Source organism: Haliaeetus leucocephalus, unplaced genomic scaffold, assembly GCF_000737465.1.
Source record: "Haliaeetus leucocephalus isolate CR32 unplaced genomic scaffold, Haliaeetus_leucocephalus-4.0 Scaffold284, whole genome shotgun sequence".
Lineage (NCBI taxonomy): Eukaryota > Metazoa > Chordata > Aves > Accipitriformes > Accipitridae > Haliaeetus > Haliaeetus leucocephalus.
Genome location: NW_010972720.1, coordinates 357,462 through 466,459, shown reverse-complemented (window position 1 = coordinate 466,459; position 108,998 = coordinate 357,462). Strand labels below are relative to the sequence as shown.

Below are 108,998 nucleotides of genomic sequence, written 5' to 3'. Positions count from 1 at the left end.
AAGCGCAGGGGCAGCGGCCGGGGCCCGGGCTGGGGCTGCCTTGCCGCGCCAAGTACGCGGGCGCGTAGCGGTGGGGACTGCCGAGCTCAACAAGCCGGTTTCTCGCCTGGGGAGCAGCCTGGTGCGACTTCCCGCAGAATGATATTTTTCAGGGGGCTTCTTCGGTGGTGGGATTTATTTTTTTTCTTTCTTCCCCCCTCCCTCCCTCCCTTTTTCCAAGCCCCTCGCTGCCTACACACAAGCTGGCTGAAGGCTTGCCTCTGCGGCTGCATACGCAGCGCTCGTGTTGTCCTAACGATATGGCAGTAGCACTTCCTGCTGTAAATCACTTCGCGATAGTTTTTTGAAGCGCTTCTTAAAGGCGGCACTGCAATGAACCCTCTTGTCAGTTCCTGCAGCAAGCTTGAAACCCGGTGAGCTAGAGCCCGTTTTCAAGACTGGGGTGTGTAGTGTGCTGCTGTTACTTTTCATAGAAACGGTAGGTCTGTAGTCCACTGTTGGCTTGGTCTCGGCATAAATGTAATTCCCTTTGCTACGCCCTACTGGTGTACGCTCTGTTGTTTTGGACCCAGCTGTAGTCACCTTCGCTGCCGTCTTGTTGTAAAAAAAGCTGGTTTCAAATAAATGTTCGGAGATACAGGTGTATTAAGCAAGAACTATGAAAAGCGAGCTTTGTTATAAAGCTGTACCGGATAGCTCATCATTCTGGAAAAATTTGAGAAGATAGAATCACTCAAGATTAAAATTTATGGGGACTTGAATTTAAAAACCGTTGCTGTTAACATTTGTTTATAATAGTTCACCTAAATAGATATATTAATGTAGATTGCTATTATTATTTGTTGCTATTTTGATGTTTCCTTCATTTATTGAAAATACCTGAGTTAATCTAGAGATCTTTTATTTTGCTCTTTGTATGAACATCTTCATATAACGTAGTCTTACTGACTCTCTTTCCAGCTTATTAATGCCTTTTTCCCTCAAAAAATTTCAGAGCACAGTCAGAAGAGGAATGGATGTAACATGATATCCTTGGAGTGCTCAAAACATACAAATTCTGCAAAGATTTGTTTTTTGGTTAAGTAATACAAAGAAAATGGATGAATCAGCTTTGCTGGATCTGTTGGAGTGTCCTGTTTGCTTAGAACGCCTTGATGCTTCTGCGAAAGTCTTGCCTTGCCAACACACGTTTTGTAAACGCTGTCTGCTGGGCATTGTGAGCTCTCGAAATGAGCTTCGATGCCCAGAGTGCAGGACTTTAGTGGACTGCAGTGTTGATGAACTTCCCAGTAACATTCTGCTTGTCAGGCTACTGGATGGCATCAAACAGAGGCCTCGAAAACCCGGCGCTGGTGGTGGGACTGGTAGCACAAATGCTTTAAGGGTCCCGATCAACACTGTAGCTAATTGCGGATCAAAGGACCTGCAGAGCTCTCAAGTTGGACAGCAGCAAAGGGTGCAAGCACGAAGCCCTCCTGTTAGGGTAGGTACTATGTGATGACGGTATTTTTCCTGCACCATTTCAAAATGGTTGATGGCCTCTGCTTCAGGATAAGGGCAGTCAGATAGTAAATACGGCAAAACAAAGCATTTTTGAGAATTGTTGTAGTTTTCTAGCAAAACACATCGGTGTTCTTATCAGTATTGGTTTACTGTTATGTAAATACCAGTAATAATACTTCCTTATTAAAACTCTCAGTTGTTGAGGTAAGGAGCAGAAAAGCACCTCAATACCTTAACTGTCGTATTAAAAAGGAAGAACAAGATAATTTATGTGGAAAGCTTAAGTAATTGTTAAGGATAAACATCTTGTGAAGAGCACTTGAAATTGTTCTTGATTTGTCAACTGCAAGATTAGAGATTTTATTTTGGCTCTTGCGCTTTCTGTAATGATTCCGGCTATCAGTAAATTTCCTTTGAGTTAGATACAATGAATGTTAAACATGAGCAGGGAAGTTATGTTCTTGTTGAAGTCAATAAAGGTTTTGCCTTTGGCTTCTAAGGAGCTACATTTTTACTTCTCTTCCTTTAAAAAGAAATCTTTGAATTACTGTGGTCTGATAAGTTATTTGTACTGTCAGTCCTCACCCCTTCTTTAATTAGTTTTTCCTCAAAGTATTTTTTCTAAGTGATGCGGAAAATATGTGTACTGTGATGGGAAGACATTGCCTGTACTCCTGTTCCTTCCCAGGATCTATGCAACTCGTAGACTCTGTCATACCTTTATAATCAAGACTCAGTAGTCTTATTTACGACTATCTATTCTAGAGCCTGTATCGGGAAATATAGTTTTATGAGATGACTGACCTTGCTCTGTTTTTTCTAATGACAAGGCAGAACAGCTTCTCTGAAAGGGCTTGCTGCCCGCTTTGTGATGCTTCCATATTCAGAGTTCCTGTGTTTGAAGTGGAGTTTCTGAATGGTTTAGGTGGTTTCCTTGTCGTGAAGTCTATTTTATTTTTAAGAAATGTCTCAAGGAGATCCAAGGAGAGGGCTTAAATGTGTATTTGGCAGGACTAGTCTTTATTTTAAAGTATAGCTGAATGATTTATTTTCCTTACCTGATGAAGGAAGCCTTACACTGATTTGTCCTCAGCTGTACTTACGTGATTGGAATCTATCTAAAACATCCTAGATATACCTTTTAAGATTGCAAGGGGATTTAAAACACAGGTGTTCTTCCATTAGATTGTATTCTTTTCTCTGCTTGGTAGAGACTCCCATTAGGTTCTTTACTTTAGAATATAAAAATAATAATTATCATGCCACTTCCTGTTAATTAGTTTTGTTCTGTATATAGATTAATTGGTAAGGGAGGAGAGAAGATGATGTGTTGTGGTTTGTTTTGGTTTTGTTTGTTGTTTTTTTTTCTTTCAGAAGGTAGACCTTAAAAAAAAAAAATACTGCAAAGAAGCTTCAGCAGTATCAAAACCAGTCTGGTGGTCTACAGAACCTTAAGGTGTTTACCATGATACCTTGCATTTGCAAAAGCTTTTCAACTTAAACCAAAGCAAAATACCCATATAACTTGTTTACATATTTTCTTGTCAACCTTTGTAAATAAATGTGTATTTTCAGAGACTGCTTCTCCTCCAAAAAGGCTTCCGTTGCAGCAGTGTACTGCATATGTGAATGACCGTGCTTCAGAGTTTCTTAAAGCCCTATTAGAAAAAAAAACTTGAATATGGAGTATTCTCTCTTTTTAAAATGTTCTATAATACCCTGTTGTGCAACATTTGCATTTCCAGATGTTGTGCAGAGTAGAAAGTGATAACATGTGGAATGTTGCTTCAGTTTATTAGTTATGCTGTACTGTGTGCCATTAAAATTGTGACCATGTGCATTCCTCATGCAATTAACTGATACTCAGTGTATATTAGTGATAGATTTCAACATTTTACAGTAAGTCTGAATACATCTTTGTTTCTGGTGTTTCACAGGCGTTCTTGTGTCTTCTTTCCTTTGGGAGACAGGGAAAGGTCATCTTCTCATCTTTTGTCCACTTTGTCCAGAGCCTTTTTTACTAGGAAGGCAGTACTATTAAGAACCTGAGCCGACTCTGAGGGATAAGAAGGGGAAGATAATAAGAACTTTTCCTTTTTCTGTATGAAAAGTGGGATTTTGTTTGTTTGTTTTTGTTTGTTTGTTTAAAAAGTCCAGAAAGCAAAATGCCAATTTAATGGACAGGGTTGAAGCAAATGCCCGATTTAGTTTTGCTAACTGTAACATAAAGATGGTAGCAAATACAGTTCCTCTCTGGGAATTAGAGAGAAAAATCTGTTTCTAGATGAGTGGCAGAGTCAGATTTCCTGAACTAATTTTGCTGAAGGGGAGCTAGTAAATGAAAGTTGCTGTTATGTTAAATGAAGTGAACGTGGATGAAGGCTGTCAAGTCATAAACATTCTGCTTATACCCTGAAGTAATACTAAGCTCATAAATGCCCTTTCAGAGCATGCCATAATTTTCAGAAAAGGTTAATACAGCATGTACTGCAGCATGATTTCCTGAACTGTATCAATGACTATGGAGCTGCCAGCCTTGTTATTGCACAGTACTATGTATATTGCATTCTCTGTATGTATGTGGTGACACATGGCAATAAACAAACAAATGGTTCCTTGAGTCTTAAAACTAATGAAGCTGGGTGGGTGGTGGGGATTAACAAATCTTGTGCCTTGTATCTCCCCCACTGCAATAACCCTGTTTCTTTCTGTAACCTCTGTAATATTTCACTGCTGTAACAGCTGCAATTTCTCCCTGCAAGTTCTTAACCTCTTTCTATTCCCTGCTATTTGACGCATAAAGCCTTCTGTGCCTTTCCGCGGGTACCAGTTGGACAAAGGCAGCATACTGCTGTACCTGATGGAAACTGTTTGCTGGCTGCCCAGCTCTTCTGTTCTAAGCAGCCAGCTTGCCTGGGAGAACAAATAGTAGTTATGTTCATGCTGCAGCTTCCTCTCTGGTATGGATGCTAATTTAATGCTTTTCTGTTTTGTTGGGTTTTGCGTTTTTGGTTTTGTTTTGAAGTGAAAACCTTCAGCTAGGTTGACAGCTTGGAAGAGCTTTACAAACTGCAGCCTGCTGTCAAATCTGCTTGGGACTGGTCAGCAGGAGCAAGTTACTGAGGGCTATTGAGGCACTGCATGATCACATGAGCCTTGTTTGCTTCAAAAGAGCATATGAAAATTGTAGGGTACTTACTTTCAAACTTATGCTCATGTTATTCATCTTGTCATTTTCACAAAATATGTCAAACAGGTATTGTCTTAAGTTTCTTATAGTAGTTTTACAAGGATGTGCTTACTGCAGGAGTCTTAAATGTAGCTGTGTGCTTAAGTTGATAGATGTTGGAGAGCTGTTTTGATTTCTCTACTAGAGGATAGACTTAAGGTGATACACATTTAACTTTTCCCTTGAATTTGTAAGCGCCTAAGACATACCAATTCTCCTCTTAGTTTCTTTATAGTCCAAGTTTCTGAAGTTAGGGCTGTCTTCTCAGCAGAACCTAGAGTGGAGTTGCCTAGATAGTCTGAAATCTCATCACTGTTGAAAATATTTTTTAATTATGTTTTCAGCTGTTCTCTGGACCACGTGTAGGCAGGAAGAGATAAGCAAAGGATTCAGATGATCTCCCTTTTCAAAAGAAAAGCATGAGTAGCACAAAAGTTGGCCATGCCTAATAGAGTTGATGCTTATGCTAAGTACTGATGGTGTAATTTGAGTGTATTATACTGTATGTCAGTGGGACATCTTATCAAGAAATGTTACAGTGCAGACAGTGCGTAAGTCCTAAAGCTTTTCCCTTTTTTCTTGTTTTTATTCTGGAAAGTGGATAGAGACCTCTATTGATATCACTTGTGCTGAAGTCCTCTTGAAATGAGAGGGTAAAGGAACGTTAAAGGCTATGAGAAGATGCTCATTTAGGTGTTTAAAGGGGGCCTTCTAGCTGCATCAATAAATTCTTGCTCTGTGCATTCCTGAAACTTTGGGGGTTTTTATTGAGAACCGCCAACATCTGAGATGTTTGTGATAAATTCTTTTAAACTGAAGAGGAAAGAAAAACCCTCAAACTGGAGGTGGGTCTGTGAGTTTCTGCTAATGCTCAGCTGTGTTGCATTGTAGTGGAAACCCACAGATCCATTCTCATGCTTGTGTATCACAGGAAAGCAACAGTAAAATTTTAAATTCCCACATCCATACTGGTGCAGCAGTGGTCATTTGGGATCTACTAGGCTTGTCTGGGAACTGCTGAAGCAGCTTTAATGCCAAAAAGGAAAATAAATGGAGCCAGGTTCTTTCCCCCCCTGCTGTGGTGTTTCAACTCAGCACAGAACTTGGGACAGTAGGGATGACGGGCCACCTACTCGTCTGTGAGGACTTAAGCAGGTCAAGCTTCTCTGTTGGACTCAATGCAGGATGCTAGCAGTCGGTTTTCTTTTATCCTAACCACCCTGGAGAACAGAGCTCAGGGTGGCAGTTTGCACAGTTTGACTACTTAGGAGGATTCAAAAACCTGACAGGAGCTGAAACAAGTGCTACTGTTGTAGCCACGGCACTTGTTGGCCTGCTGAGATCCTGGCAGAACTTAGTTGTCAAGGGAAACTTCCTAGATTAGAAAACAACAACGGGACTGAAAATCTGCATTCATATATCAGTAACTTTATTACAGGATTGACAATAAATTTGGGGATTGCCAAGAATGGCAGCAGGTGTAGATTGGAACAGATGTTTAAATTGTCTCTGAACAAGAGTTATCAGAATAAAACAGTACACAGAAATGTCATGTCAGTAAACACCTGGTGGTCAGGTACCCTTAGAAGAGGCTCATGTTGTGATAGTAGATCAGATTGTAAAGTATGCCACTGTGGGGGAAAAAGCGGTTGTAGAGATATGGAAGAAACAGTGGCTAATGCAGTTAGTTTTATGATTGGTATTTGTGATGGTAGGCTGGAGAATCATTACGTGATGATACCTCATTTTTGATGTCTGTGTACAAATTTGTACAAAATCTGCTTTCCCTCCTATTAAAAAAAAAAAAAGAAACAAAACCGTATCTTATTGTTGTCTGTGTAGTTTTAATTATGCATTCCTGCATGTATTCCATCGTATAAAAATGTAAGGAGTGTAGAGGTGCAATTTTGACATGTGAAATACCTTAATTAGTGAACGTGGAGATAGGTGGCTATTCATATTCCAGAGTGATCATTGGAAAACATTTTGGGAGGTCTCTCTAAATCATGTATGTGTGCTTTTGTTTCCTCTAATGCTTTCTGAAATACCAGATTGTGCTTTTACATTTACAATTGCTTGTACAATTTTAATTACTTCTCTGTAACACTTCTGTATGCTATGTCAAGCTACAGAAAATGTAACGGAGATTATAAATATGAAAGGAAAATAGACTGTCTCTCATGTTGTTAATATGTTTCCTCTCAGAGATAAGTAATTAAGTAAAGAGATGGAGGATAAGCAAAAGGAAGAATTGTCTCCGTATCCAAAGGGGCTAGGATTGAGAGCTTCCGGGCTCAGTTCTTGGCTCTGCCACAGACATCCTTTATAACCTTGCAGAGAGTCATTCAAAGCTCTTTGTGCCTCTGTTTCCCATCTGCAGATATGACTGATAGTACTTCCTTTGTTTGACTCGCTATTTAAACTGTATACACTCTAGGGCAGAGATTGACTTTTTATTTTGGATGTATCTATAGGGTGTTTTACAATGGGTCTACAGTCTCAGTTGAGGTCAGTAGATACTGCTGTTCACTCTTTAAATCATTGACTTCCACATTACTGGAGAGCTGTTCATAATCCATTTCCTGTACCAAAGATGGTCCAGTGCCTGGTGTTACATTGTTAAAAGGACTTCGTTTTGTTTGGATGTTTAATAGGGAATCACATAAGTACCTCAGTGAGGAAAAGCCAGACACTGAAAAAAAATCTGCGGAAGCTGGTGTTCCGTTCTTCAGCTAGAGTAAGTGATCTGCATCTGACTGGCACATTGGTGTGTAGATTTGAGTGTGTTTTGAAAAGAATAAAAAGAGAATATCTAATGTGAATGCTGTTGGTAGTACAGAAATATTTAATTCCATACTTTGAATCATGATAGCAATCTTTAACCTGCCAGCTAACATTGATCTGCTTGATAAAATAGCTGCAAAACTAGTATAATCCCTTTATTTAGAAAATAATTAGGTTTTGAAGTAGTTGATTTATAAACTAAAAAACAAATCTACATTATTTAAGTGTGGTACTTAAATCCCTTTTTATTTTGTTTCTGAAACACTTTTTTTTGTGTATTAGTGGAAGATACTGTTGTACGATTGCTTTGTTTTCAGGTGAAAGAGGGGGGCTGTCTTTATTTCCCTTCACTTTCCAAAGTAATATTCCTCCATTTCTGTAGTTTTGTTTAAAACCACCTACCTGAAATAAAATGGTGTCTTTTTTTCTCCACTTTATTTTGGCCAGTGAGTTACAGGTTACCGCTCTACTCAAAAAGCTTTGATTGTTCAGAAAATTTAAACTTCTGCAGAAAAAGGAAGTCTAAATCCCTTACTTTTAATGGGCTTGTGAAGGGGAGCAGGTTGGGGTTTTTTGTTTGTTTGTTTTTAAGAGAATTAAAATCTTTGAATTTTTGTCTTATTACCACAGAAATCAGATACCCATAAAATTGCTTTACATAGGTAGTCCAGGGTCTGGTTAGAAAAGTCAGTCAGTAGTGCTATTGCTGTGTTTCTGTATGTATAGTGTCTGGCTTTCTGCAAGGAGTACCTCTTGTTTGGTGGCTTAATAGACATCCTTTACGGTAGGAAGAGCTGAAGGGGCTGATTGGGATGGGATCAGATCTCCTCTCCTCTCCTTTACCTGAGTGAAATGTTTTTTCACATGATACTTCCTCTTCTTACCCCTGTGTTTAGTGCATAGATAGGAGCTGTGGAAAACAGCAAGCCTGAAACTGCAGCTGTGATAATAAAACTGGAAACTTGTTATGTTCAATTGTTTGTCTTTCTTTTGGTGGACTTCCCCTTGCAGTGCGTTTGGCCTTCTCCTTGTGATATGCTTCGCACCTTCCTTGGTCTTTTCTTTGGCTCCATCACTGTCCTTTATTCAAACGTTCTCTCGCTTCTGATCTTAGTGTAGTACTTCCAAGAAAAAGAAAACATATATTTTTCTTCCCTCTTGTGTCCAATTTGTCCTTGACTGTGTCAAACATAGGAAACATAAAGTAAACAATAAGAAAGAAAATGTTCTGTTGAAGTATCTGGACTACAGACACTCTTGTGGTATTTATGACTAAATCTGCTAAATGAATTAAGAGCATAAAGTGTAGGTTAATATTACGGTATTGCTTAGCCTTCTTTGGTGTAAGAGTTTCCTTTTTTTTTTTTTTTTCTTTAAATCATTGCACATCCTAGTGTGGGCAAGAATGCGTCTCAGTAATTAAAGATGAAATATCACCTGGTCAGCCCTGTTCATATATACACCTTGTTACTTTGTGCATGAAGGTAAAGTGTGCATCTGTTATGTCTCAATTCCTGTCAAGTGCCTCTTTGTTAGTAGACAGAAAAGCTCATCTCAGAAAATAAGCAGTGAATTCTTGGGTCAGGTGCACTAGCTCAGTTTCTTCACGTTTCTTTTCACATCACCAAGTCAGAATCTTTTCAGAGAGCAGGGTTTTTTGGATGAAGGATGGCTGCTTTGAGGTGAGCTGTATTAGTTTTAGGAAGTGAGCAGCCCTGAGGTGGGAGAATTGCCCATCCAAGTGCTCTTTTCTGCACTTATCTTTCCTGAGTATAGAGGGGCAGATGGCAGCACTGTCCTCTGATTGTCAGACTAAACAGCGGGGCTAGTCCTAGTTAGAGCCTTGCTGCACTGAGAGCGTCTGAATAACTGCTTTCATATCTTCTTGTCCCATAGATATTGCCAGGGCTGCCATGCAGTTTGGGCACAAAGCCCCTAGCTTGTCTTGGTCAGCACAGAGGCAAACAGTTAAGTCTGTTTTCTCTTCTGCATGCTCTTAAAGTCAGGAAATTGTTGGGACTCAGGAAGATGCTCTGGAGATAAGGACAATCACTCCAAAGAGAGAAACCGAGTCCAGTATTTGGAATTATTTGACATGTGATGCTTATATGCATACCTTTAAAATGTCATTCAATGTTTCCTGGAAACATACAGGTTTGGATTCTCCAGTTGAGGGGAAAATGAAACACAGAAGTCAAACTTAATTGTTCACATTTCATTTACAGACACTGTTGCCAAAGTGTCTCAGAATCTGAGCCTCCTAGGTACATGAAAATTAACTGTGGCACATATGAGCAATCCACCACGGAAATCATTTATCCTTGTACCCTTAGAAGCTTAGGACTGTGACGCTCATTTGACACTTGTGGCACTCAAGCATGTGATTTGTTATCCAAAGTTAACTTTTTGTAGCGTAAGAGTATGAACACTTCAGAATTTTAAGTAATTTAATTTCTTGTGTTGGTCTTTGTTCCTATCTTATTTGGCCCTTGATTAATTCCCCACCCCATCACCTATAGTATAAGCACTTAAACGCTCAAGTATAAAAAAAAAATAGAACCTGCAAGAATGTGTCTGATCTAAAAATGAGAACAAGAGTCTCTTGTGCACATGTATGTGCGCTGTCTCTCTCGCACAGTAATTTTATTTGAAATGGTGCTGATATGCTCAGCCTTCTGCATATAATTTTTAAAATATGGTGTAAATTTGTGGGGTTTTTTGTTTGTTTGTTTTAAATTGAACTAAAAGGTCAGGTCTAGTGCTTAACTGTTCTTTCTATCTTTCAAGTTGGCATGATTCTTCAGAGCTGAATATAGACTGTTTCTATTTTCTGTAAATGTGCAAAGTATAATTTTACGGTTTCTAGCTGGGAAGTATGATATTAATCATAAATGCATTTTGATCAAAGGTAAGCATTTCAGTGTTGCTTAAAAATTAATACAGATATCATTTTCTTCCTCTCTGAAGTGAAGAAGTGCTGCACAGAAGATAAGCCAGGCATCAGAGAGTGTCCTGTTGGACTTCATAACCTGAAGCACTCCTCAGTCTTTAGTGTTCCCTTGTTAATAAAACTGATTTTGTTTCATGGCATCAGAGTTGCAGTAACGTGAGGTAACTCTGCTCTCCTTTTTATAAAGGAAGGATATGTGTATTACCTCTCTTGACTTCCTCTTCTCAGCACCTAAACTTTCAAAATATACATGTACATTAAAAGCTTTTTAAAGAACTGAAGCACTGTTTTATCTTGTGTGAACTACAATTTTACAAGACAAGCTTTTGAAAAGCTCTGGTTAAAGACAAAAGTAGTCACTCCTACCAGATGTTCAAGCTGCTGAACTCAAGAAAGGGAATGTAGTCTTACTTGCACAGAGGAGTGAGAGGATCAATACTGAATAATTTGAAGCAAGTCTCTTCGATTATTACCATGCTATCTTAATTCTTTAGGTTATAGTCTGCATTTTATTTATATACAAAAATTGGGGAAGAATGAGGCACTTCTGACTGATTAAAAAGTGTTAAGATGAAAAGTATTCAAAGATAATCAGATGACGATCTGAGTTGGCATATATAGGGCATAGCTGTTCTAGAAGCTTATTTTAAACAAATCCAGTAAAGATGAATTCAGTGTGCTGTGGTAATGTGCCTCTGAGTGAAGATGAAGCTTTTATTCTGAAGCTGAGAGCTTGCTAAAAGAAAAATGAATGTCTGTGGACCTTCACTTGTTCGTGTATGCCAGTGCCCTACTATCTCACATGGTCTTCTTTTTCATGAGCTAGATACAGATCTGCGAGGAGACTCTTAAATCTTATCCACACTGGCAGAGTTAAGCCATTTTCAAAACCTGTTTAATTTAACACAGTTTTAAATCCACAGCCTTATTAAGTTAACAAGCCTTCAGCCTTGCCACCAAGTTCTGTAATCCTCTTAGATCTTTGGTCTAAGCAGGGCAGGGATAGTCAATAAGTAGATGAATGGATAATCTTTCAGAAGATATATAGGTCTTCCACAAATAAGTGTTGATATCTACACTGAGTTTTGAAAGGTTGAGAAATGCTGATCTAAACTTCCATTGAGTATAAGACACACTACCACAGTATCTACAGTTTGAGGAAAAAGTTGAAAGGACTGTTACTTTGTGTAGTTGGTGGCGGGGATGGGGAGGAATAAAGGATATTTTCTTTTTTTAATGCATTAGTGCCTGGTTTATAGCCCAAGAAAATAAGGTTAAATCTTAAATATAGAATGAGGTAAATAAAAATAACTGTTTCCCTGCCATTATGCATATGCAGATTGAAAGCATCTTTGTGGTTGTTTCACAAGCTATCTTTAAAAATCTTTCAGGTGATCAGTAGTCTCTGGACCAGAATTTAAAAAAACATTAATGCAGATAATGTTGTATTGGCCACCACTGCAGTCTGCATGTTACTTCTGTTCAGTTTTGGCCCTTTTAGCCCTATTGAACTGAAGCTGTGTCCATCTCCTGAGCAGAGCTCCTGGGGTAGTGGAGCTGGAGGAAGGAAAAAGAAAAGTTTATAGTGGAAGAATTGAGCCTAACGTGAGGATCCCTGCCAGACATGTTCACGCAGCACCAGAGTACAAGCAGAGGAAGTGGATGTGGGGTCCAAGCCGCGTCCAGGAGATGCTAAGGGTGACCTTGCGTTTGGAGAGGGCGGCAGAAGAGCCGAGCACACAGCGAGTATGAGGCGTGAAAACAATCACTCATCTAGTTGAAAGGATGGGAGAAGGCTTCTGGGAGGAGATGACTGAAAAGCAGGGAAACCTCAATACTGATGGGTGATAAAGACGCAAAAGGTCAAGCAGTAAGTGTAGTGGAGGGATAGTGGGTTATGTTGAAAGAAAACAAACTGTAGTAGTAGATTTGGAACATAGCAACAGACAGATTGGATAAAAATGATGGAGGAGGAAATCGGATCGAGCAAATGACTCTCTGCTCACTAGAACTGAGTTAGAGACCTGGTGAGGAGGAGGTGGTGGAGGAACAAGTTGAAGAGTTAGTGTGTTGTTTAAGGAAGGCTTTGGAGAGCATCAAAATAGAAAATTTGATATGGAGGAGTTGGCCGGACAAGAGGTGAGAACAAGAATTAAGTGTGTTGACTCACGTGCCATCTATTCTCCTCCAGTGTGTGTGCATTTTAATTTTAATATACTGTATATTTTATTTTTCATTGTTTATTTTGAAATAGTGTGTCATGTACTATGTGACATTTAGAATATTTCAGTTCCAAAATGGCTGAAGAACTTCCTGTTCAGGACTGTGAGGATTGTTTCTGGCATATCTCTCAAGCACTTTGAGATTCTTCACAGGATTCTAAAAATGTCAATTTTATTACTAATAAACTGTTCTCATAGTTCTTATAGAACCAATAAAGCTACAGATTTAAATCTTCTGTTCAATGAACTCAGAAAGAATATAGGAAAAGGTGGGCTAGTATCCTAGGAATTGCTTAGAAATTGGAAAAGACTCTCAAAGAAGGAAGAAGAAAAAAAAAAGAGCATTTGTGACTATCCTGATTTGGTAGCATTTTCTTTCACCTTGCTTCTATGTTTCCTCAATCTTTTGTGTAGTCCTTCAGTTAGTAATAGCTGAAAATAAGGATGTAAACATCCTACTGGCATTACAGACCATGGCTACGATCTCACATACTATTCTTTTGAATTTAGTCATGATAGATAAGAAGAATTAATTTTGTGGGGCAGGTTCTCCAAGCAAAATAACAGAATATTTTCAGTATGTTTTCAGTCCATGGAGCAGCTCACCTTTCTGTAATATGGTTAAAAGGAGAACTATCTTTCTAGAATTATGTTTTCAAAATACATTATTTTTGTTCAGTGAGGGAGATTTGTGTTTATCTTTCACTAATAAGTAGAATTGTTTTTTCAGTGGAGAAATAGAATAGCTAGTGGACTGTTTCTGGAAACAGATTCCCAAAGCAGTTTACAATTTTCAGAAATGTTTATCTTCTCATACTGAAACCTCCAAACCCAGAAAGAAACATAAGGGTCAATGAAAGCTTATTTCTAACTTCAGCTCCTGTTGTGGGTATATGCTCTTTACTCAGGAAATCATACTTCTTCATATATTCAATTCAGAATTTTGTTGCTTGCAACAGGGAGCTGATGTCATTTATGCTTCCCTATTTGTTATTTTACCAGCTCCCTACATTTAAAAGGAACAGCGTAAAAGAGGTCAACATTTATTTTAAATGGCATAGAAGAGGAACTGGTTATTCTATATACTCCATACAAAGGTTCTGTGGCTTTATTTCTTTAAAAATAATAAAATATTAAATACTACTTCCAATGCATTTAAATAGGAAATATTCATAATTGACTACCTGCTGATTGATAGGGAGACTTTTTTTTAGTGTAATACTCTTGTTTCAAATTTTCTGAGTTGGCACTAAAGGAATCCAAGAAAAAAAAGGGGTATGAGTTAAAACAGCACAACTGTCAGGAAGTGTTTGTGCCCTTTTTTCCTGCAGCAATTACAGAATTTTACATGCAAACTTGGATGCCATTTTAAAAATATTCTCCTGAGTAAAATTTTATGTAACATGGCATCCTTACCACATGATTCCTTATTTTTTTATGTTGATGGGAGTTACGAGAGTTAATGAATAGATTGGCTGATGAAGTTCATGCCCTTGTTTGTTGGTTTTTGCAGGCTGTGGTTGTCAAATAAGTGGGTGTGTATTTTTGTCTGGAGTGTACTGCTCAGTTCACAAATAAAGAGTTAAGATCAGAAATGGTTAAAAAAGAAGGAATAAAATTATTTTGGATCCAATTTTGTCCTTGCAGTAATGGAAGGGTATGGATTTATAATATTCAGAGGCACAGTCCTCAGAAGAAATCCATGTGTGTGAAATTTTTTATCTGCTTACAAGGGGATTTCAGTGCAGCTTCACTTAGATATAGTCAGATTGAAGCCCAGTCGCCCATAGCAAGATTGAAGTTCAAGGTAGTTTATCTGAATCAAACAGAAGCTCTGACTTGGTCGTTGTAATTAGACATGTCTTACAGCTCGAAAAATCTTGTAGCCCAGTATGCAGTAACCACACCATATTTGGTGGCTGGGCTTGGTTAGTCTTGCCTATAGTAAATGGAAAGCAGAGTATTCCAAATCATGTGTTTCAAGCAAATGTTCAATAGTTGCCTCTAGGAATTCTTAAGTTTTGTTTGTGTAAGGTACCTTATGATATTGGAGAGATCCTCTTCATGCTTAAACAGATCACCTCACTCTCAGATCTGGATGTTGGCTGCAGACTCGTTTAGGAAATCATGGCACGCTCTCTTCTAACTGCTATTTACAATGTAAGGTTAGGACCCCACATCTTCCTAGGAACAGCATCTAATTCTTGGGAAGTCAAATACCTCTGGTGCTCAAACCTAGAACATTAGTAAGAATTTGTAAGATTCTAGATAAGCCGAAATCAAGTTATGCACTGATTTTCTAGGTTTGAATGCATGAATGTGTTTAAAAACTCAGATTCACACTCTTTCTGTGTGTTTCATTTTGGGGAAAGAGGTAGAGTCAGTGAAACTTTTGGTAGAGTGTGGCTTTCTGACCTATGGGAAAACCCCTTGCTTTGTACAAAGGCACACCAAACTCAGCACCAAACAGAAATCAAATGGCAGGGCTTTGTCAGCACCGCAGAGCTCTGGTTTGGGGTGCGGACTCCAATTACTGAAGTCTAGGCTGAACATACCATTAGATGCCAAACTGTGCTTTGTTTTCAGAGAAGGTAGTTGATTTTTATTAGGATAAATAAATCTGTATGTCTTAGTAGCGGTACTCAGTGGATGAAATAGCATTTGATTTGTGCTGTGTTCTGAAAAAAGAATACTTTTTGCAGATTTCTTTCTTCTATTCAGCATATTAAGTTTAATGGAAGAAATCTGTCCAAAGTGGTCTTACATAAACACTCACTGTGTTTATACTTTTCAAGGTCTTGTAGCTATAGAAATAAAATTGCAGTTTTGAACTTTGCTATTAAAATATACATTGGAAAATATTCTGTTGGAATACAGAAGAGTGTTAATGGCTTCCATGAAAACAGATCTGGTAAAAATCAGTAAGTGCAGTAGTTATCCTTCATTAGAGGGACACTGGTCTTACTGTTCGTGTGGTAGCTGAAGTGATAGAAGCTGCTGCTAAAGGTGCTCATCAGCATAATAAATCTGGAACAGGGGAGACTACTGTATGAGGACTGATAAAACTGACCATAAATACCAGAGCTGGGTCATTCGTTAGTGCCTGAAGAAAAATGGATTTTCTGAGAGAGAGTTAGAAGGAAAAAAGGAACCAGAGCTGTGCATGAACCATCAAGGCAACAGAGAGGACAGGACTTGCTGGTAGCACTAAAAATTGCAAAGTATGTGGGTGCTGTTTCTTGGTCATGTTATTTTTTAGAGAATCATGATTTTATGAATGTTCTTGGTAAATACTATTTTGAATTATCATTTTGTCTTTCTAATGGAGGTAAGCCAGCAAGGCCCTATGAATGTTGGCTAGCCATTAAGATCAAGGGCTAACAAATACTTTATTTTATCTCTATGGTTTTTGTTTGTCTTTGCACACAACATTTTCAAAAGACACTGGAAAAACAGCATTGGATACAGAAGTCCCGTGTTTCTTCGGTTTTGTCATTTTGCCAGTATGCATTAAATCTGCCTTTAGTGATTCACCTTAATTAAGGGAATTCAGCCTTTGCTTCAGTATTTAACATACTGTGAAGATTGGTACTGGTGATCGTAGTGGCTTGATCATGTAGACTTTTGGCTCCCTTTCTAAAATCAGAGTTGTTCTGCTCTGTGGAAATAAAATATCCACTGGAAAAAGGATTAAAATCCAACTGCCCACATCCCAGGTGAGTCCTTGGGTCATTGGGCCAGAGAATTGTTTTGCTGTCCCTTTCAGTGCTGTAATAGAGGTTAAGGGGAATCCCTGCCAAGGCATATGTGGTTTGGTGGTTGGGTCTCATGACACATTGGATCATGTATTGCAGGTACTAATGACACTTTTTATGGAAATAGCACCTTTTTCTTTTTTTCTTAATCTCCTTGTTTGTGTCCCCAATGAATGATTTGATGAGATAAAATAATTCCAACTGTATATTTTGTCTAGAAAGCACAAAATTAAGTATGGCTTGAAGTGTGGTTTTCCTCTATTTTTTTGACTATCAGATGGGGAACATAACATTTGTTGTTTGTGTTGGCTTAGCTGTGATATTTCTTTTCTCATTTTCCTCTGTAATGTAAAGATGAGATTAATTTAGGAGAAAATACTTCATTTCTGACTTCTGTATTTAATGAGAAAATAGTATCTCTTGGGATAAACTTTCAGATGTTGGAGCATTATTGTTGTGAAAGAGACTAATATTTATCAAAGCATAAATTAAGTTTTTTTCAGAAGTTAAATCACTTTTAAAAAGACAGCTTTAATAGCATATATAACCTTGAATATTACATTTCAGGTTAGCTATATCTTTATGATCTTGTGGGATTTATATGTCTGCTATTGAATTTGAAGGAAAAATAACAAAAATAGTAATATCAGTGTAATGTTATTCCCTTAAAAATAATAACCAGCAAATTGCATTGAGATATATGTTGACTTCAGTTTTTCAGATGACCTTGCACATTGTATCTAGACTTTCACTTTTACCAATTCAATGTTCTTCTCTTAATAAGAAATGAGTTTCAGGTATGTTCTTTCTAGGTGGTAGAAAAAATTATTAGATTTTGTGTGCTTTATGTTACAGCACAAAGTGTTTAAAAGCCTCTGTAGTGAATCTGTATTTAAAAAGAATCACTGAGCAGTGTAATGTTCCTTTGTTTCCTTTTCTAAAAAAGCAAAATAGAACCACAATCTTCTACCTCCAAGGAGAGAGAACAACTGAGGCTGTACAAATACATTATTATTGAGAAGTACAAGTATGTACTTATATTATGGCTCTAGATGAAGACTAACTGTTCTACTTGATGCATGCAGATGAGGGTATAAAAGTGACTGTAATGTGCTACATAAAATGTTGGCACTAGGAAGCTGAACTGCTGCTGTGTAGAAATCATCCCTTTGTTCTCTTTCCACGTTCTTTATTTACTCTGTGCAATATTTCACATAAAACACAAAACTTGGATTTTTATGGGTGTATTTTACTGTTTGCCTTTTTAAAATAAAACTACTTTTTATGTATCGCTTGCTTATTTTTTTATTTATGTAAGTTACTTTTATCTATTGCTTGAGTTTTTTTTTAGTGATTGTCTTAACATAGCTATAATGATTCTTAAACTTGTAGCTTTGTTGCAATTTATGTTGGTGTCAATCATTTAATATAATTTTGAATTTGGTCACCCTGCAGACTGTGCACAGAAAAGGCTGCTGGGCTTGCTTGGCACTCTCTGGTCTAATCTACTCAGGAATAATTAGTACAAGCATTACGGATAGTTCAGCCACGCAGCATTAACACCAAGTTTCTAAGAAACCTCTTGCGTCTTAGTTTTGTTTCATTAGTATTGGCAGTGATAGAAGCAGAGGAGTGTGCTGCCAAGGTTATTACCAGTGTATGACCCAGGCTGTTCTTGGCTGGGGTTGGAACCCAGAACTTGCATCAGTACTCTGCTTTAGATGTTGCTTAGACCAAGGGTGGCAAAATTAGGAGAAATTCTTACTGTAAGTGAAGTTGTGCTGGAAGATTCTCTGAAGTGAATCATCCTTGAATGGACAAGACCATTAAATGCTAAGCCTGTCCACTAGTGTTTTCCTGTGTGTGCTTTTAGTGTTTGGATTTTTCAGTTTGTAACGATAACACTGCAATGAAATGTGCCACCAAGGCATATCGAAACTGCTGTGACTGTCAAAACCTAAATGTAGCCTCTAGCACTTTAACAGTAAAAGTAAGCTGTTCATCTGTCTCTTAATCTAATATGTTGCTGAGATGAGAAAGAACTGTTAATAAGCTGTGGAATCTTTGTGAGTATAGACTTAACAGTAGTAGATTTAGTGATAAAGTTTATTAATCAAAGCCTTGCCCGCCACACTTGCTTCTCTTGAAATTCAGTGTGCTTTCCATGACAATTATTGGTGAGAGATCTTAATTTAAATGCTATTTTCTGAAACTAATTTTAGGCATGTTTTTTGCAGCAGGCAGATGTTTATCCCACACACTGTTCTGCAGAAACCTGTTGTTGCAGTCACGTGGGCAACATCAAATTTGGCTGTCTGACCCAATTGTGTTTATATTCTTACGGTCTTTTGCTAGACTGACAAAAACTTGGCAGTTAAGATGCTAGATACTGCAGCTTTGATCACATAGCTGAGCTTTGATTTAGGTTTCCCAATGACCGGTATTCCAAAAGGGACCTACTGCAGGTAACTCATAGGCAGCACTGAAAAGCAGCATGTGTGAAATCCTGCCTCTCCAGAGCTGAGGGAGCTAATTCTGAATTGTAGAGGACTATTTCACCGGTATTCACAGTCTGAAGTCCTCTGCTAGAGTTAAATGGTTATGTTGATGATTCCTTCAAAAATAATTTTTTCTTTTAAAACAGAAAAGTCCCCCCAAAATACAGCAGTCACTTAAAACAACAACAGCAAAAAAACCTACCCAGTATTTCAGTGACTTGAGTACTTCCCAAAATACATTGATCTTTTATTCTCAGTTGCTGGAGCTGTAGACTCTTCTGCTCCTGCTTCTGGAGGGTGGGCACTATCCACTCACCTACAGGCTGAATTGCTGTAAGGCACCTCCACCCTGTTGTTCAGGTCACACCAGAAAAAAATAATAATTGATTGACTCAATTGCAAAAGGTCAGCAGAAAATGAACAGGGAGTAAGGCAGCTACCAGGGCTGACAGGCATCTCTGATTCAAGAAGATCTTATACATTCAGGATTACTTGATAACAAATGCCTCCAAATCAGCACGAGGGATGGTATTCTCTCCTTCATTTCTCGAAGGTAAAATTGAAGTTTGCTTTAATGCTTAATGTGGTGAGCTTAGTAAGTGCCACTGGTGGCGATATGCTAAAATTCTGATATAATACAGTTGAAATAGATATAAGGTAGTAAAAAATAAAATTTTAAATCAGGAACAAAAGCATGAAACAGCCATAGCTAAGGATCGTCTGTAGACTGAGTACTGTATTGTAGATCAAATGTTATCAAATCACTTGTATGTTAAGCAGGTCCTCACTCACAGTGAGAGAAGTGTTTTTGTTGGTTTTTTAAAACTTTGGTTGTTTTATCTTTTTTGCTTCTTAAAAAACATCTCAGTGACTTTAGAAGGCACAGTTTTAGGGAAACAAATTCTAAATGAATGCCTGATGGTACTTTGATTAATCTGGATTTCCCAAATGAAAATCAATCTATTTGATTAACTCAAATAGAAAGTGGAAGGGAAAGAGGTGTCAGCATGCTGACTGGGTGAACAAGAGTCGCCTCTAGTCACCTTACCATCTCAGTTTTTTAAGATAACTTATATTTGCTTTCAGATACTATATTTGTATTCAACAGTAATTTTTAGTTTCAATATGCAAAATTGACTTAAAGCCTGTTTTACTATAAACATTTTAAAAATCAATACTGGATAATATAAAATAATGTGAGATTAAATATTCATTGACAAAGAAGATGTTCTATGCTACTGTTCAGCTTCCTTACAAATTTTGTGGGGGAGAAATCCCCTGTAAAAGAAAACCTGATGTGTCAGATGCCTAGAGAGCTTAGGATTCCAAGCTACTGTAGAAATTGCTTCTTTTAGTAATATTTCTGACTCAGGAATTATTTTGGAAATTACTGGGACACGAGCTATGAGCAATTCTGTAGTTCCTGTCCCTAAATTATTCTGGGGCGTGGCAGTGATTGACCATTTTATACTGCTGCCTTCATCTTGAATGGAATGGTCTCATTTATAAATTAATACATAGATGAAGGAGCCTGGAACAATAGGTTAAATTGTAGCCTTAAGTGGCATAAATAAGGAAAGAGCCATCAAGATTTCAGGGTTATGTTACATCTTAATACATAACCTAAACATGGCTCTTAAAAATGCATGACTTGAGTAGTAGTAGGGAAGTATTAATTTATGCAGTGGCAAAATAAATATTTCTTGTTTTCAGTAAGTGTGTAAGTGAAATGAAGATACTGAAAATTAGTTTCACTGTACATGTTCTGTACAGAACTGTTGAAAAGGCACAGTAGGGTATTATCAAATAAAAGAATTTTTATATTTTTATTAGCGATTCACTTGGTGGATAAACTTATGGCAAGTTATATTTCTTCACAAAAGAGGTGATGCAAGTATCCCTAGTTTTTTGTGGGGAAGAGGGACAAGAAATAATCTTTTATAAGTTTCACCTAAGACTGTATCTGCATTTTAACAATCACCATTTTTTCCTGTTGTTTTTTTTTCTTGCTGTTGGATTCTCTATTTAAGTCTGAGCCCTTAGTAGAAAGGTTATATTATGATACCAAAATACTTTATAAAATATATTTAATGAATTGGATTGCCATTTAGATCCTGTTTCCAGCAGATGGGGAGATGAGGCCTGTAATTCTCAACAAGTACATTTGCATGGAACAAAGAGAGTTAGATTGAATGTGATTCAGAAGACTGTCTCCCATAGTCAAGATGCATTTTACATATCACTTGTTTGGTTTTTAACTTTCCTTCTCTGCTAAACTTTCTTATCAGAGTAGTTTATCTTACTGTCCATTGCAGTAAGTATAGCAAGCTGTGAAAATAGCATGTTGTTTTCAGAGGTATGATTGAAGCCCATTATTTCCTTTCAAACAAATAATAGGTTGTACTAGAAAGTTGTTTTCACTTCTGTGTGTGTGTGAAGGTGGAGGCACAGCAACACTTCAGTATGCTCCTATATTTAGTAGTCAATGTAGTCATACGTTCATAAATATTGGTGTATTTATGTGTTCAGTCAATGTTACATATACAAGGTACCTCTTAATACATTATCTATCCTATACTCTTCTATTTCCTACAATATCGGCAATTTCCCCCCATGCTTTGGTTTTACATACATCTAGGGACTTCTATAGTGCTACACATTGTGGTCAGGATCGTTATATGGTGCTTTTTTCTTGTGTTCTTTCACTGTTTGAGAAACAAATATAGATGAATCACCATTTCCAGTATACTTTTTGCTGTGGTAAGCTCAAGTACATGTATTGAATAAATGTGGTTTATTTTTGGAGCAAATGATGAAATATGTCACAAAATTAGATAGTTTGGTCTGTTTATTGAAATAAAAATACATTTTTTATTTCATGGGCAGGTGAAAAGAGTAATATTGAGCAAAGTTAATCTTTGTCTAGTGCTGTATCCAACAATGGATACATGGTGGTTGTATAACAGTTCTGTTTATTCACAGCTAAGGTTTTGCTTCTTTTTTGGTTACTATTTATCAGTTTTGGTTTTTTCTTTGCTGACGGACTTGTACTTTTGAAAAGAAAGGCAAAATAAACGTACTACTTTGGGGAAAAAAAATCAACTTCAGCTGAATTTGCTGAATGACATGACTTTATCACAGCTCTAGAATTAATCTAGCAGTATTCTTTCAGCTCAGGTTCATGTGGTCAGAGTTGCTCCCTAGCCCAGCCATATGAAAATATGGTGGTGCATGAATTTGATAAAATTTGTATCTTGCAAGAGAGAGTATTCTAGGTAAGCTGTGGAGTTTTTATAGCTTTTTGTAGGCTTTAGTGGAGTTGTACATTATGGAAAAGAATGAAAGACCAGAAGCACTTATAAAAATCTGAAAATTACAGGATGAATTCAGAAACTTCATTTTCTGCCCTCAATAATACGTTAATGAACGCTATCTTGTAGTTAAGACTGTTAAGTTCCAGCTCTTAAGTTGAATATATGACACTGGACATATCACTTAGTCTCTCTGTGAGCTGAATCATGATCTTTGACAGGTTTATCTGTGGCAGTTTAAACTGTTATCACTCCTGTCTTCTGCTGAAGGTTACTGACAAAGTCAGTTTAGGCTAATCGGCAGGTTATGAACTATGCCTGCTGATGAGCTAGCACATGGGGTTTTTTTCCTGTTGTCCTTGCCAAATGGACAATAATCTGCAGCAGGAAAGTGGAGTAGAAAATAGAGGCAATAACATTTTAGATGCTGTAGTAATGTCTTCCAGAGAGGATGAATTAGTCTTTTGTTCTTGATCTGTGAAATAAATATAATACCCTTTTTTCTTTTTTTTCCTTTTTTCTTTTTCTCAAAACTTTGTCCACTGTTTAGTTACTTTGTACCTAAGATTGAGAGGTGTCAGAAATCATGTTGTGCTGCATTTAGATATTGGAATGAGGGAACTTCCAGGTGCCCTAAAAGAGAAGTAAGACATTTCTCTAGCTTATGCAATTAAATCTCTCAATTTTTGTAATTTACAGAAAGCTTGCTGAAGTGAATTATTTTTCATTTATTAAATACATGAAAAGTGCTTTCTTTATGCTAAACTTTTAACCAAAAAATTATTACACTCAAATCTTAAAAGTAGTACAGTTTTACATAAGCAGGTATTTGTTACTGTAATTGTAAATTACTGATTGCAATAGTGGACTTGCATTGCTAAAGCAGTGAATGAGATAACTAGTAGTAGCAAACAGAAGTAGAACTGTTTTTTTGACACGATTTTTCTAATTGTATTTTGAGGCCTAATTTGATTTTTAAAATATATTTTTTCAAGTAGTAAGTGGAGCAGATGTGTTTTCTATTTGATATTTGTCATTCAAAAAACCCTGCATATCCTGTTTTTTAATGAAATGAGCACATATAATTTGTATACTTAGAAAACATTTAGTTTCTAACACATTAAGATCTCCTTTGTGGGTGTAATAGATAAGAAATCTCAAACATGGAAGTACTGCATATTGATGGTGTTTATGCTAGAATATTGTGTGGTATTTTTCAGATGATATATGTTGCTCTTGAACTCTGTAACACAAGAAATTAAGGTTGCTTACTCATAAATGAGTTTTTAAAGATTGTATCTACACACTTGTTGAAATGGAAATCATTGTACTGATGAAATGGAATGAATAGAAATTTCCCAATGGCAAGCAGAATATTAAAAGAACATAGGCAAGTCTTGGCAAAATTGGTTACAAAACCCCTGTAGATTATAGCAATATAAATCAGATTTTTATAGCATAAATTAGATTAACTGTGTAGGGTGCTGTGTTTGTGAATGTTTTTTTTAATTAATGTTTAAGTATTTCTATTATATATTCAGTAAACAGAAAAATGGTCTTTTTCTTATTCTAGCTGTATGTGTACAGCTTTACTAATATGCGGTTGAGTATTCACCTCAGAAAGTTGTAATTAAACTGGAATACAGTCTTGTCTTTAGCCTGTTTCATGTGCAATCCTTAATTACTTGCATTATGTCATCTTATAATACAGTTTTTAAAAATTTGGATACACATGTGTTTTGATTTACTGTGCTTAGATTGATAAAACCTTAATCAGTCACATGAGAAGTACATAGTAACTGCAGAGCATGTGGTGCATTAAGTATAGAACCTTACAGTAGCAGTAAAAATTTGAAAACAGATTACCCAAGTTTCAATGTTAAGTTTTCTACATGTTATAATACATAATAGAAGATAATCAGACTTCTCTGCCTGTTAATTTCTTGATCTTTTTGAGAATTTGGCTGTATGACTTCAACTTTATAATGAGTGTTTCCTAAGATATGTTGTAGATATACAGGTTTCTTCGAACTGGTTTGCTACCATTCATAAAAATAGGATTTTTTTTCCTTGGCATGGTGCTTTTTTGAAGGCCAGATTTTCTTCAATTAATCAGTAATAAGCATGATTTACCCACAGAGCTTGATGCTTTATTGTGGGCTAGTTAATGCAATCTGGAGTTTAAATACAGAAAGTTTTATCCTATGGAACAGAAAGAGTTGAAATAACCAATTGTGTACATTACCACGTTAGTTGTAAAAATTCTATAGTATAATCTTTCCTAAAAGTCTGAATGTATGCATTGTTTCAAAGTATGGTGTTAAAGATGCTATCAAATTTCGCTCAAGCGATCAGAGAAAGCACAAGAAGCACTATGACCTGTCATTACTAATAATCGCAACTGATAAAATTCAGAGGTTTTGCTCTTCTTATTTGAAGTCGAACTATTAGCATCTCATGCTATTACGAGTAACTACAAATATCTAACATAGGAATAGGAGCAAATGTTTTGGGTTGCTGTATGCAAATTTTGTTACAGAAAGTGTAAACCATGAACTGTGGCCTCCAATATTTTTGTTTAAACTGAGTGCATTTTTTTTAAGCTCATTTGCTGCTTGAAGTAAAGCCCCTAAATCACCAAAATCAGAAATTTCTGTATTCTGTGAAAACCTTTTCAATGACCCCCACATTTGACTACTTTTTTTTAGGTACATTTCACATTTGAATTAAGAAATTTAAAAATTAACATTTTTTTCTTCAAATTTATTCTTCATTGAACCATGGGAAAAGTGTACACTCTATCAGCTGTGTGCCTCATACTATCATCTTGTCCTTCAAAAGCAGACTTGTTTCCTAAGTATTGGGGACTTCCAGCAGGCAAGTCTAAAGTAGGTTGACTTTTTTGGTTCTTTTTTTAAGTTTCAGTTTGTTAATTATTGTAAAATGGCCTGACACAATACACTTTATTTTTACTTCTGCCCAGCATTTTGCTTCAAAAAAGTACCCGTTTTAGTAAAGGAATAAAGCAAACCGAAGCAAGTTCCATCATTTTCTAGTTCTTCTTAATTAGACATTCTTGTGGTTTTAGTTTATGTTATTTGTCGTCTGGTGGTAGCCAAAAGCCTTTTGTTAGAGGTAGTTAGAATAGATGTGATACTTTAAGGAGAAAACTATAATTGTCTATAGTTCTTGCAATCTAAAAATGGAGTGCAGTTCAAATCACACTAAATATGATTAGAATTACTATTTGTCTGACGGATTGTGGATATATGACCTTACACATGGGGTTGTGCAGAAAAGAATTTTTTTTTTTTTTAATAATTTTTGATTGAAGGCTATCACAATGTGCAAGCCATATCAACTTGTAAAAGCAGTATTATTTAAAAGGAATTTAGTCCTCCCTCATCTCCATGCTGGAAAAAGGACTACAACTTAAATTTTCACCAGCTAGGCAGAGATGTCTTTAGTTGTAGGAGTGGGTATAATCACCCCCGAACCATCGTCCTACATATCCTTTACACTGTTCTCCAAGCATTTAGGCCTGTGTGCATCTAATCCCAAATGTTCACGTATAAACATGAAATTTAAGGCTGTAACTGTAAAATGTAATTTTTCCTTCGTTCCTATTAATCTGAAATGAAACGATACCCTCGAAGAGAGTGACTCACACGTTGTTGTGTTACAGCATTAAAATGCCGAACAGTTTTCCAGAAAGAAAACTCATGGCAGAGCAGGTTTCTGTGCTGCTAGCAGCTGGGCTATAGAGAAGACGCACGCTGTTAGGCTGTTGACTGCTTCTCCTCTGAAGTGGCTGGAGCTTTTTCACTGTTGCATCTAGAAGATGAAAGCTATTCTTATGTCGAGTTTTGGTGAGTATGTAGGAGGCTATTTGAATTTTCCCCCTGAAGACAGTAGTTCAAATAGTCCTGTCGGAATGGGAATCAGTCCCCTTTTAACTGGTGCTGTTATTTGTTGCCCTCTGATTGAAGAGTAAGATGGTAAATATTGCTCATCCCAGCAGGCAGCTGGAAGGCCGACAAGAAGAGCAGCTCTGCTAAACAGGGTTTCAGCCTGAGGAATGAGGAACGAGTTGGCAAAGCTGTAAATGATTTGGGCTGATCTTTGCACCTATTTGTTTGCAGAAGTTGAGAATTTCTGAATTGAGGGATGGATTGCAGGAGGGCCTGTTTTAAATCCCAATGTTAGCTTCGGCAGCAGGAACCAGCTAACACAGTTATGTGAAACCCTCTTACTGGTGGGTGGTACGGTGACTGGCAGCTGGGTTATTAAGTGGGATTGAAAAAAAGCAGAAAAGAAAAAGGATAAAGAATGAAATACCACGTTCAACTTATCAGCTATCCTTTTATAAGAGAGGCCTCTGGTTTTCCACAGCGAGCAATTTGACATGATATGGAAGTACCTCGTTGTGTGATTTGACATGATGTTGTAATGTTTCCAGTGGCAGTTTTCATCGCATGAGATTGCAAGCTTTTGGAGCCACAGAACTATAAGTAAAAGGAAGAGGGGAAACAAAGACTTCATTTTTCTTGCTAGCGTGTAGCACAGTATCTGGTGAACTAAAAGAAAAGGAGAAGAAACATTTTTCCCTCCAGGGCTGCTGGTTCACAGTAGATGGTTGTAATCTTGAATCTTTTCTGTGTCTCCTCATCCACATCCTCTAGAAACCTTTTTTTTTTTTTTTTCCAGTGATTTAAATTGTGCCTTTCTCACTGGGTTGACTAAACTGTCAGTGTGTGAACAGTGTTGTTAATAATGTTTTGTATCATTTTTGTAACAGTAAGTTTTTCATAAGTGTTTGCATGTAATATTTATTTTTAAAAAGGATTATTCAAAACACTTATTTTAAACTTTGTATCCCCACTCTATATATTTCTGAGTTAGGTTTGATTACCAAAGTATGTTTTAATATGTAGGAGTTCTAGGGTAATTTAACATTTTGAGCTTTTGCAGGTGCCATTCCCCTGTAAACTTTGGATGGTTCTTTACTACTCTTGGGCAAAGAACTGTGATCAAGGAAGACTTTATTAGTCTGTATTGCTGGCTGTGAAAACACCATTCTTGTATAGTAGTTGAGGAAATTGAAGGTCATTTATATTTTAGACTATTAAGTTAAAATTATTCTTTTCAGGTACTTTTTCAAAGACATTTTCAAAAGAAACTTACTGTACCTCTGTATACATGAGGAGTGGCTATTAAAGAAAGTTCAGTCTCTGCTAATACTGACTCAGCTGCATCAGTGTGTTACGAGAGCGGGAGGTCTGCCTTTGTTCTTCAGTACCAGTGTATCAGTAGCGATAGCAACAGTGCGAATATGTTGTGAAAACTCTATTAGTGTAGATAAGGGTTATGTCTCTACTAAATAAATTCAGAGTTCCTAAGGAAAGGTGTAAGTATATGAAGATCACATATAGGTTGGTCTGAGATGGGGGGGGAGCAACCCGTTTTGCCTTACAAATGTATGATGAAATGTTGATGAAGGTAAGGGAGCAACGAGAAAGAAGAAATAATGAGAGAAAATAGAAATATGCTTAAATTTTGTATTTTAATGTGGTATTTCATTGTATCTATGGTTAGTTCACTAAGTCACTAACTAGTTTTGGTAAGTTTATGGGTAAAAACTCCTTCAGATTATGTTGCAGTACAACATGAGTATTTGTCTCTGAGCATTCTCCCAAGTCCTAACGATTTCCTTTTCATTTTTTTTTTTTTTCTTAGACTGAAAGAGTGTATATGTTCTCTTTTAAAGACCAGAACAAAAGTGGCAGGAAAAAATAAGGCAATAATGAGTTGCAATGTGTTACAAAAGGATGAATGACATTCCTAAGGGAAACAAAGTAGGAGGGCAGGGCAAAGGTCATTTAAACGCTGGACAGTAGCAGCTTTTGTCTGCTGGGAAAAATGAGGGCCAACAAGAAAGCATATTTCTTCTAAAGAGCCTATATTCCCTGCAACAAATATTCAAGGAAAACAAAACAAACTCTAACCTTCAGCATTCTCCAATTGCTTCCTTCTAAGCCTCAAAGCCCCTAATGCATCTGCAGAACGGAAGCCTATTCCCAAGGAAGTTAGTTATGTTTTAACTGTGTAAATTTGTTTCTCTAATGTATTCAACTGCAAGTTTTGAGGGATCAGAATGGAAAATTGTGTATTTTCTAACTCATGTGTTAAAATATTCCCTTTTTCTGCTGTGTCCAAAACATGCTTTGTATTCAGATAGCATAGTAGGTCTTTATTGCAGAAAGCTGCAGTTCTGCTTTTACTGTCAAGCTGCTAATGAACCAGCTTGTGCCAAAATATGAATGAGGACTAGCACTTGCTCACCTAGAAATGAATGTTCTGTCTGGCTTCTGGTAACACCGTCTAACTTCTAAACTGTAACCTTACATTGCTTATTTTTTTTAGAGAAACAGAAGTATAAGAGTTTTCTTTGGTTTTGGGTGGTTTTTTTTTAACGGGTATAGTAAAACACACAAAATCTGCTGTAGTAGGGATGCTGACTACCCATGTAGTAACAAGCAGTTTCTAAGATGAGTTTGTATGCGTTGCCATAAGTGTAAATGAGTGTGAGCATTTTTAAATCACTTGTGATTTTAAAAAGCATTTTGCAAGCTATAATAACATAGTCATTAACTATTGCATTAAATACATTTTTGAAATACTGATGAGTTTTTCTTGGACTTCCTGACATAATTTGTCTTTTTTTTGGAGTAACCGGAGTCCCACTGTACATCTGGAGACGGCTGATTTCTAATTCATAGATCCTTTGAAATGCTAATAGACAAACAGTATATAGAGAAAATAGCTAGGCTGATGGGCATTAGCTTTTCCATTTTCAGTTGCCTGCCTCAAATACTGCAATCCTAACTATGAGTCAGACTTCAAAATACTCTGTCAGAATGGGAAAGTATTTAACACAATGAATTTAAATGGTTCGTTTAATAGAATTTTTTTTTTTTAATAATGTTAACTGCAGTAGTTTTCTGGAGTTTGTTGATTATTCAACACTGGAAAATACATTTGCAGAGGAAAGTTTTTCACTGATATTTGCCTTCAGGTAGGATGTGGAGGATGAGGGGAGAAATGTGTACATTCACTTTATTTTACTGTTATTATTTTTAACAACTAGGAAGTGTACCACAGTTATAAAGCTTTTAACTTTTTGTGCTCAGACTTTAAAGTTTAGGTTACACCTGAGTTTGTACTGATGAAAGTACAGATAATGATGGCATATAAGCCCAGTCATGATATTTGAATCGAGTCTCAGTTGCCCACATGAGGGAGTGGAGCTCAGTCCATTTTGAGGTAGGAAAGAGTGAGATTGCTGGGGAAGGGCAGGGTAGAGAATAAGAACAAAAAAAATTTAAGTCAGTAAAAGTTGCATATTGCAGCTGGTTTCTCCTGGGCCAGATGTATTTATATGAGATCATCTATAGCTAACTAAAAATCTAAGTCAGGAGAGAATAGATGTTGTAGGTCTTAAAGCAAAGGACAAATTCTATAATATGGTATGTGCCTATGTGATATAAATGATTCTTTTTTCTAAAAACTTGTGTTTGCATTACTTCAATCATGCAATTGCTTGGAAACCTTCTTTCCTTCTTCTGCAAGGTATTTAAGTGGTTATTTAGCTGGTCCACTCAGGCAGGCAGGGCCAGGAAAATGCTGCAAACTAGAAATGCAAGGAAGGGACCATGTTGTTTTCCTGCAAAGGCCAATGCTTTTGCCTCTCTCTGTTGTCAGAAAAGATTGAATCTAATAGCTGGTTCACCTTGGACAACCACAACACAAAGGTTGATATGGCAATACTACTTAGGGTGGGCCCCATCAAAATACTGTCTCAAGCGTCTAGATAAAAACTGCTCCCCTCACCTTTTTTGCTCTTGAATATTTGGAAAGGAAGAGCATTCCTTCTGTTCACCTGTGGATATAGCATCATTTGGTCTCTTGGTGGCTAGCTGAGTACTTCAGGTATTCCATCTAAAGTAGTGTTGCGTGATGTCTTTCTTTTCCCCAGACTTAGTAATTAAACAAATTTCAATATTAACCTGTTACACAGTATCCGTTCATAAATATGCAGTAGTTCCCTCTATGGAAAAGTGAGTGTGTTTTGGCATGTTGATGTTTGTCATCACTGGTACCTACTGTGTGAATCTCTGAAGTACAAAGCTAAGTGTCCTGTGTTCTGGAGAGGAGGGCTAGAGAGAAGGGAACAAAACAAGTCAGCTAAAGGGAACGAGGACTTTTGGTTGTTAACTTTTTGCCTCTATCTGTAAAATGAAAGTTACACCACTCCCTAATCTCACTGAAGCAATTTTGAATATTTATTAATAACTTTATTGTGCTTAACATAACTAAAACCTTAGTAAGGGAAACGGAAAGTTTAGTATTCTGGGTTAGTCCAGTGAGTAAGACACAGAGACTTATGATCACTGATTAATGATAAGAAAACAATATAACACAGTCTCATCTCTAGAAAGTTAAAACAGTGATCATGTAATTAGAGGCTGTATTATGGTGCATATATAGAGGCATAATGTAAAGTTTTGCAGGCAATCTCAGCTCAGCGTTTACTAACTTGGAGGACTTGAATGTGTAATGTTACTGGCTTTTAAGATAAGTTGTATTTGAAAGGGAGAGACAGTAGAAGAGCTACCTTGTGTCTAAAGGTAAGTTGGTTCCAGTAATGAACTAATGAGACTAGCTTTTCTGTATTGTTGGAGGGGTTGCTTTGTTGTTTGACTAAAATGCCTTTCATCTTCAGATCCTGGTATGACACCAGTAGCTAATGTACGATGTCTGCACTACCTGCTTTTTTTCTGTCTCCAGAGGGCTTTTTTTGATTATTAGTTTTCCATTCTTGCCTGGATGGATGAAGTTAAGCATGATATCTTACAGATTTCTGCTGGGTTTTTTTTTATCCCTTTGGTAAAAAGGGGGTGGGGGGAGGAGAGCTACTGAGATCCTCTGTGGGATGACACTTGTTGAGCCAGTTACTTGCCTGTCAGAAGTCTGGGATCATATCAGTCCAGTTTATGAAAATTATTAAACCTTTGCATGATTTGTATTTCAATCTGTAACCAAGGCAAAATACTAACACTTTCTGAAGCTAATGAGAAAAGTTGTCTTTAGATTCAAATCCTAATTTGTGTTGCAGTGTGTCTTATCGATACCCTTCCTCTTAAATATAAAACCAGTGTATTAACTTTGTGGGGGGATGTCCTAACTTGCATGGCACGTGCCTTTCCTGTCTTCACCTTCTCATTTTCCATACTTCCTTTCCCATCCTTCGTTTCTTTACTCAAGTGCTGGATTAAGTTCCTTATTTGGTAAATATTTTAATAAAATAAATTAAAATGCTGTTTGGCATAAAGCTTTCTCTGTTCATAATGCAGGTTTATGTGGCTCTGTGGCATCACTACTCCTTCATCTTTGGACAAAACACAGCAAAATCGAGCTTTTGATGCTTCTGGAAAGGGACCAGTTGAGCAGACTAGAATCTGTCACTTACTTTATCAGAGGAATTGCTGAACTCCCTGAGGAGATCCTCAGTTGATGTGGGAGGTGTCGGTCTGGGTATGGAGTGCTTGTGCTATGGAAGCCTCTTCAGAGGCCTCGTTCTAGTCTCAGGAAGACTACTTGTCCAAAGCCTTTCCCTGCTCCACTTGGTTTGATCTACCTACGTATGTGGAAACAAATAAGGTTTCAACGGATTTAAATAAATAATAGTTGTAGGTAGTAATAAATGCAAGGAAATAGGGATCAGCTAATGTTTGGAGAGTTAATGATGCAGGTATATTGTCTTTGCAGGAATAAACTAATTGCTGTATACAGTAAAAAAAAAAACAAACACCAAAACATCACTTTAAGAATTTGTTCGGGAAATGTTACCAAAAAAAAAAAGAAATTGGGGGGTTAATCCACACCTTAAAATGTAGAGGGTTAAACTAACAGTTTTAGAAGTTTAATAGTTTCCTTTTTTATTGCATTGCATTTTTTGGAAGTTTCATCAGGATGGGGTATAAAGAAAAGTTATTCTTACTGGAAGACTTTGGAAAGAACTGTTAATTTTATGGAGAATAAAAGATAAAATTGAAGACTGGAGAAGTAGAAAACTCTTAACCTGCAAAGTAATTAACTATGCCAGGGTTAACCACTTGTAGCAAGGACATGACAGGGAGAGAGTTTGGCTTGCACTTGCAGTCACAGTGATAGTACAGGTACTTAAATGGAGTTACAGATAGATATAATTTTTCATCTACTAAGCACGAAACAGCCATACGACAAGGATCTTGTTGCTTGAAATAATTTGTAGAGTTTTAAAGCTCTTGAAAAAGTGCAGATTTCTTCAATTTCTAGTGTTAAAAGACAAAACTTAACTTCTCAACTGCTATATTCAGATTTACAAGCAAATCTTTTTGTATTATGACCTCTGTCTATGTGTAAATATAAAAAAATTTTAAAAATTAACATGTTGGTAAACTGGCTGGAGAGAGGTAGAACTTTGTTCTGTTTTATTTTATACAGTCCAAATATATTCAAAGTTGTTCTGACTTATTTTTCTTTTAACTTTATATTTTACTGATATAATCTCAGAGGATTAAAGTTGAGAAAATATATTAGCATTATATATATTGGCATAATTTAATTAGAGTATGCAGTAAAACAAGGCTCAATAATTCAACTTTGAGTTCTTACTGGGCTAACTTGGGTGTCAAAATCTCATCTAAGGAGAAAAAAGCTAACTTTCAGTAGGCTTTTTAGTTGAACCTTTGTTAATGCAATATGAAGCATAAAGAAGTATCATTAAAATGACCTTTCAGGGGTGATGTAATGGGAAAATAATCTGTCTATGGTTATGTAAATCAAGTAGTTTAATACATTATGTGTTCCAAAATATCAGCTGCATTTTTGGAAAATCTAAACTTTGTGTTGTGGATGACCTGATAGATGATGACCTCTTTGAAGAGAAACTAGACTGGGATCCTTTGCCCTCCTCCTCTTGATGTGAGATTTTTCTCTAAAGGGGCATTTTGAGTGGGAGAAAACAGTCAATTCTTGTAGAAGACTGTAAGTATATCTTATATATAAGATTTTAAGTATAGGCTTTCGTGTGCTTGTTGTTGAAGTTCATTGGCATGATAAGACATGGAATCATAGAATAGTTTGGATTGGAAGGATTTAGGCCGTTTGGAAGGATTCTAGATGCGGCCATTACAGTCTGTCTGGTATTTTTAGGATGTAAGCCTGCTTCATTGGCTGTGAAGCCATGTTGACGTAACGGAAGGTAACAGAAGAAGCAGTAAATGATTTCACGTGTATGACTGACTAAATTTAAAGTCTTGATACAGCTTGAGAACACATACCAAGCTAAAGTCAATACGATGTGGTTTGTACCAGAAACTGTAAGGTGAGCTTTTACATGGCAGTATGTGGGTAGTCCTGGTCCTTACTAAGAGCTAGCTAAATAATGAGTTGCTCCTAATTTTTCTGACCTGCAGGAGTGTTGAGGCCTCCTGGCACTGTGCAGCATGGAGTTTGAAAGCTAGGCAGGTCTCCTAATCGGAGCAGCCTGCCAGAAGTCCTTATGCTCAATAGTCACCCTGTTGCACATTTCACAAATTGAGACTTGCTTTATTTTTGTGTGATGAGTGAGTTATGCATTAAGATAGGAGATGTGTGTTTTATCCCCTTTGTAGGGAGGTGAAACAGTCATTGCTCGGGTAGCCAGAGGGCTGCTGCAGTCTAGATTTTGATGGTTGTCTTGTGCGGTTGGGTTTGCTTGTCACTGTCCTCTTCCCCTCTCAGCTAGGAGCTTTTTTGTAGAGAGGCTGGATTTGTAACTCCCTATCAGGGTAGATAATTTTATTTAACAAAGCAGGTATAAGGTAATGGACATTCATCAGTGAATGAAGCGAAGTGGTCAGTGTGTGCTAGGGTAATCTGGAAGTACGGGTCTCTTCTTTTCCTAGAGAGGCCAGGTGAATCCCATTGCCTCAGTTTGTGCATTACTCATGCTGTGGTTATGCTGTAATTACTAGTTTGGTACCCTTCCTGAATGTTTGCTTTCTAGCAATTTTCTCTTTACTGGCTGATTGGTCTGTGTTGATTATGTTGAATATTAGCTAATGAGAAGCTGCAACAGTCAAACCACTGAACCCAAGCGAAAGAAAGAACTGGTTTTGTTCCTTTGCTCCTTTGGCTAGGGAAGAGTAGAAGACCATCTACATTATTTCTCCAATTTGTTCACGTGTAACTTTCTTGAAAGGCATTTCAACTTGAAGTCTCCTCTGGTTAAGAAAGTTGCTTATTTTCATTAGACTAAGATTTATACCTGTACCAACACTGCAGTGACCTGTGATGCCTCTTCATGTCCTCTATGTTAACTGGTCCCGCAGTATTGGGGGTTTGTTGGTGTCCCCTATTGCTCTCGTGTCCCCTACCAGCCAGCTGGAAGAGGGATGCCTGTAGCTGGTGTCAAATTATACATATCCTCAGCGAGCAGCCAGCAGCCACAGAGAACCAAGTGGAGGATGGCACTAATGTGGCACTCTGCCTTTTTATGTGCCTGCTTGTTTTAATGCAGCTTGATAGAGAAGGGACTGGAGCTGGCCAAGACCGTAGGGATTCCTTTTCAAATGTAACCAAGCTAAAAATTGCCTTTGGCTCCATGGCAGACATGGAACATTTCATACAAATTGGATTTTTTTTTGTAAAGTCGTGATTGGATCTTGGAATTTTCATCTACGTTATTAAGGTTTATATTCTAGCTTGTGTTTAGAGCAGATGTTAACAATAACAGTTATTGTTTAGAACAAGCTTCCAAAGTATGTGTGGCTTTTATTATTGTTGTCTTTAATATCTTAAAAAAAAATGAATGACATGCTTTTGAAATACATGCTGATTTGTAATGATGACAATGCTGATCACAATGCTGATTTGCAAAATAGTTTCTTTCGATATGTTTTTATGTTAAGCTCCTCTGTACAATGTTCAAAGACTCATGTTGAATTTCAACAGAAGATTTTTGTCTATAGTTAATTTTAGGGGCAATGTTACAGCTGTAGATTGAATTGCTAAAGAATTTTTTTAAATTTTTTTTTTGTATTTAAATAGCATTTCACACAGAAGCTTTCATCAGCTGCAAAGAGAATTTAGGAAACTGAACTGTACTACATTTTACACATCTGGAGAAACTTTTACTTGTAACTAGTTAGTGGTATATTTGCAGAGGCCATTTAAGCCAGTGCTGTGTTTACCCACACAAAACAATTTAAGTACATTCCTACAAATGTCCTTTTTTTTTTAGCAGGGGAGAGGAGAGGCAATGTCTGACCTGTCGTAACATCTAAATAATTTAATTGGAAAAGCCAGCTGTCAAACCTTATGCTACTAAACTATTGAGCAGTGTGGCTCTGCAAAAACAAATAGGAACACGTATTTAGCACTCCTAACTGAAAGTTTGGGAAGCACAAAAATAGCATGATGCAAGGAGCACTGGAAACACCATCTTGACAAGGTCGGCCATTTTTATGTAGAACTAATTATTTTCTGACCATCTGGAAGTTTAAACTAAATATAAGCTGCTACTGTAGACTTAAAACTGTAAGAAAATTAAATTTGAACACTTGAATAATGAGATAATAGGTTTGATTTCCTTTAGGCAACGTAATAAATCTGCAACATATTTTGTCTGATACATGGGTGATAAATGAGGTTTGCAGAAGTGTGCGTGCATCACAGCAGAATACTTAGAAGCAGTGTGGTGTCATACGCATTTTTTTCTGAAGGGCAGAATTTTGTTTGTACTGCAAGATGATCACACTAATGCCTACCCAAAATGGAGACATGTTACAAGGAAAGTGCTCTGATATGTACCATGAGAGACTTTTCTTGGGGTTCCCAAAAAAATGTAAATATAAAATGAAGACGTGTTTTAGAAATTATTTTAGTTTTATTCTATGCAGACCTTATATATTCTTAATTTTTTTAACATTGTCAAGAATTTATGATAGATAACATACTATTAAAAAAAATTATTCTGTTCCTTTGCATTTTATTTGATACTTTGGAAAAAGAGCTGTAGTAACCTTGCTTTTGCATCTTAAGCTGTGTTTAAATAGAAAATCCATGGCTTCTTTTTTTGCATTTAGATTTCCTTCTCAGTCTGCAAAGTTTGTGAATTGAATCCAGGGAACTGAAAAAAGTAGTTTCATGTGGAAAGTCTTACAATTTTAGTAAATAAGGATTCCTGTTACGATCATTATCACAGAAAGTTATTCCTTTGGCCTTTCCTTCCTAAATTATCTAAAGACTGTTAAGGGATCCAGAGAAAACTTCAGTCAAGTTTATTAATAGGGAAGATTTGAGTTGCCTGTAGAGGAGACAAAGCGTGCTTTGAAAGGTACATGGCAGTTTGTGGTTTGCTTGTTTCTTTCTTGTACTCCAGGTCTCATAAATAATGTTAAACCTACTTAGTCTTTGTTACCAGCCACTCAAAGCATTCAGGATGGGGGCGGGGAGGAGGGGGCGCCTTCCAAATTCATGTTTAAAGAAAAGCAAAAAGTCAAGTTTGGAGGTAACTGTAATTTAACTTTCAGATTTTGAAATTGCAGCATTACCTTTTTGGCCTTTTTTCGTAGCTAGAAGAGTTTTAAATTTATTTGTGAATACATCAGAGTGTATATTTAAGTAACTGTAAAGCCTAGAGTTTTGAAATAAGTACTAAAATCAGAAGACTGAAAGTCACAGAAACTGGAATAATGTGACTGAATTATGGAAGCACATGAAAATTGGCACAAGTTGTAAGTATTCATATGCCAGTTCTGTGTAAATATTGCAGAGCTGCGGAATTTGTGCTCATGTGACTCGATCCTTCTTTGATATTGAGGAGATCTTACTTTGCTGCAGTGCAGCAACATTAACGGTAACATTAAGGTAACCATTCTGATTTGGCAAATCCCAGATTTCAAAATATCTTCTCAGAGTTTGCTTCCAATATAGAGGATAATGGAAATATATTTCTTTAACTGAAGTTCCTGCAGATAGCTGTCAACAACAGCTTGTTGTATTGGAAGGATTTTTAATGCATTTAGGAACAGACCTTCACAGGCTCTCTGTATTTGTTCTTACAGTCTGGCTTCTGTCTCCTCCAGGAGTCATAATTGATATAGATGATGAAATAGGATCAGTGTGACTTTGTACTTGAGAAAAGTTAATCTGTTGGAAAATGTGAGAAGACCTTAAATAGTATTGGAAGGAAGAAGAGAGCAAAGAGAGATTATGTGTAATTAGCTGTCAACACTAAATAAATTTTTTTAAAAAACTTAAAAAAGAAGAGAATTATTTACTCCTTAAGCACTTAATGTAGTATAAGGGAAGAAGTGTCTCAAACTGACATGTACAGTAGTCTTATTCTGAAGATCTTATGCAGCTTGTATTAACATAATGTTAGTTTCTAAAAACATAGATGTATAGATAATTATTTTACTTTACAGAATGTTGAAACTTATAAAATATGATTGAAGTATGATTTCCTAGTCCAGGTATTCAGTCATTTTGAGCTGTCATAATGAAGTTCAAGACAAAGTATTGGTTGCATAGAAAATTATGTTCAGTATAAGCAACCCCTGATGTTTATGTTTGGTGATTCAAAAGGGTTACTTTCCCAAAGATGAAAAAAATAACAAATTTGGCAAAAATAGTCTCATATAACAAGTGGCGGAAAGAAGGAATAGCAATTAATACAAATTACAGCTTTATGTAATCAGAAGAGTGATGGTAAATAATGGGCTAAAGTTACCATGAGTTACACAAGTACTTTAAGAAGCATCTAAATCTATGTAGCATGGTAAGCCACTGGAAACCTCCTAATGGAAGGGATAAATTGTTCATCTGTCAATGTTTCAGTTTAAGACTTGGTGCCTTTCTGGAAAAAATGATTTTCTGCATTGCAGGCTTAATGGGCTCTTTAGAAACAACCTTAAATGCAGGCTTTTGGGCAGCATAGGGACAGACTTACAAGCCAGCTTTGTTGAAGGCAGCAAATTTTGGACAGAATGTGTCATGGTATACATCAGTGTTTCTATACTTTCCAAAACTGTGTCTGGGGTCGCATCAAATCCTAAACTTCAGCCATCCTACAAAGAGAGAACAGAGTTGAGTGAATAAAGAGAAAAATTGGAATGTCAGCAAAACTTGACAGGAAGGACAGCTAGGAGAAACATGGTGGGGTTTGTTGCTTACAAGATACTGTGTTTCACTTTGAGCTAAAGTCAGTGGGTTGAAGAGTGTTTACCCTGCAGGAAAGTTGAATGCGTGTGACGATGGCAAGTACATTGGCCTAATATCAGCATTGTCATACCATGTGCAAGTTTTGTACCTCCATGAATATATATTCAGGGCTTTTTATTCAGGACAGTATTTCTGTGTCAGCACCAATTCACACAAATGCGCTGAGTGGAACAATTACAAAGCTGAGGTCTGTGTTAATGCAGTTGCAGTTCGCAGGGGTTTTACTATAACTTTGTGTTTCTTTTAACTGCATGAGTTTGATTCTGTATAAATGAGGTACAATCTCATACAAGAGCTGAGAAAAACCAGCTCCATTGGTGGTGGGCCTTAAGGTACAAGCTGTGCTACCAAGGTGACAAAAAGCGGTGGAGTTTCAGTTTATTTGAATATCCTGCTGAAGGAGTTGTCTTCCATCAGGCCTTGCGGCAGTCTGAATCAGAGAGTTCTGAAGCAGGATGACTGAATTCTGCTTTCCAAATATATCTCAACCAGTTTAGTAGCATGAATAGTTAAGAGAGAGAATTAAAGAGCCGTCAGCCTTTCATTATCCTATCTGATTCTTAACTCTTGGCTCCAAAGCAGTGCTTTCCCATAATAACACATTACGATTGAACCGCATAATTAAAATACTTTTTTATCTAAATGAGAAAGTTGTACTTCTTGTAAGTTGTTCTTGAGAATTTATTTGTGGAACATAATTATTTTGTGCATTCCCTGTTAGTGTAAGTAGGTGATTATTAATTTGCTTAGTATGGAGTCTCAAAGTCAGGAGGTCCTTATGCAGTAGGAGGTTACAGGCTTCTTAAAGTTTTAGAAGTTAAAATTGCTTAAGAAGTGCATGGTCTCAGCCCCATGGAAGAGCTTACTATCTCCTACAAAAGAGTTTCTGATACCTAGTCCCTCCTTCTTGTTAGTGATTTTATCTGAGCAGTTTTACTATCCGTAGGAGGCAGGTTTTGGAAAAAATCTCTCTGGGTATCATGAAATTAATTTTCATGGAATAAACTTTTAGTGGGATTAACCTGACTGGAATGAGAACTGTTTTAATTATTTCAAAGAAAACATTGAGATATGGTATGTATCACATTTCACAACCAGAGGACTAAAAACTACTTCAGGTTGGGAAAACTTTGGCTGTATCTATATTAGCAAGTAATTGGCAGTGGGAATGGATCCACAGAAGGAAAACAGTGCGTGCTGAGGACCTGGTGGCCACAGCCTGTATTTTTTCAGAGGTAATACTTTGAGCGGACTCGACTCTAATTCCAGGGAATGTTGGAACAGCAAATCACTGTTGGAGCACATCTTCCATTTTAGTTTCACGAAAGAGTAGTGCAGTTCATATACTTTAAGACTGCTCCAAAATGAAAAAAATATGTATGAGAATATACTACTTATTAAAGTTTGTCATACATATAGCTACTTGTTTATAATCATTATATAGAAGTATGTATTTTAATTTATGGCATGAACACATAAATGAAAACTATGAGCAGATCTGAGACAGTTAATAGTATAAAATATAAATAACCTCCCTTTGTTGGGGAAGGAATATGGTCATTTTCATTGAACTGGATAAAAGAATGCATTGTTTCTTTTGTGTTTATATCATAGACAAATGGAAAAAATTACCTTCCTTAACTTTTCCAAATACTTGAGAGTAAAAAAAAACCCAAACCTTGTATAAACTTGTTTTTCATAAATAGAGAGACTGGTAAATTGTGGTACAAGTCCAAGAGATACTTCAGATGTTGTTTTACAAAATGACTACAAAGTTCTCATAACATTTGGAGAGGCAAAGGGCTTTTAGGAAAACGCATATGACAACAGGATAGAATTGCTATTAAATTGTTGTTTGAAGTAGAAAGGATGTGTATTTTGAAGGACTACTCTAAAGAAGCAGCTGTCTGTATATAATACTCAAAGTTTACCATTTTGAGGCACTGTCTACCAAATACAAAAAAGATGGGGGAAGATTACCTGATGAAATAATCTGTAAACAGAGAGATTTAATCTGATTTACAACAGCATAGTAATGATCAACTTGTTACTTTCAAATTTCCTGTTCTTTCCGAGGTGAATGCAAACACAGTTGCTGAAAGACCATTCATTTAGGTAGTTTAAATGCTTCTAGTTTCTGTGGGATGGTGAAATCTGTTTGGTTTGTTGTAACCAACTAGTAATATAATGTCAGCAGTGCAAGTGGACTAGAGGAGTAGAACTGCTGTGAGGAAACACAGACCAACGAGACCTCCCTGGACCTAAGTTCTGGTAGTTTTTCTGTAGTAAAATACTGAGAGGTGAACAGGTTATCCTTTCAATGTAAGCCTCATATTGCCTAGCATTTCTAACCCTTGTTCACCTGTCATGCTTGAAAACAAACCAGACCTTTTGGATAAACAACTGCATTTGAAAGCAAAATGGAAAATCCTTTCCCTTTCCTGTCTATCCTGAAATACCTAGTTCTACTTTGTGTACTCCTTATGCAACTCTCCCTGCCTCTGATGGTGGAATTACAGTAATGAGAGATTTTGCTGTATTCGATCTGGTAGTTTTTGTAAAAATTAAAGCACTCCTGTACAGTGAAGGACAGTCTAGGGCTGTGCAATTTGGGAGAAAACTTGGCAAAGATCTGCTGGAGTAACTGAGTTTTGACACCTTGCTTAAGTAGTGGTAACTCTTAATGGAATAAGGGGCTAATTAACTAGCATAAACGGGTGGAATATGGATTTCTGCACTACTTACAGAGAGGTAGTCACATATTGCTGGAAATCTGTTTGCCGGTTAAGCGGCAGAGTAACGTCAGGCCCCAGGAGAGCCAATTCATCGTCAGGGACGGGGACGGCTGGAGGTGGGGGGTGCTGGGGTGGGAAGGCCGGGCCGGCCGAGTGGGGAGCTCCTCGCTGAGCTCCCTTGCAGAAAGGAAGCTTAGGGAATGTGGACGTGGGGATGGATGACGCTGGAGGAACTTAGGAACGCTGAGTATGTCGGTATGGGGTTAAGAAAGTCAAAGCTCAGGCAGAAGGGAGGCCCGGGAGGTTATGGAGGCCGGCGGGAAGGACTTGTAAAGGTACAGTGACAGCAGAGGAGAGCGTGGTGGTGCGCGGTATGGCTAGGAAATGGCTACGTACCAATTCAGACCCGATAGAGACATGCGGATCGGTTTTGTTTTCTCCACTAATACTTTTATGCTAAAATGTATTCATTTGAGCAATATGAAATGTGAAGCACAGTACTCTCTGTAGGCATTATGGGTTCCAGCCAGTTCTAGCAGTACTCCACTGAGCAGAAAGCTGATGTGCGCCAGGCTGTTTGTCTACTTTTACAGTCTGGCTGAAATAACCGGAGTTGCAAACTCCAGCTTGTCACCGGACAAGAGATAAATGTTAGCGTAGCATTCTTCTGGCTCACTCAGCTCTTTTGTTATAGTAAAGAGCATACAGGAACATTTATCTTGGAAAAAAAATGCATAATTTCGGCTAGGATTAGTTGCCTTTTCAAAAGGCCGACCAGCTGCTTCAAGTAGAGTACCATAAAAATGTTTTGGAAGTAGAATATATATTCCAGGAAGCTTTGAGGCATGAAAAATTTAAAGAATAAGTAAAAATAAATAGCAAATGGAGTTTGTCATTTACTCTGTGGGTGTAGCAGACGTATATTTGTGTATACTACAGTGACAGTTAAAATTAGCACCTTTTCTTTTCCGCAATAGGCAAGGGGCTGTTTGAAGTCAAGATATTAAAGGAATTAAACTGACCCTGAAAGAATTTCAAGGGAGTGAGGGGGTTTCAGGAGAAGGAGGACACAGTACCAGTCCCAAATCAAGCTTAGCGAAAGGCCCTCCTGATCCTGGCAACAAGAGTTTGCAGGGAATACCTGAGAAGGATGTGTGACAGTGATATGTTCATCCAGAAGGTTGGACAAGCACCTGAACATTAACAAAATAGTGAAAGTGACAGAAAATAAACCTAAAAACACTTTCTCAGCAGGTAGTGGAATGTCAGATGCTATCTCAGATTTTAAAAATCAAATTTAAATAGGATTGCTGTGTGTGGTTACTCTCTTTTTTAAATATCATTGACAGGGTCGTTTTAATTTTAGACCTTACACTGTTTTGGCGGGGAATACATTAACACTTGATCATAATGGAAAGCAAACCATACTCAGATAAAAAGTCACGCCTGTCAACCTTGATAGGTTTCATCAAAAAATGCAGCAACCTCTTCATTTGCAACTGTGTTTTCCCATTGCCCAATTTTTGGCAGCAAAGTATTTGAGAGATTAAAGGAACGTTTCTTCATGCTAATCTCACCAAGAGTAATCTTACCAAGTCACTCCCTTTTTCAGAGTTATTTGCTGGCTTTGCTCCTTCTGTATCATGTTCAAACTCCTCACCTTCAAAGCGCAGTAAGAGTTTGCTCTTAGCAATCTCATTTCTCATTTATTCTTTTCAATTTTTTTCAATCTGTCTTCTCACCTGGAATTCCCTCTCCTTTTTTTGGTGCAACAAGTAAACATACTCATTTTCACATCACAGTGAGGGAAGCTTGTTTACGTTCATTTTCAAAGTATAAAAACCTTTAGAACAATACAGAGCATTACTCTTAAATTTTTACATTGTTGATAAACCCTCTGGAGCTTTTGATACTTGTGTTAAAATATCAGCTCCCTGAAGTAGGCACAGGACCTCCTGTGTTCCAGTGCTTCATTGATAAGCCAAATGTTCCAGTCTTCTGCACTACATAGATTAACTTTTTTTTAAGTGAGCAAACAGAATGTGTTTTGTAAAGTGATTTGTAAAGTGGCATTACAAAGTGTAGATTTGTGAGAGAATTTTTAAAATAGATCTGCTTTTCCAATATTGACGGCTTATGCTTAATGCAAAAATGAAAGAGAAGATATGTGTTCTGATTAGCCATGTTAAGACTGGTAGACGACATAGATACTTCTATTTGTTTCTTATCACTACTCCAGCATAGCACAACTTAGTGGTATCACGTTAATAATGGATCTTCTCTAGGTGTTAGCAATACCCTATGGGGTTATGTAGACTCCCTTTTATTTCTTTCTAATGCAGTGAGGTTTTGTGTTAGTGCATTAAAAAAAAAAAGAAGAGACTGTATTAAACAAAAGAAGGGAGATGTTTCTTAGCATTGCAAGATGGTGCCTTTGTCTGAGATTGCTGCTGACTGTATCCCTATATCTTTAACTACTACATATGCTGCAGAAATTCTCACCAACTGTCATGTACAGTATGTCTGTCATACTGATTATATAGATTACAGCAAGATGTTATTTTGGGAACGTTTTGTTGAATTAACATTTTTTTTTTCTCTCTGGCGACTGATAAAAGTTGTTATAAGGTAAGATGGTGGTTCAGTTAGTAGGGCAGATTTCAAATGGTAACAGTTGCAGTTATTGATGCTTTATTTGTTTGTGGAAGGGTATGAAAAGGTCTGTGGCATCTCTAGCTGTCTCCCATGAAGCCAATGGGAAAGAAGAGTATTCTGAGTTTACATGAAAATTTCTATTTAATCTGGTCTTGGAGCTCAGACTGGCACACATCTTGCTTGGGAATTTAATTATTTGGCTGTTTAAGCAATTGCATATATGGCTTTTGACAGGGAGAGTACATTCCAAATAACTGTATTAGAAGGATAAGTATGAATTTAGGCAGCAGCAAAAGGATGCCAAAGATGTGCAACTTCCAGTTTATGAGGAAACTAAAAGGAAGAGTGAAAAGGGAAGGATTCACAATAGCCAGGTAAGAATGAATTTTGGGAAGGAGTTTTAACACTCAGATGTGGTCCGTATCCTGGTAGTTTTCAGGGGGAGTTTTTTTGCCTCTTCTGTAGTTACTGTTTTGTGATTTTATGTTCATATAACAAATAAGCAAAAAAAGCAAGTGATATTTAAGAATCTGTATCAGCACAGGAAAGTTGTCATGCTTCCCATAACAGATTTTGGATGGGGAGTGAATAGTTACGAAAGGCATTTGCTGGGTGACTAGGCAAAATGAGGCTTCTTGCTAAACACATAAGTACTATCTAGCAATTATGTATTTTGAACAGTCAAATAGTTCTGTATTTTCAGCTTCAGTGATATATATCTTAGGAAACTACTTGAGACATATTATTTCTAAGTCTTTTACCAGGTCTTTGACAGGCTCTTGACGTTCATATACTTCATCCTATGTGATTTTTTGTTTCATTTGTTTGCTTCTTTTCTTGCTACGCTTTTCTGATTCACTTTACTTCTTCTCTTCCCCCCTCCTCCCCTCCCCCGCCCCCCCCCCCCAAGAAAAAAAAGTCTCTGCCTTATGACGATAAAGGTAAGTCACTTTTCTCAAGCTGGCTGGAAAAATAAAAGCGTAGCAGTGGATCAGTAATCTACTGCATCTATTTTCCATTTTCCAAAGTGTTCTTTAAAAAGATAAAGTTAATACCTGTGAGGTAAGTTTCTTGCACTTTTATAGGTGTATGTAGAGAAAGTGGAAACAGCAAAACTTTCCAAAGCACTTAGTGTTGACCTGCCTTTGTAGGTTTAGGTGTTCATAGGGTTTTTAATGTTGACAAATTGGATGTGATTGGGCAATACTAGATACACTTTAACATCCCACTCCACACTGAGACTTCTTCAGGGATATAGTGGCAGTTTGGAGTAGGACTAGTAAGTTCCACTACTCAGTCTCACAATTGTACTGCTCCTCTAGACATATGCTTGCCAAGAGGGGTAGGTGTCTTTCCTTTTCCTTCTTGGAGTATGCAGTATTCTGGTCTTAGAAGCCATAGGTGATATTACATGAAAATGGAATACACTGGTAGAAGAGTTTAAATGGAATGGAATGAACTTGTGCTGCATATCAACTTGACGTGCTCAAAGAGATTAGGAGATCCACATTTGCTGTACAACGGCACTGGGACAGGAAGAATTAACAGTTTGATGGAGACATCAAACGCCAGTGAGTCGTAACATACCAAGAGAAAACCTAGGGGGATAAGTAGCATTTTCAGACTGACCGGTGAGGTTGGTATAACAGCTTATAAAGGCAGATCTTTAAGGCAAATCATTGCTTTTAGAAAGAACTATTTTATGTAAACATCTTAGCTCTACGTAATGCACACTTTAAAGTTTTGCATAGATTCTTACAAGGATCTATTCTTTTCAAAGCAAAAGGGTTCTTTAGTAAACAATTAATCAAAAGGTTTTTAAAGACTTGGAGTGAAATTGTTTGATATGGATTGGCTTTCCTTTTCAGAATCAATGGGAATACAGACCCAAATTCTCTTCTGCATCTTGAAAGTTACCTTCTCAGTTTTTCCTGTGCAGAGCAGTTTTCTCACACTTCTTGGTTTTTTTGCCCATGGAAAGAAGCAATCTTTAACCTGTCAAAGTGCATACAGTTAAAATATTTGGGGACATGCAGGATATAATTATTTTATTCTTTCCACTTTTTCCTATTTTTTACTTACTTGTTTGGTTATTTTGAGAGCTTAGTTTAGTGGAAAGTGTTCAAAATATTCTTTAACAAACCTCAGAAAAGTAAGTAGCTGAGAACTTTGCATTTCAGATAGGCAAAGGAAAGAAGGCAGCATTCTGAAGACACTCATTTTTTCATTTGAGAAAAAGTTTTCAAAACCACAGGTATTGCACAGAAAGAGACTGGGCTAAGTGCCTTTGGAAAGCTTTGTAAATGTCCCTTTCTAACCTTCCATATTATTAGTCTGATTGCTTAGGCCTTAAGGCAGCATTTTTAAATTCCTTTCATTCTCCTGTATTCCAGCTTTTAATTTCAAAACAACTTTGTGGGCGAGAGTTGCTTATACTTATATTAAACAACCTTAAATGTATTCCTTGACATCAGACAAGAAAAAATGCCAAAATGTTTTCTTCTACAAGCTGTTAAGACAGAGGAAGCAAACAGGACTTTCATAAACTGGCCACTTTAAGTAGGTCATTGATAGTTTACCTCAAAAGAACACACAAAAATTGTTTACATGAGGAGAGGAGCTACCCTTCTATTACAAAATACAGGGTTTCTCTGAGCCTGTGCTATGAGGTTCTTCTGCAAGTTACCAAGAGCAAAGTTAACTGATAAAGTCCTCAAAAGATCGGGCAAAGGGCTCCACGAGTGCTTGGCATTTCAACCGGCGTTAGATGGCTGAAACCTGGAAATTAATAAAGAGTATTCTGATATGTCACACACTATTACATCTAGCGCTAGTACTGGCGTTATGTATAAGCATTAGAGAAAATTTACCATATTCTGTAGTAGTTAGCTAGTAGCAGAGAAGCTTTGCATGTCTACTAAATAAATTTTAACTTGATGGTTGAATTAAATAATTGTAAAAATATGATCCTATTTCTTCATTTATCAAGAACCTAAAATTTTTACTGATTGCAGTTGTTCAGCTTTTCCAAAAGTGTAACAAATATGTTGGCTTGATTGTGTTTTTTATCCTGCATCCTATTTTTTTCCTAAAGTAATCTTTGTTCAAAATTATTATTGTTATGTAGGTCACAGTTAAGTTACACACAGATGGGTTTCAAGCCTGGTCTCTTTAATCAGAGTAACCTGGCTAGCTAGTTTCCTCTCAATGCACAACTTCTATTAAAATAAAAATCTGTACCAAGCTGTGACTAACCATATTTGAATATGGCATTTCAAAACAACTGCAAATTTTTTACTCTTTTAAGTCAAATGTTTGGTTATTTATTTTGTGTGCTGAGAAGCATGAGATTTAGTACAACTATATCATTAGAAACTAATAGAAATTCATGTACTTGACAACATTAACAACAATTACTTCCTTAATGTAGTGAACTGTCATATAAAAAAATACTGGTTTACTGTATTCAGTAGAGCAATAGTAATTCATATCAGATGATACCAAAGGTTTGGTTTTATGGTTTTTACAGCATACTGGCAACTTGATAACAGCCTCCTGACTTAAAATATCTTACATTTTTATCATTCAGATAGCAAGAACCTCAGAGGTGCTTTAACTAGAAATAATTTCATTTGCACTGATGATCTCTGCAGTCTTCCAAGATAGTTCTTATGGTAGAAGTATGTAAAATTGATGCCACTAATAATTTGGTGTCAGATACAGATTAATAACACTTCAGTTAACCTTTCTTTGAGCAAATCTGACCACGTTTGTATTGTTCCTTAGATGAGAAAAATAAATGCTGGGAGCCAGCTTTTAACATTCTTCTTGGATTATGGAGACACTTTGTGTTCTGGAACTCAAAAAGAAACAGGGAGACTTAGTTTCAAATGTTATTGCCTCTAGGTTGGCGTGTTCTGCAAAACTGAGTATCTATAGCTTAACACAGGGAGCATGTTTCCTTCCTTTAGAAGGCAATCCTACTGAAGGAAACACATCTTTTAATATAGGCAGTTTAAGAAGGTCTTCAGTGGAGTATTCTTATAAACTCTGTGTCTCAAAATACGTGAAAATTTAAATGCAGGTACAGAAGGAACAAAGGAGGCTGAAACAAAGAAAATGGAACTAGACAGATCAGATGGCTTTAAATTAAGACTTGAAAATGAGCATTGGAGCCAGCAAGATGAAAGAGACCTGAAAAAAGTATAGGTGCAAAACGGGATGTTCTTGCATGGGGGACTGGACAGCTTGGTAAAGGCCAAAGAAAGCAAGAAAGCTAAAATACACATCAATAAATGTAATAAAAAGGATGCATTTGAAAGATTTGAGTCAAGAAGGCAGCAATATGAAAGAGAATGAACTAGAAGATTAAAAGAAGCAATATTGTCATTCAAAATGTTTGAATGACTAGGAGTCTGAAGAGGAAATCTTGGGTATACCTGTATCTGCTGGAGAATGTACGCATGAAGAACCCACTTGACCCAAATCTGCCTTGCAAACAAGTTGGCTGCAGCATATTAACAAGCTCCTTTCCTTATGTAAGGGCAACTTTCACTGGCAACCAAGTATGTTTTACAGTACTGGTTCTTTGGGAAAAAAAAGTTAGACTGGTAAAAGCGCCTCTGTAGCACCAGAGTTACTGTACTTAAAATTGCTGTGTAGTTGGAGATATTTTGTAATAGTTTCTCATCTTGTCCCGGTTATTAATGTGACTTGGTTTGATTTAGGAACTGCATGGAAAGAAAATAAACAAATAGATGAAGAAAAATAATTTTTCTGTCTTCACTTGCAAGAAAATTGCACATAACTGATAATTATTAAAGATCCTCTTATAACATGGATCAAAATGATAGTAACTTCCAGTTTTTAGATTTTCTTTAAAGAAAGGCAGAAGTTGTTTAGGAAAGCTAGGCATAAAAACTGCTGCTGAGGTGTCTGAGCAGGCCAGCTTTTTTGGAGGCTGATAGTGCTTTGGTTGTGCATGTAGACAGTTTCAGGAATCTTTTTTGTCTGTCCCACTACTAACATAAACAGTACTTCTGTAAAAAGAAGACTTCCTGGCCTCTTGAAGACACTCAGTGTCTGAGAACCTCAAACAGGTGAAAACGGCACAGATACTCGGGGTAAGTTCAACTGGTTCACAGGGAAGCCCAGGCCACATCCCAGTCTCACAGCTGGAGAACAGGGAATGCCTTGCTTGCTTGGAAAAATGATAATGAGCAGCACCACAGCCGGGGAGGCTTGGAAGGAAACAGAGATGCAGATGACCCAGTATCTGTTCCATTCATTTCCTTGGGAGGGGATTTACTATTTTTGCTACTTTAGCTTATGCTGGTTCTCCAAGTGCAGTAAGTTACACAATGAACGCTGTTTTATGCCAGTGTAAGCATATTTACATTTGGGCTTCTGCCACAGAAACTCCTTTTTAAGAGGAGATCAGATCTCATGTTTCTGTGCAGGCATAAGTTTGTCTTGGCTTAAGCTCATGAAAAATACATACAGTTGCATATTGTCCGTTAAAAAAATAAGAGTAAAGTTTGAAATAAGGTGAGTGAAGACAAAGTATAAATCCAAAGAGGAAAATTGTAAGCGAATTCTGTAGGTTTCTAAGACAAAATATCTGGGTTGGGAGAAGAAATCTGAGGGACCTGAGCCTCATATATATGAATGCATATGCATTTTTTCATATTCTTGTTAAGCCATTTGTTTTGATGTCATCATATATTATTAATTTTATTTTCTTTAAAGGAATCTGGCATGTGACATGTATGTATATCCATGCCTTAGCTAAACATGAATTTAAACAGTTTGTATGTCAGCAGTAGCATGAGATGTTCAAATATTTTTGTGTAAGGATTTTGCATAAGGACTGAGGAAATAATTCTAAGAAACCTATTTTGTGTGGAGTCTTTCTGAGTTTCATATTTTAATTTCCTAAAATGGTTTTTGTCTGGGGGTTTGGTTTTTGGGGGTTTTTTTTGGTTGTTGTTGCTTTCTCAAAGAGCTGGCAGGGTAAATGGCAGCTGTGAACCTAAGGGTAGGCTGCAAAGTTTTTCTTCCAAAGCCTGCCTTTCATGTTTAGCCAAGTGAGAGACAGGGAGTGAAATGTAAACTCCGGCTCGGCGTATCCTCATGGCCTTCTCTCCTGGTGAACAGCGGGTAGAGGCAGAAGGGGGGCCGAAGCTGCCCAAGGCTGCTAACCGCAGTGGCCCGGAAGGCACCGGCCATGAGCCGCGGCTCCCAGGTTGCCAGGTTTCTCGGAGGAGGAATGTGAAGATGCTGCTCTAGTGCCCTTGGTACCAGATCCCCGAGAACTGAACGGCACTCCCCATCGCACCCGCTCCTTCTGGCTTCATCCTCCCCCTGGGACAGAAGGAAAAGGCATTTGCTTCACTTCTCTTCCGAGTCGTTTAACCGTTTCTCTTTAATCCCTGGCAGTCTGACTGAGAACTAAGTGTGTTTTGTTGTACTTTGTTCTGTTTGAAATTATGGACTGGAACCGTTTTTATTTAACGTGGGAAACAAGCTTTGCAGAAACTCAACCTATACACTGGGAAAGGAACTTCCTATAAAATATAAACAGATGTTTGTACATTTGAGTGAAGAAGGTTTGTTCGTGGGAGGCTTTGTGATAAACTCTATAAATGCGATACTGAGTTCCTAACAATTAAATGATGACTAATTGATGGATTTGATCACTTTGCCATGATCTGCTGTGCTGGCACTCCTGGTTTGTTTTGGTTTTGTTTGTTTTTAAAAAGATTTGTTTTCCAACTCTATTTCATACACACAGCAGTCTTAAAGTTCTTCCTCAGTACAGGGCCATAGAAAGCTTTCTCCCAGGTCAACGGGGTGATTCCTGGGAGAACTCCAGCTATTCCTTCCCGTGCAAGAGAGATGCGTATGTCTTGTAGTAGCCATAATTGCTTGGGGCCCTTTTTCTACCAAGTAATTCTTTGGCTCGCAGTCCCTGAAGGGCTGTAAGTTTTTTGGTTGGTTGGTTTGTTAGGGGGGTGGAAATGGATAAGCAAGCAGTGTTTCCTCTCTTGTGTAGAGGTGTGTTTCTTTTTGCTTCCAACCTGCCCTGTCCCCCCCCAGTTCTCTCTCTGCACTTGTCCTTGCTACATCTACACTGACTCCGTCCGTCATTCTGTCTGTTTACTCTGCAGAGAGCACACAGGACTAAAAATATATACATACAATATTTTTTAATTCTTCTATTGTGGCCATGAATTTCCCCGTCAGTCAGTTGGGGCCCACAAATTCTCTAGTTGATGTCTTCTTAGTCTTTTTCCCTATCCAGGTTTATACAGAGTATGCTAGTAGTGTTTACATTCTGCACTGATGCAGTTAAGTGTGATCATGAAGAAAAATACTGTTTGCTTCGGTTTGAAGATCACTGGGTTTTATGACCAATTGCATGGATCCTGCTAATATAATAGTTTTAGTACCCATCCTAGATGCAATAGAATGAACTGTGATTTTCTTGTATTCATATGTAAATCATACTCATCTGTACCTGTGTATATACATATGGTTTTACTTTGGTATGGAAAGAAAATTATTAAATAAGCTAATCTTTAAGATATTGTTTATCCCTTCATGAAATCATTAATCTGTTTATAAAATCATACACAAAAATTAAAGATGTCCAAACAAATTGGATTATATTGAAAGACAGAATTTGAAGTGTTAAATGTGAAACAAATTATCAAGCACACTTTCTTCTGACCAATGAGACAGACTTGAAGTGGTAATTCCTTCTGGGAATTTCCTTGCATTGTATGTGTACCTCTTGAGATATTATTGCAAGTCCACTCCAATTTACAATTGGAACTGATAGAATACTTGAGAGGAGAGACGTACCATGGGGTAGATGTGGCGAATAATATTGTCAGCATTGAATTTCATTAAAATTTGCCTTTTCTGTAAGGGATAGCATTAAAGATGTGAAATACTGTGCTCTAGTTGACTATAAATGCTGTCTTTGCTATGGAAAGACTGTCTTACTAATGCAGGTTACTGCTGTTTACATCATTAAGGGGGTGAGCTCTCCTCTAGGAATCTAAAGTTGGAGAGAAAAGAGAGTTTTGAAGGCAGCAGCCCTAATACTAAAGTTGTAGAGTTTTATGGCTCACTCTTGCAAAATGTGGAGGCACAGACTGAGCAATTAAAAAATAATACCTGTGGTCTATATAAGGGAGGATGATACAGTATTATATTGTAACCCTTCTGACATGCATTCAAGAGCAGCACCAATGACCTGTAGTTTTCAGATATTATGGAGGAATCAAGTGTAGAAAACCCAACGATACACACCTTCAACAGATTTTTTTCCAGTAACTCTTTTTATCTGGGTTTTAAAATAAATAATTAAATTAGAAGGGTTGTTCCAGGATGAAATATCTCACCTTTAATGAAGTGACACTTGTTTTTGAAGCTGGAAAACACCTCCCTTACGTCCTCATCCGTAGCATTCTGTGCCCATGAAATAAGTTGAGGAAAATAATAAGAAAGGCAGAAAACATGCCTTAAAGGTCTTATAGCAAATTTGTTATTCTAGTGCTATAGTTTCTTGCAGCATTCTTCTGTCCAATCTCAGGTGGTCAGGATACTTTCTAGTTTGTTTTGTTTTGTTTTTTTAATGTTTAAACTTCGTGAATTAGTACATGAGGGTTAAGGTATTACAGTTTTTGCCTGTCTTTTGTCGATCCACATTGTACCATTACTGAAAATCATCATGAAATTTAGGGGGATGTTAAGACTATATAGAACTGAAGCTCTTCCTACGTGTTTGGCTAAAATCAGTAGAATCACTGCAATAAAATAATTCTATTGTGTATAATTTTACTTTGCAGTTTTATACACTTTCATTCATAGTTTCCCAAAGAATGTAATACAAATTGTATTTACTACTATTTACCTAATTCTAGTGCTTTCTTTTCTTCTTCTTTAGGGTGTACCTCAGTTACCATGTGCCAAAGCATTGTATAACTACGAGGGAAAAGAACCTGGAGATCTTAAATTCAGTAAAGGGGACATCATCATTTTGCGTCGACAGGTGGATGAAAATTGGTATCATGGAGAAGTCAATGGCATCCATGGCTTTTTTCCTACCAATTTTGTTCAGATTATTAAACCTTTACCTCAACCTCCGCCTCAGTGCAAAGCACTTTATGACTTTGAAGTAAAAGACAAGGAAGCAGATAAAGACTGTTTACCATTTGCAAAGGTAAAACCAGAATATAATTATTATTTTCTTTTAATGATTTCATTCAATTGAATAAGAAATAATAAGACTGTTCTGTAGTCTTTCCTGCATTTTTTTAATGGAGCTACACAAATATGAAAAGAGCAAGTAATTCTGCAGGTATTTCTCCTATGTTGATTAGTTTTGCCTTCCTTCTCTTCCTAAATTACATATAATTTCTCTGAGGTTTTATTTTTGAGAATGCAGTTTTTCATAATTGCAGTAGTAATGTTCTTAATTTATGAGAAATAACCTATGTTATGAATTAAAAGTGTTCCATCTTCTAAAGAAACACTCATTTTAAATTATTCAAGTTGGTACTATTTTCAGCTTTGCATTCAGTAAGCAACATTTTTAGGATCTAGATACTAGACACAAAGTACTACTAAACTGTGTCATTCTATCATATTACTACTTGCCTTCTGGGAAATATGATGTTTCTTCTTATATTGTTTCTATTGTAATTAATTTTCTGTCTTGCAAGGCATATAATGATACAGAGTTTTAACAGGAATCAGAGCTGTTCTTTTTTTTCAGTTTCTTATTCTTTAGTTTATCAAATTGCACGAAAATGTTGCAAGATCAAATGTGAACTAATCACTTTTCTACCCTTGCCTATTAAAAATGAAAAGGATGGCTAAAATTCTAAAAAAGAAAGATATTAACATCTGGACAGACAACGGTTATTACAACACAGAACAGCAATACTGTTGAGGATGATTGGCACTAGCTTGCATATTTTGATTAACTTGTTGGCAGACTGTTTTTTTTTTTTTAAATCTGGTCTCGCTTGAGTAAGCACATGTTTCTAAATATTTTAACTTGCATATGAAACAATTACATAACTCAGTATAAGTGAGAGCAATGTTTAATGTCCATGTAAATCCTGTTTTTATGTGACCTTCTCAAAACCATATCTAATCCAAATGCTCCATGTAGATGTGAAAGAATCATATCATTTACCAGTGTTCTTAAGTACTTAAGCAGAAAAGCAACATCTAGGGAAGATTAGGTAATGGGTCAGTTGAGAAGGAAAAAGATTGCAGTTCTGTTGATTAATGCCAGTGACTTAAAGGGGGGCTGATGAATACCATGGACCGAACATGGCAGGAAATCTGGCACTAAGGACAAAGTCAGATGGCTGAGATTAGCTGTGGACAGTTAGCTGAACTCTGACAAAATAGGAAGAGGAATGGCTGGAACCGACTTCAACCCCCAAAGCAGCATGTTCCTGTTACAGAGTGCCTACTCTGTGGTTCTTGTCCGTGTACCGCCTTCTCTGATTACCCGTGCATTATGGAGGGAAATTAAATTAGTTTAATTAGAGCTGGGAGACATAATCACTGCATGTTCACACAGGATGATGTTCTGACTGTAATTCGCCGTGTGGATGAAAACTGGGCAGAAGGAATGCTGGCTGACAAGATAGGAATATTTCCAATTTCATATGTTGAGGTGAGTAAAGTTGGGCCCTCAGCAGGGTTGTGTCCACTGTGAATTTCATTTTCTAAACAGACAAATAATCAGTACAGGTGATGATTCTAAAATCGCCTGAGATATAAATAGCCTTAGACCTAAAATAATGTAAGATCTGTGTGCTTAGTTTGGGAAAGTTAATGACCTCAACAGCAGAACCAGTGATTTTTACTTAGCTGTTTGATACCTATTTTCATTGAATGGAATTGGAATGAGAGTGCTTGGAGGCAGTCACTGTGTTTTCTTGTTAATACTGGAGTCAATGCAGTCAATCACAAACCACACTTGACCGCAAAATGAAAGCAGTCAGCAAGTCAGAGGAATGGTAAGCTTTGCACTGTCCCTAATGTCTGCTTCCCAAAACCAAATTAGCATAACTAGAAAGTCAAAGAATAAAGGCTGTTGTTAAGCAGGTAAAGCATTGACTGTTACATCCAACAGACCCTTATATAGAATCTTATGTATCTTCCTGCATTTCTCATATGTGATGCAACAATATACAGTGAGAGGTAGCAGTTGAGAAAGTTTCCCCAACCTTTTAAGGTAAGGTTTAAGAGTTGAAAGCTGTATCTTCTATACAGAAAGACATAGGTGATTAAGAACAGTGTGTACAGCTGCAACAATGATTATTAAAATTTTTATTACAGAAATATATAGAGGTTTGGAACAGTGTTTGTCTTTTTCTGATAGGTATGCTATGGATACTTGGTAAGATACACTTCTTGCATTGACAAGATTTTATTTAAATAAATGCGGCAGAACGATGAAAGAAAAAAGTATTTTCACATTACCTGTGGGATGAGAAATATGTACCTCAGGTCACAGAAGAAACGTGTAACCATACTAATAATCAAGTCAGGTTTTATTAATTCAATTTCTGAATGCCCTGATGAGATGGGAACTTTTTAAAAGATTACTGTGTTCAGCCAACATAGAATTTATTCTTTTTAAAAGGGAAAATATGTATATTCATTTTTATATGTTGATGTAAGGATCTGTATATCTGGGGATAGAAAATTTCACATGACTGAAAAACAACAACAAAACCAAAAGGGTTTCAACCTGCTTAGTGCAAATCTGGCTTCAGTTTAAGAAGTTTTTAAAAGCCAATTTAAGAAGTTCTTGCCCCTGGCTATTCATTCCTAGCTCCTTGCAATTAACTGCCCCTTCAGTTCAGCCAGTAAAGCTTTTTGTGGTGCTTTTTAAAAATAAATCACTGAACTTAGCCGAGTTAGAAAAAGCCCTTTCCTAGGGCTGCCACTTGGGCTAACTATTTAGCTAACAACTCCCTTTCCACCTCTACAAAAGTTGGCAAAATGGAGATATACTCTTGAAAAAAATTATGTAAAAATGATACTCGGTCACAAAATATATTTCATGGTTGATGTTTTCAGACAAATTCCGTCAACTAAGAAAATGTATCTTCAGTTAACCCTTTAGGAACAAGCACAAGCACTTGTGTACACAGTCGCAAATCCCCACTAAAATGATACGGGAAATCTAGAATGATAACTAATACCCAAAGAGATACTTCAGATTAGATAGGTGGGTTTTTTCAGTATATACTAAACCAAAAGACGTGCTGTGGTGAAGAGCAGTGAGATATGCAGAAAACTTACCAATTTGAATTTTTAAATACCTGTTTTCTGAGATTGTATAACTATTGTTCTGGAAAATATACAGACAGTTAATACAAACAAGTATATCAAACCATTCTTACCTATGTCACTATTAAAGACACCAAAGATGAGAAGTAATTAATGTTTTTTGAGGTATTTTTATATGGTATTATTAGTTATATTTCCCAATCCTGTAATCATTGCCTATTTTTGTTGTAATGACAGACATATCTTTGCCTTGTGTATCTTAGTCCACATCCTTTTTTTCCCTTTTTTAAAAAAATGTGAATTATTAGCTGCATTTACTGGAGATTTTCTGAAGTCGTTAACTTTCAAATGAGTGTAGTCTGTGATGTTTATTATGTAGTATAAGTCTGATACTTGCGATATTTCTTGTATGATGAGGTCACAGGATAAAATTTTAGATACGTTGAAGTCAATGAAAAACTGATTATATTTGAGGACAGCTTTTTACCTGGAGGAACATTTAATGATCCAATGTTTGCTAGTCTGCTCTATTATTTTATATCATTTTCAGTTATTAAATTTGTGGTAATAATAAAAGCTAAGACTGAAAACATTTTGAGAAGAATTTTAATAGTGATTCCATTAAAAATATAGTTTGTTAACTGACTCACAAAACATTACATCTTTATCTGTAGACACATAGCACTATGAAATAATTACTTCTATCTGCAAATGAAAAATCAGTAATGCAAACATTACAAAAAATGAAATTCTGTTTTCTAAGAAGTGCTAAAACCAAACAAATCCTTTAGTTTTACTAGAGTAAGACCTGATTAACATACCTAAATTACTAGACTTCTGACTGATGGAATTTCAATGTGCTTGCATTAAAAGCAGGTCAACCAGGTTCTTGTACAGTGACAAAATAAAATGCAGTGAGTCTAGAAACTGCATGGTTAAGTTTGTTACACTTATGTTTATCTCTGTTGCAAAAAAAAAGATTAATCAGAACTAAACAGATATTATTAGAATTTTTCTACATAGAGTACAGTTCTGGCTACAGTATAAATTTCTTAGAAAGACCTCAAATTTGACATTTTGATGTGGTTTAACACTTAGTAAAGACTCTCCAAATCTAAAAAGTATTTAAATTTTTACAGGTTATTCAGCACTCACAGAACAACTAGAAAAATATAAATGCCCAGAATAGAAGAAGAAAAATCAGGGAAAATGAATCACTTTTCAATCAAAATGTCAGTAGAAAATAATGACAGCTTTTGTTTTCCCAAGTTAACATGAACAACTGGGAAACACCTTTGTATTAATGCAGCTCCTCTAGCTTTATTTATAAACAATCTCACAGAAATGTAAGGAAAAAACCTCCAAATGATCTAAAATGTTCACTGTAGTAGAATTTTAAGTTCATTGTCATTTCATATCCATCAGTTAACACAATTTTAATCAATGGGAACATAAGATTTTATATACCTAGTGTGTCAGGTTGGGTTTTTTTATTAGCATCTCTTCCTGTACCAAACAGGAGTGTTTCAAAACATACTTATTTTTTTATTGTGTCTATACGTTTTAGATCGGATTTTTGGCTGGATTTCTAGCATGGTCTTTTTAATGTTGTACTTACTAGGCTAAACGTTTTCTGTCACTGGTAGATGATTTGATCTGATTTAACCTGCTTAGGAAAAAAAAAAATCAGACTTTTGTAACAATACTAACTCAAGACGAATAAGATAAAACCTTTTATGGAAACTTTCCTCTACTTTTTGACTGTTTTGCCTGCCCAGAACTTAAAACAGAAAATTTATGCAAAAAGTGAATGTTGTATATTACGCCACATTGAGTAGAATTGTTAATTCTGAGTAGAAAATAATAGTCTAATCCCCACTATATTTGAATGTGATAATCTCAATGTTATCATTACAGTGACAACTTCTGAGCATCGTAGTTTTGATTAATTTCCCTAACAAAATCTGCAATATAGAACTATTTCATTTGTTTCAAAAATCAATATAAATGCAGTTTTGCTCATGACTGTGATCTGTTTAAGATTTGCAAAATGATTCTTCCGTTGGTTTGGACAAATCATATTTGTTCCAAAACTTTAATTGCAAAGCTGCATTTAGGTTTCTAAGCTATTACCTGTTGTCCAGAATGATATTTAGCAAAAATAATAATATCAGATAAGGACAATGTTTGCTTTAGTTCTACTTAGACTTTACTCCTTTGTTTCCAAATATATGTGAAAATGAAATGTCTAGAAATTGGAATTTGGCTAACAATAGTGTTGCTAACGTGGAAAAATAACTCCTTGACGTATGGTGATGTAGTAAAGTTGCGTCAATAAAAACTTTGGATGAATGTGAATAGAAAGATCGTTTGAGGGAGAAGATGGTATTTTCACTTAATTTCAGAAAGTGATGATATTTGAATTCCAACTGTCTATATGTGAGTGAAGAACACCTGAATTCATCTGTAAAATAAGTACAGTAAAGCACAGTTATAAGAGACTTGAAATAGATCTTGCACGGTAGTCTACTTGGTAATTTCTCCAGATGGCTGCAAGCAGGCGGAAACCTGTGTGCTGGCCTCATCCCCTACTGCAGCACTGCAATGCGGCTCAGCCGGCCCCTCTGCCTTGCCCCCATTTGGGAATTTGTTCTGTTTTCTCAGTTTTGATAGGAAGGGGAATTGGATTTCAGGCTACCTGTTACAGCAAAGCTTTTGTTGAGTGGAAAAACAGAATAAATGTAAAAGTTAAAGAAGCTTCGGTTCAAATACGTCTGTTCAGGAAAATGACTGACGTAGAAAATGTGGCAATAGATACCGGGGTATTTGTTGCAGAAGGGAATGCTGTATTGAAACACTTCATAGCATGAGTGGGATGCATTCCCATGGTGACCTTGAATGGTTGCTAGCCATTTCATTGGAGAATGCATGCAAGTTCTTCATTTCTCTTCTCAAGGAAGAAGGAAACTGTGCTCTGCAAAATATCCTGCAACTATTGCTGTCCTCAGGTTGCTTCTAAGAAAAGCCCAGTAATCGGTTCACTTCCATGTTTAGGTTCATGCTACTGTCTTGTGCTTGCTTCTCTACATAAGAAAGCTCGGTATGTTGCTTATGTTTGAATTGGTCTTGAATCAATCCCATGGGCAAGCCTTAACTTGTCTCTAATAGGTTATTCACTGTATAGAATAACCAGATTCTGCAGGCATTAATAGCTTCAGGAGGTAAACAAACATAATTAGGTGTAACAGGTACCTCAGGGTGCTTTTAGCAGAGTGGCTTTTGTTTTTGTTTTTGTTTTTTTATTCCTGAGTGATCCCTTAACTTTTCCGATTAGGTAGTTCTTGTTTTAGAAATGAGTACTGCTTTTCTTTCTCTGATCTGTGTTATTTGTGAACAGGCTATTTGCTAAATAAGGGAGTAGATTAGGTAAGAATAGAAGTGGTTGCAGCCATTGTATGAGACAACAGTAACAACATTTAGGAAGAAATTCTACATTCTCATCATCATATCCTTTTTCAAATCCCCCATTATGCCCCTCTTCAACTGCAGTATGTTCTAGGTAGTTCTTCCTCTTTGAGCATTTCATAATTTTAATTTTCCTGCTGTTGCATCCTAGTAGGTTTTTATGTCAACTCCTTATTGTTCCAGTAGTTCTAGTTTTGAACTTTTTCAGTCTTATTTTTTGTGTATGTGCATGGAATTTCCTTCCAGATCTCATCTTTCAAATACCACTTGAAAACTTTTTCTATATTAAAAAAATATATTCTTTATTCTTTTGTACCACTTTATATATATCTACTTGTCCTCAGATATAGGAAAGTGTTCACGGTATAAACTCTTGTTGTTTTGTGGGAGCTGCGTTTAAATCAGTGTTGATGCTGTCATGATTAATGACGTGGTTTTTGTCTAGCAAAGTTTTGATGGGGTAAAATACTGCTTTAAAACTCTTCATGAGCATAGGACGTATCTCAAGACTTGTGGAAAAATGGGTGAAATAAATAGAAGAAATAATATGCTGAAGAAATAGAAATCTTACTTCCACAGTAATTAATTTCATTCTTTCATCCTGATGTTCTTCAGAAAAGATTTTTCCCTTCTTCATAATTTGCTACACTTACCCGAGTAACAGTATTCATATTTAGTGATACATACTAACATTAGTTAACTTGTTCAGAAAACCGGTGCTGGTGTTACTTCGGCTCATGAATAAATGAGAGTTCTGACATTATTATTTCCAATAGCTCTAAAATATAAATAAGATCTTCTGGAAATAAAGGGTTTGTGAAAAATGTAGGGGGGGTTGTATTTTGTTTTGCGCCCCCTCCCCTACATAGCTTACATTTCGTTCTAAGAAGAAAATGTGTGGGAGTCTCTATTTCTTCATTGGAAAGGAAACATTTGTTTGCATCTAATATAATATTGTTGTAACAAATTAACAAATAGAAAATTTCATTGTGAACAAAAATTCATTAGATAAGCTTAAAAAAAGAAAAATCCATTTGAGGGTTCCTAGGTATAGAGATGCTACCTGTGCATTAGAAAATTCAGAAGCTGAGAAGATATTTCCACAGAATTGCCAATATGTGTTTCTATTCTCCCTTTACTGTCCTATGCTTGTGTAGCTATGTGTTGTCAGGCAGTATACTGGTATAGCTGGATATTTAGTCTATCCTACTATGTTCTTAAATCTGCATTTAGGAAGCCTGTTTTTTACTACTCGTAGTGTTAAAGATATGTGCATACATACCAAGGTATAGTAGGAGGAATGTCTTCAAGAGCCCACATGCAAAGGTGTGGGCTTGTCATACAAACAAAACAAAAAAGGCTTAAAATGAAATGAACATTCAAGAAATTTTATAATAGAGATTTTTATAAGGTCAAAGGGGATCGCTGTGATTTAGTCTGACTTCTAGATAACACAGGCAGTGGAAATTGCTGAATTAAGCCATGTCTGGACTAGAGCATAGGGTCTTTCCTTGATTGAAATTTTACCCCTGATGAGTAGTCCACACCAGCCCAACAGTAGGTGTGTTGAGTTTGTAGCGAAAGGCTTGTCACTCTGTAATGACTAATTTGTAGAGTAGGTCAGTATGTCACAGTTTTAAGTTGCATGGTTTAAATTCTATTATATTATGAATAAAAGGAAAATAGATTTTTTCTTTATATTCAGGTGATTTTTATAAATAAAAAATTACTAATGTGTGACTATCTTTTGTAGTTTAACACAGCAGCCAAACAGCTGATAGAATTGGATAAGCCCTCAGGTTCTGCTATTGACTCTGGAGAAGGTACCTCTGGGGCAGCCCACAACAATTCAACCCAAAAGCACACCGATACTAAGAAAAACACCAAAAAACGGCACTCTTTTACCTCCCTCACTATGTCCAACAAGTCTTCACAGTCTTCTCAGAATCGCCACTCAATGGAAATTAGTCCTCCTGTCCTCATCAGCTCCAGCAACCCAACCGCAGCAGCCCGCATAAGTGAGCTGACAGGACTTTCCTGTAGTGCCCCTTCTCAGGTAATTTACATGAAATAAAATATAAATCATGTGTGTATTTTTTTAAAAATTACTATAAGGCTTCTGATCTTGTCAGAGTACTTACTTCAAATTATTAATTATATGTAATTAATATTAATGTACGCTTTCATGAAATTTATCTTCCAACATGAGAGCATTTAAGGCAAACATTTTAGAACACTTCTTATACAATGCTAGCAAATATTTTTGGTCTTGTAAGCTAATTTTTTCACAGTTGTTAATTTCTTAAGTGCCACAAAAATTTTTATTAAACTGTGGAAACTAGAAACTGGAGTGATTTAATTTCTTGGGTTTTTTCTAAATTGAATATAATATTGGATATTAATAAATTGCCTGCAAGTAAAAGGTAAATTCAACTTGAAAATTGCATGAATTCCAGAAATATACCATATTAATCAGATTGTGATAAGCAGAAATATTTATCTAGCTTTATTTATTTTTTAATCTCCTGTTTCTTCAAAGCTTTTAGTTACAAGCTACATTGGTTAGTGAACAATTGTCTGTTTCACATAGAGATTACACTTTGCGAGAAGAGATATTAATGGAGACTAAGAAGTGTTGGTGTCATTTTACATGAGCTAGTAAATATGTTTTATTTGCATGTCTTTGGGATCTGACAGCTTTTTATGGAAAAAAAAGAAAACTGACATTGGTAAAAGTGTGTTTCACATTGCTAGTTCAATACATCTCCAAAGTTTCTGAAATGTGAGGAAAAAAAAAAAGTGAGCAGTGTGATCCAATATTGTTTGTATAAGTATCTAACAAAAAATCAGTTCTAGTCTAAAGTTACAGATAGTAGAGTACTGGTGATTTTGACCGTGAAGCTTGCAGCTGTGTCAAAACCAGCTGTTATTAAACTACTCAGAACTGACCCTGCTGGGTTTTTTTTTTTGACAGGTTCATATCGGTACTACAGGGTTAATTGTGACTCCACCTCCTAGCAGCCCAGTCACAACAGGGCCTTCATTTACCTTCCCATCAGAAGTTACCTACCAAGCTGCTCTCGGTGTAAGTACCATTTAAGAAAACTCAGCCTTCCCATTTATCTTTGGTCCGTACGGTCCTTTTTTTTTTTTTTCCTTGAGTTCTGATACACTGATTTGAAATGATGATTTTATGATGATTATCTATGTGATAGACAATGGTATAAATTGAACTATAGCAAAAGCATTATTGATACAATAATATTTGCATCCTGTCATGCGTATCCATTTCTCCAGCTTTTCTCTGTCATTTCTCTATAGTAAACACAAGAAGCACACTTCCTTCCAGAACAGTGGTTCTTTTCAGCATGAGTAGGAAAGAGATTATGCTGGGAAGGAGGTTAGGGGAAACAAGCAAGATCTTACAAAAAACATCACCTTGAGACCACAGCTGCCAGATATTTCTGTCTTACTTAACTCAATATTATCAAGATTCTCTGAAATAAGTTTCAAAACTCTGCTTTCTCCTAACTGGATAAGATGATTTTAGTTGTGTGTACGCCTGTGGCAGATGAAGAACATATGAGATCTGGGAGATAGGTATGAAAAACTGTTGCAAATGGCCATCTTTTAAAGGAAGGAATACATTGCCATGTTGTTTCCTTTGGACAAAGAAAATGACATTTGTCTTCAAAAAGTGTAGTATTTCATTCCAAAACCAACTGAAACTCTTTATTTTGCTATGCTTGTGGTAGAGAAACTCTGGAATGCCCTGTATCATACCTCACTTACCAGAGCCTGACCTTAACTGCAGTAAAGATTATGGATACCAGTTTTCAGAGATCTTCAAGGGAACTTAATGAGCCTTTATTCTAATCGTAGGAATTCTCAAAATTTAATCCTTGTTTCGAGTCCAAAAATTGTTCCTCTAACCTTGGGGGGGGACACACGACGGGGACAGTCAAATAATAAATCTCCACTTAGTTTCAAACAAACAAACAAAGCCCAAAACCAAACAACCCAAACAAAAAAACCCAAGGCTTGATCTTGTTTAGGTGTCTAATTATCCTTGCAGTCTTTAAAGCAAGTAAAACATGATGAATAACCTTGCTGCTAAATGTGTCTGGGTTTTTTTTTCAACTTTCAGCACTTGGATCATTTTACACATTTGTCTGCAAAATCGAAGGCAGAATTGTCTGTCTTCTATTATCAACTTTTTGTTTTTTAAGTAAATGCTTAGGTGTGGCTTGGTTGCAGCTGAGAGGTTGCATTTTGATAGCTTTCTCTGGGACTCTTAAGTTATGTTTTTCAGTCCTTAAAATTATGATGCTGTTATTTTCTGAATTATCTGCAGTAGTTCCTTCTGGCATGATAAGCACATTGTAAGCACATTCCAGAACTGGGTACAGTACTGCGTGGTCTTTTTCAGTGATGAAAATATTGATTGTATGATCATTTTACTTTTATCCTGTTAGTCTGATGTTTACATCTTGAGAATTTGCATCCATTCATTTGGCCTGAGTGTAGCACAAAGTTTGTGTTTAGCTAAATATCCACCATGATCCCACAAATTTTCATCGTCATTAGTGATGTAGTAGTTGCTCTCATCTAAGTAAATGTATTTCACATTCTTTGTTCTTCAGACAGATGACCTTATTATTGACAATTATACACATGGTGTGCTTTTGCCTTGTCTTACTAAGTAATGCAGGTTGTGCTGTAGCAATGCTGTGTCCTTTTGTTGTTAACAACTCATTCAATCTGTGCGTCATCTGTGCAGTCCTGCTGTTAAATGTATGCTCATCTGGAACCAATTAATAATCTCCTTATATTTAGATTCATATTTTAATGTCACAGAGCGGTTGAGGTTGGAAGGGACCTTTGGAGGTCATCTAGTCTACCTCGCCTGCTCGAGCAGGCCCACCTAGAGCCAGTTGCCCAGGACGGTGTCCAGACAGCTTTTTAATATGTCCAAGGATGGAGACTCTACAACCTCTCCGGGCAACCTGTGCCAGTGTTGAGTCACCCTCACGGTGAAAAACTGTTTCCTGATATTCAGACTGGATGTCCTGTGTTTCAGTTTGTGTTTCACTGGACACCACTGAAAAGAGCATGGCTCCGTCATCTTTGTACCTTCCCTTCAGGTACTTATATACACTGATGAGATCCCCCTGAACCTTCTCTAGGCTGAACAGTCCCAGCACTCTAAGCCTTTCCTCATAGGAGTGATGCTCCAGTCCCTTAATTATCTTAGTGACCCTTTGCTGGACTCTTCAGTATGCCCATGTCTCTCTTGCACTGGGGAGCCAGAACTGGACACAGTACTCCAGGTTTGGCCTCATCAGTGCTGAAGAGAAGGGAGTTATCATGTCGCTTGATGTGCTAGCAAGACTCCTCCTAACGGAGCCCAGGATACCATTACCCTTCTTTGCCAGTAGGGCACATTGTTGGCTCATGTTCAACTTGGTGTCCACCAGGAAGGATCCCCAGGTCCTTTTTTTGCATATGAGGTATACATCTAATACTAGAAACAATTAGCTGCTTATATACTAATCCATGTCATCTTTTATACTTCTTTCATCCTGTCCTTCAGAAAATACCTGTGAGAACTGAGCAAGCAAAACCACTTTTGGTATCATTTGTGCTGTTGGTCAGAATACAAGTCTAGCTAACATACATGCTGCAAACATTGAGTGATTGATTTGATTTGTGGCTGAGATATATTTTGGAGAGGATGGGGTAGGCAGGATTCAAAGCATAATTTCAAAAGGTCTGTCAGAAGTTCCTTTTTTTTTTTTCCTCTCAGTAACAAACACTTCTGTAAGTTATTAAGCATCAGTAGTTCTTTCTTTGATGCCAACATGGAAAAATACTTTATTTTGGTGCTGGTGCAGTCATTAAACCACCTCGGGTGCTTTAGCTGCATAAGCTTGTTCAAAAGCAATCTCACCATTGGTACCCACAGGAATTAAATTACAGTGCTAAGTGCAGCATGGAGTGAAACTCCTGCCACATGATCATCCTGTATCCTGGAGTGCTACTTTCTTTTTGTGATAACCATGTTCCTGGTTATGTTTCCAATTAGGCATATAATTCCCATTGAGAATCTGAATTATTCTCTGCCACCCTCTTTAAAAGTCAATAACCTTCTGTACATAATGTTCTGTTTCTTCTTGACTTGTTTTCAGTATGACTAAAATACAAGCTGGCAGCTCAGGCTACAGTCAGGTCGTTCCTGTGGTCTTTTATTATAGATGATATTAGATGATGATGCAGCTTATAGTCACAGACTGTGAAGTGTGTCTTTTACGTCCACTCTTCCTCTTGCTTCATAAACTCTTGTCTTAATTTTAGAAATGTGCAAAACGGTTCTGACAGGTCAAGAGACAAAGTGGTGTTCTTGTTTCTCTAGATGTTTCCCTTCTGGAAATACCCTCCCTGACATTCTGAGCATTAATTTTAAGCTATGGAACAATTGTGATCATATTATTTAATACATCAGAAGTGACTGGCTTGAGTCTTTTGCTTTTGTATTTTTTGCTTTTGTAAGTATAAAGTCCTGCATTTCTCTAAGCTTCTCCCTTTAGCTTTTTCTTCATTTCTGAATACTAAGCAAATGACAAGGGAGTTGGGTTGAACAGGGAGAGTTTCTCTTTAGCATGAAGATGGTTTAATTGGATCTTCTTCTTGTCAGTCATTTTGGTGTTTATAATACTATTTAAAGTAATTGATCATTCTTTGAGAGCAAGCCATTTATACAACTTGTTTTACTTCATGCCAAACTCAGATTAAGGGAGAAGGAAGATATCAGAGAAGATGAGCATGATTCCCCATCAGTGAAGAAGAGGACATAGTCATTTACAGTAATCCTGAATTTATGCATCTTTGCTACGTTTATCTGTCCTGAATCTAGAAGCAAAGAAAAGCTAGTGTCTTATCTTCTGTAAGAAAGATGGCTTTTTTATTGTTAAGAGGAGATATTTTGAGCTGTCTTGTTGGATAGCAAGTTTCTCTAAGACAGTTGAAATTAATTCCTAGCCCAAAGGAGCCTGTGAGTCTTTTATCTGTGTACATGTATAGGATCACATTTTAGTTTGTTACATTGTTATTTTGGGATATATTATGGTGGTTCAAAAAATGCCAATTGCATTAATTTTATTTTGTCCATAATAATCTTTTGTAGATGCTATTTGGCATCAAATGTTGTATGAAGAAAGTAATTTCCAAATTTGCAGCCAAAATTGACACAAATAAGACTTAGGAATGAGAGTGCTTTTGTCGAGTAACCGTATATGCTATCTGCTGCTTGTATCACTTAAGCAAATTTTAATTTGCATTCAGAAAAGCTGTGATAATTTATTTAAAAGTTTTATTTTATAGCAGCAGTTCTTTAGCCTAGTTCTTTAGCTGGCAGCATTAATTCTTGTTTTGTGTTTTGAGGTTCGATTCTTTGAAATTGAAGAAGCTATGAACTGAGACAAACTTCTCACAGCTGAGGATTTTGACTGTGATATTATCACTTGCACTGTTCTCTGGGACTTCAAACCACAACTTTGCCCTTAATAGGGGCATTAATCGGTCTGCTCTTCTTGGCCACTGGCATTTTTGAACTTTGTAGGTGCTTAGTATATTTGAAGTTCTTTATAAAATATAAATAGCAGATGTTAGGTTCAGTAGTTGTTGGGTGAAAGTATGCACGTACAATTATGTAAGGCTCATTTACTTGGGAGGAAATTCTTGGGTGTAATTTATAAGGTAGTTATCTAATGGAGGAGATCTAGTTGCCATAGATTTTGCTGAAAAAACTCTTAAGGGAAGTATGTGATTTGAACCATGATATGGGAAAAACAGAGACAAAATACACCACAGCAAAGTTAGAGTTACATTCAAAAGCAGCAGAAGAAAAAGGGAATGTAGCAACAACAGCTAACTTACCTTCCTTTCATTCTGTCTTTACAGTCTCTTGAGAAGTTAAAAGTATTTTGGACTGCAATTGACCTAGATATCCATATTGCTACTTCTGCAGATTGAATATGTTGACTTTGAAATGGTATCTTGGTATGTGCACTTAACTAGCAGAGATAGGTGGTCTATATTTGGGTGGTTTACGTTCACTTACGAGCTGAAGGTTTCAAAAATTTAAAAATCCCTGTTTTTTCTGGTCCTGTTCTCTTGCCCACACACACAAAAAAATTGTTCCCCTGTGTTAAAGTATATAAGGTAGTCTGAATTATTATTAATGAGGCACAAGCTGTGAGGGTTATAGTATACTGATGATATTTAGCTCTTTTTCATGTAGTTGCAGCTGATTCAATAGCATAAGTAAGTCAGGAGGAGGTTTAAATGAGAACTGTCTGAGTTTTAACCAACAAAAATTCAACTTTTATTGGGAAGAGGAAGCAGATGAAAGAAATGAGATTTTGTATGAGAGGCCTGGTTTTGATAACATATATTTATAGTTCAGGAATTTTGTTAAATATGACCCTTAATTTGTTAGCCTTCAGGAGGTTTTGCAAGTCATATATTTTGTCCTAGACCTTGTGGGAGTGAAGACAGTTAACGAATGGGTTTTTTTTCACTGCTGTGCCTTTTGTTATTCTTTGGATGAACTGATTATTGATCTTCTGTTGACTGATACAGGAATGCAGCCTAACGATATTTAAACTTAGTAATACATATGTGTTTCTAGGGCATGAGTATGGGTACTATTTGAAGTTTTTACATAAATTAAGTATAAAATTATGTAATGTTTCATCTTCCAATTAAAAAAAAAAATTATCACTTATTTGCTGTTTTTTATGCTTGAAAGTACACTTGTCTGAAAAGTAGTTGCAGAAACTTTCAATTTTTCCCCCGAACTACCTAAAATAAAAATACTCTTAATTAATTTGATAAGCATATTTTATTATATCACATGAGGTTTGCATATATTCTTTCACAGAATGTTGAATATGGGAACCATCAAAACTAGCTTGTGCTCTGGAGGTAGGTATGTTTCTCAAGGGCTAGAAAAATGGTTACATGCCAGAAGACTTCTTGAAAACTTGGCTAGAGCATTTGGATCTATTTTATCAAGTTGCAGCAGTGCAAGCTGAGGAGCATTAGTCCTCTAAAGACTATCAGGTAGTCTATTTAGATTTCTAAGTACTTGCCAAGTCTTCAGGAGTTTAATTGGGCTGTGGCTCTACTGCAGATTTCATTACCATAGTAATAGACACGGGGAGGGGAGCAGAACCTGAATAAAGAAGAATAAAACAGAGCTGGGAAGGTGCCTTTATTGCAGCTAAAAATTAAATGTATATTGTACATTCAAAAGAAAAAAATACAATGCCCAGCATTTGTATCTTTAGAGATGCAAGAAGCGTGCAATCGTGACAATCTTGATGTTGTGTATGAATAGGTTTAATTTTAAAGATTTCCAGCTAATCGTCTCCTCATGTGGATTTACAGGTTCTACCATGTATAAAGGAATCTAGATACCTAAAAAAAGATTTGAATTTATATTCTGTAGTCAGGCTGCCTAAAAGTTAGATGCTCACATTCAGCTTGGATTCAGCTAAGACATTTGTTGAAGCTGACTGGAAGGGGGAGATAACTTCTGCTGTAAAGCAACTGAAGGAGAAATGTTGGTATTTCAGTATGAATTATCAACTTATTTTAAAAGATTGTTGGATGGATGGGGATCTAGAATGTGAAGCAAATGCAATTGCCATTCTTGTAAATAACTCAACTATTAGTATCAAAGCACACAATGATGTTTCTCCAGCAGGTCATCTCTGCTTTGTGTTGGATACAGGACACCTATTTGGTCTTAAGAAATTCTTAATGTACGATCAGGAAAAAAGCTTTAAATAAACCAGGAATTTTCACAATATACCATGCAATTTATATCATAACTAAGCATGAGAATTTTGACTGAAAAATTATAAGAGTTCATCAGTTTTCTCCAGATTTGAAAGCTGTTAATCATGCAGTTCTTCACTGTGTCTTGACTTTAAGACTAGTTCAGAGAGCTGTCTTTTTATTAATACTTTCACCAAATGCAGCAAGGTAGTAATCACACAGTGTAGAAGTAAAACTTATTTTCCTTATAGGTTTTTGTTTAGAAAAACAAAAAACCCAACCTTTAGAAGTAGGCTGTTTGAGGGGAATTAAAATGACTTTCAATTATATATTTTCCAAACTGATAATGTAATGCTGTGCGTTCATATGCTGATGTACTGGAACAGCCAGGCAGTACTTCAGGACATTTTGTTAATTAATGTTTTTGTTATGTGGGTTTTAAACCTGAAATGGGATGGTTTAGAGTTTTGTTTCAGTATTAAAGGATTGTGTTAAGTTGAAGATCAAGTTTAAAATTAATTTTTACATTTTCAAATGTTGGAGGTTTTTTATTAATTACTTTTGGAAGCGGGGAGGGAAAAGTTTTCCTTTTGTGAGAGACTTTTCCCAGGAGTGTCAGTACACAAGGTCCTAAAGAATTGTCTGAGGTTTTACAGCGCAGAAGGTAACAATTGCTCCATTGATTCTCAAAAGGCATAGAAGCCTGTAGGCAGGACCCCCATTATGATCTCCCTGTAAAGGAACCGTGCCTTTTTACTGGGGTGTTTGTTAAAGATTACCAATCAGATAATACTGAATTTCAAAACCTAACTCTTTAAACTAAAAGCATAAGTGGTAACAATAGCTCAGTGACTATGGTCTCATATTGTGCTCATTTTTGTAACCCATACATCAAAAGAAAATTTCCTCCAGAAGGGGTAGGTTTGGGTGCACTGCTGCTGAGTTGTATATTATATCTCAGCTTCAGGTTACAAAAACAATCATGTTTTGAAGTACAGTCAGCAGTAGGATGCAAAATCTACCTCCTGGAAGGCTTCTGAATTTTTGTGAAGTCCTATCCTAAAGATGTTATAATTACAAACAATGCTTTCCATTTTTCCTGTGCTGAAAAATTGCTTGTCATTTGCTTAATTAGCTGCCAAGACTTCAAGATTTTAAACTGGAAAAAGACAAATACAGACAAACCTAACTCTCCAGTTATATCGTAGCAGTAGGTAAAGGAATACTGAACTCAGCTGTTTTTTTCCCATTTCCTTAGAATATCGTATTTTTTTGGCAGCTGATTCAATTAATCAAACACTATTGATCATCTGTTGCTATTTTTTTTTTTTTCCTCATAAAATCAGAATATGAATCCGCCACTTCCACCACCACCTCTCTTGTCTGCTGCAATCATTGCATCGGCCTCTTCTGGACCTCAGTCTGCAGGTGTAATACAAAGGCCTACATCAGGATCAACTGACCAAATGGCACATTTGCGACCACAAACTCGTCCGAGTGTGTAAGTAAAATTGAAACTTCACCAGTCAGAAATATGGAACAAGATCAATAATTTCACATATACTTATATCATGCCAGTTGGCTATGTTCTGCTAGAATTCCCAGAAAGTCAAGCATACAACTAAGAACAAAAGCAACAAAACATACATAAAGGTGACATCCCCAAATAGCCTTCATACTGAGGGTTATTTATGTCTGAGATAAATATAATCAGCTGTTGCTGTGTATAGAAAGGACTCACATCAAAAATATGAAGTATTTATCATGCAGAAAATGAATGAATCCTTGAGTTAGTGATGCAGACTGTGTAACTCGCAAGTGGCAAATACTGGACTGAATTTATTCAATGTTTTCTGTTACGTAAGGTATGAAAAGGCTATTCTCATATGGAATAACCAATGCCAAAACACAGAAAGTGCTGTATTTCATTTAGACTGTTATATTAGCATGTCATTGTCAGACTGCTTGTGTAAGTTGCAGTTGAAATTTGACTGAAGATTCTACAGTTCACTTAATTAGTGGATAACAATTTGGAATTAAGGCAGAAAGCTGCTAGTTAGCATTATGTCTTCGTACCTGTAATGGAAGCAAACGTGTGTCATCCTTCTGGGTGAAAATATTTTGTATATTAACGTGCTGCTGACGACATCTTTGTTCTTGGAAACTTCTTTGTGTGCAGCTTGGAGAATAAGAACGATAAAAGAAAAAATAAAAATCAGGAGTGGCTGAACCATCTAACAGGACATATCTGAATAATGCAAGGACTGCTTTTGTTCTGTGCCTTTATTTTTATCTTCCCACCAGGTTTCCTCCCACTCCAAAAGAGCACCCTTCTTGTATAGCAGGTGCATCTGGATTTGGGCTGGTTTTTTGGTGTCAAGCATTTTAACACTGCTTCTTATGGATTATTGTTCTTAGTGCAGTTAATCAAGTTCCCATCTCGTTTATTTCCATCCTCCATCTTCAAAGGGTTGCTCTATACGAGGATACTAATGAAATTTGGAATGATTTAACTAAAAGGGAAGTTAATGAACACCAATTAAAGCACATCAGTTGCTTTCCCATAGAGTATGTGGCTTTGTAGATCACCCCTAAATCACATGCCAGTGAAGCCTTTTGTTGCCAGTGTGTCATATGTTGCCTTTAAAGCATATTTTGGACTTGCTTTACCAGGTACCTATATTGCTTTTAAAGCATTTTTGCAGGTAATGCAAAGTTTCCTGGGTGGACAGCAAGGAACAAAAATAGAAAGCAAAAAGGAGAAGCATACAGATAATGCTATCCTTACTATGCACAAGAGACAATTTTGGCGAAAGAATGTTTTGTAAAGCTGCTTTTTTAACCCTTGGGGTTACAAGGGGAGTGGGAGAGACTAGCATTGCAAGTAATTGTGGATCCTTTTTCAAAAAAGGAGATATTCTACCCATCTACCCTAATTGGCTACCTCTTGTGAAAATTATATTCTTTTTGAGAAAAAGTGATTTATTAGAATGCTATTTCCCATAGGTCTGGGTCCATAATTATATAAACATTTTTATATAAACTGTTAAAACAGTTTTCTTACATTCAAACTGTGGTGGTTAAATACTATTGCTTTTTAATGTGATAATAAGAAACTGTGCAATCTTATTTGAAGACTTCCCTAGGAATATTCCAGCATGCAACTGCAGGAGCTTCAGTTTTATTTATACTTTTTTTTTTTCCTAAGACTGTGTTTTTAAAAAGAAAAATGCAAAATGTTTCTGAACTCTCACTATCTTTCAGATGCACTGTATTATACATTAATGTTGCTTAGAAGGAAAAAGGGGAAATAAACTTTACAAGTGAATAACTGCTACCTACCTTACCCATAGCCTTCAAGTTCTAGTAACATACATTTTTTTGGCACTGCAGTTGCACAGGGAGATTCCACTTTTGCAATTTAAAAAGTAGTTCTGATACTGATCTTTCACTCTCAACTAACAGAACTTCTCCATGCTCCCCATCCTTCCAAAAAAAAAAAAAAAAAAAAAAAAAAAAAAAGTTGGCACGTTACAAAGTGTAAGTGATACTAGAAGCAGGTGTAGGGAGAGAAAGATGGGATATGCTGGGATCTGTAGTTGATAAACACCTATTTAATTAAGTTCACTAAATTAAGAAAATGGACAGTATTATTAGAAGTATTGTACATTACATTAAAGTGCAGTTAGGAGGATATTCTTAAAGGTCATTGTTTCCCTTAATATTGCCATAACTTGTTTTAATATTGTAACAGTATGTTGGATCGACCAATGCATAACCCTTTCTGCCATGCCTTCTCATCTCTGACTGAACTCTCTCTGCCAGAAAACACAAGTGATGTTTTCAATTGTTTTAGGTTTATCAATTACATCTACTTTCCTGTCTTTTAGGTATATTGCTATATACCCTTACACTCCTCGAAAAGAAGATGAACTGGAACTGCGGAAGGGAGAAATGTTCTTAGTGTTTGAACGCTGTCAAGATGGCTGGTTCAAGGGAACTTCCATGCATACAAGCAAGATTGGTGTTTTTCCTGGAAATTATGTGGCTCCAGTTACAAGGTATATTTTTATACAAGTGTCTAAATAGTTTATCTAGTTTCAAGTCCAAAATGATTCTATTCTTATATTTAATGCTAAAATTGGATAATAGAAGACCTGCAGGTTTTAGTAACTAGCTCTTTTTTCAGTTGTGTTTTAGTGTTTTGCTTTTAATTTTGGCAGGACAGTGACAAGTGCATCACAAACAAAAGTTCCCATGTCTACCGCTGGCCAAACTGGACGAGTGGTAACTATGGTCAGCCCTTCCACTGCTAGTGGAACATCTCAGAAGCTCCAGGGGAATGGTGTGGCAGTGAACTCCAGCACAGTACCCACAGCTGTGGTTTCTGCAGCACATATCCAAACTAGTCCGCAAACCAAGGTCCTTATGCACGTGACAGGACAAATGACAGTCAACCAGGCTCGCAATGCAGTTAGAACAGGTAAAAAATAAAATAAAATTAAAATAAAGCTTTTTATGTGTGGTAGACAAACTGTAGGGTCTGTCTGGGCAAGTGGCTGGAGTCAAGGTATGTGTAAATATGTGTTGGGGTTTTTTTAAGGTATTTTTCTATGTCGTTTTTTAGAGTTGAATGCTTTCTGGAATGACAATATATCTCTCTGAATAGTTGAATCTTTTATTATTTTCTTCTAAGCAACTGTGTGTATGTACATACTCCTACTGTTAGGAATTTATATGCAAGTACTTTAGGTGGAATTTTTTTAATTCCAGCAGTATCTGGGATGGGGACATTCTTTGAGCTTCCCCACTCATATGCAATTCTTATAGTAATAAAAGTGATAAGAACGTCTGAGTCATAGCTTATTTTTTCATGTTAACTGCATAACAGCTGCAGATTGCTCTGATTTAGCATTCACTTTTAAATTATCTCCTAATATCTTTGAAGACCTTTAGCATTCATTCCTTCTTCTTTTTCAGGTCTCTGTCTCAGGGTTGGTCCTTAGGCATTCCAGTTTGTTCTCTAACCTTGACTGCAACTTCTTTCAGCTTTGACTCTGAAACACTAAGGCTTCAAGATCCATACAATCTATGTCTTAAAATTCTATATTTCTGACAAATATAACTCTTCCTTTACTGTCTGGGGCAGGCCACATCATAGTGAAACATGCCTCCTTGTTATTTAAACCCAGATCCAAAAAGATTGATAGTGGTGTTTTCAGGAGTTTTTGTTTACCAAATCCATGCACTCCTCTGTGGATTTGCCAGGCTAGGAAAATACCACACAACTGGAACCTAATCTGTTGCAGTTGCTCCTAGAGCATCAAAAGAAAAGAAAAAAAAAGAAAAATAAAACAAACCTCCATTTCAGACTATCCCAGTGTTCCCTCTTTCAGCCTTGAATTTGGGGCCTAAGATCTCTTGGCTGAGAGAGTCATGACAAAGGCTTTTTTAAATCACGAAATTCTTACTGGCAGAGTAGAAGAGAAAGCAAAAGTTGCAAATGGTATTCTCTGTTATCCCCTTAAGGATGACTGTTTCTTATGATCTCAAGATCCATAAATTAGCGCACTCCCTCTTCAGAGTCATGCATCTCCTAAAACACCCTGTGCATGTTCATATGTCAGCACCAGGTTTGCTTTTGGAGGTAGGATATGTACATATGTCTTTAGATATTTTATTTTCTTAATTGGCCCCATATTCCTGCAGTCTGATTTTACGCTGGAACAGATGTGATAGTCCTCTGTAACAACTTTATTCTCTACCTTTAAATAAAAATAACCAGGTGCTATTGGCAGCTGGTAAGAGAAACTAAGCAAAGCATCTGTACTTTCCTGCCTCTCAGACATAGGTGGTTTCTACTCTAAATCATTCTTTCGAGCTGCCTAGAAGTTTGCAAGTATCAGCACAAAGGAGAAGGCTCTGGGCTCCAGAGGCCTTTCTGTCTCCGCATCTCTGCACCACTGTCAAGATGAATAAGCTCTTACAGTTTCATTCAGCTGGAAGACATGACAGCATACTTCCCACCAACTTTTCAGGTCCAAAATGGAAAAATCAAAGAGGCTGCACTCTCTTCACAGAGAACTTAGCATTGGATTGTGGTGTAAAGGTGTGCAGTTTGGTCACAAGTACAGATCTGTCCCATCTAAGGGCCTGAGAACTAAAGCAATAATGGCTTATGTTCAGATGGTACCAAGAACTTTGTAGTCAGCATCTGAAATGTGATCATCCTGAGCTTTCCCTAGCACCTTTGCTGAGTCTTACTCTCTTGATGAGGCTTCACAGATTGATGCTGCGTTTTGCAGGGCTGTTCTTCAGTTTCAGTTTAGCTCAGGACTTTGAGGACCCTTATTCAAATGATCTTAGTGAGACATTGCTTGACATCACCCTCACTGAGAGGGTATGCATTCTTTGATGGAAAGAAAATGTATATTCTGCCTATTTCATTAAAGGATGAACTATGTGAAAATAGGGTGACTTGAAGCATTTTTCCTATGGATTCCATCAGGGATAAGAAAACAAAACCAGAAAGCTATTCCATGTTTGTACTCCACTGATTGCGTGTAAGTATAGTCATATCTTGAAGAACAGCAGCTACTTGTAAGAAAACTGACTTTGTCTCGTGAACAGAAGGCAGCGTTAATAATTGTTTGTTACAAAAAACCTTGCTGCACTCTCCCCATCTTCCTTTTTGAAATGTTCATGGTACTCAGGCATAGGAAGGGTCTGCTACAGGGGAAGAGGTTATGTATCAAAAAATAGACATAGCATTTAGTGGTGCTTTTTTTTAAGAAAGAATTTGTGTTTCTTATCATAGAGATTGTAATTGGTTATAATACTGTTGGATTGTTATGTCAAATTTGTGAACTTTGTTGGTCTTCTCTAATACACTGTTGATGCAATCTAACCAAATTACCAGGGGAATTTGTAGAGAGCAGGATAGAGAGAGCAAGTGCTGGAGGCTTGATTCCAGGATATCACTTATAACAAGCCCCAAACTCTAATTAGTATCTGAAAAATCAGAGTGAATTGATACGTTTGAGACCTACATGCACCAAGCTAGAGGGATGACCCCTCCTTAGATACTAAGTTTCAGAGTATTTGAAGGAAAAAGGCTGGCAGCACTGGAATGCTGCATTTTGCCTCATTATTCAGTTAAGATGTCTGCACTTCATACCACCCAGTGGTACAGAGATACCCAAGCTGTTGAAATGATCCAAAAGCATGTATGGTTGACCATATAACTATCATAGCAATTTTGCTTCTTGGAAAGGATAAATTAGTTTATGCAGAGCTCTGTGCTTCGCAGCTAGGCTGGAGCCCAGGTTAGTGTATTCAGCCTGGTGCTATTCTCCAGCTTCCAGTGTAGATGTTCCTTTTATTTCACAGGGGTATGAGTAAATCCCCTTCCATATTTAAACATCCCAAGAGACAATAGCTTACATTTTCAGAGAAACCACTCATAGCAGTAATTGCCACTGTACTTATTGTTTGAAAGACCCACTAAATCTGTTGTGGATTTTGTGAATAGTTTAGGGAGAACATTCCAATTATATTTTTAGCAGTTTCTACAAGGAGTGTTTCTTCCAACTTTGTTTTATGTGCCCTGACAACTACACAGCATATTAAAAGGAACAAACAAGTCCCAGGCAGTATTTAGCTAGCTCTTACGAACTAAAATGTAATCTTCACTTTGCATCTCTGTCTGTATGTGAAACATTTTGCTTAGCAGCTTGAATTTCTCCACAATAGTTGCAGTGCTGTTATTCTTCTGTTGCATACTGGTGCAAGTATGGTAGCATATGCTACTTCTTTATTCTTGTGAGATAAATTTGATGCTGTGTAAGATGTCCTTACAGTAATATAAATGGAAGTTACAAAAGTAGGAAGGAAGCTTCTTATGCCTCATCCGCTATAACACAGTGACTGTACCTACCTCACTTTGTGTGTCTTGTGAAAACATGAAATCTCCTACATTTTATGCTTTTGTTCTAGTTGCTGCACACAGTCAAGAAAGACCTACGGCAGCAGTCACACCCATACAAGCACAGAGTCCAACATGCCTTATTCCTGCAGCTGTGATCATTCCCCACCACTCTGTTGCCTCCCAGCAGCTCCAGCCCCAGCTTCCAAATACTGCTGCTTATGTCACGGCTGTGAATGTGAACCGCTCAACCATCCCACTGGCATGTGCAGCAGCTTCTTTGAATTCTCCCAACATTGCTGCTTCATCTTTGGAGGGAGATGTTAGTGGAAGAACTGTAAACACTCACCCTGGAGCTCCTGCATCTCCAGAGAGTGCTTTAGCAGCTGGTGGAAATGCTGCTGCCAGTAAAGCAGACAAGGATGGCAAGGTGGGTAGAGAATAAAATCATTCCCTTGAATTCTCCCATTTTCATCATGCACACTTTTAAGAGATCCATATTTTTTTCTTACATTTGCTGAGTAGCAGCATTGTAAGGTTTTTAAGACTGAGCCTGAAACTCAGGCAGCTGTTTTGTGACTACAGCTATGGGCAAATTCATTCTGGGCCATACAAGAGTAATTTAGGGTGGGTAAAATACAGAGCAGACCTTGGAGAAGGGCTAACACAGGGTAGCAGGTTCATGCCTTAAGCAGGAAAAACAAAAGGTGAATGGATGAAGTTCAGAAGAACTATTAGATTGACTGTTGGAATTTTTGGAATTTTAAGTATTTTGGTTTTCTTTACCTGCAGTCAGTTTCCTGAATAGTTTAGAAAGTTGTATGGTTAGCAAATGTTATCAGTAAGTATCTGTAAACTAAAAAGCCTGTAATGGAAAAAAAAAAAAAAAAAACCAAAAACCCCAGAAATTGTGGTAACATAAAAAGTTCGGTCTAATGAAATAAACCTAATATTTAGTGAAAATCAGTTTTCTTTTAGGTTGCCTTCCTTTTAAGCAGACACACTGAGAGATTATGAAAAACATATTACCAGCAGTGTTTATTGGACAAAAATAAAAAAGCATGTAACTGTCTTTTCTAACTGTTGACCAGTAGAGTCTGTAGTGATTCTGCTTTCCTTCCTTCTATTTGAAGTGTTTTCCTCTGTGTCTAAACTCATTCTCACTGTCCAACAAGCCATGTGATTATGTTATATATATTGTAGGCAGAAACATTCCTCCAACTTTCTAACTGGTTTTGTTTTACAGCTGGGGTGTAGTTATAATTTTTTTTTCCTCCTTTTGACAACTTTCTTTACGTCTCAAATGTTTTAGACTTTACCTTACTACTCTTCAGCCACATGCACTCCTTAATGAAGTTTATGAAAGTTTTAATCCTAGGCTGTACACTAGTCTCACCCACTTTTTAATTACTTTTGTTGATTATTGTTGAATGGAGGTACTTAGAACTTTGTTTTAAAATTGCTTTAGCCATTGCCACTGAAATCAGACTGTGGTGCCCTTAGGCAGGGCTTTTAGAAAACTTATAGTTTAAGGTTAAAGATGCTAACATATTTGGACTGTTAGTTTTTTTGAGCTTCTCTTTTTCTTTCCCACTTGCTAGACAGCAGTTCTTTGCTGAACTAGCTTTAAGTTATTGGAGACTTGGAAGAAGGACCAAGAATTTTTCATTCACAGTTCACCAATTCCACTGCATCCCAAGCTATACTAAAAATCTCACATTGCTCATGCTTTTCTCTTTCTGCGGTTAAATAGCTTATTTTTGTCTCCAGGGCTTACAATCTGGCACCTCTCATACGCACTAAATTCACTCAGTCAAAGGGTTGGTAAGAAGATCACTGCCACACCCCTTTGAAAAACAGACAAGAAATACAAAAGCTACTTAAATAATTCTCTTCAGGGTAAGTAATAGTCTTCAGGGATTCCTGTCTGGACAAGCAAAAAGAATGTTTACAATTCTCCCCTCTAGCAGAGCAGCAAAACACAATACATTCCCCTTGTGGCACATTTCTGTTAAATCATGAAGGTCTTCCCTTTACTGAGGGAGGATAAATAAAAGACACTTATCTAAACAGCAGCCTCCAGGGCAGACTTTTCTCCCTCCTTGGTTTGAAATGACTCTTTATGCCTTCCTAGAAACTTCCACGTTAATGAAATGTTTTACTACTTAGATTCCCATAAGAGGGAATCTAAACTCCTCACTCCTTTTTCTAGACAACCTTTTGGGCCAGTGCCATTGGCTTTTAAGGTAAGCCTTAACTTAACCAAGCGAAAGGACTTAGCCGGTTTATGGTCTAAATAACTTACTGTTTTTCTCTTTAGAATTCTAATAATTATCTTTCTCTTTTATACTTTTCATAATTATCTTTTGTAATTTGTACAATCTCAAATATCTCCTCATAATTTACCAAGTCCTCTCTGATCATGATGCCATCTATCAGAAGACAGTGTTCAACTCTTCACAGGAGACTCTTTTGTTCTAAAATGAGGCACTGCTTTTGGTTTACAGAAAGAAAAAAAAGGTTTGCTGAAACTGCTTTCTGGAGCATCCACTAAACGCAAACCCCGATTGTCACCTCCAGCATCACCAACACTGGAGGCTGAGCAGGCAGCTGCAGAGTTAGCCCTGCAAGGTGCGGTCGGGCCAGAGCTTCCATCAACAGGTGGTCACAGCAAAGCTGGATCCTGTCCCACCGACAGTGAGGTCTCTGGGCTGGCACAGGAGACACCGCATCGGAAAACAAGTTCTCTGGATTCCTCTATTCCAATAGCACCGCCGCCTCGGCAGCCTTGCTCATCCCTGGGTCCGGTCCTGAATGAATCCAGGCCTCTTGTCTGTGAAAGGTAAATTATCCTACACAGCTAGACTCAGGCAAACCAAGAAAAAAATCTGCTTTCTGACACTTGCAGTGTATATTAGAACTGCTTCAAAATGCTGAGATTTTGTAGCAAGATGAAACTTTTTAAAAAATGCTTTATATGCTTATCAACCAACACTCATGTTTGTTTACTTTTTGTGTTACTTTGAGGTTTTGGAATGAATAGACACTCAAATACGGTGATCACAGGTTTGATATGAGAACTGAGGTAGATAAAATAGGCCTCCTATTTGGCAAAACATGAACACGTTATATTCTTGGATTTATGAATATCAGGTTAGCCCTTTAAGATTACTAGAAGTGCATAACTGCCAACCTAAATATATGGTGAATGAGATCCTTATCGATGAGTAGGCTTAATATGTGATTTCTTGAGCTGCTGCAAAGATACTTTTACTACCCAAGTGCCCCATTACTGTGCACTCTACATAGCAAGCTCTAGGGCAGCCTCTGTGTCCTGGCAAGCGAGCCTGAAAAACACATAGTTGTCTGGACTCTGAAACTGCCAGGCAGTTGCTTTAAAGTTCCATCACTTCTTTTGTGTCCACCTACTAGTTTCAAATTTCCAAGTCCTCAGTAGATTGCATGGACTGTGAAGAAAGTGGCAGTTTCTAACTGCTGTCTCTCTTTATTATTCCTGGTAGTAGACAAGCAGTATGAAGAGTGTCATAGGATTTCTTTTGCAGTAGCTGCAGGATTGTGGCGTACAGAAAAAAAGTGTGGAGTTGCAATGTTAACAGCTGTAGGACTGAACTGATTCATGCCGACTATTGTAGACTTTGTTCTGATACTATTAACTCATGGTGTGTGGGCATACCATTGTACTACCAGAGGCCCATTGATCTTAAGCTATATTCCTTTAGTGAGAGCCAGACAGTATGTAAGTTTCTACTTTGTCTTTTGTTTTACTTCTGTCATACCTTTAATATTTTCTAAAAGGTTATTACTGTTTCTATGCAGTTTCCTTGCAGGAAATTTCTATTTCATACTGGATTTCTGAAGTAGTTTTACACTTACAGATGGAAAATAAAATCTGAAAGACTTTTCTGTAAGAATAACATAATTTATTTTCACATTATCATAAGTCTGTTTGGCACTGTAATGTGTTTTTATACTTTGAATGTGAAAATAATATCAAATTCATTCTGGCATGACCACTGGCTATCTGTGTAAAGCTATTTGCATCATCACAACAAGTAGTTTTTTCACTTCCACGATGGAAATTTTTTTCTCAGAACTACTTACAGAAAATGGTGCTGTATATTTTTATTGATCTTATAAGAACGTACACTCAAACATTCTTTTCACTATATCTCTGTATCCTTACTATTATTTAAGTGATAATTGCTAGCAAAGAAGTGCTCCCACAAGATCATTCTCTCTGGTAGTCCTGCAGGATTGTTACATTTTGGTCAGTGTAGCTAGACAGAATTTCATCTGAGTTCCCTTAGTCCTTTTCAGGGCAGGGTTAATGTTTTTCCTGCTGATGTTCTCTTGTCATGTTTCCATTTCCTGAGGCCAAATTGCTTAAAGTATGTTGCTTAATAATACTTACTACTTACATTGTACTCAGTATTTTCAAAGTAATTTATAAGCATTGATTAATCTTCATGAGTCTGGAAGAAGGGGTGGGTAAGAAACATACTGATGATGCAACAGTATCTTCAGTGAAAATTTGGGGTTGAGGAAGAAAGTACTCAAGAGGATAAGCTCAACAAAAAGCTGAATAACAGAGAAATCTCCTGCTAAGATTATTCTGCTCTTACATATCACAATTCCAATCACAGGCTATAATCCGACTAGAAAAAGAAGCAGTACTCTTTCTATTCTGGCTCTGGCTTCGCAGTGTAGTTGTTAGTGTTCAAGTTTTATTTTCAAAGGTGACTAGAGGATTTAGGAGTCAGGTTCTGCTGATTATTCTGCATGAATTAGGAGCAAAAGTAGCTTGCTCAACTCTGGAAAGCACTTGAAAATGCTTTGAAATGTTCCTGTTTTGGACATGGAGTTTTCCCCAAACTCTTTGCTTCCCTTAAGATGCAATATCACATTTTTACTCTAATCCCACTGTTTCTTCATTCACTAGAATTGCAAGTTGTCCTAGAGTCTGTCTTTCCTGTATGTTCTACAGAAAATTGGAAATAAAAATTGTGAACTTGTTTCCTATCATACAGAATAAATGGATGGGCATTTGATTTGTTGGATAGCAAACAAGCTCTTTGTGACACGGATTTACAGATGGATAGTTAATACCAGTGGTGATTTCGCTAAAGGAAGGGAAGGTGATGACGCTCCCTTCCATCTTACTATTGCAGGTCTTCTCTGTAGTTCCCATTCCTATATTCACTCTTCTGTGAACTGGGTTGTTTGCTCACTGTGGTCCATGGTCTTTCATATGTTCCTTGTGTAGAAGGAGAAGAGAAGTTAAACGTAAATTTCAGCCAAGCCTTGCTTCCAGTTTGTAGCAGTTTGGAGAGTTCTTGTCACCTGAGATTTTGCAGTGGTGTTTGGTCGTTTCTTCTGATTCTCCAGCCAAGACACAAGTTGTGTGATTTTTTTATGTTGATGCAGCACTGACAAAGCCAAGGATCACTGTCTTTTCATTATAAAGATAGACCCAACTCTCTGCAATTCCCAGAGGGAGCCATGTTATGCTATGAATACACAGTAATTTGTTTATCTGAGGGGTTTAGTTTTTTCCATGACAAGGGGTAAAAGAATATTTCAAGCTCTTTTTATGAGCTTTCTCTTTTAGAGGGGAACATTGATTAGATAACCTTAAGTTTTACAGTAAATGTACAGCACTATAATAGTAAATTTCCCAGCACCCCACAAGGGTGTTAAAGACCTGAAGTTAAACCTAAATACACATCACTGCATATCCTAAACTATAATATGAATCTTTCATCCAGTTACGGTGAAAGACAGCAGTAATTTTGTTCTGTGATTTTATCTACCACAAAATGACCGGTGTAACATCTGCTTGTAGTGAGCAGGCCAGAGGCTTTAGAGGGCAGCAGGTTTTATCACATCTGGCAGCATTTAATGCTGTTAATTAAATGCTGAGAATCAGTCTGCCCTAGATGGGCATTGATCATCTGTAGGAGTCAAGGCACCTACTCAGCAGACAGGAGAGAGCTGCACAGCAGCAGGGCATAAGTGAGCTGAAAAGTGAAAATTCAGTGCAAGAAAAAGAAACTAAAGCAAGAAGTTGAATAATAAGTATGAATTTAACTTGTATAAGAATAGTAATTCCAACTTTCTGTGTTTTCCCCAGCTAAAATTATCTGCATGTGAGAAAATATTTTTATCCACTTGGTGATCAGGAAAATCACAGATAATTGTCCAAAAATCAACTACAAATAGCTGGGAAGAAAAGCGGTATTTTGTGTCTAGTGAAACAGAAGCAATGAAGAAAGGGTGCAACACATGAAAGATATAATCTTTTTCATGTTACTGAAAAGTGTGAGAAATGCAAATATTAAAAATGAAAAGTAGAATGGAGAAATGTGAAGACAGACCACCGCTGCCACCACCCCCCTCCTCAAAAAAAAAAAAAAAAAAAAAAATTTAAAATACAAAGTGCAAAAGCACTGTGGGATACAGCCAGACACATTAGGAATATCACAAAAGAACTGATGGCAAATATAGGGGCTGCTTCTGGGAAGATAAAGTACTTTCATTCTTACAATATTAATATTTTATCACTAGCTGATTAAAAAGAATTAGGATAATACTTTGAAAATTAATAAAAAATACCGTAAGACAGTCAAAGAAAGTAGAAGGAAGAAAATGTATACTGTGCAGCTTAGGTGCATATAAGATATTATAGATTAGGTGACCACAAAAGATCTGCAAATTTGACCTTCAAAAACATTTGCAAATTCTGAATAGGGAGATAAACAAGGCAGTGTTTTAGAAGATTCAAACATGTGGGAACGGACAAGTTTTTCCAAAACATAGGTAATGCTTGGTAAATGTGATTATTTTTCTCCAGGGACCTGGCAATGAACTTTTGAGCTGAAGCATAAGCTTTTTACTCTGCATGAAATTGGTACTTTTGGCAGTATGTTGTAGATGATGAAATAGGTAATGGAAAAATAGGTTTTGTTCCATAGCTGATCAAAGGTGACCTGAGTATACAGCTGTGTGAATGTGTGATGAGTCTGGATCTGATCACCTCTATTTGGGCAAATAGAATTTGTAAATGTGGCAAAAAAAAATTGATGGCTTGTCATAACAAAAGAAGAAGGAGATGTGATTTAAAGGTGTAAAGCCTTTGGGTTTCTTCTCATTAAACATTGAAAAATATAGTAAACCAGCATTTTAACATGAGGGGTGTTGTGCTTTCAGACATTAGATTACAAGATGGATATCAAAGTAGTCGGGAAGCTAAAAGTTAACAAGAAGCACTAAATTACTGCAGGGTTGAGGGAGTTCAAAGCTGTATGGAAAGCTCAGGAGAACTGTATTTCTGCGCAAGCTGGTGATCCTCTAGGGAAGGCAAAGAGAAGATGTTTTTTTCCAAAGCTGTTGTTTTTAACACTCAGGAGGCAGCAGCAGAAGCTAGGGAAAGAACAGAACTAGTCTATCAATTCAGGAGAGCGTAGCAGTTACTGACAGACAGCATTAGAAACTGAAACCAAGCATATTTCAAGTCAAATGTTTACAGAGCAGGATTTGACAGAATGCAAGGTAAGGCAGGTATTCTTTCTTGAAACCCATTTTTTTAACGGCTTTCTTTTGGATAAAACTAGTGCTATGGGTGTCTTATGTAGTGCGCTGGTTAATTTTCAGCCTGAAAGCAATAGTAGAAGTTCTTCATAGCTTTATTGCAGTTCTTTATCCTTTACTATTTTGTCCTGCCTGAGTAGAGGCTATTGTTCTACCTCAAGTAGTTTACAGTCTTAATTGAACTTAGTCTATTAAAAATGTTTGCTTCTTATGTCCTAAGTCGGCATTAAAACCCATATTTCCCACAGCAGAAGTTAGTGCAGGCATCTGCCATGCTGCCTGGGTTGAATGAGGAGCATTCTGAAGCTGTACACTAATAAATCTTATAATTGGCTTGGTAACTTCTATGAAGCATGAATCTAATAATTCCAGTGCTCTGAAATCTGGGGATTGTCATAACTGAAACAAAGTCATAGTTTATAAATCACTAATCAATAAAACTTGACAACTGATTAAGTCCTAATATGATTTGCTATACATAGATTTCCCAAGAGACTTTAATTATTTACACAGTGCTGCTACTCTTTTCTGAATACTTTTAACTATATAAACATACTTCATTTTTGGTTTATATGTTCTTAAGCAGAATGTACTACTATAATACAGTATCTTTCTCTGTTTCAGTACTATAGAATTAACTTGTATTATTACATGTGTATTAAGCTATAGTCGGTATTCCATCCTTTACTAGAAGTATCCTGTTATTTTGTGTTTTCATCGTATTGTTAATTTATCTTAATCTATTAGGATCATAAATTATCTTAAGATTACTGAGATAATAATTATCTTAATCTATTAAGTAATATGTAATCTTCATGAGTGCAAAGTGTTCTGATTTTAACAGGAAATTAGATTTTGTCTAACAGATCTCCTAGTACTGCATTTAAGGCTCTTAACCTTAGAAACTTTTGAATTCTACAGTCAGCCATGGATTCTACTTGATTTCAACATGCAGACATTATTGGTTGTGTAACTAGAAACTGAGTTATAATATCTATCAGAAAACTTGATCAAGAAGTTGATGCAATTGTCTACAGAGCTGTAACACTTAAATTTTAGGTTGATGTGAGCTCAAACCATGGTAGAAGAGATTGAGTGGTGTTATGCATGTTTAAAAATAGAGATAGAAGAGTGTAGCCTCTTTTTAATGTGCTTATATTTGAAAAGCGATTTTAATTTGAAAAACTGAAAAAATATACTTCTTTGTATCAGGTGCTTAAGAAAATTGTTGAGTTGAACACTTCTAAAAATGTTTCTTTGTAATATAGTAGTACACAAATTGTGCAACTGTGTCCAAATAAGATAGTATGCATTCTATCATGAAAAGTTTCTAAGATGAACAAAAATAATTTAAAACAACAATGCAAATTAATAGGTTTTGTTGGTTGCTGCTTTTTGTTTTGTGCCTTTCCCTAAGAGCCTTCCTTGGGATAATATCATATTAAACATACAGTTGTAAAATTATGCCCAGTTACTGCTGTAATGCTTTGATTATTGCTGAGTCATGCTGAGTGGAAGAGTCTGCAAATTTATATCCAAAAATATGTTTACAATTTTCTCCTGCTATTTAACCACTGTATGTATTTTTACAGGAATCTTGGTGAAAAAAACTTGATAGGAGATGCATACATTTGACTTAAATTCATTACATTGCTATTGTTATTTTCTGTTCAAGTTGTACTTAATTTATATGTTGTTATGTACTCAGCAAACTCTTCTAGGCAGTTTCCTGTTTTCATAAGTTTTGACGTGGACAGGAATATTTTTTTACAGCATTGGTTTAAGGAAAAAAAAAACCTAAATGAAGGGTTTTTTTTCTAATTACACAGGTACAGGGTTGTGGTATCCTATCCTCCTCAGAGTGAAGCAGAACTTGAACTTAAAGAAGGTGACATTGTTTTTGTACACAAAAAACGTGAGGATGGCTGGTTCAAAGGTACTCTGCAACGAAATGGAAAAACTGGCCTTTTCCCCGGCAGCTTTGTAGAGAACATTTGAGAAGATTCATTCCAAGAGCTTCAAATCATACTGTACTGTAAAATAGCACAAATATTTTACCAGAAAAAGCACAGTCATGAAATATTTTCAAATGACTGTAAAGTAAACAAAAATCTACATATTTTTACAGTGTCTATAGCACAATTACACCAGCGAACAAAGAAGATGAAGGCATCTGCTGGTTTTATCACTTTGGATTCTTAAGTGTGATGTGTGCCTTGTACTGTCTGATTTATTATGTAGAGGAACTTTTTTTTCCCCCCAAGTATGTTACATAAATGAACAATTGTTTACAAGGCTGTAACTAATTTATTCTTGTTTTTTTTAAACTTGAATTTTGTGTAATAGCTAAAAGTTCTTGTGACTATGATTTTAACAAATTATTAATTTATGAAAGAATAACTAAGGGGAAGCTGGATTCTCTCCTTATGAGCAAGCAATTATATCTGATAAAGAGCCTCCCGTTTATCCTCTGGACATTTTTCCCCTGCTGTGTCTGACAGTGGAGTAAGTCTGTTTTACAAGTTAATGTTGAGTGGTGGTGATGTGGCGTCAAATAGAATTTGCCAAGTGGGGAAAAAATATGTATTTTGTTCTTTGGACAGAGAGAAAAAAAAAAAAAGTCAGTGGTGTTCTTGAGTCTAGTTGTACTTCTTCATAAATCACGCAAGCAGAGTAATGTTTCCAGGAGGCAAAGATGTATGTGAACAACAGAATAAAATTCAACCATCTCAAGGTTAGGATCATCTCAAGGTTAGGAAGGAAGAAATTTAGGAGTGCCAATAAGAAATTCCCTATACCTTCTCTTTACGTAATAACTTGGCTATTTGAGCAAAGCTTAGCTTTGTGTATTTGGCCAGTTCTTTGGGCATTTAGCGCTCAGGATCCAACAAAATTGGAAGGAATGTTAAAGCCCAACACTTAGAATGCTTATATCTTGAAAACATCTGTTTGATAAGACTGAATATAAAAATAAAATTATAAGTTGTACTTAATGTCTAAAAATGCCTAAGAAGTGTAATTTGCTGTTTTCTTCTCAAACTGATCTGCATGGCCAAGAGATGTTTTAAAATGTCTGAGCAATAGTGGTGGTAAGTGATGCACTTGTGTTAAAGTAAAAGGCTGTATGAAACACTGTGAAAACTTTACTAACTTCTTAACCATTGCTACTTTGGTATGTTCTGACCTTTTCTTTGTCTTGCATGTGTTACTCAATTCCTGCAGTAATATAACTGTGCATGGTTGGCATTTTTCATTCCAGTTTCCTGTTGCTGGGTTATTTTGCTCTGAAAGTTTCCCAAAAGCCACTTGACCAAAACTAGTGAGCAACTTGCCTTCAACCAGAGAAGGTGTCCAGTGTTTGAATCATTAATAAAATATTTTAATGTCCTTGTAGCTAATGGATATAAAGAATGCAGCCAACAAGAAAAGTGTTGTTAGTCTTTCAGGGTTTTGTTAGAGATTTGACACTGGTGAACACACGCTACTCAGCTGAACTTTTTATTTTATTTTTTGATTGTAGCAGTTTAATGGTGATTTTTTGCAAGACACTGAGCACTGTCATCTCTAGTTAAATCTGATGTAATTTGGCTGTTACTCAGCACTTTACAAAGGGAAGCCAGTAGTGTGATTCAGTGTCGCACAGTACACAGAAACAGTGATGAAAAGGTACAGAGTGATGTGTTAAACCCTTATAATTTTTTTTGAAGTTATACATTGAAAAATATCAAATGTTAATGACAAGGAGTTCTTGCAATATCAGGTAGTATCATGATGGTCTTAAAAATAAGAAAAAGTATATCTATAAATATATTTAGTTGGACATGACAGCATTCCCAAATTAACCATCTCTCTGAAACACTGTATAATTCAGTTTTTGCATTTTTAAATATTTTTAAATAGTTTACTTGAATATTCATGTAATATATAAAGGTTTTGTGAAATGAATTTTAGTTAGAAAGAAGCTGATATCAGCTTTTGTCAGCATAAATTGGCACTAGTGTGTCATAATATTCTTATTTTGGAAAATTTAGTGCATTTTATATTAAAGACTACTAAAGGTTAATTTTTTTCTATCTCTACTCTCCCTATTTTAAACTAAGTGACTAAGGTACCTCTATTAATAGAATTTCATGGTGTAAGGTCAGTTAAAAAATCAGCTGTTAATCCAATAGTTCTTTTAGATGGAATACATTTTTAATTGATTTTTTTAACATTAAGTAAATGTTTGTAAAAAGGGCTTATTACATAGCAGTGCAACAATGACAAAAATGCAGTTTATCATGCCTTTTTTGTGATCTTTTAGGGGTTATTTTTTGGTTTTGGCTTGGGATTAATTCAGTGTAGAAACAGACAAACCCTGTGCATTTGCTTTGTGTAATTCCATAAAAAATTTTGTAAGGTATTTTATATCTATGTTTGAAGTCCAGTGAATGTTAAGTGTTTGATTTACTATGTTAAACTTCCAATCCTAATAAATATTTTCTTAGCAAACAGCTAAATCAAAATGTGTATGCAAACATTAAACATAAATTACTTGTAAAGAATTCGACAATAAAATTACCAGAACTTAATTTCAGCATTCATAGGAGGATATTTCTGCTAATAGAGAAAAAGTCTTCAGATTCCATAATGTTGGAAGTTTGGAATGATGAATATAATGCAAAAATTGTAGAGAGAACTGAGGATCTGGCTGATCTTTTCTGCCTCCTTATTTCTGCAAGTACCTTCAGAAGAGGTAGGTAACTTCCATCGCAGTCTGATCATGACTGACTAGTTTGGTCTTGTCAACAGCATATCAGGTGCATAATAGTTATAAAGTGCTTTCCCTAGAGGAAGAAGTGTCTAGTGTAGTGGATCTGCTGTGTGTATATTGAGGGATAGTCCCTAGCCCTGAGGGTGAAGCATCTACCCAAACTTTAACTGAGGGCAAAAGCGTTTGGTGGCAAGAGACTCGTTTGCCCTGAAGAAGTTTGCTGTGCACAGCAGTCAGACAGTAACTGCCTAACTAGGAGATCTTCTTGATTTGAATGCGGTTGCATGTCTACTATATACGTGTGGCTGCTGGGAAAAAGGTAGAAAGTTAATCCTAAAAGTGCTTGCAGAAATGTTTAGACTCTGTAAATGTTTCAGCTACTGCGATAGACTCTGTGCTAGTTAAGACTGACCAGATTTTGCTAGCAGTGAGTGATGCAGCATTAAGTCCTCTCTGTAAAGAAGGAGCATCTAGTCTAACTTTCCTTAATTAAGGGGGGGGGGGGGCGGCAACATGATTTGTAGAAATGCAGACTAGAGAATATAGAAAAGCAGCTTTATTTGTTTTTCAGAATTGTGATCTGACATCAGTGCGTGCATAGGAGAAAAGTACACGCAAACATCATGGCTGTGCAGTAGAAGTAAGACTATTTCTTTGGGTTGGGGTTTTTATGGTATTGTAATTTTTGAGTAATTCTAATATGTGTTTTAACATTTGGCTTGCCAAAGGTGCCTGCAATCCTGTTCACTCTCACTTCATTACCTCTGCCTTACAGCAGTAATGACAATTATGATAGTTTTGCATAGGCTTAAAAACATGGCTTCTGAGCATTCTGGCTTTTTTCACAGGGCTGGCAGAATGTTTTAACTGGCTTGTTCTTTCCAGTACAGTGTGTTTAAAGGTGTATATTGACTTTAATGAAACACAATAATCTACTTGTCTAGTTAAAAAGATTTGTGTCTGGCATTACTAAAACTCCTATGGTATAGTCTTTCATATATGTGCACAATAAATAGCGATGCCACTGGTTTCTGTACGACATGCCAACGCACCCATCTTCTTTGGATTCTTATCATGAATCTGCAATATGTATACTTCTCAAATCACTCTCAAGCGCTCTTCCCCTGCACTTTGATAAATGGTTAATGGTAAATCTTAAGCAGATTTGAAGTTTGACTTGAGCAAAACCAGTGTCATAATTCTTTTGAATGATTTAATCATTCATAAGCTGGCATACTTGAAATATTTGTATATAGAAACAAAAGAGCTGAGAATGGTGATGGTGGATGGTGAGGACATGGACATCAAATGTGGGGAAAAAATGGGAAAGAGAAAAGGATTTGGAAGACCTGTAAATGGGACCTGAATCTTAGCTAACTTATTTGTGATCTCACCTCAGTTACCAGAATCCATCTCTGTGAAAGGACCTAAGAGGAACTTGGATGTCTAAGGCTGAAAATGCAGCTTTCAGTCTTTACCTAGTCTCTCAAGCTTGTATTTGCTGCTTGCGTTTAGAACAACTGCTGTTGTGGTAGGCCTGAGCTGCATCGTTGTTCTCATGTCAAAACACATCTGAAATCCAAAACTAGGTGTCTGTATTCCTGAATTACCTGAACGGCTTGATATGATGGGTGTGCTTTGAGAATATATATATCACACCGAGTACTGAGTTAAATAAAAAAACACAACAGGAGTTGCAGGTTTGCATTAATAAACAGGGGTAGTGTCCATTTTCTATGTATTCTGTGTAGTAACACTAATATTAGAGGGCTCTCTTGGGAAATAGTATGCATGCAATGCATTCTCCTTCCACAGTGTCACCCAAATTGCTCTTACTTTCTAGGAGTCAAGCTTGGTGAGAGTCTTGAAGTTAGCACCTGCTCTTGAAAACCTGAGGTCTCACCTTTTGAGCCTCAGTTTCCTCATTTGCCAAACTGACGATTCCTGTTCTTGCGAGGTATGTGATTTAAAACTTGTTTTGAAAGTAAAGGCTGACTGGTTTTTGTGAATTTGCAAATAGATTCTGATGGATTAGACCTGCCTCCAAATACAATCAACAGCTGCAACATCTAAACCCTTCCACTAGAGAAGTCTCCTAGAGACTGGTTTCTGTGGGTGAGACACTTAGCTGATCCATTTTAACAGCTGAAGAGCACTTTGATCAGAATCAGCCTGATACAAGGAACAAAACAAAAATGAATTTGTTATATCCAATCTGCAATGTGCAAAAGCCATTCAAAATGTAACATAATGAGCATTTCATGCATGCCTATCAAATCACAGCAGTTACACTGAATATGATATTAGTAGATGTCAGAAATTACTATTTATCCATTCCTTCTACTATACTCTTTCCTGTCAGCTGTATTATTTTGCTGAAAAGAAAAGTGGCAAAATCAGTTCTTAACTTCTCTGCTGTGCCTACTCAGTGGAATAAAAACAATTTAAACACAGTAATGTTAGCCCCAGATTTCAATTATTCACAGTTATAACTAGCTTGTAAAAATTCCTCTTAGCATGTGTAAATGAATAGCACTCTGCAGCCAACTCTAGTGCCCATATTATGGTTCAGTTTAAGTGGCATGCAGAACCCAAAGGCCTTCTGATGTTTGCATCTAGTAGTCATTTAGATCAAAACCAATTCACAAGATGTGTCCAAACACTGGCTACATGCTAATTTCAGAGTGGTGGGAACAGCCTGTACAAGAGTGTAGAGAGTGGAAATTTGGCTAGCACAGCAAGAAAAATATACACTTTAATTACAAAGGCAGAAAGAAAATTGTCAGGATTTTTAAATATCTGTACAGGTGTTTTCTTGTCCCTGCTATCTTAGATGGAACCCCATTCCACAAAGCAAATGGACTTTCATTTCCTTCCCCCCCAACTCCCTTTCCAGAAAGGAAAGCAATATAAGCTTTTAAAATACTCACATTCTTTGGCATTGGAACACATGGTTGGACTCTCAATTACTGCAAATCAGTGCTACTTCATTGATTTCATTAAACTTTACTGGCATACACTGAATATGCCCCCTACTGTTAAATAGTGAGAGAAAATATCTCATCCGCCCTAGAGGAATGAATATGTCTGAAAGAAACGTAGCTGGAGGATTTTCATACTTGGAAAATACAGAGCTATTTGGGCTGTGTTTACTTTTCTCAAAAAATGGTTGTCCCACTGGTACGGCTAAGGCAGTGGATCAAAGATGATGCCATTTAGCAGTACTGTAAAGCACGGAAGACTTGTTCACTTTTCAGTCAACCTATAAATTTTCAGATCCACAATTGCAGAGTAGGCTTTGGTTTGCTAACGGCTGCTAGCCCCAAAATCTTTTGTGGTTAGTTGATGCTGTATTTTCTCATGGTATATCTGTGGATGCTTGGGAGAGAAGATGAGTCAGCAGCAGAATGACTTTAAAGTGGTCATTGACTTTGTTCTCCACAACAAGGGACGTGCCCTAGGTCAAATTTCTTATTTCAGCTGGTTGAACTTCTCAGTAAGCTGAAGAATGCTAGCTCTAAAAAGTTTACAGTTCAAAGAATTTTTCTCCACTCCTTTGGTAGGCAATCTTAGCGTGTCTTTTGAATACACACAGATCAGGAAAATCTGCTTATTTTTTGCTCCTTATCAAAGGTTTACTGTGTGCCTCTGTCCAACTTCTCAGGTTATAGTACACAAGTAACTCTTTTCCTCTGCGTATCACTGAAATTCTTTGCATTCGATAATTTAAGATCTCTGATACACAACATAGCTTTTTTACAAGGACGAAATATAATAGCTTTTTAAAATAAAATAATATTGGGCTTTGTAAAGATCAACCTTTTCATGGAGGATAAGAACACATGCAAAGGGATAAATGTTTTAAAATTCTTATCAAGATGGGTACTCATGCTGCCTAGGCATTCAGTATTCTTGATTACTTGCACCTAATGCATATTCCTTAATACTGAATTTGTGATTTCTGCCACAGACTACTAGACGTAATTCTCAGAAAGCTGGAGTGTTTCTGTTCAGAATGTCTCCAGCAAATAGAAGAAAGAGAGCGAGAGTGAGATGACCTTTGAATTCTGTCTGAAGAACCAGAGACTGGTTCAGGACCAACTTTAAGTGGCCCAGTTGTGCATGCCACAACCATATTGCTATTTGGAGGTCTGCTACAGCTGCGCTCAAGAAAATGGCTGAGAATATTTCTCATTTGTTCTTTTTCTTACCTAGAATACTCCTTGATAAGAAAATCCACGTTAACCTGGCATCAAATGCAGATAAAATTTGGCCGTAACTGCAAAACACAACTGTTCCCTTGTAATTTGGTTTCTCTGATTTGACAGTGTTAGTGAACACTTAGATGATCCAAGAAAAATTGAAGACTAACATATAAAGTTCTATGGATAACATTTCTCAACTGTTCTCCACAGCCCAGGATCAGCCATGCTTGAACATCAGTTTCTGAGTCTGGGAAAGTTGCTGCAGTTCTCTTAGTAAAGATTGACATGTCAGCAGTGAATGTGCCAGTGGGGAACTGGTGGGAAGAGAAACAGCCCTGTAATTAAAGCGATCGGTGAAACATTGTCTGGTCCAACCACAGCTATTTCTTTTTTTGACACTAAGCTATCCCTTAGTAAATGATGCTGATGCTCCTCTCCCACAGAAGGTTGGTGACGTTTGTTACGGGATGTGACCAAGTGTTTGGATGTCTGGGAGATGAGGACCACAACAGAACTTAGCTAGTTAGATGGCTGTGGGGCCTCTGCGGCGATAGTTACGTTGCCAGCGGTCCCAAGTGCAGGCACAGTGTAGGCTGATGGCAGGAACTGCTTTCGGAGCTGCTCAACAGCCTCAGACAGCTAAACCAAGCTGTGAAAGCTGTCTGTTCCCAGAGCAGTTGCATCTCTTCAGAGGTCAGGCTGGTGGAAAACGATCAATCAGTAGGATGCGTCTGTCTTTGCACTGTAATATATTTACGTTGGCAAACCTTTGTTGTGTGGACTCTGCGTAAGTGTGTTACTGATGAGCAAGATGACATGGGAATTTTTCCATCTGCTCTCTTAGTACTTTCGCCAATGTGTACAACAGGTTTGGTTTTGACTGTGAAGTATCACACTCATAGCTGACAGTAACAGGGCGTACTCGCACAGCTGTGATTTAATTAGCCTCCAGCCCTGGTCTCATTGAGTCATGGCTAAATCCACAGTACAAGAAGTATCTTCTGTCAAATACAGGAGCTAGTTTGGAGAAAAATTAGCAAAACTGTACTTTTGATCTCTTTGGACTTTATCATCAGATAATGCTAGCAGAGGCTGGAACTCCTTCTAGTTATTTGTGTGTGTCTGAAGATCTGGCTGCATGTATCTGCATGATTTCTCTGTTACAGTCCTGTCAAAAGTAACATTTTTAAGGAAATAAAAAGGGCAAAGGGCAAATACTAGATTCTGGTCAACTTCTGGTTAATGTTTTTTATTAAAAGCTTATCTCTGTCTGGCATTGGAAAAGACACAAGTAGAAAGCCCATGTTCTTATAACTAGAAGCACTATTAACAAATCTACAATAGCTTATAGCTGGCTTATGTTATCTCCTGCTATGTTTAGTAACACAATAGAATGCTTTTGGAAGAGATATTAAATGCTGAAATAGTGATTCCAAATATAAAAGAGGTCCCTAAGGCATGAATGTAATGTCTTGCTTATAACTTTAAATTACTTTTTTATAGCTAGAACTAGCATGTCTAGTGGCTAATTATAATGTAGCCTGATGATATGCCCAACCTCCTTCTCTGTCTTTCTCACATGCTCCACTTAACTTCCTAGGCCTTCATTTCCTAAAGGATTAAGTGCATTGGACTCCTACTAAACAAAAAAGCACTTTACAGAACAGGAATGGATTTAAACATGATCATAAAAGTTAAATGTGTGATGAGGTGTTTTGCTGAATCATAATTTCTTTGACCCCTCTGGACCATCCTGGAAATAAAGTAGTATGGTTCTAGGGGAAAAAAAAAAAGCAATTTTACTTACAAACAGAAGTTATTTATACTTTTCTAATCCAGCAAAAATTAATTAAATTGACATTTCAAACCTGAAATTGATATATTGGGTGTTATAATACTTGGATATGAGGGGAAAGTACAGCACTTTGGAGAGCTCTGGCAATGTTTTCTGTTTTCTAGTTTGAGATGTAATGGTCATGGTTCACTGAACTGGCCTAGAATACTCTCTCCCTTCTTTCCGCATTGTGCATTAGTCACCATGGCTGTGATTTGGTATAGTCCTTTGCTGTGTGCACTACAGCTATACTGCCTCAGTGGGAGTTTCAGGTGCTTGTGACTTTTGCTGAATCAGGGACTTAAATTATGCCTTGGACCATGCTTAAGCAAATAATCCCAGAGACTTCACCAACTGGGTATTTTAAACAAGTCTGCTGACACAGACACTGAGAGCAGCGCATGTCTCCATTGAAAGCAAGTACAAAGACCTTCAGTTGCTGTAATCGGGCAGCGCAGCACATGGATCAAGACTTGTTCCAAGAAATCCTGGCAATGCTGACAAAAAATTTGATCTGCGTATGCATGTCCAACGTTAGTTGTGTGGAGTCTCCTCTCACTACTGCTGGAAAACTGCTGAAGTCTAGGATGAGAAATTTACAGATGCAGAGTTAGAAATTAAGAGAGCAAATGCTTTCTCTTTGAGGAGAGGAAATAAAATGCTAGGTGTAAGCTAGGCATTGGATCAGACATCTGTGGTATAGGCGCAAAAGTTTGGTTTTGGTGGCAGGAAGGCAACATCTGTGGTACCTGGGAGAACTACTTACCCAAGCTGTGAAGGAAAAGTAAGTTAAATGTTATCTGTGCTGACAATTTGAACAATGAACGGTCAAAAGTGGGAGGCGGGAGGTGGGAGAGGGAGGTCTTTTTCTAAAACCGCTGTGGGAAGCTCTTTACTTCAGGGTAATATATCCAAAGGGTCGGAGGGTGTGACGCTAGTGCATATGCTTTTCTTTCTTCCTTTCTTTGCTCCTTTTTAAAAAGGAAAGCATTTGCTTTGGGGAAAAGAAAGAATAAGATAACTCTGATTCCTTGCCTTACAAGCAAACTAGAACTGGAAGCGTATCAGTGAGGGGGAGCACTAATTCTGGGATTGGTACTGGTACCAATGCTAGAAATCAGCTGCAGGAGGACTGCAATAATCTGACAACATTTCTGTGCATAGGAATTGAATGGCTGCAGACCATTAACTAAAAGATTTGTCATGACAGGTTGTAGTAAAGGTATGAAAATGAAGGCAAACGTGTAATCTGTGTTTGTTAATGTCTGCAGAAAAGATGGGCCTTTCAAATGATGCTGTAAAAAGTAATTAGGACCTGTAGCATTACAACGCTTTGTCCTCCAAAGGAAGATACATGGATGAATACTATGCCATTAGTATTTGTATGGCTGTAGTTGCCATTTATGTGTTAATGTGGGTGTTCTTCTGAAAGAACTGAAACATGCTGTACCAGAATAAATGGATTTTATTATAGAAAATAGAGCTATAGATGGAGCTGTGGTCCAGGCTGAGGATATCTTTGTTTTACCTAGAAATTCTTCTGTCAACTTGTGCATAATGCATATATATGTTACAAATAAACCCAGAAAATTCTTACTTATGAAACAATTACATTTAGAGGCATGATAGATGCAAACAGCAATGTTACTGTGAGAGAGCTTTAGTCAGATGGTAGAACTGGGCTTTGTTTTGCATTTTTCACTTACACACAACTGTAACTCTCCCAAGTTTGGAAATACTTGGAATGTTAGTACCATTAGGTAGCATGCTGTCCTGTATGTTTTTTACTTTTGACAGAAGAAATTAACTACTAATTTACTTGCTAGTCTGATAAAATACACAGAAATTATTAGTATTAGTGGCAGCTGTGATTTCTCAGCTGGTATATAAAGATCTTCAAATGTGTGCTGCTTTTTGAGTTACCATGAGTGGAATACCTACTGCATCCTGCCCTTCATAGCACATCCATTTTATCATCAAATGAATCTCTGCATAGCTGGCCTGCACATGCCAAGGGAGGCTTATTAGGAACGGCTACCCGGCCATGGCTTGTCTCGCATTCACGTAAATTTGCCAGCACACAGTGCACACTAATTCCACGTACATAAGTTTTCTTATCCCTCAGGGAGCAGTCTGTCTTATCAAAACCAGAATGACCCTCTTGTCAGCATAACAGATTTATTAACTTACAAGAATCGTGTTTTGAAACCTCCTGCTGTGTTGTCAAGTTCCAGATGGCAGAACACAAGAGCGTGGCAGCAAGTGTATTCGTTTACAGCCTCCCCACTCCACCCTTCATTGACTGACTTGTCTTTGCCATCATAATTTCTGAGTGTGGCAGGTACAGAAGTCTTAGAGCAAAAGGCTTCCATTTACAGCCAAATAGTGGAGTTCAGTGCCTTATTTATTTCCAAGTGTATTTTTTTTCCTCAAATGCTTAACAAAATAGCAAGCCTAGATTAGTAAAAGCTATGGAGGATGTTGCAGCTGGATGCAGCATTACAGCCAAAATGGGTTATAAAACACTTTGCAGAGTTCTGCTGCTAAAAATAGCGATGCATTGAGTTGAGAAAATGCAGAGGCTGGGTAAGGTCAGTCAGCACATTACCCAGTTCTTACAATGGAGAAAAGTTACCCACCATTAGTCCACATGTTATTCAGGAGATGGTGTCCTGCCGTCTACTGGATGAGACCTTACTGGTTTTTACCTTCTTATCCCATTAGGTTATGTGTTGTTCTCCTTCACTTTACATTCTGGGCTATTTTTTTGCAGGATTGCAGCTTGTTCTTTTCTCTTGCATCATTGTCATCAGGCAATGGACCAATGTGTCACAAGTAGAATTGCTTAACATGTATTTATCAGGTTGTTTATTTACATATACTTAACAGCTTTTGAATATAAATGCACATTGCCACAAAAAAACTGTTTTTGTAAAGTACTTGCTTATTCCAGCAAATGAAAGTCTAGCAGTTTTTAGTAAATAGGATAAATCTTATTTGAAAAATTACAGGAAATACAGAGTTAATGTCAAACTTGTTTTTTTTAAATTAAACACTTGGGGTTTTTTGGAAACTCCCCCAACCTTCCCTAATCTATTTATTTTTAAGTTTCCCATGAAAAATGAATTGAGCAGCTCCCGTAATGAAAGATGATGCATTTCCAAATGGGGTTTAAGGCCTTCATCCGGTAATTCAGTTTTTGCGGGTGCAGTCCTCTTTCTACATTAAGGCCTAAAAGTGCTTCCACAGAAAAATTTAACTACAGAGTAGATCTTTCCCTAGGGCTGTGTCAGTAGGGGAAGCTGACAGCCATTAGGCTCAATTAAAGATGGGAGAACTGACATTCAGAGGGGAGAAACTAACTGACTTGGCAAGTCTTAAAAGAAACTTGGAGCATGCCGTCTGAATCTCAGTTCATAGGGACATCATTCCCCTGAGAAATCTAAATAGTCTATGGCTTTAGCATCCCATTCTCCTGCTAGATTTTTTCCCTTCTTCATGTCACTCAGAAAATAAACTTGGACCATAAACTCCTGGGAGCAGGAGCTGTCATCTGTCTTTATTCTTTGAAATGGCTGGCATGTTCTTAGTCGTAGGAAATTAAATTATAAACAAAATTTAACCACTTCCTTTTTTTCTTGTTTGTAGCATCTATAAATGCATTCTTTCTTTCTTTCTTTTTTTTTAAAGTGGTGGGCATCATGTGATATTAGCTTCCTTAAACACTCATATTCCAATGGATTTAATGAGCATTTGGAAGCCAGATGGCGTACCGTATTTTTTTTCAAAACATTTTAAAGCACATGACAGACAATTCATATTGACAGGAATGCTTCACTGAGGTGTCTGTAAAGCAAATGTGTTACTTGTTACTATTAGAGCAGAATAATTGTTTATGAAAGGCATCCTCAAATTCAACAATGATTTGATGAAGTAAACAGAAATGAATTCTGCTATGTAAACACTGCACACACTACAGAAATGTTGCTGACTTGTATAGGTTGCCTAAAATAATTATGATCTGAGTGGAAATGCATGATGCAGTGTGGTATTACTCAATGATAGTCACTGAAGTCCAGATTCAGGCAATTTTGCTTGAAAATCTTCAGTCTGTGGGCAGTATTATGGAAAAGGCTATAGCTGGAGACAATAAAGATGACTCCTTTTCCTGTAAGATGGGAAGAGAAAAGCATTCTTTCTCCTTTTGTCTACTAGGAAGAGAGAAAAACATGAAGAAAATAACCCTGTGGAAGAAGGAAAAGGCATGAAAGCAATGGACCCTGCTATTCTAGTTAAGATTGGTTGGAGCTGCGGGTACAGCTTAAAAAGTCGTGCCTAATGAACCTCTTCCTGCAGAGACTCAGCTGGGAGAAGAATCCAGCTATCTGGTTTTGGGAAAATAGCAGGGTCTTTGATAAATGCTTGGTCTGTACTTACGCATCTTCTCCAGTTTAGTAGCTAAACTGTGAAAATTGGGAGGGAAATACTAGCTTGGATCTTCTCAGAATATTCAGTGTTTCAGTTAAATAACTCTCTGAAAAGTTAACTTCTACCTTTTCTTTAAAAAAATTTCAAACATGGAAAAATGTACTTCTTTCCTAAATTTTATTCTTTTTTGTTAATGTGTAGTTTTCAGTGCTCTTCAGAACTGATATTTTTGGCAAATGTATAGTTCCCTAAAAAAAAAAAAAAAAAAGGACCCTGTTCAAGCAATGGTATATGAGTTTTGTGTCTGTTGAAAGAACTTGGATGGGGAGAGGGAGAGAGTGTTTCTTTTGTCAAGAAAAAAAGAACATGATGTGTAGAAACTAGGTAAAGAGAGACTGAACTCTGACAGAAAGGGGAGCTGGTCCACAGTGGGCTGGGGTTAATCTACCACTGCAATGTGCTGAATACAGTATATTCTCTATGTTCAGTATAGAAACGATACATAACCTTATAGAGAAGATTCAGGCACGTGAGGATAAACCCAAAAAGGTGTACTTAAAAAATATGTGTGAATTTTTCCTGTTCTGGAAAAAAAACCCTCAAAACAGGCTCCTGCAGCACCCTACAGCTGTATCAACCTGCATCACGTGGCTTTGAATCAGAAGATTTGTTCATCACTTTTGCATTTTCATAGCCAATATAGTCATAGTGTGGTAAAATTCACAGCTTCTAGACTGATCTTCTAAATTGCTCTTTTTTTCCCCCTTAGCGGTAAATATTTAATTGTCTTTTCTATAAAGTAAATATATAGGATCCATAACAAAATTCCGTTCTGGAGTTTAGAGACAGTAGTTTGTGCCATCCTGGGTTTCTGTAAGCCACACTATTAACTGTGTGTGGTCAGACAGGGGCGGTTACCAGACCTGTTACGAGGAGCTAGAAAAATGACTTCTAGTAGAATCTCATCATAAACTGTGCTCTTGAAAATCAAAACCTATGAGGAATGATTAAAAAATAAAACCGTTGAAATAAGGTATGCATTTTATATAATCAAACATTACTTGATCTGACATAGTCTGGCATGAGCAATAGTTAATTCTTTCCAAGGATGCTAATCGCTTCTGATAATTTTTGAAAGAAATTATTCACTGTGATAGATAAATTAAAAAATGGTGTAAGCAATCATCTAAAAATACCTCTTGTCATCTTTAATAACCTAATTCCTACCTCATTAAGCCAGATGATTGGGTATTATTATGATTTACTACTTTGTTGGAAGGACATACAGTAAGGGCTTCTGTATGTCACAAGGAGATGAAGTCTTCAGCTGCTCAGTTAAGTACATGAGCAGGATGAAATGACAGCAAAGTATTTCTGCAAGGAAATGCAATAAAAAACTAGATCTATTTAGGACAATCTGATAGAGAAAATTGAATGTTAGGAATTGAGTTCCTTGAAAGCTCTCCAAGTATTACTGTATGTGTTTCAGGCTGCAAAATGAGTAACAGCTGTAAAGAATATTGGTTTTGACGTTTCCTGTAATACTGGTGAAGATAAAGGAGGTGAGCAGTCTATGAGATATGAGTGATTGTCACTATCACTATCACAGTTGCCATTTATTGTGGACTGTGTTCAACACTCACTGCTGGCAAGTCATCAACTGAAGTTTTGCCAGTGGAAGTCCTTATGTTTAGGATCACAGCTATTTGCAGTTACGGGGCGATGACTAAACGATCCTTTGACTTGCTGCTTTCTGTCAGTAAGTAGATGTGCTACATTAAGTTGGTATTCCTGTACTCGTTAAATTTGTGCCTTATTAGGGCTAACCTTGAAAACATAGTCACGTTCACATAATGAACATATGCTAAAATAGGTGAGGCTGTAAAAACGGTGTAGTGCTTGTGGATATGCCTTAAGTTTCCTGCTTCAAACAGCTTTTGGTCTCTTCATAAATGTCATGAATTTCAAAGTAGATATTAGGAGGAATCATGAAAGTATTTCACTTCCATGTGTCTCAGGTATGCTGCTTCTGGGGGCTAATTACTGTGTTTATAAAACAAGGACTTTGCTTGTATAAGTTCTTAGAGCTTCTCAGGAGAAGGGAGGTGAAGGACCAACTCATGTTGCTTATTAACTGTGTTTTACTGTTCCTGCAGTATAGGCCTTTAGCTGAATTTTCTTACCCTAATGAGTTCAGTCCAAATCATTAGGTAGAATCTTTCTATCTTTATTCTCCCCTGCTCTTCTTTCTGACTTTGCCTCCTTCTCTTTGTCATCTTCTCCCAATGTCCCTCTTTCTTCCCTTTCCCCAACAAAGCAAACTTTAAGACACAGTACATACAGGGTACTAAATGTAGATATGAGTGGATGCAGTAAATTTTCAGAAGACTGCATCACAGGACTAAAGTGGGCAACAGTTTGGACTTGTCCATACCATTTGTGGAGATTCAAAACCTGTGACTCTGATTAGTGATGTATTAGGGCAGGAAAACCTTGACCCTTGCTCCATCATAACATGAAGGAAATTTTGGTGTTTAGAACTTTTTTCTGTTAGTCTTAATGCTGAGAGCAGTTTTCTGTATGTTTAGGAGCTAAAACGCTGTTACCTTTGCTGATGAATACTTCTCAAAAATACTCTTTTTCCACCAGCAATTGCAGTAATAGCTAAACAGATTTTTACAGGATAAATTAATTCTTGAAATGATTGGCCATGGATCTTACTTTGCAGCTTATATAAATATGTAGTGAATGGGAGTAGGGATGAAACTGCGAAAGGCAGAATGGGGAAGTTAAGACTACATTGATACATGAAATAAGAACCAATTATGCAAGGCGGACTTTTATAAATGGCATTTAGCTATTTTTAAGTGCTGTTCCTGAGACTACTTATTTTCTGTATTGAGTATATTAGATACAATTAAAAATAAATTGCCTCTAAGAGAACAGGAGGAGAGTTACTCAATCATGAGTATTCAAACACTTCTGTAAAACGCTTGGATGTTCTTGTACCAGACTTCTAGTGGATATTCTTAGCGCTCACAAAATGCGCAATACACAAAAAATATCCTTTCTATACAAAATGGTCAGTGGAGACTGGGAGTGAGACATGTCCTTCTGTGGCAGTGTCAGTTTTGTTTGTTTTCCAAATTACCTTGCTGGGAGATGCTGACTACCCTGTGTGATGCTTTTTGCAGTTTTGAAAAGGTGTCTGTCTAAGAGGTGCTGTACAAAATGCAGTGTATCTAGTCTCTGGCCGGCTGAGCTGTTTATTTCCTCCTTGTTCCCAGTCCTCGCTGGCTTGGGACTTGTGAGCTAAACACCGATACACTCCGTGGCAGTGCAGTCCTTAAATGAGGAGTCGGACGTACCGAGGGAAGCAAGAGATTTCAAGAGATGCTGAGATCCAAAGTCCGCTGATACACAGTAGGAGTGGCCAGTGCCTGTGATCACACCAGAGTTGTGGACAGAGGCTGAATGTACGACAAATGTTTCTTGAAGATACTTTTACAGGGGTGGGTGATGGTGGTGTTCTTTTAATGTGTAAGGTGCTGCATGGCAGCACTGGAAGTGAAGTGTTCGATTTTAGCAACAGATAAGGCAGCCATAATATAAGCTTCTCTTTGTGGCTTCCATGGTGTGCCTGACTTCTCGCTACAAGCAGCAGCAGTTCAGTGACTGTGCTAACTTAAGCATGGGCCTCACGCTGAAGTGTGAAATAATGCCAGTCATAGTGGGGAAACCTGTTTAGCCAGGAGGATATGAAAACATGAGGTAATTTGCCAAAGCCTCTCATGGGTTTGTTTTGTTCTGGGTTTTGGGGTTTTTTTTAGAAGAAAGATGTTTCACAGGGGTACCGGGAATAAGTTCCTTAAGAGGAAAAAGTTTACCTGCATATTTGTTGAAAAAGTACATCTAAATTGTACAAAAACATTTCCTGTTAGCGTGATAAAAGTTCACTCTTACAACACAAGAACAAATATTCGGGAGATTTTGGATAGTCTAGAAAAACAAAACAGTCTGCAGCATTATAAAAAAAAGATCACATAAGAGCAAAAGCATGGTAATTCGGCCACTTAAATATCTGAACTGGTGTGGTTGGGAAAAGTTTGCCAAGTTGCAAAATACTGGGAGAAGAGGGGAGTGTTTTTCTGTCATACAACTAGGTGGTTGGGTTTTTCCCCAACGGTTCATCTCAGGCTTTGTACCACTTGCCTAGAAGGCTGAGACCGTATCAAACAGATTAGGGAATTGCAGTGTATAACGTGTTAGTTACATAATTTATGTATTTGTCATGGTTTCAACCCCAGCCAGCAACTAAGCACCACGCAGCTGCTCTTTCACTCTCCCCACCCAGTGGGACGAGGGAGAGAATTGGAAAGAAAAAGGTAAAACTCATGGGTTGAGATAAGAACAGTTTAATAGAAGAGAAAGGAAGAAACTAATAATGATAACAATAATAAAATGACAATAATAATTATAAAAGGATTGGAATATACAAAACAAGTGATGCGCGATGCAATTGCTCACCACTTGCTGACCGATGCCCAGTCAGTTCCCAAGCAGTGATCCCCCCAGGCCAACTCCCCCCAGTTTATATACTGGGTATGAAATCACATGGTATGGAATACCCCTTTGGCCAGTTTGGGTCAGCTGTCCTGGCGGTGTCCCCTCCCAGCTTCTTGTGCCCCTCCAGCCTTCCTGCTGGCTGGGCCTGAGAAGCTGAAAAGTCCTTGACTTAGTCTAAACACTACTTGGCAACAACTGAAAACATCAGAGTGTTATCAACTTTCTTCTCATACTGAATCCAAGACATAACACTATACCAGCTACTAGAAAGAAAATTAACTCTATCCCAGCCAAAACCAGGACAGTATTCCATATATATGTGTGTATATATAATAGGTATGTATGTATAATTAGTAACTAGATCTGATTTTCCCCAGTGCCAATCACATGTGTGCATCTGAAGAAAGGGGTTATTTGGGCTTGATAGGAACAGAAAGATTCAGCAACCTCAGTGCTGAGTTGCCCAGGCAAAGTAGAAAATTATGAGGAGCCCTGACGATGGTGTTCCTCTATGGTCTAGAGGACAGCTTGCCTAGAATGAGGCACTTAGTCCAGTTACACCCTTTTTTTATAGGAAGAAATGCATAGCAGTGTACTGACTGTGTGACCTGCCACCCAGTTATCATTTGGCATGGAAAGAAGGAAACCTCTTAAACTCTTAAGCTTACTGGCTTAATTCTCTTCTAAGACCATGACTCCTGTATTTCAGATACGTGCCTTCATCATCACATTTAACCTGGAGAGGTCATTTTTAATATGCCAGTTGAAAAGCAAAATAGTTTCTTGAATGAACTGTTGATTTCAATAAATGCTTAATCCCCAAGCTCTTACATCTCCAGACAGTAATAATCTGTCTGTAGTGTCAAACCTGTGGCTCACTTCAATCTTTTGTTGTTGTTCCTATAAATTGAAACCACTTCAGATTGATGGTTATGATAGTCTTGTTCGATTGTGAGAAACTGTAGTTCGTGGCCATGTTTTCAGTAAGATAGAAGATTTGAAAATAGGTTGTCTTTTAGCCAAGTGCTCCAGCCAGCAGGCTTTTGTTTAAGATGGGACTGACCCATACGTGCAGCCAGTTCTCCAGTTGCTTTATCTCGGGCCTTACACAAAACCCATATAATGGGGTAAGTATGCTTTCACAAGCAGTACAGGGAACAGTATGAAAATGCTGCCAGACCTTTGAGCAGCATGACTCTTTCATGCGTGACTCTTGGCAGAAGTTTAAGAGACCACAGATTTGGGCACTACTGTGATTAATGATTAGCACTAAAGTTCCTTTGTAAATCTGGCCTCAAATCCAAAACCAAGAGGAATTTGAAATAGCTGATACAGGGGACCTTAGTTAAGAAATGGCTAGTGGGCCCTGTTTTGTGACGTTATGCTTTGATTTGCGTTTTATGCTTTTAGATACATGAGATATCCTTTCCTGTTTGAGGATATTGTGGTTTTTCCCTGTTAACAGAGAAGTGCTTACTTGAAAGCAGTATCTCAGTTGTGTGGAAGAATGATTGAAACATTTTAAGAAAAGAATAAAAAACTCTTTTAGGAAGAGTGTTTTTGATACCTGAATGCATTAGGCATTCAGGAAAGACAGCTGCATAATTTTGTACATTGTGAACAGGTTCCAAATGTGTGTGTACATGGTCACTTAGAGAGCCGTACAAGAATTACTACCTTATAATCGCACTTAATTCCAATTAATAGTAAGCCAGGCATAATAATGGCCAGTATGGAACTAACCATTACCGACCAGGACACGATGGATGGAGCAGGTCTGTCGGATCAAGTTTGTGTATCAGCTACTGTCCCCTAGAAAGGGGAGGTACTCAGTATGACACTGATTTCTCTTGTGGACTCCACTAGCTCATCTTGCTTTAATGGGAAATTGGTGTAAATAAACTGGCTCAGATGAACTCTGCTTAGACTATGTGATCTCATTATTTAACTAGGCATCTGGAGGAAAAAGGCTAATCTCACTTTGGCCAATGAATGAACACACACCTTGTTTTAACCACTCAGTTAATGAACAATAATTGAACAGAATCTCGTCTGAACTTTTGAAAAGGGTATTTTACTTTGTCAACTATAACATAGTTTTTAAAAAAATACTGTGAAACTCATGCTCGCTCTGTGTCAGCAAAGTCCTAACAGTACAGCAGAGATCAGCTTTTCTTTAACTTTCTTACAAGGATGGGTCAGCTCTCTGGCTGAGGACACAGGTCACAAATATGTTCAAGTTGTAATTGCTAATAGAATTTTCACATAAAAACTGGCCTGCTGCTCTCCTCATACAATGTGGTGCTCACAGTTATTCTCTCTGTAGTATACACATCTTCAGAAAATATGCCATATCACTAAGGACAGGTTTTTTCCCTTCTGTGTTACTTTGCTTATGTGTATCACTTGAAGGAAAAGCTGTAATTAACCCCTGTGAATCCTTATCCTTAGTTATGCTAGAGACCAGAAGTCTTGATCAGAGACTGTTCTGAGTCACAGTTTCAGGTCTCTATGCCTTTTCTTATTCATCACTGGGACCTCTGTTTTTTCAGAATATGGCATATTCTGAAATGTCATTGGATCACAAAATCTTATTTACTCTTTTGAAAACACAACTAGCTTGCAATATAAATATATTTGCTAGAAGAAACTAATTTTGCATAACAGCTTTTCCTAAAGGTCTTTTTTCTTACAGATGTTCATCTCTTTAGCAATGCCTAAATCTGCTTTTCCTTCTATATGTAAAGAATGATTCATGGAAAAAGAATCCTATGTGAATATGGGTAATGTTATTAAACTCTCTACAGCTCCCCTGGAAACATTTATAATCTGAAATTCTGATTAACAGCTTTCAAGTCAAAAGCAAGAACTGTGCAAAGTTACACTCCCACTGAGCTCATAGAAACTCCAATGTGATCTTGGTACTTCTTCCTTTGTGGAACCTTTTAATAATAATTTTTCTCAAAAAAATTTCAAGGGAGTACTCTTGTAGGCAATTGCGATCAATTTTATTCTTATTTCTCAGGTGAAGGGATTTACTCGGTATGTGTGACTCTTAAGAGCCTACGGAAACCCTTCCAGCATATCATCAGCCATAAATGTTAACAGCATTACCGTTAAAACACAGCAGTTTTTTACATTAGTTTAGTTGCATATCATGAAGCTTATTTGGGTTGCTGAACAGGAACTCTCACAGGTGTTTCTGTACTCGGGGTTTATCTACCTTGAAGTGTTTCCTGTTTAACTCTACTGGTATAGTGATGCCTCACGCAAGATCCTGGGGATTTGGGAGCAAGGAAATGCGAAAATGAAAGAGACAAAATCTGTATTCATCTGCTTGTGCGCGTCTACATACGAAACACCTTTTTGTACGCGCAGGGGGAAACGAGGATGCGACAGAGCGCATCAGTTCGGAGCGAGGCGGCTACTTCGTGCCCCGTATAAATTCCGGCAACTAGTACTGGGGCTAGGCACAAAGCCCAGCACGAGCGGCTAAGACGGACGTCGTCTGGATACCTAGATGTAAAACGTAGTTTAAAACCAGAAAGCGGAAAGGGGAAGGGCTTGCCCCTGTGTGAGCTCTGAGGAGAAGGGAGGTGGGTGCAGGGCCGAAACCCGTTCCGCAGGTGGGGGCCGTGGCGGTGACCCGGCCCTGGCGGTGACCCGGCCCTGGCGGGTCTCCTTCTCCCACACGCCGCGGGGAGCTTCGTGCTGCCGGCTCGGAGGGTGCAGCGTCGGGACCCGCCGCTGCCGGCTGCCTTTCTGGCTGTTTCCAGCGGCGGCGGCTTCTGTGAACAGGTGGTTGACATCAGTTCGTCATCTCCTGACGCCCGCCTTCGGCTCAGAGCTGAACCGTCGTCGCGTCGGGGAGGGAAAAAGCCTCTGTAAGGAAAGCAAACGACAAGCTGCTCAGAAACCAGGAGGTAAACTGAAATACGCATAGACGCCGGTTTTTTCGTCACTCTCCTGTGGCGCACCACCTCCCCGAGCTCGGGCTCGGCGGGAAGCGCTGCCGGCGCTGGGCTCGGGGCCTGAGAGGGCTGGCGGGGGGCGGGGACGCGGCGGCCGGCAAGCGGCAGCCCTGCC

General features: G+C 37.2%; 2 protein-coding genes across 2 annotated transcripts in view; both read left to right on the top strand.

Annotated features, from left to right (window-relative positions):
- Positions 1 to 1,096: 1,096 nt before the first annotated feature.
- SH3RF1 (SH3 domain containing ring finger 1) lies at positions 1,097 to 89,619 on the top strand. The gene is made up of 11 exons (XM_010569945.1): positions 1,097 to 1,483; positions 52,910 to 53,185; positions 54,563 to 54,658; positions 61,505 to 61,807; positions 62,726 to 62,836; positions 70,941 to 71,095; positions 73,485 to 73,655; positions 73,818 to 74,077; positions 77,590 to 77,948; positions 80,026 to 80,360; positions 86,956 to 89,619. The coding sequence occupies exons 1-11, from the start codon at positions 1,097 to 1,099 to the stop codon at positions 87,122 to 87,124; spliced, it is 2,622 nt and encodes an 873-aa protein (XP_010568247.1). The 3' UTR covers positions 87,125 to 89,619.
- Positions 89,620 to 108,782: 19,163 nt separating this feature from the next.
- Positions 108,783 to 108,998, top strand: part of CBR4 (carbonyl reductase 4) — a 7,493-nt gene continuing 7,277 nt past the window's right edge. Inside the window, exon 1 of the mRNA XM_010569941.1 lies at positions 108,783 to 108,835. The gene's annotated coding sequence lies outside the window, so the exon portion shown is untranslated. The remainder of the gene's footprint in view (positions 108,836 to 108,998) is intronic.

Bases quoted from the DNA above. Each gene is read 5' to 3' on its own strand.
- SH3RF1 (XM_010569945.1), top strand. From the start codon at position 1,097: ATGGATGAATCAGCTTTGCTGGATCTGTTGGAGTGTCCTGTTTGCTTA. The intron at 53,186-54,562 runs GTAAAACCAGAA...ATGTTCACACAG, and splicing joins ACTGTTTACCATTTGCAAAG to GATGATGTTCTGACTGTAAT. The intron at 61,808-62,725 runs GTAATTTACATG...TTTTTTTGACAG, and splicing joins CCTGTAGTGCCCCTTCTCAG to GTTCATATCGGTACTACAGG.